The 122,779-nt window shown below is 51.2% G+C and overlaps 7 protein-coding genes across 7 annotated transcripts; 3 read left to right on the top strand and 4 right to left on the bottom strand.

The window, feature by feature from the left end:
- Positions 1-1,422: 1,422 nt before the first annotated feature.
- On the top strand, positions 1,423-2,382 carry LOC309890567 (olfactory receptor 14A16-like; the record flags this gene model as incomplete). The annotated part of the gene is made up of 1 exon (XM_082784990.1): positions 1,423-2,382. One exon carries the CDS (start codon positions 1,423-1,425, stop codon positions 2,380-2,382), a length of 960 nt encoding a protein of 319 aa, XP_082641116.1.
- Positions 2,383-9,509: 7,127 nt separating this feature from the next.
- LOC309890568 (olfactory receptor 14C36-like) lies at positions 9,510-10,424 on the bottom strand (the record flags this gene model as incomplete). Its single annotated transcript, XM_082784991.1, has 1 exon — positions 9,510-10,424. One exon carries the CDS (start codon positions 10,422-10,424, stop codon positions 9,510-9,512), a length of 915 nt encoding a protein of 304 aa, XP_082641117.1.
- A 9,321-nt stretch (positions 10,425-19,745) lies between these two features.
- On the bottom strand, positions 19,746-38,854 carry LOC309890569 (olfactory receptor 14A16-like; the record flags this gene model as incomplete). Its single annotated transcript, XM_082784992.1, has 2 exons — positions 19,746-20,281; positions 38,413-38,854. 2 exons carry the CDS (start codon positions 38,852-38,854, stop codon positions 19,746-19,748), a joined length of 978 nt encoding a protein of 325 aa, XP_082641118.1.
- Positions 38,855-48,800: 9,946 nt separating this feature from the next.
- Positions 48,801-87,866, top strand: LOC309890570 (scavenger receptor cysteine-rich type 1 protein M130-like; the record flags this gene model as incomplete). The annotated part of the gene is made up of 11 exons (XM_082784993.1): positions 48,801-48,861; positions 75,825-75,959; positions 76,369-76,674; positions 76,783-77,100; positions 77,181-77,495; positions 77,620-77,934; positions 78,546-78,854; positions 79,522-79,662; positions 80,328-80,423; positions 81,089-81,282; positions 87,678-87,866. The coding sequence occupies 11 exons, from the start codon at positions 48,801-48,803 to the stop codon at positions 87,864-87,866; spliced, it is 2,379 nt and encodes a 792-aa protein (XP_082641119.1).
- A 5,253-nt stretch (positions 87,867-93,119) lies between these two features.
- Positions 93,120-94,067, bottom strand: LOC309890571 (olfactory receptor 14A16-like; the record flags this gene model as incomplete). Its single annotated transcript, XM_082784994.1, has 1 exon — positions 93,120-94,067. The coding sequence occupies one exon, from the start codon at positions 94,065-94,067 to the stop codon at positions 93,120-93,122; it is 948 nt and encodes a 315-aa protein (XP_082641120.1).
- Positions 94,068-105,102: 11,035 nt separating this feature from the next.
- LOC309890573 (olfactory receptor 14A16-like) lies at positions 105,103-106,292 on the top strand. The gene has a single exon (XM_082784996.1). It carries the CDS (start codon positions 105,289-105,291, stop codon positions 106,222-106,224), a length of 936 nt encoding a protein of 311 aa, XP_082641122.1. The 5' UTR covers positions 105,103-105,288; the 3' UTR covers positions 106,225-106,292.
- A 6,220-nt stretch (positions 106,293-112,512) lies between these two features.
- On the bottom strand, positions 112,513-117,213 carry LOC309890572 (uncharacterized protein; the record flags this gene model as incomplete). Its single annotated transcript, XM_082784995.1, has 2 exons — positions 117,076-117,213; positions 112,513-115,438 (listed from the first exon to the last, which is right to left on the bottom strand). The coding sequence occupies exons 1-2, from the start codon at positions 117,102-117,104 to the stop codon at positions 112,513-112,515; spliced, it is 2,955 nt and encodes a 984-aa protein (XP_082641121.1). The 5' UTR covers positions 117,105-117,213.
- Positions 117,214-122,779: the final 5,566 nt, after the last annotated feature.

The following is a 122,779-nucleotide window of genomic DNA, read 5'->3' on the forward strand; positions in this document are numbered from 1 at the left end:
TGAAATGAAGAAGGACACTGCTCCCTCTCCACTGGAGGGAAGCAACATAAATGTTTACTTCAGTGTGTTTCAAAGTTGACTTCCCTGGAGGCCCAGGGACTTGTCAAGAGCTCCCTGTGCTGATGAGCTGGGCTGGGCTCATGGACCCAAGGGGATCTCCTGTCAAGCAGTCAGCACTGCAGAGAGACAGCTCTGCCCAGGAGCAGCTCCTCTGCACAGTGCAGCAGGGCTGGGGGCACTGCCTGCAAGGGACAAGGGCTCCTGAGAGAAGGGAGGGAGATGTTAAAGGCAGTGTGGAGGGGGGATGCTGAGAGCTGACTGTGAGAGAAATCTTCACAGCCCTGAACAGGGTAAGTCTCTGGCTGCAGGGCAATGCAGCTCTTCTTCCTGGTGCCATCTCCAGATTTGCTGGCAAATCCCACAGCCTATGGGATCTTTAAGAAGGACTCTCAGAGTTGCTTTGTGTAAGAGGGGAGTGAAAACTTTCAGAGCAGGGATTACATCCCTAAACTGTCAGAGGGACAGGGCATGAGGCTTCCTTCTCACAGGGCCAGCTGCAGGCTGTGCAGCCAGGGTGCAGGCAGGGGTGGCCAGGGCTGTGGTGCAGAGCAGGGTCCCTGCTTTGCCCCAGGGACTGTGTGGCAGGTCAGGGTGTCTGCCACCTGCCAGCCTCAGCACTCCGCCTGCCCGAAGAACTGCCCAGGGTGCTGCGGGGAGAAGCTGTGGGTGGAAGGAACCCCCAAGGCAGGGCAGAACAGGTCAGGGTCCTGCTGATGCCCAGAGGCTGCTGTCTGGAGCAGGCTGCTCAGAGATCCACAGAACCCACAGGAAATCTTCAGGGGAGATTCTTGAAAGGGAAGAACAACACCTCCTGTACCTGAAGGAAAGGCACTATCTGACGTCTCTGCTTTACTCTTCCTGCATTTGGAGGGAAGTCGGGATGATAATGGTGTTGTCAGGTTTGTAGAAAGGACTGAAACTCATAGAGCATTACAATGAAAGGAACCTCTAGGTCTTTGAGGAACCTCACAATTTCACTCCACACTCTTTAGCCTACAGACAGCACCAACGCAACCTTCATTGTTTCTTGCGGGATTGTTGGATGTCCTTCTCAGCACCTGTAAATAGGGAGATGCCTCTGGGTAGTGGACACCTGAGATCCATCCCTGGTACTCTTTACCATGTACTGTATGGCACTACTGACTCCTGCTGAGTCTACAGAGGATCTGCATGGTCACCCTTAGTCAGAGAAACCTAGGGCTCAAGACAGGAGCAAGTCTTCTTCAGATGAAGATATGTTGAGGATGCAGTTTTGGTGAGGAGGGTTCTGTGAAATATGGATTAGGTTTTGCTCAGAAAACTCTCTCTAACTTGTCACTGCCTATTCCTCCATGGGCAGGCAACCATGCCCAGATGCAACAAATGTCCAACAGCAGCTTCCCCACTGAGTTCCTCCTCCTGCCATTTGCAGACACACGCGAGCTGCAGCTCCTGCACTTCACGCTCTTCCTGGGCATCTACCTGGCTGCCCTCCTGGGCAACGGCCTCATCCTCACAGCCGTAGCCTGCTACCACCACCTCCACACCCCCATGTACTTCTTCCTCCTCAACCTTGCCCTCATTGACATGGGATCCATCTCCATTACTGTTCCCAAATCCATGGCCAACTCCCTCTGGGACACCAATACCATCTCCTTACTGGGATGTGCTGCACAGGTCTTTATGTTTGTTGCATTTGTTCCAGCAGAGTTCTATCTTCTCATAATCATGGCTTATGACCGCTACATTGCCATCTGCAAACCCCTGCACTATGGGACAATAATGGACAGCAGAACTTGTGTCAGCATGGCAGCAGCTGCCTGGGGTTGTGGTTTTGTCAATGCTGTGCTGCACACTGCCAATACCTTTTCCCTTCCCCTCTGCCAAGGCAATGCCCTGGACCAGTTTTTCTGTGAAGTTCCTCAGATCCTCAAACTCTCCTGCTCAGATGCCTACCTCCAGGAAACTGGACTTGTTGTCATTACTACGTGTTCACTTTTAGGGTGTTTTGTTTTCCTTGTGGTGTCCTATGTGCAGATCTTCATGTCAGTGCTGAGGATCCCCTCTCAGCAGGGCAGGCACAAAGCCTTTTCCACATGCCTCCCTCACCTGGTCATGGTCTTCCTGTACATGAGCACTGGCATGTTTTCCTACCTGAAGCCCCCCTCCATGTCCTCCTCATTCCTGAATCTTTTGTTGGCAGTTCTGTACTCAGTGGTGCCTCCAGCAGTGAACCCCCTCATCTACAGCATGAGGAACCAAGAGCTCAAGGATGCAGTGTGGAAAGTTATTTCTGGGTGTTTTTCAGAAGCAATAAAATGTCTGTTTTCTGCATATCTCTGATAATGCAACTTACTACGGACCAATATATTTTTGTTTTGTTCATTTTCCTTTTCTTTTTACATTGCTTTACTGATGATAAAGTAATCCAGAACGAAATATGATTGTGTTCCACAGACAATGCAGAGCTCTGCAACACGAGGCAATGGGAAGGGCGTCATCAAGATTATTAGTTATTCAACCAGTGAAATTTCGTAGACTAGATTGAGTCTGGGCTGGGCTGGCTTCCTGGGAGAGAATGGGACGACCAGCACAGAAGGGGCTGGTCTGTGTCCTTTGTGTCTGGACACCCAGTCAGATGCTTTCCCAGGGTATTCGTCCCAGAGCCACCCCTTGCAATGACCATTCCCAGCACTGGGCTCTCACCCCCGATCACACAGGTGGTTTGTTTCTTCAGGAATGGACACCAAAGGATGACATCAGAAGGCCATGATTCTCTTGTCCATATGAGATTCCCCATAGTATTGCTGTGGTAAATGATCCTGAGAAAGCATGTGCTATAAACTGTGGGAAAACACCTGAATAAAGGAAGGATAGATGTCAGGACTATCACACAAACTATACCAATCTTCTCTTCATTTTTCTCAACATTTTCCTAAAATATACAATATACTTGATTCACTTGTCCACATAGAGGTGGACATTTCCTTCAGGATGCCCTGAGGTTTCTGAAGAATTGTCAGGAAAAATGTGAGCCTAGATGTCTGGGAGGCCTTCTGAAGCAGGAAATGGTTGGCAGGCAGAGTACCTGAAGGATTGTGCAGGGCATCCCCTGCACCCAGTGCTCCTGGGTGGGCTGGGAAGAGGTCTCCTGAGCACAACAGCTCCTTGTAGCCCTGTGGATGCTGGCTGTGAGGTCACTTGTGTCCCAGCCCCTCACTGGCCAACAGCAGGGAGGCAGAGCCTCTGAGGTCATAAAGGCCATCAGAAAGCTGCCCCCAACAGGGTGACACATTTGGGGAGGCCAGGGGAAGGTTGGGAGAATAAAGGTTGGGAGATTTGGGGGAGAGAAGAGGGTCTTGATGACAGAAAGGAAAGGTTCAGAAGAGGTGAGAGATTCTGAGGTATGGCTGCTGCTGCTGCAACACTCACTGGGAAATCATTCATGTTAGACCACTGGTAATTTTCCTAACCAGGAACCTTAGATTCTAGTGCTATCCTAAATGGCTCCTCTCACCCAGAAAGGAACCCACTGCTCTAATCCCCAACCTCCAAACCTACCTTGAAGTCAAACCCCAGACACATTACCTGTTACTATTAGTCTTAACCTATTCCTTTTGCTAATCCCTAGTCCTTAATCCCTGACCATAATTTGTCAGCTCAAAGCAGAACACGAAAGCCTCTTTCTAAGACCCTGCTCAATCTCTAACCCTGGAGGCCAGATCTAATCCCTAAACCCTAACCTGAACACCTGATCCTCAAATCACTTCTTCCTGGTTACTAATGCCAACTGCCCTGCTGTAAGGATCATTGAGTCCAACTCCTGGCACAACACAGGTCTACCCAAAAGTTTAGACCATGTGACCAAATGTACAGTCCAAACACTTCTTAAATTCAGACAGGCTTGGTGCAGTGACTACTTCACTGTGGAGCCTGTTCCAGTGTGCAACCACCCTCTCGGTGAAGAACCTCTTCCTGATGTCTAGCTTAAACCTCCCCTGCCTCAGCTTAACACCATTCCCGTGGGTCCTATCACTGGTGATTAAGGAGAATAGGTCAGCACCTGCCCCTCCACTCCCCCTTGTGAAGAAGTTGTTGACAGTGATGAGGTCCCCCCTCAGACTCCTCTTCTCCAGGCTGAACAGGCCAAATGACCTCAGCCGCTCCTCATATGTCTTCCCCTCTAGGACCTTCACCATCTTCATTGCCCTCCTCCGGACACTCTCCAATAGTTTTACATCCTTTAAGGATGTAAACGCTGCCCAGGGGTGGAGGTTGGCGGGGGGGAAAGCAGCGGCAGCGGTGGGTGAGCAGAGGCCCGCGGGACAGCGGGCCCGGGCGCAGCAGCAGGCAGAACATGGCAGCACCCAATGCGTAACCGCTTGATCAAGTAAAGTAAGAAGGAGAAGTTTAAGTGACTCTGAGTGTTAATGGGCCCCACTGAGGGCCGTTACCAAGAGATTCTCCTCAGGGACTTGTTAGGGCAGACAATTGGAGGCCATGATTGCAGACAGGCAAAGCAATGTGCTGAGAAAAGTCTTGGGTGGTTTTGGTGAAGCAGAAGAGCCAAGGCCTGACCCCAGCCACTGGAGGGGAGATCCTGCACCCCCACATCCAGTTCAAGGCTCTTCCTGGGGTCTGGGGGATGTGGTGGGCAGTGTGATGCCACAAGAACAGTGGTATGACAGCTCTGAGGTGCTGCACGGGGTTGAAAGGAATCAATGAAGCCTCATCACAGTGAATATAAAATATCTCCTCATAAGTTCTAGCAAAGGGGACCCTTGTTGGGGTCTTTCATTTTTAAAAGCACCCTCTGCAGGCTTTCCCATTCTGTCCAACACTTTGTCTTATTTTCTTGAAGTCTTCAGACACCTATCTCTGTTCACCACCCTGCTCTCCTCCCAGCATTTCCATCATTTCACCGATGTCTCATCAACCCTCACCACTTGGTCCTTGAAACACAAAGCTAGGGTCTGATTAAACACACTCTTTGGGTGACCTCTAGCACCACAGCACAACTCTTTGAGGGACATTTCTTCCTCCTCATGGCCAGAGCCAACCTTCCAAGGTGCACTCTGTGGAAGTTTTTTCTCCTGCTCTTTCCTACCACCAAAGAAAGCTCCATCTCGGCGGAAACCACTCCTAAAGTAGGCATCCCAACTCATCAGGCTCCTTGCAGCCTGTCAGCCAACCAGACAGCAGTCACCTCACCAGCATCTTCCAAGCCATGGGCCTGCTGCTGGCCTTGCAGCTTCTTGGCTAGACACAGCCAAGCCTTGTGCCTCCTGCTGTCCAGTCATGGACTCAAGTAGACAGGACAGGACAACCCATCTTGGGGCCTTCTTTCTGTCTGGGTCCTCCTGGGTATGTAGGCAGAGGGTATCCCACAGTAAGCATGCCAAGCAGGTGCCTTCTGCTGGCCTACCAGTACCACTGGCAGATGTCAGCCAAAACGTACCAATCCCAGGGAGAAGTCAAGGGTGACCTGCCACCTACAGACAGAAGTGACCTCACAGTCCCTTCCACAGTCACATTCCTCCTGCTGGGGCAGGATATCCTGAGGCAGAGCTGACTTCTCTCTAGTCTCCTAGGGACTAGATTTTACCTTTCTGGGTTAGAGATTAAACAAAGATTTAGATGGAGTGTTTGGTGTTCTGCTTGTGGTGTCAGGTCTCTGGTTAGGGTATGGGCATTCATTATGGTTAAGGGTTTTGTTTAGGTCTGTCAAGAAGTCTAGGGTTAAACAGAACATTTTAATGTTAGTGTTAAGGGCAGTGACACTGCAAGAGAGTAAAGGTAAGGGAAAGGGACTATGGGCTGAGTTTTGCTTCAAGTGATACTTTGAGGTCTGCCTTATAGTAGTGGATTCCTGTCAGGGTGTTGGGCTAATGTATAGGTTGAGGGATTATTGTTACTGTTGAAAATAGTGTAAGTGCCATATGTGACAAGTTTTAAGTCAGTGTTACAGCAGCATCAACATTACATGAACTGTCTTACCTCTACAAAGGTAAGCTTCCAAGCTCCTTTTCCTTTCCTCTTCCCTCCCCCAAATTTGTCCTGGTCAGGCTACTTCTGACCTTCCCATATCAGTCATCTAACTGTGATCAGCCTTCTGATGGCTTTCATAACATCAGAGCACCTGTCTCACCTCTGTTGACTACTCTATTCCGTAGTATTAGAGTACTCCATACTCTATACTCTGTTGGCTATTCAAGTCTGTTACTATGAAAGACTCCCATGGGAACTGTTAAGGCAGATAATTGGAAGCCATGATTACAGATAGCCAAAGGCACTCTGCTGAGAAAAGTCTTGGTTTGTTTTGGTGAAGCAGAAGGCCAAAGCCTGACCCCAGCCACTGGGAGGGGAGATCCTGTACCCCCAGCACCTGCATGTCTCACTCAGGGCTCTTCCTGGAGTCTGTGGGGTAGGGTTTAATGCCCATAATATCATGTGAAGGAAAATGTTATGATACCTTCTAGCGTTTTCACATGGCTGAAAGGAGAATACATGGTCCCAATGCCATAACACGTCTCCACATAAGCCATGGCCAAAGGAACAAAGATGTTAGTGCTGCTGAAGCCTTCTGTTCTTGTCAGAGCCCTCTGTCTTCTCCTCCACAGGCTTTCCTATGCTGTCCCACTTCTCTCTGAAGGCTGCAGACAGCCACTTCTCTTCCCCACCTGGCTGTCACTCTGCTATTCCCATGATTTCACTGATGCCTCTCCATTCTTGCCAGCTATTCCTTCAAACACAAGACCATGACCTGATCTAAACTCTCTCTGGGTGACCTCTGGACCCACAGCACCAGTGCCAGAGCCTCACCTTCAAGTCAAGAATTTCATCTGAGTATCTACTCTAAATCTACCCTCTTTCAGTTTAAAACCATTCCCCTTGTCCTTTCACTGAACACCCTGAAAGAAAGTCTCTCCCCAGCTTTTCTGTAGCCCCATTTAAGTATTGGATGGACGCAATAAGGCCTCCTCAGAGCTTTTTCTTCTCCAGGCTGAACAACCTCAGCTCCCTCAGCAAGTTTTAATAGGAATCATAGAATCATAGAATATCTCAAGTTGGAAGGGACACATAAGGATCATCGAGTCCAACTCCTGGCACCACACACATTTACCCAAAATTTTAGACCATGTGACTAAGTGCACAGTCCAAACACTTCTTAAACTCCACCAGGCTTGGTGCAGTGACTATTTCCCTTGGGAGCCTGTTCCAGTGTGCGACCACCCTCTCAGAGAAGAACCTCTTCCTGATGTCTAGCCTAAACCCCCTCTTCTCAGCTTGACACCGTTCCCTCAGGTCCTATTACTGGTGATTAAGGAGAATAGATCGGTGCTTGCCCCTCCACTCCCCCTTGCAAGGAATCTGTAGAATCTGTGATGAGGTCTCCTCTCAGCCTCCTATTTTGCAGGCTTAACAGGCTCAGTGCCTTCTGCCATTCCTCATACGTCTTCCCCTCTAGACCCTTCACCATTTTTGTAACCCTCCTCTGGACACCCTCCAACAGTTTTACATCCTTTTTGTACTGTGGTGCCCAGAACTGCACACAGTACTCAGGGTGAGGCTGCACCAGCGCATAGTAGAGCAGGACAATCACTCCCTTCAACTGACTAGCGATGCCATGCATGAGAGGTGTTACAACCTCTTGATCTTGCATCCTTGTCTGGACTCACTCTAATAGCTTTATATCCTTCTCATACTGAGAACCCCAGAACTTAACACACTACTCTAGGTAGGGTCTCATGAGAGCAGAATAAAGGGGGAGAATCACCTCATCCATTCTCCACCCAGACTGTATTTGTGCTTGGAGTGCCCTGACCAGGTGCAGGACCTTCTACTTGGCCTTGTTGAGCTTTATGAGTTTGCCACAGTCGTGGTTTTACTCCAGTGGGCAGCCAAATTCCACCACGACCGCTCTCTTACTCCCCCTCCTCGAAGGGAAAGGAGGAGAAAATATGACACAAAAGGCTCAAGGGTTTAGATGAGGATGGGTGATGACTCATCAATTATCATGACGGGCAAAATAGATTCAGAGTAGGAAGACAGTAAAATTTATTGCCTATTACTAACAAGCTAGAGAAGTGAGAAACAAAGGAAAGAAACCAAAAACGCCTTACCCCCATCCACCCTCGTCCACCTCGTCCCCCCAAGCGGTGCAGGGGAATGGGGGAATGGGGGCTGTGGTCAGTCTATAGCACTTTGTCTTCACCACTCCTTCTCGGTTGCTCTCTTCCCCTGTGCTGTGAGGTCCCTCCCATGGGATACTGTCCTTCCCAAACTGATCCTGCATGGGCTTCCCACAGGCAGCAGCTCTTCAAGAACTGCTCCAGACATGGGTCCATACCACAGGGTCCATCAGTCAGGAGCAAACTGCTCCAACCTGGGGCCCCCATGGGCAGCAGCTCCTGCCAGGTCAGCTTCTCCTGCGTGGGCTCCTCTCCATGGGCTACAGGTGGATTTCTTTTTATTTTTTATTATTTTATTATTCTTTTTATTTATTTATTTATTTATATTTTTATGTTTTATTTTTTATTCTTTTGTTGTTGTTATTTGTTTTCTTATTAGATTGACTTTACCTCAAGTGAAGAGTTCTTGCACTTTTTCTGTTTTCGATTCATATGGTGGCAGTGAGCTAATGGCTCTATGGTTTTTCCCTGCCTGCCAGGTGCAACCAACAGCAAATGAGTCCTTGCTGAGCCCTCAGTCCCTACACGACCATGCTGTGATCCTGACTTCAACACACTGAGCTAATGGAGAAACACGAAAGGCAATGATCTTTGCTGTCTATTCCTTGAAAATGTTCTTGACCACAGTTTTTTAAGAAGATGTCAGCCTTCAAGCAGTGCCCTGAGAAGATCTTTTCTGAGTACTGAAACACTTCTCTGGAGACCAGCTGTGCCACTGCCATGCACACTTCCTGTCCCTACCTGCAGTCCCAGCACAGCCCCACAGCAGCACTGGCACCAAGCTACAGGAGCAGCCGGGCCTGCCTCCACCAGGAGGGCTCAGTAGGAGAGAGTGGCAGTGGCAAGAGAGCAACTCTGCATGCACCAAGTGCTGGTGCTCCCTGGCCGTGCTGATGGGATGGGACTCTTTTCCTCTGCACAAGGGCACTGTCCCTGCAGATCCAGACCAGGTCTCAGAGGAAGGATGTCAGACAGAGAAGGCACTGCAGGATCCTTCCTTTTGTTTAAGTTCACAGGGAGATAGGCTCCTCATGTATAGAGTTTCAGTATATACATTCAACACACACATACTGAAATGGAAGTGGGACAAATAATGACAGTTTATTGGAAATCCATAGATGAATTGAAACTAAAAAATACCAATACTAAAAACACATGCTCGTATACACACAGACACACACAAAGAAAAAAGAAAGAGAATATAGTCTGTTCTTTTAATAAGTGACATTTTAAATCATTTGCAGAAGTAGATTGAAAATTAATTTCTTCTGAAACACATCAAGTCATCAGTTTCCATAGAGCTTGCTTGAGTTCCTTGTTCCGCATGCTGTAGATGAAAGGGTTCCCTACTGGAGGCAGCACCGAGTAGAGAACTGCCACCATCAGGTCCAGGGATGGGGAAGAGATGGAGAGGGGCTTCAGGTAGGCAAACATGATGGTGCTGACAAACAGGGAGACCACGGCCAGGTGAGGGATGCACGTGGAAAAGACTTTGTGCTGACCCTGCTCAGAGGGAATCCTCAGCACAGCCTTGAAGATCTGCACATAGGACAACACAAGGAAGAAAAAACAGCCAAATGCTAAAGAAAAACTAAATACAAGTGCCCCAACTTCTGTGAGGTAGGCATGAGAGCAGGAGAGCTTGAGGATCTGGGAAATTTCACAGAAGAACTGGTCCACAGCATTGCCTTGGCAGAGGGGCAGTAAAAATGTAATGGCCGTGTGCAGGACAGCATTGAGAAAGCCACTGCCCCAGGCAGCTGCTGCCATCTGGACACAAACTCTGCTGCCCAGAAGGCTCCCGTAGTGCAGGGGTTTGCAGATGGCAATGTAGCGGTCGTAGGCCATGATGGTGAGAAAACAATATTCTGCTCCAACCAAGAAGACAAAAAAGAAGACCTGTGCAGCACACGCTTGATAGGAGATGGCCCTGGTGTCCCAGAGGGAATTAGCCATGGCTTTGGGAACAGTGGTGGAGATGGATCCAAGGTCAAGGAGGGCAAGGTTGAGGAGGAAGAAGTACATGGGGGTGTGGAGGCAGTGGTCACAGGCTACAGCTGTGAGGATGAGGCCGTTGCCCAGGAGGGCAGCCAGGTAGATGCCCAGGAAGATCCCGAAATACAGGAGCTGCAGCTCACGTGTGTCTGCGAAAGGCAGCAGGAGAAACTCAGTTATGGAGCTTCTATTGGACATCTGCTTTTCTGGGGATGTGGTCCTGCACAAAGAAGAGAAAGAACAGTAATAACGTACAACTGACTTATCAGAAGAAAACTCATCCCATCTCTTATTTAAAATTGCCAAAAACATTATCCACTTCCAGGAAGTCATTTGGCAGGTCCTTTTCATAAGTTCTTCCTGATGCTGCCTGAGGGTATCCCTGTGAGCAGGGGACTCCTCTGTGGGAAATGGAAGAGTCAGTTATGCCCTGGCAGAAGTAAAGAGGAACACAGAGTAATCTCAGACTCACTTCACCCCCGATATCAAAGAACTTTGCCCCAGTGTTGCTCCCAGGTCACCTAACTTCAGATCAGATATATATATATATGGATTTTTTGTTTTAATTTTCCTTTTATGGGGTCAGATTGTTTGTTGTTGCTACCCCACCACACCTGATGAGTTTTTCTAAAACAGAAGTCCTGGGCATCTGAGTCTCCTGCAAAATACTGAGAGTCCATTACCATGAAACCTGCCTCCCCTCCACTGCAGGAATCTGAAAGCACAGACTGCAGAAAAAGACTTACCCTTCAGATAAATCAAGCCTCAATCTTCCTCTTGAAATGCCCTCTCATAAATGCCATTCTCTAAAGCACTTCAGAAACAGAGAGAACAGTCTGGACAGATGCTGTATCAGGCATCGGATGTGCCAGCTGTAGAAGACCCCTCTGGCAACCCCACCTGCTTTGCCCTGCTGCCAGAGCCTCATGGTGTCAAGAGGCTGCAAATCTGTCCTGCCACACGCTGCCCACTGTTGCTGCACTCCTCACTGCCTCCAAGCCCTCTCTCCTTCTCTCCTCTCCCTGTGCCACCTGTGGTGAGAGCCCCCAGCCCTGCTGCGCTGTGCAGAGGAGCTGCTTCTGGGCAGAGCTGTATCTCTGCAGCGCTGCCCTCTTGCCAGGAGCTCCCCTTGTGCCCAGGAGCCCAGCCCAGCTCAGCAGCACAGAACCCGACCATGGCATCGCTTGCTCTGTGCCATTGGGCTCCCTTGAAGTGTCCCCAAGGCCTCAGGGCTGACAGCTCCTGGAGGCAGCAGGGTCTCTGCTGGGGTGTGGTGCTTGAAGCGGACTGATGTCATCACCAACTGCTCCTCTCTGAACAAAGGGTAGATGGATTTTGAAAGTATGCTTTCTGCTATTAGGGTGAGGGTTTCTACCATGACGTTGTGGTTTAACCCAACCAGCAGCTAAGCACCACACAGCCATTTGTTCATGCTCCCCACTCCCTCTCTGGGATGGAGGAGAGAATGCAGAAAAAATTAAAGCCTTTGAGTTGAGATAAGGACAGTTTATTAGCACAGAAAGCAAAGGAAAATAATAATAATGCTAATAGTACTACTCATAATCATGTGTACAAAACAAGTGATGCACAACGCAATTGCTCACCACCCACTGACCGATGCCCAACCTATCCCCAAGCAGCTGGTCTTCCCACCCCAGCCAGCCTCCCCATATTAATTGTTCAGCATATCATTCCTCTGCCTGTGGCAGGAATAGCCCAGACTGTCTTCCCCAGGACGTTTTTTATGTGTACTACAGGGACTTTATCTCCTTCTGCAGAACATAACATGTTTGATTGGGCATGTCCAGCTTTTTTACAGATCACCTAGTGTTGACTAACCAGGTGGCTTTTGGTAAATATATTTCCCAATGTTTGAATGTCCCAGCACCCATTGCCTTCAGTGTTGTCCTTAACACTCCATTGTATAGCTCCATTTTCCCGGAGGCTGGTACATGATAAGGGATGTGTTACACCCACTCGATACCATGTTCTTTGGCCCAAGTGTCTATAAGGTTGTTTCGGAAATGTGTCTCATTGTCTGACTCAATTCTTTCTGAGGTGCCATGTTGCCATAGGACTTGCTTCTCAAGGCCTAGGATAGTGTTCTGGGTGGTGGCATGGGGCACAGGACATGTTTCCAGCCATCTGGTGGTTGCTTCCACCATTGTAGGTGCATGGTGCTTGCCCTTGTGTGTTTGAGGGAGTGTGATGTAATCAATCTGCCAGGCCTCTCCATATTTGTATTTCAGCCATTGTCCTCCATACCAAAGAGGCTTTGACCATTTGGCTTGCTTGATTGAAGCGCATGTTTCAAAGTCCTAAATAACCTGTGCTATATTGTCCGTATAGCTATACGGTCAGGTCCACCCCTCGATCACAAGCCCACATGTATGTTGCATCTCTACCCTGATGGCCTGACGTGTCATGGGCCCATCGGGCTATAAATAATTCACCTTTATGTTGCCAGTCCAGGTCCACCTGAACCACTTCAATCTTAGCAGCCTGATCCACCTGCTGGTTGTTTTGATGTTCTTCAGTAGCCTGATTCTTGGGCACACGAGCATCTACGTGGCGTACCTTTACAACCTGATTCTCTACACAGGCCGCAATATCTTGCTGCAGTGCAGCAGCCCAGATGGGTTTGCCCCTGTGCTGCCAGTTGTTTTGCTTCCATTGCTGTAACCACCCTCACAGGGCATTTGCTATAATCCATGAATCAGTGTAGAGATAGAGAACTGGCCACTTTTCTCATTCAGCAATATCTAAAGCCAGCTGAATGGCCTTCACTTCTGCAAACTGACTCGATTCACCTTCTCCCTCAGCAGCTTCTGCAACTCGTCGTGAAGGACTCCATACAGCAGCCTTCCATCTCCGATGCTTCTCCACAATACGACAGGACCTATCAGCGAACAGGGCATATTTCTTCTCATTCTCTGGTAACTGTTTGTACAGTGGGGCTTCTTCAGCACGACCCACCTCCTCCTCTGATGATATCCCAAAGTATTTGCCTTCTGGCCAGTCCATAATCATTTCCAAGATTCCTGGGTGACTGGGGTTTCCTATTAGAGCCCGCTGAGTAATCAGTGCAACCCACTTGCTCCATGTAGCATCAGTTGCATGATGTGTAGAGGAGACCCTTCCCTTGAACATCCAGCCTAGTACCAGCAGTCGGGATGCCAGAAGGAGCTGTGCTTCAGTACCGACCACCTCCAAAGCAGATCGAACTCCTTCATATGCTGCCAACATCTCCTTTTTTATTGGAGTGTAGCGGGCCTCACATCTTCTGTATCCCCGACTCCAAAACCCTAGGGGTCGACATCGAGTTTCCCCAGGTTCTTTCTGCCAGAGGCTCCAGGTGGGGCCGTTCTCCCCGGCTGCAGTGTAGAGCACATTCTTTACATCTGGTCCTGTTCGAACTGGTCCAAGGGCTACTGCATGGACTATTTCCTGCTTGATTTGTTCAAACGCTTGTCGTTGTTCAGGGCCCCATTCAAACTCATTCTTCTTACGGGTTACTTGGTAGAGCGGGTTTACAATCAGACTGTAATTTGGGATGTGCATTCTCCAAAACCCCACAACACCTAGGAAAGTCTGTGTTTCTTTTTTGTTAGTTGGTGGAGACATAGCTGTTATTTTGTTGATCACATCCATTGGGATTTGACGACGTCCATCTTGCCATTTTATTCCTAAAACCTGGATCTCTCGTGCAGGTCCTTTGACTTTATTTTGTTTTATGGCAAAACCAGCCTTCAGAAGGATTTGGACTATTTTCTTCCTTTTCTCGAAAACTTCCTCTGCTGTTCCACCCCACACAATGATGTCACTGATGTACTGCGGATGTTTAGGAGCTTCCCCCCGTTACAGCGCAGACTGGATCAGCCCATGGCAAATGGTAGGGCTGTGTTTTCACCCCTGGGGTAGCCAACTCCAGGTGTATTGGACACCCCTCCAAGTGAAAGGAAACTGGCCTGCACACTGCTGCTAAAGGGATGGAATAAAATGCATTAGCGATATCAATTGTGGCATACCCCTTGGCTGCTTTTGATTCTAGTTTGTACTGGAGTTCCAGCATGTCTGGCACTGCAGCACTCAGTGGTGGCGTGAGTTTGTTCAGGCCATGATAGTCCACTGTTAGTCTCCACTCACCATTAGACTTTCACACTGGCTATATGGGACTATTGAAAGGTGAATGAGTCTTGCTGATCACTCCTTGGCTCTCCAATTGATGAATTAGCTTATGGATGGGAATCAGGGAGTCTTGGTTGGTGCGATATTGCTGCCAGTGAACAGTTGTGGTAGCAATTAGCACTTGCTGTTCTTCGACCCTCAGCAACCCCACAACAGAGGGGTCCTCTGAGAGACCAGGCAAGGTAGACAACTGTTTAATGTCCTCTGTCTCTAAGACAGCTATGCCAAAAGCCCTTTTGGGTCCTTGAAATATCCTTTCCTGAGATAGTCTATGCCAAGGATGCACGGAGCATCTGAGCCAGTCACAATATGATGTTTTTGCCACTCATTCCCAGTCAGACTCACTTCAGCCTCCAATATAGTTAACTGCTGGGATCCCCCCATCACCCCATAAATGCAGATGGGTTCTGGCCCTTTATAGCTTGATGGTATTATAATACACTGTGCACTGTTATCTACTAAAGCCTTCTACTTCTGTGCATCTGACATGCCAGGCCACCAAATCCACACAGTCCAATAAACTCAGTTGTCCCTCTTCTCCCCCTGGCTGGAGGCAGTGCCCCTCTAATCCTAGTCAGAATCTCTGTTTCTGTGTCTAAAGGACTGCCTGCTGGAAATTGGAGCAGCAAATTTTTCAGAGAACCTCTTTTTCCCAATTGTTTTCTTTTGCAACTCCCATACCCGTGCCTCCAGGGTCAAGGAAGATTTTCCATCCCATTTTCTCATGTCCTCTCCATGGTCATGTAGGTAAAACCACAGTGTGTCACAGGGTGTGTACCCACCATATTGTCTTCCTTGTGTGGATGAATGCTTACTCCTGATAGCTGAGACACTGCTTTGTACAGGTGGGGAAGAAAATAAACTCTCTTCAAGTTGGTGGACCTTTTCAGAAAGTTTCTCCAACGTATTCTCTTTTAGTTGGTGGACACTGGTTCGTTGAGGCGGGGAGAAAGATAAATTCTCTTTAAGTTGGTGGAATTCTTCTGAAAGTTTCTCCACAGCTGAGACACAGGCCTGTAAGGAAGAGGAGAGACTTTCTTCGTACTGCCAGAATTGTTTAGCCACTTTATCCACTGTAGGTTCCTCATCGTCTTTCCAGGCCATTATTGCCAATTGTAGTGGGTTTACGTGGCAAGGTTTTGGTAGCAGGGGACGATAGGGGTGGTTTCTGTGAGGAAGATCTAGAAGCTGCCCCATGTTTGGGAAGGGCCCCATTGTTTTCCAGATCTGAGCCAATAAGCGATGTTGTTTTGTGCCTCTGTGAGAGCATATTTAAGACAGGGAAAAAAATGCTGCGCCACACAGCAGCCAGGAGAGTGAAGGGATTGAGGAACAGCCTTACAGGTGACAAGGTCAGTGAAGAAGGAGGGAGAGAGGTGCTCCAGGCACCGGAGCAGAAGTCCCCTGTGGCCTGTGGTGAGGACCATGGTGAAGCAGGCTGTCCCCCTGCAGCCCATGGAGTACCACGGTGAAGCAGGATTCCACGCTGCAGCCCGTGGAGGAGACCACGGTGGAGCAGGTGGCCCTGCACCGACGGAGGCTGCTGCCTGTGGAAGACCCCTGCCGGAGCAGATTCCGGGCCGGACCTGTAGCCCGTGGAGAGGAGACCACGCAGGAGCAGGTGACCTGGCAGGAGCTGCTGCCCGTAGGGGAGCCAGGTTGGAGCAGTTTTCTCCTGAGGGATGGACCCCATGGTACGGACCCATATCTGGAGCAGTTCTGGAAGAGCTGCTGCCTATGGGAAGCCCACGCTGGATCAGTTCATCAAGGACTGCATCCCGTGGGTGGGACCCCACAGCACAAGGGACGAGAGTGACCGAGAAGGAGCGGCAGAGAAGAAGTGCTGTAGACTGACCATAACCCCCATTTGCCTGTTCCCCTGCGCCGCTCGGGGGGAGGAGGTGGAAGAGGGTGGATGGGGGGGGAAGGTGCTTTTGGTTTCTTTCCTTTGTTTCTCACTTCTCTAGCTCGTTCGTAATGAGCAATAAATCTTACTATCTTCTTATGCTGAGTCTGTTTTGCCCATTACAATAATTATTGTGTGATTTTCTCGTCCTAATCTCAACCCTTGAGCCCTTTTCACATATTTTCTCCCAATTCCTCTTTGAGGAGGGGGAGTGAGAGAGCGGCTGTGGTGGAGCTCAGCTGCCCACTCGAGTGGAACCACGACACCAATGATCTGGCATATGATGATGGTGCACTCCATACAAACTTCCGCCATATGGGTTGTGTACACCTGACTTCATCTGGATCTGTGGATGTTTTTCTGAGGTCTGGGTCCTCATAAATCACCTCCCGTACGGCTCATTCCCTCAGGTACTGGATTCCCTTCTCCATAGTGGTCCACTTGCCTGGTAAACGTACAGGTTCTTCTTGGAAGGGATACCTTTCCCTCACAGCTGAGAGGAGATGCCTCCAGAGGTTGTGAGATTGTGCTCCATCTGCAATTGCTTTGTCAATGCCTGCATCTCTAGCAAGGGATCCCAGCCGCCTGGCTTCCCTGCCTTCTGATTCCACAAAACTGGCTCCAGTGTCCCAGCACCGGAGCAGCCAGGTGACAAGATGCTCACCTATGCAACAACCAAAATCTTTTCGTACATCTCATAGCTCACGCTGGTGTAGCTTTTGGGTAGTTACTGTTGATTTTTCGTCATCCTCATCTTCCTCCTCCTGAATCCCTGATGGCCCAGAATCGTCGTCTCTATACCTAGATTTGGCAGAAGACTCTCTGCGTTCTAAACGACCTGAATTCCTATACCATTTTTTCACCTCCTCTACAGGGGCAACTTGCACTGCTACAGCTCGTTTCTCTGACCCAGCCACAGGAGCTGGAGCAGCTGCAGGAACTGGAACTGGAGTAGCTGCAGGAACTGGAGCGGCTGCAGGAACTGGAGCTGGAGTGGCTGCAGAGTCCACCGTAGGGGTCGCAGTGGCCATTGGATCTTTCACAGGACTTGGAGTGGCCATAGGGTCTGTCACTGAGTTGATAGTAATATCATTTGCAGCTCAATAGGCATGAGTCAGGCCCCAGCACTTTACAATGATTTATGTCACTTTGGAACTGCCATAGTCATGACACCTTTTTTTCAAGCATTCTACCAGTTTTTTAGGATTTTGCAGTTGTTCAGGGGTGAATTTCCAAAACACTGGAGGTGCCCACTGCTCTAAATGCCTGCCCATATCCTCCCATACTCCCTGCCACCCACAACTATACTGCCTCCGGGCAGATCTCTGGATGAGATTCCTAAGTAGTTGTTTAAATTTAAGCAAAACCTGAAGCACATTCAGGAGGCAGAACAACAAGACCATGCTGGTCTAAGTATCCCAAGGATATTCAATATCTTGGAGAGCTACTGTAACAAGCTCGGAGGATAAGAGGGTGGTGAAGGAGAAAGGGAGAGTGAACGAGTGAAAAAAAATATCTTCCCCTTTCCCCTCCACAGATTGACTCCCTGCTGAAAAAAGGCAATAGGTATGATTGCTAATAGTTTCTGAGATATGATTTCCAAAGTATAGAGTCGACGACTTTGCTGAGTACAAATACCAAGTTAGAGTCATGACCAGATATTTCATCGTCTCATAAGCCACTGTTACAACACACAGTACCATAATGATCTTAAACCAGGGCCCGGAGAGGATAAACAACATGACAGAGAGCACATACGGAAAATAATGTGCTATAATACTCAATTTGGAAAGCAAGTGCAGCAGAGTTGAGATTAAAGCAATCAGCATTATGACAAGTGACTATTAAACAGGTCTAATACTTATACCAATTTTAGTTTAACACACTCTGGTCAGATCTGTCGTTACCTCAACCCTTCGTGCCCCACGTTGGGTGCCAAAAGGACTGTTGTGGTTTAACCCGGCCAGCAGCTAAACACCACACAGCTGTTTGCTCACCCTCCCCCTCCCTCTCTGGGATGGGTGAGAGACACAGGAAAGTGAAGCCCATGAGTTGAGATAAAGACAGTTTATTAAGACAGGAAAATAATAATAACAATAATAATAATAACTATAATAACAATAATAAAGCAATAATGATGATAATAGTACTACTAATAATAATGTGTACAAACAAGTGATGCACAATGCAAGTGCTCACCACCCGCTGACCGATGCCCAGCCTAACCCCAAGCAGTCTGGCCACCCTCTCCCGGCTAGCCACCCCTATATATTGTTTAGCATGATGTCAGATGGTACGGAATACCCCTTTGGCTAGTTTGGGTCACCTGTCCTGGGTCTGTCCCCTCCCAGCTCTTGCTGCACCCCCAGCTTGCCCGATGGCAGGACAAAGCAAGAAGCTGAGATGTCCTTGGCTTGGTGTAAGCACTGCTCTGCAACAATTAAAACATTGGGGTGTTATCAGCACTCTTCTCATCCTAAGCCAAAACATAGCATTCTACCAGCTACTAGGAAGAAAATTGACTCTGTCCTAACTGAAACCAGGACAAGGTCCCCAGGTTCTTCTTCCTCCCCCCCCCCCCCCCTTCTTTTTCCTCACTCTTACTCCTTTTTTTCCCTATCTCTAAATTATGCTCCTATCACCAACACTCTTTCATACCCTACTGTTATCTGTTACCATCACCCCCCCACCCTGCCATCCCCTCACCACCTGAGAAGTGACATTTAGCATGATTTGGGTGCAGAGTTGACTACTATAGTCACATATGTTTATCATGTACTTCATTGAGCTCATTATCATATTCAGAGATCTTAACATCAATATTCATTTTACAAATAATCATGCAAAAGCTTTCACTCTAGACATTATAGCTGCCAATATTTTGTTCTGTCACCAAACAGGGTTGTCCTGCCACTAGAACACTCCCTCCTTCAGCTGTCTCTCACACCAAGATTGTGGATCACCATCTTTAAGTTTATACAAGAGAAAGCAGGAACAAGCTGTTCAACTCCCCTTTTGTCCTGTGTTGGTGCCTATCAGTGACACAAACAAGTCTAACTACTCTCCACATGTGGAATATCCTGAGTTGGAAGGGATTCACAAGAATCACAGAATCCACGGATCACATGGATCATAGAGTTCACACCATTTCCAGAGTCTTTTGGGGTGATTCACTAGATCCACTGATTTCAATAGAGGAATGGCAAATAATTCACCAGGCTCCTTTCTCTATGGCTGCTGTGTTACCTAGTGTAGCAGAGCTCTTCTTTGCCTGTAGAAGGGAATGAATAATGTCATATCTTTGTGGAAAACACTATGACAACTGAAGCAAAGAAATAACAAATAAAAACAAAATAAAAATAATAAAAACAAAATAAATAAAAATAAAATTAAAAGTAGAAAATCAGGGCTTGTAACAAGTTATGTTATGAGTGATATGTAGACGAAAACAGGAAGATTAATGCCTCTGAGAAACATTCTGTCATCATTTTCCTAACTGCATCCTTGAGTTCCTGGTTTCTCATGCTGTAGATGAGGGGGTTCACTGCTGGAGGCCCCACTGCATACAGAACTGCCAGCATCAGATTCAAGGAGGAGGAGGACATGGAGGAGGGCTTCAGGTAGGCAAATGTGCCAGTGCTGATGAAGAGGGAGACCACGGCCAGGTGAGGGAGGCATGTGGAAAAGGCTTTGTGCCGTCCCTGCTGTGAGGGGATCCTCAGCACAGTCTTGAAGATCTGCACATACGACAGCACAATGAAAACAAAACACAAAAAGAGTAAACATAAAGTAACCACAACAAGACCAAGTTCTCTGAGGTAGGCATGTGAGCAGGAGAGCTTGAGGATCTGGGGGATTTCACAGAAGAACTGGTCCAGGGCATTGCCTTGGCAGAGGGGAAGGGAAAAGGTATTGGCAGTGTGAAGCACAGCATAGAGAAAAGTACTTCCCCAGGCAGCTTCTGCCATGTTGGCACAAGTTCTACTGTCCATTATTGTCTCATAGTGCAGAGGTTTGCAGATGGCAACATAGCGGTCATAGGACATGATGGTGAGGAAAGAAAACTCTGCTGCGACGAAGAGAGCAAACATAAAAATCTGGGTAGCACAACCCAAGTACGAAATGGCCCTGGTGTCCCACAGGGAATTAGCCATGGCTTTGGGGACAGTGGTGGTAATAGTGCCCAGGTCAAGGAGGGCAAGGTTGAAGAGGAAGAAGTACATGGGGGTGTGGAGGCGGTGGTTGCAGGCTACAGCAGTGAGGATGAGGCCATTGCCCAGGAGGGCAGCCAGGTAGATGCCCAGGAAGAGCCCGAAGTGCAGGAGCTGCAGCTCACGTGTGTCTGCAAATGGCAGGAGGAGAAACTCATTGGGGAAGCTCCTGTTGGACATTTGCAGTCTCAGGGCATGGCTGGCTGTCCATGGTGGAAAAGACAGACACAAGTTAGGTAGACTTCTGTGACCAAAACCTCTAACATATTTCACAGAACCCTCCACAGCAAGACACACTGCTTCTTCCCTGTGAGCCATGTTTTTTTCTGTCTAAGGGTGTCAGGGATCAGGCAGATCCTCTGTGAGATCAGAAGTCAGTACTACTTTACAGCATCTGGTAAAGAGCACCAGGTATGGATCTCAGGTGCACACTGGCCTGAGGTATTTCCCTATTTGCAGATCCTGAGCAGGATATCCAACAATCTTTCAAGAAACAGTGACAGTGGTTTTGGTGCTCTCTAGGTGAAAGGGTGTGGAACAAAATTGTGAATTTCCTCAAAGACCGACAGACCTTTCAGTGTAATGTTCTCTTATCTTCAGTCATTCATTCAAACCTGACAACTCTATTACCATCCCCCTAGCTGCCCTTCAAAACAGAAAAGTGAAAGCAGAAACTTCACAGAGTGCCTTCCCTTCAGATACAGCAGACATTGGTCTTCCCTGTGAAGAATCTCCCCCAGACATGCAGTGGGGGTGCTGTGGAAATGTGAGCAGCCTGATCTAGGGAGCAGCCTCTGGGCAGCAGCAGGACCCTGCCCTGCCCTGTCACAGCTCCTTCCTTCCCTTCTACCCTCAGCTTCTCCCCACAGCACCCTGGGCAGCTCCCCAGGCAGGCTGAGTGCTGAGCCTGGCAGGCAGCAGAGGCCCTGCCCCAGCACACAGCCCCTGGGGCACAGCAGGGATCCTGCTCTGCACCACAGCCCTGGCCACCCCTGCCTGCACAACGGCTGCACAGCCGACAGCCAGCCCTTCTAGAAGGAACCCTCATGTCCTGTCCCTCTGTTATTTATGGCAGAGAATCCCTGCTCTGGACCTTGCCATTCTTCTCTACCATAGAGAAAGCAGAGTGCTCCTGAAAGCTCCCGTAGACTGTGGGATTTGCCAGCAAATCTGGAGATGGCATCAGGAACAACAGCTGTGCTGCCCTGCAGCCACAGACTTACCCAGTTCAGTGCTCTGAAGATTTCTCCCGCAGTGAGCTCTCAGCATCCCCCCTCCACACTGCCTTTAACATCTCCCTCCCTTCTCTCAGCCGCCCTTGTCCCCTGCAGGCAGTGCCCCCAGCCCTGCTGCGCTGTGCAGAGGAGCTGCTCCTGGGCAGAGCTGTCTCTCTGCAGTGCTGCCCGCTTGCCAGGAGCTCCCCTTGTGCCCAAGAGCCCAACCCAGCTCAGCAGCACAGCTCCAGCCCAGGGCCTCACTGTCTCTGCCCTGTCTTGTGTCCCTTGAGATATCCCTGGGTCTCTAGGGTTATCAACATTGAAACAGGCTGAAGCAATCCCTGATGTTCCCTCCCACAGCTGAGGAGAGATACTTACTTCCAGCAGTGTCATTTCTTGTAGCAGGAGAAGTTTCATCAAAGAATTCCCTTGTCATCTTCCACTTTTAGGCAGGACACCCAGCATGTGACTGGCAGGGATCACATTTTCCCAAGCTGAGGGAAGTGATCACAGGGAGTCAACTGATGCATCTCATTCTGAGTTTGATGTCCTAGGCCTGTAATGGGGCCAAGAACCTTCCATATCAGCCACAAACCCACATGATTTGGGATTTCTCTCACCTCTGTTCAGGCAGCATAGAAGGGGTGGTGGTGTGGCTCTCTATATTAGAGAGTCTTTCGAGGTTGTAGAACTCGAGGTTGGGAATGACAAGGTCGAGTCCCTTTGGGTTAGGATCGGCAGGGACAACAAGGCTAGTGTCCTGGTCGGGGTCTGCTATAGACCGCCGAACCAGGCTGAGGTGACGGATGAGGAATTCTACAGGCAGCTGACAGAAGTTGCAAAATCATCAGCTCTTGTACTCGTGGGGGACTTCAACTTCCCTGACATATCCTGGAAGCACAACACAGCCCTGAGAAAGCAGTCTAGGAGGTTTCTGGAGAGCGTGGAAGATAGCTTCCTGACGCAGCTGGTTAGTGAACCTACCAGGGGTGGTGCCCCGCTAGACCTTCTCTTCACAAACAGAGAAGGACTGGTGGAGGACGTGATCGTCGGGAGCTGTCTTGGGCAGAGTGACCACGCAATGGTGGAGTTCACTATTCTTGGCGAGGCCAGGAAGGGGACCAGTAAAACCGCTGTATTGGACTTTCGGAGGGCTGACTTTGAGCTGCTCAGGACACTAGTTGGTGGAGGCCCTTGGGAGGTGGTTCTGAAGGGCAGAGGGGTCAAGGAAGGCTGGGCGCTCTTCAAGAGGGAAGTCTTAATGGCGCAGGAACGGTCTGTCCCCACGTGCCCAAAGATGAGCTGGCGGGGAAGAAGACCCGCCTGGCTCAACAGAGAATTGTGGCTTGATCTTAGGAGGAAAAAGAGGGTTTATAAGCTTTGGAAAAGTGGGCAGGCCACTAAGGAGGACTTTAAAGAAGTAGCGAGGCTGTGCAGGGACAAAATTAGGAAAGCCAAAGCTCATCTGGAGCTCAATCTGGCTACTGTCGTTAAAGATAACAAAAAACGTTTCTATAAATACATCAACACAAAAAGGAGGACTAAGGAGAATCTCCATCCTTTACTGGATGCAGGGGGAAACTTAGTTACAAGAGATGAGGAAAAGGAGGAGGTGCTCAATGCCTTCTTTGCTTCAGTCTTTAGCGGCAATACCAGATGTTCTCTGGATACTCAGTACCCTGAGCTGCTGGAAGGGGATGGGGAGCAGGATGTGGCCCTCACTATCCATGAAGAACTGGTTGGTGACCTGCTACGGCACTTAGATGTGCACAAGTCGATGGGGCCGGATGGGATCCACCCAAGGGTACTGAGAGAACTGGCAGAGGAGCTGGCCAAGCCACTGTCCATCATTTATCAACAGTCCTGGCTATCAGGGGAGGTCCCAATCGACTGGCGGCTAGCAAACGTGACGCCCATCTACAAGAAGGGCCGGAGGGCAGACCCAGGAAACTACAGGGCTGTCAGTTTGACCTCAGTGCCAGGAAAGCTCATGGAGCAGATCCTCCTGAGAGTCATCACGCAGCACTTGCAGGGGAAGCAGGCGATCAGGCCCAGTCAGCATGGCTTTATGAAAGGCAGGTCCTGCTTGACGAACCTGATCTCCTTCTATGACAAAGTGACGCGCTGGGTGGACGAGGGAAAGGCTGTGGATGTGGTCTACCTTGACTTCAGCAAGGCTTTTGACACCGTCTCCCACAGCATTCTCCTCAAGAAACTGGCTGCTCTTGGCTTGGACTGGCGCACGCTTCGTTGGGTTAGAAACTGGCTGGATAGCCGGGCCCAAAGAGTCGTGGTTAATGGAGCCAAGTCCAGTTGGAGGCCAGTCACTAGTGGCATCCCCCAGGGCTCGGTGCTGGGGCCGGTCCTCTTTAATATCTTCATCGATAATCTGGACGAGGGCATCGAGTGCACCCTCAGTAAGTTCGCAGATGACACCAAGTTAGGTGCGTGTGTTGATCTGCTTGAGGGTAGGAAAGCTCTGCAGGAGGATCTGGATAGGCTGCACCGATGGGCTGAGGTCAACTGCATGAAGTTTAACAAGGCCAAGTGCCGGGTCCTGCACCTGGGGCGCAATAACCCCAAGCAGAGCTACAGGCTGGGAGAGGAATGGTTGGAAAGCTGCCAGGCGGAGAAGGACCTGGGAGTGATGGTGGATAGTCGGCTGAATATGAGCCAGCAGTGTGCTCAGGTGGCCAAGAAGGCCAACGGCATCCTGGCTTGTATTAGGAACAGCGTGACCAGCAGGGCTAGGGAGGTGATCGTCCCCCTGTACTCAGCTCTGGTGAGGCCGCACCTCGAGTACTGTGTTCAGTTTTGGGCCCCTCGCTACAAGAAGGACATTGAGGTGCTTGAGCGGGTGCAGAGAAGGGCGACGAAGCTGGTGAGGGGCCTGGAGAACAAGTCCTGTGAGGAGCGGCTGAGGGAGCTGGGCTTGTTCAGCCTGGAGAAGAGGAGGCTCAGGGGTGACCTTATCGCTCTCCATAGGTACCTCAAGGGAGGCTGTAGCGAGGTGGGGGTTGGCCTGTTCTCCCACGTGCCTGGTGACAGGACGAGGGGGAATGGGCTTAAGTTGCGCCAGGGGAGTTTTAGGTTAGATGTTAGGAAGAACTTCTTCACTGAAAGGGTTGTGAGGCACTGGAACAGGCTGCCCAGGGAAGTGGTGGAGTCACCATCCCTGGGGGTCTTTAAAAGACGTTTAGATGTAGAGCTTAGGGATATGGTTTAGTGGGGACTGTTAGCGTTAGGTTGGAGGTTGGACTCGATGACCTTGAGGTCTCTTCCAACCTAGAAAATTCTGTGATTCTGTGATTCTGTGATATGTACAAAATACTCTAGGCTAAGCTCCCACGGTAATTAAAGGAGATAGAGAAGAACAGTGAGTTGTTCAAATGCAAACGCCATTTGACATTTGAGGTGCCCGAGGATGTCTGACTTAGCAGTAATCCTTTAAGTTAGGACTTCAGAGACTGGGATTGTAGGTATTAGAGTTTTTTTCAGTGTAGACTGCCTAAAAATGTGGCCTCCCTTTGTGCCTTGTCACTAACCTGGAAGCTGTCCCTTGTCATTTAGCTAAATAATATAAACCTCCCCTTTAACATATCTCTCTCATCCCCAAAAGTGGGAGTAGATTAATGGAGAAGCGGTAATTTAGAGACAGTACTTTCTAAAAGGTGTTTGAAAGCTTAGGCACATGAGTGGACTGCCCTACATTTACTATATGAGTAGGCTTAGTCAATTGAGTTGAGTGTAGAGGGGCCTTACAGAGACATCTTGATAGATTGGAACATTGGTCAGTCACCTACAATATAAAATTCAACAAGAACTAGTGCCAGATTCTGTACATCAGGCCGTGTATTCCTGAATATATATATAGACTGAGGGACAAGTGGATGGAGCATAACTCTGCAGAAAGGGATCTCGGGGCTGATGTTCCACAATGTTCCCTGCATGGACCATGGTGGAGTTGATCCTGCAGGAGGGCAGCACAGCTGGCAAATAGCAAGCTCACAACTCTGGTCTTCAGGAGAGCAGTCTTTGGCCTCTTGGAAGGTGAGAAGCTGAAACGTCCTTGGCTTGGTGTAAGCACTGCTCTGCAACAATTATAACATCAACATGTTATCAGCACTCCTTTCATCCCAAGCCAAAAGACAGCATTCCACCAGCTACTAGGAAGAAAACCAACTCTGTCCTAACTGAAAGCAGGACAACACCCTTTAGGTATTGGAAGGCTGCTAGAAGGTCTCCTCAGGGCCTTCTCTTCTGCAAGCTGAAAAAACACAACTCTCAGCCTGCCTTCATAGGAGAGGACCTTGAGCCCTGTGATCATCTTTGTGGCCCTCCTCTGGACTTGTTCTAATATTCCCACTTCCTTCTTGTCCTGGGAGCCCCAGAGCTAACAAAGTATTCTGTGTGGGGTCTCGTGAGAGCAGAGTAGAGGGGGAGAATCCCCTCCCCTGCCCTGCTGGCTATGCTTCTGTTGATGTAGCCCAGGATACGGTTGGCTTTCTGGGCTGCAAGCACACACTGCCGGCTCATGGTGAGCTCCACCAACACCCCCACATTCTTCTCCTCAGGGCTGCTTTCAATCTATTCTCTGCCCAGCCTGTATTTGTCCTTGGGATTACCCCAAGGACATGTGGGACCTTGAACTTTGCCTTGTTGAACTTCATGAGTTTTGCACAGGCCGACCTCTCAAGCTTGCCTATGCCTCGTCAGCCTCCCTGGAGTGCTGCTAAGAATGGTCATAAGTTCTTCAGAAGGGACAGGCAATGAAGGAGGCTCAGTGGTGTAGTGCCTGATATTAGAGAGTGTTTCAATATGGATACTCAGTACCCTGAGCTGCTGGAAGGGGATGGGGAGCAGGATGTGGCCCTCACTATCCACGAAGAACTGGTTGGTGACCTGCTACGGCACTTGGATGTGCACAAGTCGATGGGGCCGGATGGGATCCACCCAAGGGTACTGAGTGAACTGGCAGAGGAGCTGGCCAAGCCACTGTCCATCATTTATCAGCAGTCCTGGCGATCGGGGGAGGTCCCAGTTGACTGGAGGCTAGCAAACGTGATGCCCATCTACAAGAAGGGCCGGAGGGCAGACCCGGGAAACTACAGGCCTGTCAGTTTGACCTCAGTAACAGGGAAGCTCATGGAGCAGATCTTCCTGAGAGTCATCACGCAGCACTTGCAGGGCAAGCAGGCGATCAGGCCCAGTCAGCATGGCTTTATGAAAGGCAGGTCCTGCTTGACGAACCTGATCTCCTTCTATGACAAAGTGACGCGCTGGGTGGACGAGGGAAAGGCTGTGGATGTGGTCTACCTTGACTTCAGCAAGGCTTTTGACACCGTCTCCCACAGCATTCTCCTCAAGAAACTGGCTGCTCTTGGCTTGGACTGGCACACGCTTCATTGGGTTAGAAACTAGCTGGATAGCTGGGCCCAAAGAGTCATGGTGAATGGAGTCAAGTCCAGTTGGAGGCCAGTCACTAGTGGCATCCCCCAGGGCTCGGTGCTGGGGCCGGTCCTCTTTAATATCTTCATCGATGATCTGGACGAGGGCATCGAGTGCACCCTCAGTAAGTTTGCAGATGACACCAAGTTAGGTGCGTGTGTCGATCTGCTTGAGGGTAGGAAAGCGCTGCAGGAGGATCTGGATAGGCTGCACCGATGGGCTGAGGTCAACTGCATGAAGTTTAACAAGGCCAAGTGCCGGGTCCTGCACCTGGGGCGCAATAACCCCAAGCAGAGCTACAGGCTGGGAGAGGAATGGTTGGAAAGCTGCCAGGCGGAGAAGGACCTGGGAGTGATGGTGGATAGTCGGCTGAATATGAGCCAGCAGTGTGCTCAGGTGGCCAAGAAGGCCAACGGCATCCTGGCTTGTATCAGAAGCAGTGTGGCCAGCAGGGCTAGGGAGGTGATCGTCCCCCTGTACTCAGCTCTGGTGAGGCCGCACCTCGAGTACTGTGTTCAGTTTTGGGCCCCTCACTACAAGAAGGACATTGAGGTGCTCGAGCGGGTGCAGAGAAGGGCGACAAAGCTGGTGAGGGGCCTGGAGAACAAGTCCTGTGAGGAGCGGCTGAGGGAGCTGGGCTTGTTCAGCCTGGAGGAAAGGAGGCTCAGGGGCGACCTTATCGCTCTCCATAGGTACCTCAAGTGAGGCTGTAGCGAGGTGGGGGTTGGTCTGTTCTCCCACGTGCCTGGTGACAGGATGAGGGGGAATGGGCTAAAGTTGCGCCAGGGGAGTTTTAGGTTAGATGTTAGGAAGAACTTCTTCACTGAAAGGGTTGTTAGACACTGGAACAGGCTGCCCAGGGAAGTGGTGGAGTCACCATCCCTGGAAGTCTTTAAAAGACGTTTAAGTGTAGAGCTTAGGGATATGGTTTAGTGGGGACTGTTAGTGTTAGGTCAGAGGTTGGACTCGATGATCTTGAGGTCTCTTCCAACCTAGAAATTCTGTGATTCTGTGATTCTGTGATTCTCTGCTGGGCCCCATCTCCTGCACCGAATTGGGCACCATCTCCTGCATCCCTTGGCTGTCAGCTCCCTCTCCCCTGCCCTGTAGTATGACAGTGCCATGGTGGGACGTGTTTCTGGTGGGCCGTGTACCAGACACAGTAATGAATACTATGAGCAGGACTAGAGGGGTCCTGCTTCCAGCCAGGGGAAGGCGGGGAGGAAAGGGACAATCAGGTTTACTGGACTGTGTATATTTAATGGCCTGGCACATCAGACCCACAAATATATCAGGCTCTACTGGACACCGGTGCACAGTGTACCTTAATGCCATCAAGCTATAAAGAGGTAGAACCCACCTGTATTTCTGAAGTGACAGGTGGGTCCCAAGAGTTAACTGTCTTGGAGGCTGAAGTGAGTCGAACTGGGAAGGAATGGCAAAAGCTCCCCATTGGGACTGGCCCGGAGGCTATGTGCATCCAAGACATAGTCTTCTTCAGGAATGGGTACTTCAAAGTTCCAAAAGAGCACAGGTGGGGCTTTGGCATAGCAGCCTTGGAGACGGAGGACATTAAAGAGTTGTCTACCTTGCTTGACCTTCCACAGAATCCTTCTGTTGTGGGTTTGCTGAGGGTTGAAGAACAGCAGGTGCCAATGGCTACCATGGTGGTGCACCTGAGGCAGCGTCACGCTAACTGAGACTCCCTGATTGCCATCCATGAGCTGGTTCATCGGCTGGAGAGCCAATGTGTAGATGTAGAACTTAGTAGCATGGTTTAGGGATGGACTTGTCAGTACTAAGGTAAAGTTGCATGACCTGGGTTACACGTCCATTGAGGCACAATGCAGTTCTTTTGCCTTCTGCATCTATAGCACAGGAAGCATGACTTTGCTCTACTCTATTGACTGGGCAGGTCTTTCCACATTACTCAATTTAGTTTTCTGTGGCTGGAAGGGGACAATTTCCCAAAAGCAGCCAAACTCATGGGTACAGCTACAGCCACTTGAAGATATATTTTCTTTAGTTTTCATCCTGAGTTTTCCACAGAAGACTCAAGAGAGACCATGGATGTCCAGGTATCTACAAAGATTCAGGCTGAATTTCTCAGATTCCAATGGTCATTTCAATTTTATTTATTTTATTTTATTTTATTTTATTTTATTTTATTTTATTTTATTTTATTTATTTATTTATTTATTTATTTATTTTCATTTCATTTCATTTCATTTATTTATTTATTTTCCCAAGGAATCCCTGACTTGTCTTAGAAAAGGTTTCATGTGTTGGGCTGGGCTGCAGCTACAGGGACAAAGACCACTGCTGGCAGTGGAGGTATCGGACCTTCAGACTCTGCTTTTCCTCCCAATGCAGGTCTCTAAAGAAATCACCCTGGATGAATACCAATAGGAGAATGATGCTCAAAACTGAAATGCAGCAAAATTCAGCCTTTAAAGCAATAAAAGATTTGTATTAGGTGCTTTTTGGAATCTTCTTCCTTAATTACATCATGCAAGCTCTGCAATTAGCTGCACAAGGTGTGAAGGCTTGAAGCAAATTATGGAAGAAATGTTAGAAGTTTCTTCATTTTAATGAGTTCCATGGTGTATTATGGTGCTGAGTCTATGAAGCTCAGGTACTGAGAGAAGAGTGATGTAACCGCTTGAGCAAGTAAAGTCAGAAGGAAAAGTTGAAGTGTCTTGGAGTATTAATGGGCCCCACTGAGGGCTGTTACCAAGAGATTCTCCTCAGGGACTTGTTAGGGCAGATAATTGGAGACCTTGATTGCAGACAGGCAAAGCACTGTGCTGAGAAAAGTCTTGGTTGGTTTTGGTGAAGCAGAAGAGCCAAGGCCTGACTCCAGCCACTGGGAGGGGAGATCCTGCACCCCCATATCCATCTCAAGGCTCTTCCTGGGGTCTGTGGGATGTTCTAAACAGTGTGATGCCATGAGAAGAACAGTGGTATGACACCTCCCTCCCTCTGCAAGGGTTGCAAAGAAGCAAGGAGGCCTCACTGCAATGACTACATCTCATCACCTCATAAGCTCTAGATAAGGGACAAAAACGTCAGGGCTTTTGGGGCCTTCCATTCTTGCCAGCAACCTCCACCTTCTCCTCTGCAAGCTTTCCTATGCTGTCCCACACTTTGTCCTATTTCCTGGAAGCCTACAGACACACATCTCTGTTCTTCACCTTGCTCTCACCCTGGCATTTCCATCATTTCACCAATGTCTCATCAACCTTCACCAGCTGTTCCTTGAAAAACCAAGCCAGGGTTTGATTACGGACACTCTTTGGGTGACCTCTGGCACCACAGCAGTATACTTTGAGAGACATTTTTTCCTCTTTGTGGCAAGTGCCAACCTTCCAAGGTGCAATTTCTGGCAGTTTTCCTCTCCTGCTCTTTCCTACCACCAAAGAAAGTTCCACCTGGGTGGAAACCTGTCCTAAAGTAGGCATCCCAACCCATCGGCCTTCTTGTGGCCTGTCAGCCAACCAGATAGAAGTCACCTCACCAGCATCTTCCAAACCACGGTCCTTCTGCTGGCCCTGCAGCTTCTTGTTTAGACACACCCAAGCCTTGTGCCTCCTGCTGTCCATTCGTGGACTCAAACAGAAGGGACAGGACAACCCATATCTGCGCCTTCTTTCTGTCTGGGTCCTCCTGCGTATGTAGGCAGAGGGGATCCCACAGTCAGCATGCCAACCAGGTGCCTTCTGCTGGCCTACCAGGACCACTGGCAGATATCAGCTGAAAAGTACAGAACCTAGGTAGAAGTGTGGCCTGTCAACTACTTCAGACAGAAGTGACCTCACAGTCCATTTCTGTGACACGTTGCTGCTGCTGCCCTATCAACTGCAGAGACAGAAGTGACCTCACAGTCACTGCCACAGTCACATTCCTCCTGCTGGGGCAGGAGATCCTGAGGCAGAGCTGAGCTCATCAGAGCATTCCCACCCATCTCCTCCTTGTGGCCCACAAGCTGATAAAGTCCATGGTCCCTTGCATTCATCTTTGAATGCCATGTGACTGCATGTGGTGGATTTATGTGGCAAGGTTTTGGTAGTGGGGGGCCATTGGGGTGGCTTCTGTGAGAAGAATCCAGAAGCTGTCCCATGTTAGATAAGGGCCTTGCTGCTGGCCAGGTCTGGGCCAATAAGTGACATTGTTTGTGCCTCTGTGAGAGCATATTTAAGACAGGGAAAAAAAAAAATACAGAACAGCAGCTGGGAGAGAGAGAGGAGTGCAAAACTGCCTTACAGGCACCAAGATCAGTGAAGAAGGAGGGGGAGAGGTGCTCCATGTCCTGGAGCAAAAGTCCCCTGTGACCTGTGGTGAGGACCATGGTGAAGCAGGCTGTCCCCCTGCAGCCCATGGAGTACCACGGTGGAGCAGGTGGACCTGCAGTGATGGAGGCTGTGGCCTGTGGAGGACCCTCTCCAGAGCAGATTCCGGGCCAGACCTGTAGGCCTTGGAGAGGAGCCCACGCAGGAGCAGGTGACCTGGCAGGAGCTGCTCCCCATGGGGGACCCAAGCAGCCCCTGCACAGCCCCTGAGAGGCCCAGCCCCAGTTCCTGCCCCCCAGTTTTTGCTCCAGAAGGACTCCCCTAGGTCCTGTGTCACTTGTCCCATCTGGGTGCCTTGGCTACCCCAGGACATCCTGGAGGTAGTGACCACCTCTGACTGGAAAACTGAAACCAGCCATGAAAGTAGATTGAGGAAACAGTTGAAACCTGTACAGAAAAGGACTCGATGTAACAGCTGAAAGAGCTTGCCAGCACCACCAGCTTTTTTTCTATGAATGTTCATTATTTATTTTCCCAGTTTTCTATTGACAGCACCATGGACAAATGCAATAAAAAAATCGTGCTTTTTTGATGAATAGTTTTATGCACACACTTACCAAAATACATTTCCCAACATTGCTAATGCTTCTTTTTCTTTTTTTTTTTTTTTTTTCCCTCCCCTTATTCTGTCTTTGAAGAGCACTCCAAGGGAAAGAGTCACTGAATTAAAGAATTTAATTCAATTAAATTGAATTCATTTTCAAGTCCCCAGAAATCTTGCTGATCCAAATGTTTGACAGCCCAGTCCAGAAAGGCAGGGTAGTGTGACATAGCAGAGAGTGGCATCTGCAATGAACCTGTAAAGGGGTGAGAAAAAAAACTCACAGGGACACTGGGGGTTGTTTCTGGAGGCACAAAGAGCAATGCCAGGGCTGTGTGAGGTGCTTATGTCTGAACCGGTTCCTCATACACATGGGGCTGTTGAGAGACATGAGTCACAGAATCACAGAATCATCTAGGTTGGGAGAGACCTCCAAGACCACCTAGTCCAACCTCTGACCTAGCACTGACAAGTCCTGCACTAAACCATATCACTAAGCTCTACATATAACCATCTTTCAAAGACCTCACGGGATAGTGACTCAACCACTTCCTTGGCAGCCCATTCCAATGCCTAACAAACCTTTCAGTAAAGTCGTTCTTCCTAATAGCCAAACTAAACCTCCCCTGGCACAACTTTAGCCCATTCCACCTCGTCCTGTCACCAGGCACATGGGAGAATACACTAACCCCCACCTCACTACAGTCTCCTTTAAGGTATCTGTAGAGAGTGAAAAGGTCACCCCTGAGCCTCCTTTTCTCCAGGCTAAACAACCCAAGCTCCCTCAGCCGCTCCTCATAAGACTTGTTCTCCAGACCCCTCACCAGCTTCATCGCCCTTCTCTAGACTCACTTGAGCACATCAATGTCCTTCTTGTCGTGAGGGACCCAAAACTGAACACAATACTCGAGGTGCGGCCTCACCAGAGCCGAATACAGGGGGACAATCACTCCCCTAGCCCTGCTGGCCACGCTGCTTCTGATACAAGCCAGGATGCTGTTGGCCTTCTTGGCCACCTGAGCACACTGCTGGCTCATATTCAGCCGACTATCCTCCAATACTCCCAGGTCCTTCTCTGCCAGGCAGCTCTCCAACCACTCATCTCCCAGCCTGTAGTGCTGCTTGGGGTTGCTGTGCCCCAGGTGCAGGACCCGGCACTTGGCCTTGTTGAACTTCATCCAGGTGGCCTCAGCCCATCGGTCCATTCTATCCAGATCCTCCTGCAGAGCCTTCCCACCCTCGAACAGATAAACACATGCATCTAACCTGGTGTCATCTGCAAACTTACTGAGGGTACACTCGATCCCCTCATCCAGATCATTGATAAAAATAGACCTAATACTGGGCCCTGGGAGCGCCATTAGAGACCAGCCTCCGACTGGATTTAACTCCATTTACCATGACTCTTTGGGCCTGGCTACCCAGAAAACTTTTAACCCAATGAAGCATATGACAGCCAACGCCTGGCTCTTCAGGTTCCACTTCAGGCTCTTCCTGGGCATCTACCTGGCTGCCCTCCTGGGCAGCGGCCTCATCCTCACAGCTGCCTCCACACCCCCATGTACTTCTTCCTCCTCAACCTCTCTCTCATCAGTATGGGCACTATTACCACCACTGTTCCCAAAGCCATGGCCAACTCCCTCTGGGACACCAGGACCATTTCCTATACAGGTTGTGCCACCCAGGTCTTTATATTTACTGTCTTTATCACAACGGAATTTTAACTACTCACTATCATCGCCTATGACCGCTCCGTTGCTGTCTGCAAACCCCTGCACTACGGGACAATAATGACCAGCAGAACTTGTGTCAACATGGCAGCAGCTGCCTGGGGCAGTACTTTTCTCTATGCTGTGCCGCGCATGGCCAATACCTTTTCCCTTCCCCTCTGCCAAGGTAATACCCTGGACCAGTTCTTCTGTGAGATTCCCCAGATCCTCAAGCTCTCCTGCTCAGATGCCTACCTCAGAGAAGCTGGGCTTCTTATGCTGAGTGTATTAATAGCATTTGGGTGTTTTGTTTTCCTTGTGTTGTCCTATGCGCAGATTTCAGGGCTGTGCTGAGGATTGCCTCAGAGCAGGGCTGTCACAAAACATTTTCCACATGCCTCCCTCACCTGGCCATGGTCTCCCTATTCATCAGCACTGCATTTTTTGCCTACCTGAAGCCCCCTTTCACGTCCTCCTCCTCTCTTAATCTTCTGCTGGCAGTTTTGTACTCAGTGGTGCCTCCAGCAGTGAACCCCTTCATCTACAGCATGAGGAACAAGGAGCTGAAGGAAGCCGGGAGGAAAGTGAAAACTGGATGCTTTTCAGAAACAATATACTACCTGTCTTCTGCAGATCACTCATAACATAACACATTACTGACCCAGATGTTATTTTTTCTCTGTTTATTGATTTATTTATATATTATTTTTTTCTTTTCCTTGCATTCCTTGTGATAAAGTAATAACAAGGAAATATGATTGTTCTTCACCTTCCATTTCAGTGTCTATCTGTTTCATGTGACTCAGAGACTTGGTGTAAAGAAGGATCCAGACTTTCTGAACCTTTTAATAAAAGGAAGGTCCTTACAGTGACTTGTTCTCCTGAGATCCTTCTTTTGAGACCATTGTGGAGCTGCAGGGGCACTTGGCTGTGTGCAGAGGTGGAGGGAAAAAGAGTCCTGGCAGAGCAGCAATGCCTGGAACCCAAACAGCTTGGTCTTTCCCGAGCTGTTCTCCTTCACTTCCTTTCTAAACCCTTGTGTTGCTGTGAGGACTGATTGCTCTCACCGTGCTGCTGTGGGGCAGTCCAGTGTCTACAGGCAGGGACAGGCCAGGGGCACTTCTCTAGCACAGCTGGCTCTGCACCAGCATCTCCAGCATAAAAGGGGATCTGCTGAGGGCAGTGCCTTAAGGCTCAGCTCTTCTCCCAAAGGTGCAGTCATGGATATTACTAAGGAATAGACTTGAGCGATTCTCCTTACTTTGTTTCTCTGTGGGCACATGAGGGTGAAATCAGAGTCCCAGGATGAGCATTAAGGTAGTGATGGATGATTCTGCTCTTGCTTGTTGGTTTCCAGCACCCATAGAGATTGCTGGGCTGGGAAGAGGACAGCGAGATTTTGAGAGCTGGGGAGGGGATAGCTGGGCTGGCCTCTGGGCAGAGACAGAGAGGACCAACAGAACAGGGGACAGCCTGGCAGATGCTGCCCCAGGGCACTGGTCCCAGAGCAGTTCCTCGCAACCACCTTTCCCAGCTCTAGGCTCTAGCCACAGAGTAGAGCGAGACAACCACTTCCCTTGACCATCTGGCAATGCTGTTCTTAATGCACCCAAGGATGCAGTTGGCCCTCCTGGCAGCCAAAGGACATTGCTGGCTCTTGGTCAGATTGCTGTTGATCAAAATCCCCAGATCCCTTTCTGTGGAGCTGCTTTCCAGCATCTTTTCCCCAAGTTGGTACATATAACCAGAGTTGCCCCTTACCAGCTGCAGAATCCGACACTTGCTTTTGTTAAACTTCATGCGGTTTGTGATTGTCCAGCTCTCTAAATTGTCCAGATCTCTCTGCAAGGCCTCACCACCCTCAATAGAGTCAACAGCTCCACCCAATTTGGTGTCATCCCTGAACATGCTAAAAACCTTCAAGTCCTTCATCCAAATCGTTTATTAAAAAAATGAAGAGGACTGGTCCTAAAAGACTCAGTTGTTGACTGATGAATAGTGGAAAAGTACTGCTGTAGAGCAAATGGTATAAGAAGGGAGTCTGTCCTCAATAAGAGAGTTGAAGTCATGTTATCAATAGGAGAGCTGAAGTTATGTCATCAATAAAGGAGTAACAGTTACTGGTCCTTAAAGAACCCTGGTGTCCGTGTGGTCATTATGCCAAAGTCCCCGTGCTCCCCATAAGTACATACCCAAGCTGACGGTGCTGCTGTGCAGGGCAAATGGACTGTGGTGCTGTGGGGTGAATCTGCATGGCTGTCCTTGTCAGGGTGGGAAGCAGACTCAGCCAGGATCACTGCGCTGGACCAGGCAGAGGTACTTCACAAAGGGGGAAATGAATCAGTCCCCAGCTCCCCTTCCCTCTGCCTGCTGGGTGCCACTCTTTTCTCTGAGACTGCAGTCACAGAATTCCTGTGAATACCTGGCTTTAGTTCTTTCCCTGTGGCTGAGCACACAGTGGGAAATCTCTCACATTCATGGGGGCTGCAGTCACTGCCCACGCCATGCTCTGCTGTCCCTGGAGGGAACCTGGTCTCTTAAGGCAGCTCCAGATTCCCCTCCTGAAGGACATCATCTACAGGTCAGATGTGGGAACAACCCTGGCTACATAATGCAGTGACCATTTGCTGTCTCTGCTGTGAGCAGACACCCATGGGTGAGTTTTAAATCTAGCCCTTCGTCTCTGACAGGTCTCAATGTGACAATGATAATTCCCTCCTGAACAGAAGCAGGAACAGACCCTTCTGGGGAGCAATGCTTTGGGCCTTTTCTTGGCACTTGTTTGGGAAGGAAAGCCCAGCCTTCAGAATGTGAACTCGGGTAATTCCGTTTTCTTAGAGATGCTATAAGAGAGTCTTCACTGACTCACTCACAGTGTTAAATGCACTTTTATGCAGCCTCCATATGGGACAGAACTGGTTCATTCATTTATAGAAGTGGGGGGAATAAAAACATTTATGTAGGAATGCAAAGGGCAAAAACAGTTGAGCTCCACCACAACTGTTCCCTCACTCCCCCTCCTCAAAGAGGAATGTGGAGAAAATACAACGAAAAGGGTTCAAGGTTGAGATAAGGACAAGGAGATCATGCACTAATGATTGTGATGGGCAAAACAGACTTGACATAGGGAGACAGTAAGATTTATTGTTTATTACTAACAAGCTAGAGAAGTGAGAAACAAAGGAAAGAAACCAAAAGCACCTTCCCCTCCCTCATCCACCCTCTTCCACCTCCTCCCGCCAAGTGGGGCAGGGGAAGGGGAATGGGGGTTATGGTCAGTCTACAGCGCTTCTTCTCTGCTGCTCCTTCTCGGTCACTCTCGTCCCCTGTGCTGTGGGGTCTCTCCCATGGGATGCAGGCCTTGGTGAACTAACCTGGCGTGGGCTTCCCACAGGCAGCAGCTCTTTCAGAACTGCTCCAGATATGGGTCCGTACCACGGGGTCCATCCCTCGGGAGAAAAATTCTCCAACCTGGGTCCCCCACCGGCAGCAGCTCCTGCCAGATGACCTGCTCCTGCATGGACTTCTCTCCATGGGCTACAGGTCTGGCCTGGAATGTGCTCCAGCAGGGGTCTTCTACAGGCCACAGCCTCCATTGGTGCAGGTCCACCTGCTCCACCGTGGTCTCCTCCATGGGCTGCAGCGTGGAACCCTGCTCCACCGTGGTACTCCATGGGCTGCAGGGGGATAGCCTGCTTCACCATGGGTCTCACCACAGGCCGCAGGGGACTTCTGCTCCATGACTGGAGCACCTCTTCCCCTCCTTCTTCACTGACCTTGGTTCCTGCAAGGCTGTTCCTAACTCCTCTCACTCTCCCAGCTGCTGTGTATTGCAGTGTTTTTTTTCCCTGTCTTAAATCTGCTCTAACAGAGATGCAAAGCAACATCACTTATTGGCTCAGCTCTGGTCAGCAGTGGGGCCCATACCAAACATTGGGCAACTTGTAGATCCTTCTCACAGAAGCTACCCCTGTGGCTTACTGCTACCAAAACCTTGCCACATAAACCCATTACACAGACATAATGAGAAAAAGAAAAAAAGTATATAATAATAAGAAGAATGACCAAAACACAAGCCTGGAAGGGGATGTACTGAGATTCATCACTGAAGAGTGAAGGGATCTTTATGAGTACTGTACAACCTCCCCAAAATCAGTTTGCTAACTGCATCCTTGAGCTCCTTGTTCCTCATGCTGTAGATGAGGGGGTTCACTGCTGGAGGCACCACCGAGTACAGAACTGCCAGCAAAAGATCAAGGAAAGGGGAAGAGATAGAGGAAGGCTTCAGGTAGGCAAATGTGGCAGTGCTTATGAACAGTGAGACCACGGCCAGGTGAGGGAGGCATGTGGAAAAGGCTTTGTGCTGGCAATGCTCTGAGGGCATCCTCAGCACTGCCCTGAAGATCTGCACATAGGACAGCACAATGAAAACAAAACAACCAAATAAAATACAGGCACTAACCACAAGAAGCCCAGTTTCCTGGAGGTAGGCATCAGTGCAGGAGAGCTTGAGGATCTTGGGAATTTCACAGAAGAACTGGTCCAGGACATTGCCTTGGCAGAGGGGTAGGGAAAATGTATTGGCAGTGTGCAGTACAGCATAGACAAAAGTAATACCCCAGGCAGCTGCTGCAATGATGACACAAGTTCTGCTGTCCATTATTGTCCCATAGTGCAGGGGTTTGCAGATGGCAACATAGCGGTCATAAGCCATGATGGTGAGGAGAGAAAACTCTGCTGTGAGAAAGAGAGCAAACATAAAAACCTGGGTAGCACAGCCTGCATAGGAAATGCCCCTTTTGTCCCAGAGGGAATTGGCCATGGCTTTGGGAACAGTGGTGGAGATGGAGCCCAGGTCAAGGAGGGCGAGGTTGAAGAGGAAGAAGTACATGGGGGTGTGGAGGTGGTGGTCACAGGCTATGGCAGTGAGGATGAGGCCGTTACCCAGGAGGGCAGCCAGGTAGATGCCCAGGAAGAGTGCGAAGTGCAGGAGCTGCAGCTCGCGTGTATCTGCAAATGGCAGGAGGAGGAATTCTGTGGGGAAGCTGCTGTTGGACATTTTCTGCCTCTGGGCATTGTTGCCTGTCCATGGAGGAAAAAACAGAAAAGTTAGGCTAACTTCCCTGAGCAACCCACCTGCTTCTCTAAAAGAAATCACTGTCCCCAGCGCTGAATGAGGAATATGTGAGCTCATTCTCCTACCTTTCCAACTCAATGACACCATGCCTATCATTTTAAAATGAAGCTTGGGCAGCTTGTTCCCAAGAAGACACCCTCAGGGCAAGGCCTTGCCAGTCCATGTCAGAACAGAAGCTTACACCCACCTGCACCCCAGACAAAGAGAGTGGGAGAACCACACACAGATTTAGAAATAAGAAAGAACGTGGCAGTGGTCCAACCTGCTGACAGACAGGCAGATGTGCATGCAGGGAAGCCTTTAGCTTACCAAGCTTGCATGCCACCTAGAGAAGTGACACTGCAGGGCAAGTACTCATATAATTCTGATAACTGCGTATCACCTTGCAGGAAACAAGTTCCTCTCCTCTTCTGGAGGTCCAGCTGAGGAGGAGGTGGCTCATGCTCTAAAGCCCCTGAGGGCAGAGGCTGTGCTGGGTGGCAGAGGAGAGCAGGGGGTTGCTGCAGAGAAAGTGCCCGCACTGCAGGCCTGACAGGGAGTGCCTGAATCCCCTCTCCCTTGGAGTTTCAGGCAGTTCCCTCTCTCCTCCCTGCCCCTGCCTCAATCTGTCCCTGCTGGGAACTTCTTCCCTGTCCCCACATCTCCTCTGTGCTATTGCTTAGAGACCCATCCCATTCGCAGTGTACTCACATCTGCCTTGTAGATACCTCCTGTCCCAGGGTAATTTTCAGGGATAACTCCATGTTTTCAAAGGCTATGGAGCAGCTCAGACCTAAAAGACCTTATAATAACTGGGGTCTCAGTGTCTTCATCAAAATGGAGAAATAAATTCCATCTCTAACCGCCACCCACAAAGCAAGAGGAGAAATCTCAAAGCACAGAATACATGTCTTCAGGAAACTCTTCTTCTGAACTTTCCCTTGAGGAGTCCACTCTGAGGTGTTCTGGGGGTTTTGTGTATCTGTGAGAAGCCTTCCCCAGGCAGCAGCCTCTGGGAAACAGTAGCCTCAGTGCACCAGCAGGACCCTGCCCTTTTCTGCCCTGCCGGGGGGGCTCCTTCCACCCACAGCTTCTCCCCGCAGTGTCCTGGGCAGCTCCCCAGGCAGGCTGAGTGCTGAGCCTGGCAGGCAGCAGAGACCCTGTCCCAGCACACAGCCCCTGGGGCACAGCAGGGACCCTGCTCTGCACCACAGCCCTGGCCACCCCTGCCTGCACCCTGCCTGCACAGCCTGCAGCTGGCCCTTCAAGAAGGAACCCTTGAGTCCTGTCCCTCTTCTGTTTATGGCAGAGAATCCATGCTCTGGAGCTTGTCATTCTCCTCTTATCCAAAGAAACATTGAGTGTTCTCCTGAAAGCCCTTGTCGACTGTGGGATATTCCATCAAATCTGGAGATGGCACCAGGAACAACAGCTGCATTGCCCTGCAGCCACAGACTTACCCTGTTCAGGACTGTGAAGATTTCCCCTGCAGTGAGCTCTCAGCATCCCCCCACCACACTGCCTTTGACATCTCCCTCCCTTCTCTCAGCTGCCCTTGTCCCCTGCAGGCAGTGCCCCAGCCCTGCTGCACTGTTTAGAGGAGCTGCTCCTGGGCAGAGCTGTCTCTCTGCAGTGCTACCCTCTTGCCAGGAGCTACCCTTGTGCCCAGAAGCCCAACCCAGCTCAGCAGCACAGGGAGCTCTTGCCATGTCACTGGGCCTCCAGGGGAATCAACTTTGAAAATGACTGAAGCAATTACTGGTGTCTCTTCTTGCAGCTGGGGATAGACACTTATTTCCAGTGCTCTCTTTTTCTGTAATTCAAAAGAAGAGTTTGTCTTGAGAATTATCTTTTCTTGTTCCATTATGAGACTGCATACCCACAAGGTGACACTTGTAATACATGGGAAGGAAACGTTTTCACAGGAATTGAAATCCATCTGTCTACACAAGCTACACAACCAATTTGGGGCCTGCAGTATCATAGAACTATAGAATGGCATGAGTTGGAGGGGATCTTAAAGACCATCTTGTTCCAGCCACACTGCCATGGTCAGAGGCACCTTCCACAAGACCTGGTTGCTAAAGGTCCCATTCACCCTGGCCTTGAAAACTACTAGGGAGTGGGGTACTACTTCTCCGAATAACCTTTTCCCGTTCCTCACTACTTCATAGGAAAGGTTTCCTTGTTTAGATTTCATGTAAATTTTCTCTATCTTATTATAAAGAGCTTGCACTTTGGAAGGGTAAGGGATCTCCTGCAGATGGCTGCAGCAGAACCACAGCCACTGCCCTCCACTCTGCATTTGCTGCCTTGGAGCCAGCCTAGACTTGTCTCCTCTGCTGGCTGGTTTGAGTTAGACTGGAGAGAGGATAGGGAGCTGTGGATCGCTAGGGAGGGTCTGGGCTGGGCTGGGCTGGTCTCCTGGCAGAGACAGGGAGGAGCAGCAGAGCAGGAGCTGGGCCCTTGTTCTCTAAAGGCTGCATGAGGAAATGTGAGTCTAGATGTGTGGCAGGCCTTCTGAAGCATGAGCTGGTTGGCAGGCAGAGTACCTGAGGGATTATGCAGGGCATCCCCTGCACCCACTGCTCTTGAGGGGGTGGGCTGGGAAGAGGCCTCCTGAGCACAACAGCTCCTTGTAGCACTGTGGATGCTGGTTGTGAGGTCAATTCTGTCCCAAACCTGGCTGGCCAACAGCAGGGAGGCAGAGCCTCTGAGTTCATAAAGGCCTTCAGAAAGCTGCCCCCAACAGGGTGACATATTTGGGGAGGTCAGGGGAAAGCTGGAAGAATAAGGCTGGTAGATCTGGGGCAGAGAAGAGGGTCTTGGCTAAGAGAAAGGAAAGGTTTTGAAGAGGTGAGAAGGATTCAGGTAAGGCTGCTGCTGCTGCAACACTCACTGGGAAAGCATTCATGTTAGGCACTGTCAGTATTTCTCTTAGTTCTTGCTAATCCCTAGTCCTTAATCCCTAGCATTAAACTGTCAGCCTTAACACCAATCTTCATTCTTTAAGAAAGTAGATTATAAAACCCTAACCAAAAATATAGCCTGTACCCTAAACAATGGATGGGTGCTCAAAACAGAGCACTGGAGCCTCTCTGTAAGACTGCCCAATCCCTAAAAATGGAAGGTAAAATCTAATCCCTAAACCCTAACCACTTAATCCTCAAATCCCTCATTCCTGCACTCTTATCATGCAACTGAAGTGTTTTGCCCGATGAGGCTGGGAAGGGCCTGAGAGTAGCTGGAGGAGTCACTAGGTCTTGGAGGAGGCAGGGGAGGTGACATGGATGTGGTCAGGTCATAAAACTCAAGGAGGAGACTGGTGGGGATGCTCCGTTGAGGTCAGCTGTGCCTCAGGATCTCAAGAGGCAGCAGGATGCCTATGGCTGTGCAGGTGGGTGTCAGGACACTTCTGCCTGACAAGCTGATAGGCCCCCTTCAGGCACATGGCTGGTGTAAACATGTGCGATTTTAGCTGTCATAAGGAACTGAAGAGCCACTGATATGAAGCTAGTGTAAATATTTATTTCAAAGTCAGTCCTGCTCTAGTACCTAACAGAGCTTGCACATAGTTGTCTGCTGTCCATCAGAGAAGATGAAAGTCCATCAGGAGGTGCACAGACTTGGAAGATGACAACAACCTTGCTTTCATTTGTTAGGTGCTGGGCCTCAGGGAGGGTGCCACATTTGGATGTTCTTAGACAGTGTTGATTGTGCTTTAGAAACTCTGAATGCAACAGGAAGCAATTGGCTTTGGTGGGTACTGTGAGGCCACTTCTGCCTCTGGAGCTGAGAGGCCAGCAGCAGGAGCATAGCTAGGCAAGGGACTGGGAGGTCCCATCTTTCTGAAGTAGCTGCCAGGTCAACCCTTGCCTCCTGGCTGGCAGACGGGCTTTTAGGCTCAGATCTCCCAGTATCTCTCACAGGCCAGCAGAAGGCACCTGTCTGGCAAGGTGCTTGTGTGATGCCCTCTGCCCAAGTACCTGAAAAGCCCATTCAGAAGCAGCCTTGGCTGTGAGTTGTCAAGTTTCTTGTGTTTCAGTATGAGAGAGAGCAGCAGGCGTGTGGCTTAGTTGTGTCTATCTGAAGAGCTGAAAGGCCAGCAGGAAGCCATGAGAAGCCAGTTTCTTTTGGAGAATGTTGTGGGGAATGATGTTAAAAGCCTTACTGAAGTCAAGGTAGACCACATCCACAGCCTTTCCCTCATCCACCAAGCATGTCACTTTGTCATAGAAGGAGATCAGGTTCGTCAAGCAGGACCTGCCTTTCTTAAAGCCATGCTGACTGGGCCTGATCACCTGGTTGCCCTGTAAGTGCTGGGTGATGACTCTCAAGATAATCTGCAACATGAGCTTCCCTGGCACTGAGGTCAAACTGACAGGCCTATAGTTCCTCGGGTCTACCCTCTTTCCCTTCTTGTAGATGGGTGTCATGTTTGTTAGCTGCCAGTCGATGGGGACCTCCCCTGATAGCCAGGACTGTTGATAAATGATGGAAAGCGGCTTGGTCAGCTCCTCCGCCAGTTCTCTCAGTATCCTCAGGTGGATCTCATCTGGCCCCATCAACTTGCGTACATCCAAGTGCTGTAGCAAGTTGCCAACCATTTCCTTGTGGATTATGAGGGCCACATTCTGCTCCCCTTCCCCTTCCAGCAGCTCAGGGTACTGGGTATCCAGAGAACAGAGAACAGCTGGAGAAGGGTACTGACAAACCTAGATTTAGCCAAGAAAGCTAAGGCCTTGTCCTCTTGGCTATGGCAGGTCTCTCTGCCACCAAGGCCTAGGAGGAGACACTTTCTCTTAGCAATGGGGCCTTAACTCCTCTTTGCACCTCCTGATGGAGGCCAGGAGGTGTCATTCCATTGTCTTTCACTTGGCACTGCATACCCCACATCCCGCTGATAGAGGATGAGCCCCACGTGAGGGACAGGAGGTCTCTGCCCAGGGCTAGCAGCAGGCCTTGGCCTTTCTGCTTGATGAAACAAACCCAGCATTTTATCAGCTTCAGAGACACCTGCACAGGGCCTTGGCTTACCTGTAATCATGGCCTCCAATTACCTGCTCTAAGGTGTCCATGGGTCTTTGTTGGAAATGGCCTTTTGCAGGACCAATCAGTGCTTTGAAGGACTTTGGGGTTTGACTTCTGACTTTGGCTTTCTGAGAGATTTCATCAGTCTCCTCTCAGGAGCTGGAGTTCATGGACCTGGCACAACTACCCCTCAGGACTTGTAAGAACACAGAAAGCTCTGAGTGTTTCTTAAGGAAGTCTGGACAGGTCGGAGAAGTTTGATAGTGTACAGACAACCTTGATCATCAACTCCCAACCTCACACCATTTCTCTCACTGATCCCCTAGGACTTGTATGACTTCTCCCGACATCAGGCTTCTCCAGTCAAGTCTGCAGTTGCACCTTGTAGCTTCTTTGTCCCAGCTCCCTCCTGCTTACCTTAGAGAATAGGCTGCACACAGGTAGAGAAGGATGATTTTTAATTGCAAGTGAACTAAAATGAAGTCTGAGAAAGTGTAATAATCAATGAAACACACTGCTCAATTGTATGCTACCTCTAGGTTGTATCTAATGAGGTTCACCTCCCGCAAAGGATGGTCTGATCAACATATTTTCAGTCAGTAGACATGAAAGATTTTGTAAAAACATAGCTCACGAGTTGCCTAAAGACAGCATTAGAATAAATAAAGGAGGTAAAAGCTATGAACATACTGAAGCTTAAAGCAGCAATTAGATCACAGCATGATAGAGTCATAGAATCTTAGAATCAAAGAATGATACAGTCTGGGAACAGTTTAGGCTGGAACAGAACTCTAGGATCATGTAGTCCAATGCCCCTGCTGTGGCCAGGGACATCTCTCACTACATCAGGTTGCTGAAAGACCTATACATCCCAAATTTCAACACGTGCAGTGATGGGGCATCCACAACTTCTCTGGGAAATCTGTTCCAGTGCCTCAATACTCTCATCCTAAGATCTTTCTTCCCTGTATCAAATATAAACCTACACACCTTCAGTTCAAAATCATGACCACTTGTCTTGTCCCTACTTTCCCTGTTAAAAAAAAAAAAAAAAAAAAAAAAAAGAGCAGAATAGAGGGGGAATCACCTGCCTCAGCCTGCTGGACTTCTTTTCATGCGGCCGAGGATATGACAAGTTTTCTGGGCTGCTAACACACCCTGACAGATCATATTCAAGTCTTCTAACAAAAAAAAAAAAACCTGCTCTACAGGAATCCATTCATCCACTCATCCTCCAATCTCTATTGATAATTGGAATTTCCCTGACCCACATGCAGCGCCTTGCACTTCTCCCTGTTGAACTTCAGGAGACTGACAAGGGCCTACCTCTCCAGTCTCTCCTCGTTCTTTTGAATGACATCCCCTCCACTGGCATACCAACTGCACCACTCAGCTTTGTGTCATCAGCCAACTAGCTTAGGGTGTATTTACAATTACTTTTCACTTTGTTAATGAAGATATTAATAGTATACGTCCCAGCCCAGACCCCTGAAGGATCTCACTGCTTACTGATTTCCACTTGGACCATAAGCCATTGACTACAACTCTTTGGATGTTTCCATCTTTTGTCCAACTAACAGTCAATACATCAAACACATACTCCTCCAGTGTAGCAGTAGGAATGTTTCAGGAGACCATGTCAAAGGCTTTATAGAAGTCCAGGTAGATGACATTAGTAGCTCTTCCCTTGTGTGATGAGGAATATCAAAGAATAGAACATATCAGTGGAATTCCTTTACGTGTATAAAAACATATAAGTTTGTAGTTATATATATATTTTGTGCTATCATGTCAAGGCCTCCAAAGAATATAACATATTTCTATATATTTCTGAAGACTATCATATACCCTTGGTGTAACATATCAAACAACATTCTCACATTCAAGGAATAAGCTGGCATCATGAATGAGTACCTTAATTAAAGAAAATAGTTGAAATGAAAATTTCAAGGATGATTAAATAAAACTTTTTAAATAACACCCCCCACAACTCCCAGCCTAATTGCTGACAGGGCAGCAGGAGAAGCTAAAATGTCCTTAACTTAATATAAGCACAGCTCATTAGAAGCCAAAAGACTCGTGTTATTTTCATCAAAAATCCAAAATAAAGAATCAGATGAGTCTCTACAAATAAAATTAACTCTATGCCACTCCAAACCAGCTGAAACCCTTCCCTCAGCTTTGTTAGGGAGATCCCTCCCTGTCCTTGTGTGAGTGTTCTGCCTTAAACCAGGACATTGGAAGGTGATTCCCGGACCTCATATTTTTTCTGATGTGTGGAAAATACCATCCTGGAAATGAGTTTCTTTCCACTGCCATGGGAGGGAACATCAGTGATTGCTTTAGTTTGTTTCAAAGCTGGTTCCCCTGGAGACCCAGGGACATTTCAAGGGACACAAGAGAGGGCAGAAACTGTGAGGCCTTGGGCTGGAGCTGTGCTGCTGAGCTGGGCCGGGCTCCTGGGCACAAGGGGAGCTCCTGGCAAGCGGGCAGCACTGCAGAGAGACAGCTCTGCCCAGGAGCTGCTCCTCTGCACAGCGCAGCAGGGCTGGGGGCACTGCCTGCAGGGGACAAGGGACAAGGGCAGCTGAGAGAAGGGAGGGAGATGTCAAAGGCAGTGTGGTGGGGGGATGCTGAGAGCTCAGTGCGGGAGAAATCTTCACAGCCCTGAACAGGGTAAGTCTGTGGCTGCAGGGCAATGCAGCTGTTGTTCCTGGTGCCATCTCCAGATTTGCTGGCAAATCCCACAGTTTATGGGATCTCTCAGGAGGACTATCAGAGTTTTTCTGGTAAGAGGAGAATGACAGGGTTCAGAACAGGGATTACTTGCCAAAGCTGTCAGAAGTACAGGAAATGAGGATTCCTTCTCACGGGACTGCCTGAAGGCTGTGCAGGCAGGATGCAGGTAGGGGGTGGCCAGGACTGTGGTGTAGAGCAAGCCTCTGCTGCCTGCCAGACTCAGCACTCAGCCACCCCTATCCCCACTCCCTTCCCTCCCTTCCCCCTCCCCCCCCGCCTTACTTCCCCCACACACACACCTTTCCACCTCCCAGGGCAGGGCAGGGCAGGGTCCTGCTGGTGCCCAGAGGCTGCTGCCTGGGGTAAGCTGCTCACAGCTCTGCAGCACAGCTTAGACATCTCTAGAGAGGACTCTTCATGTGTGTGATCAAAGAAGATGATTCTACCAGGGCAATACAGGCACCTCCTGTCATGTCGTGCAGCGCAGATCCCTTTCCTTGAGAAACCTACCTCAACTCTCCTCCCCAGTCCAGCTAGGCAAGGGGAAGCCTTGACTGAGTACCTAGCTTTCCCTCTCCGTGCCTCTCTCCCTACATCATATTTCTTCTCGTTTCTCCACCTGTCTGTGCTGCTCTGTGTTGCTCTATTGTTGTCTGACCCTCTGGGGTTGGCAGTTTCAGCTTCAGAGTCAGGCACTAACCTTGTGGCTCCCATCCCATGGATGTGTCCAAGGGGCTGTGGTGTCCCACCATTCCTCTAACCTAAGGGACTTTGGCACTGCAGGTAGTGAGGGTGGGAAAAGATCTGACTCTCCCTTCACCGGATATAGCCTCAATAAAGCACTTGGCTGAGTCCTTGAGATGTTCTTACAAGCTGTGAGCTCCTTCCAGTCTTCAATCCCTCCCATTGCAGCTCTGCTTTACCTGATGGAGAAGTGCTGAAATGCTATGGGCAGGAAAAGTCTGTTGGGGTGGTGAAAGGAACTCCTTGGCTAGCAGTGGGGTGCTGAGACCTTGCTCAGGTACCTGGAGGCAGGGTGAGGCACTCAGTCATCTGCAGTGGATGCCTGTGCTCTCAGAGGTCTTCGGTTTCTTTTCAGGTAGATGCAGGACTGTAATGCCCCTCCATATCAAGAAGGAGCAAGCACTGGGCAGCTGGGAACAACACCAATGGACACACCAACTTGCCTCACTCTGCACTGAGCCACTGCAAATCCTTTGCATCTCAGGACTCACAGGTATTGAGCATGAGTGCTCCAGAGATGATCAGGCTTTCTGCCTTCAAAGCAAACTCCCTAGGGAAGATGATGATGGGGGGGGGGGGGGGAGGGGGAAGGGGGGGAGGCTGCGAAGGTCTGTTCAAAAGACAAACACAGGTCTAAAACTCCTTTCTGCAGCCAACTGTCTTAGAATCGGGGTGCAGATGATGACAAGCCCCTCTATATTAAGAGGGATGTCACCTGGGAGATTCTGAATATGAAGTCTGGCCCCTGCAACCCTCTTGTTCCTAAACAGAAGAATACAGCAGAATTAGAGCTCAACCAACACTTTGAAAGTCTATGGACAGAGGCCCTGCTTCTCTTGGCATACTCAGGCAGCAGAAAGCATAACTCCAGGCAGGGAACTGCAGCAAGGTCTTAAAAAGAAGTACAAAGGATGGGTATGCCGTTGGGGAGCATCTATGAGAAATGGCTTTGGTTTTGTGCAGAGAAGTCTGTCCTAACTCTTCCTTGTCTTTTCCTCTTGGGACAGTCATCAGGGCCCACAGGAAGAAAATGTCCAACAGCAGCTTCCCCAATGAGTTCCTCCTCCTGGCATTTGCAGACACGCGCGAGCTGCAGCTCCTGCACTTTGGGCTCTTCCTGGGCATCTACTTGGCTGCGCTCCTGGGCAATGTCTTCATCATCACGACCATAGCCTGTGACCACCGCCTCCACACCCCCATGTACTTCTTCCTCCTCAACCTCTCCCTCTTTGACTTGGGTTCCATTTCCACCACTCTCCCCAAAGCTATTGCCAACTCCTTGTGGGAAACCAGGACCATCTCCTATTTGGGATGTGCTGCCCAGGTCTTCCTGCTTGTTCTTTTGATTTCAGGAGAGTATTTTCTTCTCACCGTCATGGCCTACGACCGCTATGTTGCCATTCACAAACCACTGCACTACAAGACACTCATAGGTGGTAGAACTTGTGTCAAAATGGCAGCAGCTGCCTGGGGCAGTGGCTTTCTCAATGCCATGGTGCACACTGCCAATATATTTTCACTCGCACTCTGTCATGGCAATGCTGTGGACCAGTTCTTCTGTGAAATTCCCCAGATCCTCAAGCTTTTCTGCACAGATGCCTACCTCAGAGAGGCTGGGCTTATTGTGGTTACAGCATGTTTACTCTTTGTGTGCTTTGTTTTCCTTGTGCTGTCCTATGTGCAGATCTTCAGGGCTGTGCTAAGGATGCCCTCAGAGCACGGACGGCACAAAGCCTTTTCCACTTGCCTCCCTCACCTGGCCGTTGTCTCCCTGTTTCTCAGCACTGTCATGTTTGCCTACCTGAAGCCCCCTTCCATCTCCTTCCCATCCTTGGATCTGGTGATGACAATTTTGTACTCAGTGGTGTCTCCAGCAGTGAACCCCATCATCTATAGCATGAGGAACCAGGAGCTCAAGGATGCACTGAAGAAGCTGATCTTGCTGGTAGTAGTTAAGAAGAAATAAAGTGCCTGTCTCTCTCCACAAATGATCTTTGATTGATCTCAGACAAATGTTGTGCTTTGGGGCATTCTGTCATTGGTAACCATGGATGTACACAAGTGCTTGAATTCACTTCATTTCTGCAGGGACAGGAATCCAGTCAGACTGACTCAGAGGCCTTCTGTAAATGTGCCTATTGTCGCATGGCAGGTGGCCTTCTGTGTTTCTTCTCTTCGTTATAAAAGGATGTGTTCAGTGCAGAGGCCTGGGGTCAACACCAAGCTTTTTCTCTATGTCTCCTGTACATGTCCATAGATTTCCTGTTTGTCAGTAGCTCATTCTTTTCTTCCTGGAAAGGTACCCTCCAGCTGCTTCTCATCATCAGGTCGGGTGCTGGCAGTTCTGTACTTGATGATGTCTTTGACATTGAATTCCCACGTCTAATGTCTGAGGAACCATGAGTTGCAGGAGAGGAGTGAGCACTGAGAAATTTACCACAGCGTATCATCTGCAAGAACCTGTTTCCCCTTCTCTGCACAGTTCCCAGAGTGTGTCTTTTCCTGTAGATATTTGTACCAATTGGTTATTCCTTCCTTTAAAAGATCTGGCCTCCCTACTAACATCTCTGGAACAAAAGAGGTATCCTCGCCCATGTATCCTGTGGCAGTGAACAAATCAGGCAAGGGAGGCAGGAGACCAGCATGGCTGAGTCAGGACCGCTTAATAAAACTAAAGCACAGAAAGGAAAAGCAAAGGCAGTGGAGGCAGGGACGTGCATGCTTAAGATTATAGGGGTACAGCCCATGGGTGTATTGATCAGGAAAGCCAAGACACATATAGAAAGAAACTTGGATAGGCATGCAAAGAATAACAAAGAGTTTCTGCAGATATATATGGCAGCAAAGAAATTGTACCCTCCATAAAAAGTGGCATATGGGACCTGACTACTACTGACATGGAGAAGGCTGAGGTACTCAACAACTTGTTGGACTCAGTCTCACCATCTCATTCCAGTCACAGAATGTCAAGATAGGGACTGGGGGAATTAAGTCCACTCATGGTAGGCAGAGAACAGGTTTGAAACTACTTGAGGAACCTGAAGGTGCACAACTCCATAGGACCCAATCAGGTGCATTCCAGAGTCCTGAGGGAACTGGCAGATAAAGTTCCTAAACCACTGTCCATCATATTTGAAAAGTTGTGGTGCTCAGCTGAAGTCCTAAAGGTCTGAAAAAGGAGAAATATAACACCCATTTTTTAAATGGCTAAAAGGACAACCCCTGGGAACTACAAACTGTAGTTCAACAAGTCCAAGTGCAAGGTCCTGCTCCTTGGTCAGGTCATTCCCCAATGTCAACAGACCAGGTGATGACTGGATTGAGAGCAGACCTGTGGAGGACTTGGGGATATTGGTAGATGAAAAGTTGGATGTAAGCTGGCAATGTGCATTTCCATCCCAGAAAGACAATCATATCCTGGGCTGCATCATAGTAGCGTAGCTAGCATGTCCAGAAAGGTGATTCTTCTCCTCTGCTCCACCTGTGTGAGAGCCCAACAGGAGTACTGCACCCAGGCCTAGGGACCCAGTGTAAGAAAGAAGTAGACCTATGATAAAAGGTCATAAAAATCATCACAGGACTGGAAAGACTATCCTGTCAAAAAAGCCTGGAAGAGCTGGGGTTCTCCAGCCTAGAGAAGAGAGGTCTCTGAGGAGACCTTAGTGTGGCCTTCCGATATATAAAGGGGGCCTTCCAGAAAGCTATGGAGAGATGCTTTACTTGGGTGTATAGTGACAGGACAAGGTGTGGCATTTTTAAATTACAAGAGGGCCTTGATAGTAAGGCCTCCTGTAGCGAGGGGCCCAAAACTGAACACAGTACTCAAGGTGCAGCCTCACCAGAGCTGAGTACAGAGAGACAACCACTTCCCTAGCCCTGCTGGACACCCTGTTTCTGATACAAGCCAGGATGCTGTTGGTCTTCTTGGCCATCTGAGCACACTGCTGGCTCATATTCATCTGGCTATTGACCAATACCCCCAGCTCCTTTCCTCCAGGCAGCTTTCCAGCCACTCTTCCCCCAGCCTGTAGCACTGCATAGGGTTGTTATGCCCTGAGTGCAGGGCCCAGCACTTAGCCTTGATGAACCTCATACAGTTGGCTTCAGACCATTGGTCCAGATTCCCCTACCCCTACTCTCAAGCAGATCAACACTCACACCTAACTTGGGGTCATCTGCAAACTTACTGAGGGTGTACTCAATCTCTTTGTCCAGATCATTGAGAAAGATTTTGAAGAGAAGTTGCCTCAGTACTTAGCCCTGGGAGACACCACTAGTGACTGGCCTCCAACCGAATTTAATTCCATTTGCCTTAACTCTTTGGGCCTGGCCACCCAGGGAACTTTTAACCCAAAGAATCATACACCCACCCACGCCATGAGTAGTCAGTTTCTCCAGGTTAATGTTGTAGAAAACGGTGCCAAAAGCCTTACTGCAGTCTAGGTAGATCACATCCACAGTCTTTCCCTCATCCACGGAACATGTCACCTTGCTGTAGAAGGAGATCATCTTTGTCAAGCAAGACCTGCCTTTCATAAACCCATACTGACTGGGTCTGATCACTTGGTTACCCTGTAGGTGCCACATGGCACTCAGGATCATCTGCTTGATGAGCTTTCCTGACTCCAAGGTTAGACTGACAGGCCTGTAGTTTCTCTGACTCTCCTTCTGACCCTTGTTGTATATGGGCATCACATTTGCTAGCCACCAGTCAACTGGGACTTCCCCAAATAGACAGGACTGCTGATAAATGTTCGCAAGTGGCTTGGTGAACATTTTGGCCAGCTCCCTCTGTACCCTCAGGTGGATCCCATCCAGCCCTGTAGACTTGCATAATTCTAACTGTTTTAGCAGGAATTAATCATTTCCTCATAGATTAGGAGGCCTTCATTCTGCTCCCCATCCCTATCTACCTGCTCAGGTGTCTGAATCCCCGGAGAACAAGTGGTATTGCTGTTAAAGACTGAGGCAAAAAAAAAAAAAAAAAAAAAAAAAAAGACATTATGTATCTCAGCCTTTTCATCATCTCATGTCACTATGGTTCCTTCTACATCAAATCAAGAGTGGATATTCTCCTTAGTCCTCCTGGTCTAGTTTATGTCTTTATATGTGTAAATATATATATTGTCTTTAACAGCTGCAATCTGGTTGTGCTCCAGTTGGGATTTGGCCATTCCAATTTTCTCCCTGCACTGCCCCCGACATCTTTAAAGTCCTCCTGAGATCTTTACTAGAGATCAGCACTTAGGAAGGGGTGTTTCAAACTCAAGGAGCAGTCGAGACATGTCCCAACGCAAGGGGAGATCACTGCTGTGTGGACAGCTGCTTAGCAGGAAGGGTTCAAGAAATTTAAATGGTTGTCTTGTGATCAGGTTATGAAAAATGAGAAAAATAAGCATCAGACTCCTTGTACCTACAAATTCTGTTGTCCCCTGAGAAACTAGTCTTGGAAGAACCTGCTGCTATTCATAGGGTAATTGCATGATTGATGGTATGGTTTCCAAGCTCGTGAATATCAAAGTACATGGTGCAACCTGTTCCTGCTGGGGTAGTCAAAGTACAGGCTAGAATTCAGGAAGTTCCTGGCCCAGTCAGGATTAAGGCCTTTACTTCCTTTGGAGTCTGGATGAAAGTACCACCAGTTTGGTCAAGGACTTGAGTGTATCCATCACAGTAGCCAGCCCTGTGTGACCTCTCCCAGCCCATGGGCTTCCATAGGGACTGTGTTGGGGGAGGACATTTCTCTACCCCTGAATGCATCCTTGTTCATGCAGTATCTGCCCCATGGGTCTGTGGGGCAATGGGATTTGGTCAGTCTATCTGCGGAGATCTTCTCAACCCTATGGATCCCAGCTCTGCCCAGTGGCAGCCCAGGAGCACTGCCACCATCTCTCTCTCCTGGGTGAAGAGGTATCTCTGTGTGCCCTTCTCTGAGCCCATGCAGCGATTCACAAGGCATGTCTCTGCTTGGAGCTAATCACTGCATCGTGCCTGCACAGACCCAGGAGACCCTGGCCAGGCTGTCCTTGGAGATGAGCTCTGATGGTCCTCAGCCCATAGCTAGACCTGAGCACTGGCCTGGAGCACTGGCCTGGGAATGCACCCCACAGAAGAGCTCACACTGTGCTGGGGCCCTGTAGCATGTCCTCACCACATGCATCTTCCTGGTAGAAAGAAGATTGGATTCCAAAGTAATTTCAGCTGGGTGCTAACTGTGAGTGTTTCCCAAATCCCCTAAGATTGAAAAAATATTTTCACAGAATCACAGAATCATCTATGTTGGAAGGGACCTCCAAGATCACCTAGTCCAACCTATGATGTAAGACTAACAAGTCCTCCACTAAACCATATCACTAAGCTCTACATCTAAACATCTTTTAAAGACCTCCAGGGATGGTGACTCCACCACTTCCCTGGGAAACCCATTCCAATGCCTAACAACCCTTTCGGTAAAGATATTTTTTTCTAATATCCAACCTAAACTTTCCCTGGTGCAACTTCAGCCCATTCCCCCTTGTCTTGTCACTAGGCACGTGGGAGAATAGTCCAACCCCCACCTCAATACAGCCTCCTTTAAGGTATCTATAGAGTGCAATAAGGTCTCCCCTGAGCTTCCTCTTCTTCAGGCTAAACAACCCCAGTTCCCTCAGCTGCTCCTCATAAGACTTGTTCTCCAGACCCCTCACCAGCTTTGTTGCCCTTCTCTGGATTCGCTCGATCACCTTGATGTCCTTCTTGTAGTGAGGAGCCCGAAACTGAACACAGTACTCGAGGCACGGCCTCACCAGAGCAAAGTACAGTTGTTTGGTTCTTTTTCCAAAACAAACAAACAAAAAAAGTTATGAATTCCATTCAATGGGTGCATGTGCAGGAACAACTTTATTACCTAGCTCCACTACCATTATGACTGAAGAACATACCAGTTTCGTATTGACACTCACTTATACTGCATGGGCCATAGCTCTTGCCAAAGGTCGTCTCTAATTGAAGCACCTTCTCAGACAGTTCATGTTACATCAGGTACTTAGGGCCATATCTCAAGAAGTTTGGAATCCATCAGTCTCTATCAACAGAGATCCCACTATCCTTGTGGGACTTTCCCCTGGCATTTGGCTATGAACAAATTATCAAAACAAACAAACAAACAAAAAAAATAAAATTTCAAAGAAACAATCAGAAAAACCATGAACTTTCTCAGTCTTTGCTGGCACGTTATGTGCTCCAGGCCCCAGACATCTTTCTAGCCTCAGCTGGTCTATCTGAAACCTGTCAGGGTCTTTCTCATGCAGGGGAGCCCCACACTGGACATAGCAGTCCTGATGTGTCACCATATAGGGAGGAAGACTGATTTCCCTTCCCCTGATTTTGCTAATTGTCCTGGTTTCAGTTAGCACAGAATTAATTTTCTTCCTAGTAGCTGGTGGAATGCTGTGTTTTGGCTTAGAATGAGAAGAGTGCTGATAACACCCCGATGCTTTAATTGTTGCAGAGCAGTGCTTATACTAAGCCAAGGACATCTCAGCCTTTGCTCTGTCCTGCCAACGGGCAGGCTGGGGGGTGCAGTAAGAGCTGGGAGGGGACAGACCCAGGACAGGTGACCCAAACTAGCCAAAGGGGTATTCCATACCATCTGACGTCATGCTAAACAATATATAGGGGTGGCTAGCCGGGGGGAGGGGGCCGGACTGCTCGGGGTTAGGCTGGGCATCGGTCAGCGGGTGGTGAGCAATTGCATTGTGCATCACTTGTTTGTACATACTATTATTACTTTCGTATTATCACCATTGTATCATCATTATTATTATTATTATTATTATTTTCCTGTCTTATTAAACTGTCTTTATCTCAACTCACGGGCTTCACTTTCCATTTCTCTCCCCCGTCCCAGAGAGGGAGGGGGGAGGGTGAGCGAACGGCTGCGTGGTGTTTAGCTGCCAGCCGGGTTAAACCACAACAGTCTTTTTGGCGCCCAACGTGGGGCACGAAAGGTTGAGATAACGGCAGATCTGACCAGAGTGTGTTAAACTAAAATTGGTATAAGTATTAGACCTGCTTAATAGTCACTTGTCATAATGCTGATTGCTTTAATCTCAACTGTGCTGCGCCTGTTTTCCAAATTGAGTATTATAGCACGTTATTTTCCGTATGTGCTCTCTGTCATGTTGTTTCTCCTCTCCGGGCCCTGGTTTCAGACCATTATGGTACTGTGTGTTGTATCAGTGGCTTATGAGATGATGAAATATCTGGCCATGACTCTAACCTGGTATTTGTACTCAGTAACATCTTCGATTCTATACTTTGGAAACTGTATTTTGGAAACTATTAGCAATTGTATCTGTTGCCTTTTTTCATTAGGGAGTCAATCTGTGGAGGGGAAAGGGGAAGATAATTTTTCTTACTTGATCACTCTCCCTTTCTCCTTCACCACCCCTGTACCCTCCTTGATCACTCTCCCTTCCTCCTTCACCACCCTCTTATCCTCCGAGTTTATTACAATAGCTCTCCAAGATATTGAATATCCTTGGGATACTCAGACCAGCATAGTCCTGTTGTTCTGCCTCCTGAATGCACTTCAGGTTCTGCTTAAAGTTAAACAACTACTTAGGAAGCTCATCCGGAGATCTGCCCGGAGGCAGTATAGTTGTGGGTGGCAGGGAGTATGGGAGGATATGGGCAGGCATCTAGACCAGTTGGCACCCCCAGTGTTTTGGAAATTCACCCCTGAACAACTGCAAAATCCTCAAAAACTGGCAGAATGCTTGAATAAAAGGTGTCGCGATTCGGGAAGTTCCAAAGTAACACAAATCATTGTAACATGCTGGGGCCTGGCTTACGCCTATCGAGCTGCCATGGATACTGCTATCAACTTAGTGACAGACCCTGCGGCCACTCCAAGTCCCGTGACAGATCCAACGGCCACTGTGACCCCTACGGTGGACTCTGCAGCCGCTCCAGTCCCAGCTCCTGCAGCCGCTCCAGTCCCAGCTCCTGCAGCCGCTCCAGTCCCAGCTCCTGCAGCCGCTCCAGTCCCAGTTCCTGAAGCCGCCCCAGTCCCAGCTCCTGAAGCCGCCCCAGTCCCAGTTCCTGCAGTCGCTCCAGTTCCAGCTCCGGCCGCTACTCCAGTCCCAGTTCCTGCAACTGCTCCAGTCCCAGCTCCTGAAGCTGCTCCAGCTCCAGCTCCTGAAGCCGCTCCAGCTCCAGCTCCTGCAGCTGCTCCAGTCCCAGTTCCTGCAGTCGCTCCAGTTCCAGCTCCGGCCGCTACTCCAGTCCCAGTTCCTGCAACTGCTCCAGTCCCAGCTCCTGAAGTCGCTCCAGCTCCAGCTCCTGAAGCCGCTCCAGCTCCAGCTCCTACTGCTGCTCCAGTCCCAGCTCCTGCAACTGCTCCAGCTCCAACTCCAGCTCCTGTAGCCGCTACAGCTCCGGTTCCTGCAACTGCTCCAGCTCCTGTAGCCGCTCCAGCTCCTGTGGCCGTGTCAGAGAAACGAGCTGTAGCAGTGCAAGTTGACCCTGCAGAGGGCATTCCAACCCCTGTGGCAGACCCTGTAACAAAGTCAGAGAAACGAGCAGTAGCAGTGCAAGCTGCCCCTGTAGAGAAGGTGAAAATATGGTATAGAAATTCAAGTCGTTTAGAACGCAGAGAGTCTTCTGCCAATCCAGGTAAGGCTTCTGCCAAAACTAAGTATAGAGATGACGAAGATGATGACGACGCTGGGCCGTCAAGGATTCAGGAGGAGGAAGATGAGGATGCCGAAAGAGCAACAGTAACTACCCGAAGCCTAAACGAGCGCGAGCTACGAGATGTGCAAAAAGATTTTGGTCGCTGTATAGGTGAGCAGCTTGTCACCTGGCTGCTCCGGTGCTGGGACTCTGGAGCCAATTGTGTGGAATTAGACAGCAGGGAAGCCAAGCGGCTGGGATCCCTTGCTCGAGACGCCGGCATTGACAAAGCAATTGCAGATGGAGCACGACCCACCAGCCTCTGGAGGCGTCTCCTCTCAGCTGTGAGGGAAAGGTATCCCTTCAAGGAAGATATTTTATGTCTACCAGGCAAGTGGACCACTATGGAGAAGGGAATCCAGTACCTGAGGGAATTAGCCGTACGGGAAGTGATTTATGAGGATCCAGACCTCAAACAAACATCCACAGATCCAGATGAAGTCAAGTGTACACGACCCATGTGGCGGAAGTTTGTACGGAGTGCACCATCATCATATGCCAGCTCATTGGCAATAATGGCCTGGAAAGAGGATGAGGAACCCACAGTGGGTGAAGCGGCTAAACAACTCCGGCAGTACGAAGAAAGTCTCTCCTCTTCCTTACAGGCCTGCGTCTCAGCTGTGGAGAAACTTTCTGAAAAGGTTCACCAACTTGAAGAGAATCTATTGTCCTCCCCACCTGAACCAACCAGTGCCCACCGACCAAAGGAGAACACTTGGGAGAAACTTTCTGAAAAGGTTCACCAACTTGAAGAGAGATTATTCTCCTTCGCACCTGTACAAAGCAGTGTCTCAGCTGTCAGGGGTAGGCGTTCACCCACACAAGGAAGACGATATGGTGGGTACTCACCCCGTGCCACCCTGTGGTTTTACTTACGAGACCATGGAGAGGACATGAGAAAGTGGGATGGAAAATCTACCGCGACCCTAGAGGCACGGGTACGTGAGTTGCAAAAGAAAACAATCAGGAAAAAGGGATTCTCCGAAAAGTTTGCTGCTCCAACTTCCAGCAGACAGTCCTTCAAACACAGAAACGAGGAAGATTCTGACCAGGATTAGGGGGGCCCTGCCTCCAGCCAGGGGGAGGAAAGGGACAATCGAGTTTATTGGACTGTGTGGATTCGATGGCCTGGCACATCACGCGCACAGAAGTATAAGGCTTTAGTAGACACCGGTGCACAATGTACTATAATGCCATCGAGCTATAAAGGACCAGAGCCCATCTATATTTGTGGAGTGACAGGGGGATCTCAGCAGTTGACTGTATTGGAGGCTGAAGTGAGTCTGACTGGGAATGAGTGGGAAAAGCACCGCATTGTGACTGGTCCGGATGCTCCATGTATCCTTGGCATAGACTATCTTAGAAGAGGATACTGCAAGGACCCAAAAGGGTTCCGGTGGGCTTTTGGTATTGCTGCCTTAGAGACAGAGGGCATTAAACAATTATCTACCTTGCCTGGTCTCTCAGAGGACCCCTCTGTTGTGGGGTTGCTGAGGGTCGAAGAACAGCAAGTGCCAATTGCTACCACAACTGTGCACCGGCGGCAATATCGCACCAACCGAGACTCCCTGATTCCCATCCATAAGCTAATTCGTCAATTGGAGAGCCAAGGAGTGATCAGCAAGACTCATTCACCTTTCAATAGTCCCATATGGCCAGTGTGAAAGTCTAATGGCGAGTGGAGACTAACAGTGGACTATCGCGGCCTGAACGAAGTCACGCCACCACTGAGTGCTGCAGTGCCGGACATGCTGGAACTTCAGTATGAACTTGAATCGAAGGCAGCCAAGTGGTACGCCACAATTGATATCGCTAATGCATTTTTCTCCATCCCTCTAGCAGCAGAGTGCAGGCCACAATTTGCCTTCACTTGGAGGGGAGTCCAATATACCTGGAATAGGCTGCCCCAGGGGTGGAAACACAGCCCTACCATTTGCCATGGGCTGATCCAGTCTGCACTAGAGCAGGGGGAAGCTCCTGAACACCTGCAGTACATCGATGACATTATTGTGTGGGGTGACACAGCAGAGGAAGTTTTCGAGAAAGGGAAGAAAATAGTCCAAATCCTTCTGAAAGCCGGTTTTGCCATAAAACAAAATAAAGTCAAAGGACCTGCACGGGAGATCCAGTTTTTAGGAATAAAATGGCAAGATGGACGTCGTCAAATCCCAATGGATGTGATCAACAAAATAACAGCTATGTCTCCACCAACTAACAAAAAAGAAACACAGACTTTCCTAGGTGTTGTGGGGTTTTGGAGAATGCACATCCCAAATTACAGTCTGATTGTAAACCCACTCTACCAAGTAACTCGTAAGAAGAATGAGTTTGAATGGGGCCCTGAACAACGACAAGCCTTTGAACAAATCAAGCAGGAAATAGTCCATGCAGTAGCCCTTGGGCCAGTTCGAACAGGACCAGATGTAAAGAATGTGCTCTACACTGCAGCCGGGGAGAACGGCCCCACCTGGAGCCTCTGGCAGAAAGAACCTGGGGAAACTCGAGGTCGGCCTCTGGGGTTTTGGAGTCGGGGATACAGAGGATCTGAGGCCCGCTATACTCCAACTGAAAAGGAGATATTGGCAGCATATGAAGGAGTTCGATCTGCTTCGGAGGTGGTCGGTACTGAAGCGCAGCTCCTCCTAGCACCCCGATTACCGGTACTAGGCTGGATGTTCAAGGGAAGGGTCCCCTCTACGCATCATGCAACTGATGCTACATGGAGCAAGTGGGTTGCATTGATTACTCAGCGGGCTCGAATAGGAAACCCCAGTCGCCCAGGAATATTGGAAGTGATTATGGACTGGCCAGAAGGCAAATACTTTGGGATATCATCAGAGGAGGAGGTGGGTCATGCTGAAGAAGCCCCACTGTACAACCAGTTGCCAGAGAATGAAAAGAAATATGCCCTGTTCACTGATGGGTCCTGTCGTATTGTGGGGAAGCATCGGAGATGGAAGGCTGCTGTATGGAGTCCTACGCGACGAGTTGCAGAAGCTGCTGAGGGAGAAGGTGAATCGAGTCAGTTTGCAGAAGTGAAAGCCATTCAGCTGGCTTTAGACATTGCTGAACGAGAAAAATGGCCAGTTCTCTATCTCTACACCGATTCATGGATGGTAGCAAATGCCCTGTGGGGATGGTTACAGCAATGGAAGCAAAACAACTGGCAGCGTAGGGGCAAACCTATCTGGGCTGCTGCATTGTGGCAAGATATTGCTGCTCGGGTAGAGAACCTGGCTGTGAAAGTACGCCACGTAGATGCTCATGTGCCCAAGAATCGGGCTACTGAAGAACATCAAAACAACCAGCAGGTGGATCAGGCTGCTAAGATTGAAGTAGCTCAGGTGGACCTGGATTGGCAGCATAAAGGTGAATTATTTATAGCCCGATGGGCCCATGACACCTCAGGCCATCAAGGTAGAGATGCAACATACAGATGGGCTCGTGATCGAGGGGTGGACTTGACCATGGACGCTATAGCACAGGTTATTCATGACTGTGAAACATGTGCTGCAATCAAGCAAGCCAAACGGTCAAAGCCTCTTTGGTATGGAGGACGATGGCTGAAATATAAATATGGAGAGGCCTGGCAGATTGATTACATCACACTCCCTCAAACTCGCAATGGCAAGCGCCACGTACTTACAATGGTGGAAGCAACCACCGGATGGCTGGAAACATATCCTGTGCCTCATGCTACCGCCCGGAACACCATCCTGGGCCTTGAAAAGCAAGTCCTATGGCGACATGGCACCCCAGAAAGAATAGAATCAGATAATGGGACTCACTTCCGAAACAACCTTATAGACACTTGGGCCAAAGAACATGGTATTGAATGGGTGTATCACATCCCCTATCATGCACCAGCCTCCGGGAAAGTTGAACGATACAATGGCCTGTTAAAGACTACCTTGAAAGCAATGGGCGCTGGGACGTTCAAAAACTGGGATACGCATTTGGCAAAGGCCACCTGGTTAGTCAATACTAGGGGATCTACCAACCGAGCTGGACCTGCCCAATCAAACCTGTTACGTACTGTAGATGGGGATAAAGTTCCTGTAGTGCATGTAAAAAATATGCTGGGTAAAACAGTCTGGGCTACTCCTGCCTCAGGAAAAGGCAAACCTATTCGTGGAATTGTTTTCGCTCAGGGACCTGGATATACTTGGTGGGTAATGCAAAAGAACGGAGAGGTCCGGTGTGTACCTCAAGGAGATTTAATACTAGGTGAGAATAGCCCATGAACTGAATTGCACCATGTTAAATAGTATATTATACTGTATATTATCACTACCATGATTACTATAGGTGACTAATTAGAATGTATGGAAAAGAGTGTAACCTGAGCATGACATAAATGGTATGGAATAAGGGGTGGATAGATGTCCTGGTTTCAGTTAGCACAGAATTAATTTTCTTCCTAGTAGCTGGTGGAATGCTGTGTTTTGGCTTAGAATGAGAAGAGTGCTGATAACACCCCGATGCTTTAATTGTTGCAGAGCAGTGCTTATACTAAGCCAAGGACATCTCAGCCTTTGCTCTGTCCTGCCAACGGGCAGGCTGGGGGGTGCAGTAAGAGCTGGGAGGGGACAGACCCAGGACAGGTGACCCAAACTAGCCAAAGGGGTATTCCATACCATCTGACGTCATGCTAAACAATATATAGGGGTGGCTAGCCGGGGGGAGGGGGCCGGACTGCTCGGGGTTAGGCTGGGCATCGGTCAGCGGGTGGTGAGCAATTGCATTGTGCATCACTTGTTTGTACATACTATTATTACTTTCGTATTATCACCATTGTATCATCATTATTATTATTATTATTATTATTTTCCTGTCTTATTAAACTGTCTTTATCTCAACTCACGGGCTTCACTTTCCATTTCTCTCCCCCGTCCCAGAGAGGGAGGGGGGAGGGTGAGCGAACGGCTGCGTGGTGTTTAGCTGCCAGCCGGGTTAAACCACGACACTAATGCAGCCAAGGATGCACACGGACATCCTCACTCTAAAGGTACACTGTTCCCTTCTGTCCCACTTGTTGTCTGCCCAGACCCAAAGGGCCTTTTCTGCAGTATTGCTTGCCAACTGGTCATCCCAGCCTGGGCTGTTGCATGGAGTTGTTCCAGTGCAGTGGCAAAATGGCCATCACATTTGTCTTGCTTGAACTTTGTGGGGCTCTGGTTGGCCAATTCACCAAGCTGTTGAAGACTACTACAGCCTCCTGCTTCTCCTCATCAGAAGGGTCTGTCAGATCATCCTATGCATTCAAGCGGCACAATTTGCCCTTGCTGATTTCATGCCAGATATTTCCAGTCCTTTGTTCATCCTTCAGATGCTTGGAAATTGCTTCCAGGAGGATTTGCTCCATCACTTTCCCAGGGACTGAGGGGAGGCATACCTGCCTGCAGTTTCCCTGGCCTTTCTTCCTGGTCTTTCTGTAGATGGCAAGGACATCCCTTGTCCCAGGCATCAAAAACCTTCTTGACCACCACAGCCTATCCCAGTTGACAGAAACAGACACACAATGATGTTGGCCAACACCGTCAGCACCCCTGGCTGCAGCTCATCACATCCCATAGCTGCATATGTCCAATGAGCTCACTGAGAGTCTCTCCACAGGTCCTTGGCCACTACATCCTGTTCCCCCTGATCAGTTTGTCCACATTTTTCTTTGCCTTCCTCTTGCTGCTAGCACACTTACTGAAGGCCTTCTTGCTATTCTCTGCATCCCTCACTGGTTCCATTTCCAGCTGAGTTCTGGCTTTCCAAGTTGCATCCCTGCATGAACAGACAAGGTCTCTGTGCTCCCCCTGAGCAGCCTGGCCTCCTTCAGCCATCCAAGACCTTCCACCTAGGTCCACTGAACTCTGGTAGCCAGGGCAGTGATAGAGGTTCAGTGGGAGCAGCTCCTCCAGGACCTTCCTGAGAAAAGCTCTGCCCAGCCTGGGGATGCTCTCCCCTGAGCATTGGGAGATCAGAGGGACAAGGGCCAGGGAAGGTTGGAAGAAGACAGAACAGCTCTGCAAAGGGCCAAGGAGCACTCGCAGGATTAGGGGGTGAATACCTATGCCTTGGCCTTCACACTGCGTGTCTAGTGCCTCTGTGGATGGCCAGGCTACGGGATGATGGTGGGTGCCAGCCTGAGGGTAGGAGTGCTGGGATTTTGTGTGGGCTTCCATTGCAAATGGGACTGTGAGGAAGGCAAGTGGTCAGGCTCAGGCACAGGAGACTGCAGTGCCAAGGGTGGAAAAAGGGTGTGGACTGGCCTTGAGCCATGTGTGCTTGATTATATCTGTAACAGCCTGTATGGTTCTTGTGCTTGGAGGAGGTTCTCCTTGAAGATGAAGCAGCTGGCTGAGACCTCTTTGACCTTCTGGGCTACTTCCCATGAGATCCAGCCAAGGAGCTCCCAGAACAAGCTGAGATCTGCTCCTGGGAACTTAAAGGTTCTGACACTGGGATTTGTCTTGTGTACCTTCACTGGGGTTTGAATCCGCATCATCTCCTGTGCACTGACCCTCTGTGGAAGAGCTCATGTACCCGTGGCTCCGTACATGCTTGTGGCTCTGTCTCAAATATTCTCTCCAGAAGGTAACTACAAACATTGTGGCCCAGCTGTCCCTCCTCCTACATCAAGCCTCTCATTGAGCTGGGCCCATTCCCAGAGAAAATGGGAAGTGGCATCATGGGACAATCCTCTTTCCAGTGCTGAAGCAGATTTTGGGAAAGCATGGTGCTTTCCCTTGCATCAGCACCTCCATCTCATTCAGATGGGAGGAATATAACATCTGCTGGGAAGCCAGCTTGGACTCCAGATGCCACCACCATGCTCTGGGGACTTCCCTCTTTTAGCCACCAGCCACTGCTGTGTCCTGCTCCTTCTGCTGCCAATGGAAGGGCAGGTTCAGCACCCTTTGTGCCCTTGGCACCTTCTGCTCTCTGTGCCTTGCTGCCTCTCCCAGCTGCTCTTCCGAGGCCACTCACAGTTTTCCAACAGCATCTGTAGCAGTGGCTGTAAAGGAGAGGGGAGGTGCACCTGAAGAGCGGCACAAACCTCCTGCCAACAGGAATTGATTTCTTCCTCTTAGAGCACAGGAAGTCCTACCAAAGCATCTCCCAGCTTCACTGCTGGCAGGAGGATCTCCCATAAACACCTCTGCCTTGTGCCTGCTCCTGACTTCCCATACCCTTGGGCTGGACATTCTGCACGTCACAGGAGGTTCGGACCATTCTTCATGGCAAAGATCTCCACGGGACTGTCTCTACATCATGCCTTGCTTCTCTTTGAAGCTGTTTTGCTTCAAAGAAAAAATAATAAATAATAATAATAATAAAAAAATCTTTATGATACAAAGACATGCTTCAGGCCTGCCCAGTACTCCCACACTCATTCTCTGGCTATCCAGGTGGCCCTGAGGGTTGATGAGGCTCCTCTTCTGCAGAACATCATCTGAGTGCTCACATACCTCTCAGGACAGGAGGTAACACCATCGAGGTCCTGAACAAAGCTGCTGCAGGTCTACTGTACCACAGCGGTTGGTGTGAGGGCCAACCACATTCTTCTCTGGGACATAGTTTCTTTGCTGGTGAATATACCTGCAGACGCCATGTGCATCTGGTCTGGAAAAGGCACAGGCACACACCCCACCTGCAGTACCTGGCACTTGGTCCTTTCTGTTCATATACATAAACACACACATGTCCACTGTCACACCAGAGCCCTGCAGTAGCTGTTTTTTGGGACGTGACATTCTTCCTCCAAGGCATGTGGTTGAAGATCCCCGCTCCCTCTGGTAGCAGCACTGGAAACCCATTCACTTGAGTAGCTGTACTGGGACTCCACAGGCTGGAAATACTGCACTGAGCACCTTGGGGAGCTTTCCAGCCCAGAGCAAGGTTAGCACATGCCCTGAGCCAACCTGCAGTATCTCCAAAGTTTCCTCTTGGTCCTGGTATGGCCAGGGTGTGTGTCACCCAACGTGTCCAGTCAGGAAAGGCCTGGGTGTGCAGAGCTGGCCCATGGTAGCACAGTCCCTGTTCCTCTGGAGTGTGTGTGTGTGTCGGGAGAGGGGGGGGAGGTAGGGGGGAGGGAGGGGGTTTGATGCAAACTCCTAGGTAGCCCCTAGGGATGGGGTCTTTCTTATGAGGACAGACTTTAGTTTACCATTTGACAGGTTCTGCACAGGCAAGAACAGGACTCAGGATGGCATAACCCTTCAGGAACGACCTTTGGGATTCCCTCAAAAGACAGAACTCCTGGCTGTGTCATAGCTTGAGTCACTGCACTGCGTAGGCATACCAAAGTCCCACCATGACTGATGCAACCTCATACTTCCCTGCAGCCACCCCTCCAGTCTTCCTGAACTACCGTTGACACTGCAGACTCAAGCAAACAGAGACAAAAGGGAATGTAAGAATGCCAGTGCTGTACAAACTCAACAACGATACATACTAGTAAGCAATTGGAATACAAACTGAGCACCAGCTCATCACAAGCATCAAATCCATGTTTAATTGGTTTGAAAGTACTGAGCACAGGGCATTAGAAAAAGCATAATAGAAGGAGCTACATCTTCTCAGTGTGGACTCAGCAGCAGTGGCCCTGTAGAATGACAACCCATCTGACCTCTTGTCGTGGTTTAACCCGGCCAGCAGCTAAACACCACGCAGCCGTTCGCTCACCCTCCCCCCTCCCTCTCTGGGATGGGGGAGAGAAATGGAAAGTGAAGCCCGTGAGTTGAGATAAAGACAGTTTAATAAGACAGGAAAATAATAATAACAATAATAATAATGATAATAATATATAAATAATAATATAAACAATAATAATAATATAAATAATAATATAAACAATAATAATAATAATATAATATAAAGCAGTCCGGCCCCCTCCCCCTAGCTAGCCACCCCTATATATTGTTTAGCATGACGTCAGATGGTATGGAATACCCCTTTGGCTAGTTTGGGTCACCTGTCCTGGGTCTGTCCCCTCCCAGCTCTTACTGCACCCCCAGCCTGCCTGTTGGCAGGACAGAGCAAAAGGCTGAGATGTCCTTGGCTTGGTATAAGCACTGCTCTGCAACAATTAAAACATTGGGGTGTTATCAACACTCTTCTCATCCTAAGCCAAAACACAGCATTCCACCAGCTACTAGGAAGAAAATTAATTCTGTTCTAACTGAAACCAGGACACCTCTCATGACTTGGACAGGTGTACAGTTTGCTGGTTGAAGAACTGTCTGGATAGCTATGCTCAAAGAGTCTGAGTGAAGGGAGTTCAGTCCAGCTGGTGGACGGTCACCAGTGGCTTTCCCCAGGCCTCAGTACTCTGTCGACTTTTGTTTACTATTTTGATGGATGATCTGAATAAGAAGATCAAGTACACCCTCAGTACATTGTCAGGTGATGACAAGTTAGGTGGGACAGTTGATCTTCTTGAGGGTAGGAAAGCTTTGCAGAGGTATCTGGAAAGGCTAGATTGATGGACTGAGTCCAATCACATGACATCCAGGAGTCGTTAATGTTGGGTCCTGCCCTTGGGTCATAACAACCCCAAGCAGTGGTGTAGGCCTGGGGAAGAGTGTCTGGAAAGCTGCCTAGTAGAAAAGCACCTGGGGCTGCTGGTTGACAGATGGCTGAACATGAGGCAGTGGTGTACCCAGGTGGCCAAGAAGGCCAATGGCATCCTGGCCTGCATGAGAACTAGGGTGTCCAGCAGGACCAGGAAACTGACTGTTCCCTTGTATGCAGCACAGAATCATAGAATATTTTGTGTTGGAAGGAACCTTAAAGATCATGTAGTTCCAGCACAGCCCCCCACCCCATCATGGTCAGGGACCTGTTCCAATAGATCATATGTGCTTATGAGGTCACTGTCAGCTGAAGATCTGATAGGCCACAAGCAGGCCCATGGCAGCTGAACGTTCCTGTGATACCAGTGGTGCCTGAGTAGCTGACAGGCTGAGAGCAAGGATGGCCTGTGATGGGCTAGACACTGAGAGGACCCTGGTGCCTGAGAAGCCAGTAGGCCAGGAATAAGCACATGGCTTGTGAGGGTCTGTGGAGAGCTGATTAGTGACCAATTAGCTGATAGGTCAGGGCAAGGCCCATGGATTGTACAGGTACCTGTTTATATTGTATAAACTCTAGGATAGAATAAATCTTGTAGTTAAAATATAGTGAGAACAAAATATACGATATCTCGACCTTCTGTTATGCTGAAACTTGAGATAACTTGACCAAACTCGGCATTCCTGCAGCTTGGAAAACAACTGACTCAGCCAACTTGGCATTCATTAGCAAAAGGTGAAAAGTACATCATGAGGAAGACCTACAGTCTTCCTCCCAAAGGCCACTGCCCACGTCCCGAAGACCCCAGCACACAATTCTTGGGAGGCTTTGCGCAAGTGCAAGGACTGATAAGCTAATTAGCATACAAAGCAAGAGTAGGCGGGTTTAGGTAATGAATATGTATAGGCATTAATTGAATCTTCATTGTTTTGCTGTGTAAATATGAGATAGTTTGTTGCTTCGAACATGCACGTTAGGTGGAAGGATCCCCCGTGCATCCAGCGCTGACAATAAGGGATACTTCGTCACTTAGAAATTTTGGCTTTGATCTTTGAATCACTGTGAGGTCACTGGTGCCTGAGGAGCTGGCAGGCCTGGAACATGCCAAGAACTTGTGTAGGTGTTTTTGAGGTCATTGCTGTCTGAATACAGGTCAGGAGCAGGCCCATGGCAGGTGAGGATGCTATGGCATCACCAGGAGCTGGGCTGGACAGAATCATGAAATAGCCTGAGTTGGAAAAATTGAAGATTAGTGAGTCCAACTCCAGCCACCAGACAAAAATAAAATAAAAAAATATATATTTAATTAAAAAACTACAAAATCTAGAAATATGGCCGGTCCTCTTTAATATCTTCATCGATGATCTGGACGAGGGCATTCAGTGCACCCTCAGTAAGTTTGCAGATGACACCAAGTTAGGTGCGTGTGTCGATCTGCTTGAGGGTAGGAAAGCTCTGCAGGAGGATCTGGATAGGCTGCACCGATGGGCTGAGGTCAACTGCATGAAGTTCAACAAGGCCAAGTGCCGGGTCCTGCACCTGGGGCACAACAACCCCAAGCAGAGCTACAGGCTGGGAGAGGAATGGTTGGGGAGCTGCCAGGCACAGAAGGACCTGGGAGTGATGGTGGATAGTCAGCTGAATATGAGCCAGCAGTGTGCTCAGGTGGCCAAGAAGGCCAACGGCATCCTGGCTTGTATCAGGAACAGTGTGACCAGCAGGGCTAGGGAGGTGATCGTCCCCCTGTACTCGGCTCTGGTGAGGCTGCACCTCGAGTACTGTGTTCAATTTTGGGCCCCTCGCTACAAGAAGGACATGGAGGTGCTTGAGCGGGTGCAGAGAAGGGCGACAAAGCTGGTGAGGGGCCTGGAGAACAAGTCCTACGAGGAGCGGCTGAGGGAGCTGGGCTTGTTCAGCCTGGAGAAGAGGAGGCTCAGGGGCGACCTTATCACTCTCTATGGGTACCTGTCGTGGTTTAACCCGACCGGCAGCTAAACACCACGCAGCCGTTCGCTCACCCTCCCCCCTCCCTCTCTGGGACGGGGGAGAGAAATGGAAAGTGAAGCCCGTGAGTTGAGATAAAGACAGTTTAATAAGACAGGGAAAAAAAAAACAAAAATAATAATAACAATAATAATAATGATGATACAATGGTGATAATACGAAAGTAATAATAGTATGTACAAACAAGTGATGCACAATGCAATTGCTCACCACCCGCTGACCGATGCCCAGCCTAACCCCGAGCAGTCCGGCCCCCTCCCCCCGGCTAGCCACCCCTATATATTGTTTAGCATGACGTCAGATGGTATGGAATACCCCTTTGGCTAGTTTGGGTCACCTGTCCTGGGTCTGTCCCCTCCCAGCTCTTACTGCACCCCCCAGCCTGCCCGTTGGCAGGACAGAGCAAAGGCTGAGATGTCCTTGGCTTAGTATAAGCACTGCTCTGCAACAATTAAAGCATCGGGGTGTTATCAGCACTCTTCTCATTCTAAGCCAAAACACAGCATTCCACCAGCTACTAGGAAGAAAATTAATTCTGTGCTAACTGAAACCAGGACAGTACCTCAAGGGAGGCTGTAGCGAGGTGGGGGTTTGTAGTGGGTTTACGTGGCAAGGTTTTGGTAGCAGGGAGCCATAGGGGTGGTTTCTGTGAGAAAGATCTAGAAGCTGCCCCATGTTTGGGAAGGGCCCCATTGTTTTCCAGATCCGAGCCAATAAGCGATGTTGTTTTGCGCCTCTGTGAGAGCATATTTAAGACAGGGAAAAAACGCTGCGCCACACAGCAGCCGGGAGAGTCAAGGGAGTGGGAGAACAGCCTTGCACCAAGGTCAGTGTAGAAGGAGGGGGAGAGGTGCTCCAGGCGCCGGAGCAGAAGTCCCCTGCGGCCTGTGGTGAGGACCATGGTGAAGCAGGATGTCCCCCTGCAGCCCATGGAGTACCACGGTGGAGCAGGGTTCCACGCTGCAGCCCGTGGAGGAGACCACGGTGGAGCAGGTGGCCCTGCACCGACGGAGGCTGCCGCCTGTGGAAGACCCCTGCCGGAGCAGATTCCGGGCCGGACCTGTAGCCCGTGGAGAGGAGACCACGCAGGAACAGGTGACCTGGCAGGAGCTGCTGCCCGTGGGGGAGCCAGGTTGGAGCAGTTTTCTCCTGAGGGATGGACCCCGTGGTACGGACCCATATCTGGAGCAGTTCTGGAAGAGCTGCTGCCTGTGGGAAGCCCACGCCGGATCAGTTCATCAAGGACTGCATCCCGTGGGTGGGACCCCACAGCACAGGGGACGAGAGTGACCGAGAAGGAGCGGCAGAGGAGAAGTGCTGTAGACTGACCATAACCCCCATTCCCCGTTCCCCTGCGCCGCTCGGGGGGAGGAGGTGGAAAAGGGTGGATGGGGGGGGAAGGTGCTTTTGGTTTTTTTTTTCCTTTGTTTTCTCACTTCTCTCGCTTGTTAGTTGTAGGCAATAAATCTTACTATCTCCTTATGCCGAGTCTGTTTTGCCCGTTACAATAATTATTGCGTGATTTTCTCGTCCTTATCTCAATCCTTGAGCCCTTTTCACATATTTTCTCCCCATTCCTCTTTGAGGAGGGGGAGTGAGAGAGCGGCTGTGGTGGAGCTCGGCTGCCCACTCGAGCGGAACCACGACAGTCTTTTTTGGCGCCCAACGTGGGGCTCAAGGAATTTGAGATAAGATGATAGTTAGTAGAAGTAACGGGCAAAAATATGTGCAGGATGATTGTTAGGAATGTACAAGTTGTGAAGAATTAAGAAAGCAGTAACTGTGATATGTTAGTGTGGTGAAGGGACGAGGGGTGGTGTGTGTGTGTAAAATGTCCACCTTGTCGGTGCTGTGATGATGTTATGTTTACTTTGGTGTGGTGAATTCTTTTTTGTTTTGATTTAAGTGAATTTTGTGAAGGTTGTTGTGATAATTGTAAAGTAAGAGTATGTTGTGAGTAGTCTTAAATATGCTTTTAACAGAGGCGAGGGGTGGAATGTAGTGGGTTTACGTGGCAAGGTTTTGGTAGCAGGGAGCCATAGGGGTGGTTTCTGTGAGAAAGATCTAGAAGCTGCCCCATGTTTGGGAAGGGCCCCATTGTTTTCCAGATCCGAGCCAATAAGCGATGTTGTTTTGCGCCTCTGTGAGAGCATATTTAAGACAGGGAAAAAACGCTGCGCCACACAGCAGCCGGGAGAGTCAAGGGAGTGGGAGAACAGCCTTGCACCAAGGTCAGTGTAGAAGGAGGGGGAGAGGTGCTCCAGGCGCCGGAGCAGAAGTCCCCTGCGGCCTGTGGTGAGGACCATGGTGAAGCAGGATGTCCCCCTGCAGCCCATGGAGTACCACGGTGGAGCAGGGTTCCACGCTGCAGCCCGTGGAGGAGACCACGGTGGAGCAGGTGGCCCTGCACCGACGGAGGCTGCCGCCTGTGGAAGACCCCTGCCGGAGCAGATTCCGGGCCGGACCTGTAGCCCGTGGAGAGGAGACCACGCAGGAACAGGTGACCTGGCAGGAGCTGCTGCCCGTGGGGGAGCCAGGTTGGAGCAGTTTTCTCCTGAGGGATGGACCCCGTGGTACGGACCCATATCTGGAGCAGTTCTGGAAGAGCTGCTGCCTGTGGGAAGCCCACGCCGGATCAGTTCATCAAGGACTGCATCCCGTGGGTGGGACCCCACAGCACAGGGGACGAGAGTGACCGAGAAGGAGCGGCAGAGGAGAAGTGCTGTAGACTGACCATAACCCCCATTCCCCGTTCCCCTGCGCCGCTCGGGGGGAGGAGGTGGAAAAGGGTGGATGGGGGGGGAAGGTGCTTTTGGTTTTTTTTTTCCTTTGTTTTCTCACTTCTCTCGCTTGTTAGTTGTAGGCAATAAATCTTACTATCTCCTTATGCCGAGTCTGTTTTGCCCGTTACAATAATTATTGCGTGATTTTCTCGTCCTTATCTCAATCCTTGAGCCCTTTTCACATATTTTCTCCCCATTCCTCTTTGAGGAGGGGGAGTGAGAGAGCGGCTGTGGTGGAGCTCGGCTGCCCACTCGAGCGGAACCACGACAGGGTTGGCCTGCTCTCCCACGTGCCTGGTGACAGGACGAGGGGGAATGGGCTTAAGTTGAGCCAGGGGAGTTTTAGGTTAGATGTTAGGAAGAACTTCTTTACTGAAAGGGTTGTGAGGCACTGGAACAGGCTGCCCAGGGAAGTGGTGGAGTCACCATCCCTGGAAGTCTTCAAAAGACATGTAGAGCTTAGGGATATGGTTTAGTGGGGACTGTTAGCATTAGGTCAGAGGTTGGACTCGATGATCTTGAGGTCTCTTCCAACCTAGAAATTCTGTGATTCTGTGATTCTGTGATATATATTTATAAAATAAAAATTATCTATAATATGTATAAAAATAATATAATAAAAATAAAATAATGTGGTAATATAAAATATATAAAATATAATATAATACAATATAATTAATATAATAAAAAATACTGTATAACAGCATAATTCTGTGTAATATAACATAATACATGTATTAAATATAATATCTAATATGTAATATAAAATAATACATATAATATATAACAATATATGATCTAATATAATATATACCAATATAATATAATAATGTATATGTAAAATGTGTATTTTGTATATATTTATTAAAATATATATTTTATATAAAAATAACTAATATGTATATATATACGTATGTGTGTGTTTGTATATATATATGTAAAATAAACTATATGTCTGAGAGCATTATCCAAACACATCTTGGACTGCGCCAGGCTTGGAGCTCTGAGGAAGCTGGGAGGCACTGCAAGGCCATGCCTGGGCACGGGGCCAGGAGGAAACCACCGTCTTCCTGCCCGGGCGCCATGTCACGTGGGCTGCGGTTTGTGCACCTGCAGTGGCAGGCAGGCTCCAGCTCCCGACCCGCCGCGGGGAATAACGGCCCCTGGGTGACACGCTGAGAGCCAGGGAGACGCCTGAGGCTCTGGGCTGCAGCTCTGCTGCCAGGGCAGGCCCTGGACCAGCTCTGGCTGCTGCCGGGACCCCACAGGAGGCTCCCTGGGGAGGGACGGGACAGCCAGCGCTCCCGGCATGGGGCTCTGGCCCTGCCCAAGGGCCTTTCCCAGCTGCTGCTGCCAGCACAGCAGGGGCTGTAGCAGGGGCAGGGGCTGGTCTCTTCCCAGCCTGACACAGCCCTGCTGCAGGACCAGTCCCCTGGATCCCATGGCGCAAGGACAGCCGGACAATCGCACCTTGGGCTCTTGGATGCTACAGCTTAGGAGATGCTCTGTGCTCCCACAGCAGGCTGCAAGGGGTGTCAGAGCCAGCTGCCCCCACACCCAGCCTTACCCCACGATGATCTCCCACCGCAGTGACGTGAGAGCCGCAGCGGAGCCGTCCCTCATATATGGTCATGAAGAGCGCTGGAGAAGTTCATTGGAGAGCTGGGCTGCGTCGGAGGGGAGATAAGTGCCGATAACGTCTAAAAAGGTGCCTGCTGCTTCGATTGGCTCCTCCTGCAGCTGGGACAGCATCTGCACAGATATATTGCCTTCCCATCATCTCCATTGCCTCGTGGGTCCCCAGTAACTCCAGCAGCAGGGCTGTGCTGTCAGGACAGGAGCCTCAGGATGGGGACAGAGGGACTCCTGCCCCCTTGGGTGCTGTGTCTGCTCCTCTGGGTGAAGCCTTGCAGAGGTAAGTGCCAGCTTCTCTGTTCCACAGCCTTGGGACAGTGGGCAGCAGTGGGGCCATTGGGATCTCTCTGGGAGTGGGGTTGTTTTCAGGCACCACTGATATGAGAGGCAGAAGGTTCTCAGTCTCTCAGCTCTGTTCTTTAATCTGTGCCTGTCTGGGTGGGAGGTGGTAATCCATTTTCATATCTCCCATGTTTTTGGCAGCCCAAGCCTGACTTCATTTCTAGACACCTTGTCCTTGGGTAACCTTTTGCGACCCCTTGTTCCCCAGCACTGTGCCTCTGGATCTGGAGGAGTCCCAGACAATGAGGGTGGCTCTCAGTGATCTCCAGGGCACAGCCAATGTCTGGGATGCCCCAGGGGGGTTGTGTGCTGTTCCCTGCCCCTGGGATCTGGAGAAACACTGACTCCAGGAGGGCAGGTTGTGTCCCATTAACAGAAGGGGACTGGGGCATCTGCACCGAGAGGTGTTCTTCTTGGGGGTCCTGGTCAAGCACAGGGGCCAGTCTGACAGCAGGGATGGGGAAGAGATGTGGACTGTTGGTATCCTTGTGATCAACTCTGTGCTCTGTAGGGACACAGGAGGTCCTGAGTTTGATGGTGGGTTTGGGAGGTGCCTGTGGCAGACAATGGGTAATGGAAGCTGCTCAAGGGGCATGGGTCTGTTTGGGGGAAACTGGGATGGGGAGGAGTGGGAGCCCTGTGCAGGGCTGGGGGTTGTGTGTGGGTGGGCATGGGCAGGACAGCGGGCCACTTGGGTGGGAGGAGGTGGTGAGGGCTGTGGGGCAGCAAATGGCCCAAGAGGGCTAGAGCTGGGTATCCCCATCCCAGCATAGCCCATGGGGAGAGGAGGAGCCCCCCACTGCCCCTGAGATAGCCTATGGGGACAGGGATCCCACCCTGGGAACTGGGAGTCTGCCTGGGGAGGGGGTCCTCACAGACCTGTAATGTGGGGCTCAAAACTCTCCTGACCCTTCCTGTGTTGGTGTTTGAAGGGGCTGCGGAGGTGAGGCTGGCGGATGGCGGCAGTCGCTGTGCTGGGAGAGTGGAGGTGAAACATCAGGGCCAGTGGGGGACCGTGTGCCATTACGACTGGGACATGACCGATGCTGCAGTGGTTTGTAGGCAGCTGGGCTGTGGGGTTGCTCTCAAAGCTCATCGGAATGCACACTTTGGGCCGGGATCTGGACGCATTTGGATGGATGATGTTGGCTGTCGTGGCACCGAGTCTGCCCTGTCTGACTGCACACACACAGAATGGGCTGAAAGATACTGTGATCACAGCTTTGATGCTGGAGTGACATGCTCAGGTAAGGACTGAACTTCTTCCCTACTTCTGGGATGGGGACACTTCTAAGGGACCCGGCTGTGACCTCAGGAAGCAACAAGTGGACACCAGAACATGGCTCCACCCTTCCCCACTGTGCTGGCTGGATCCCATCTTTCTCTTCCATTCACCCAGGCCCTGTCTGGCAGGCTGGTCCCTATGCCAGAGGAATCTAGAGCAGCTCCCCCAGCCACCAGCAGCCTCAGGGAAGGGCGTGCAATGGCCCAGGACTTTTGGGGTTGTACCCCCAGCAGACACGAGAACCTCAGCCAAAGCAGAGAGGCTGCTCAGAGGGCAGGAGCACTGGGCTTGCACAGAGGAGCAGGGAGGCAAGTGGCACCTTGTTCCTGTCCTGGAGTCACCCCATGAGAGCCAAGCCCCGCAGACACGGCCCCTCCAGGCAGTGCTGACCTGAAGCCCAGCCTCTCCTGCCTTCCCTGTGCCCCAGGGGCTGTGCCACCACCTCCTGGCTCTCCTCTCTGCCTGCCCTCACACTGGGAGCTCGTGTCAGCCCAGGGCTGCTCTCTGCCTGCTTTGCTGATCCATGCATGGTAGGTGGCTGGGGACGTGCATGCCCAGCACCACACTGTCCCTCCCTGAGGACACCCCTTTGCGGAGGATCCCCTGAAGTGCCCCATCTAACAAGAGCTCCCCAAGAGCCCCACCATTCCCTGGGAACAGCGGGGCTTTTTGGCAGATCCAAGAATTTCTTGTAACTGGTTTGAGCCTTGTGGGGAACAGCAGGCTGAAGTAGCCCTGAGTTCCTGAGCCTGTTTCCGTGGGCCCATGTGCTGTGGGTGTTGCTGTGCTGGGTCTGGGGCTGGGCAGCCCAGGGACTCCGGGCAGCAGCAGTTTGTCTGAGCGGTGCCTGTGGCTGGGGGCTGGGAGAGAGGGCAGCTCATGGGTGCTGGGCTGGATTCTGAGGATCAGAAGGGTAGTCCTGACCTGCTTGTGCCATCAGCACCCACGGAGAACTGCTGGGCTGGCCGTGGGGCTCTGCATGTGGCCACCTCAGGGATGAGGTGGGAGGTGGGCACGGAAGTGCCAGAGGGCTCTGGGAACTCACAGGTCTCCTTGGTTGCCCCAGGATTTGTCCGGCTGGTCGGAGGGGACAGCCCCTGCTCAGGAAGTGTGGAGGTCTACGACAGGGACCAGTGGAAAGCTGTCTGTCACTCCCACTTTGGTGCCAAAGCTGCCGAGGTGGTGTGCAGGGAGCTGCAGTGTGGCACAGCCCTGTCTGTCCATGGGGCAGCTCAGCTGGGAGAAGGGGCCGGTCCTGTCTGGGACAGAGAGCTGCAGTGTGTGGGGAATGAATCCGTCCTCTCCTTCTGTCCCATGGAGACTCCCAAGGACAAGGCCTGCACCCACAGCAATGGCACTCATGTCACCTGCACACGTAAGGACTTGGGGTATGATGGTGCCCATGGGGGCTGTGGTGGGGGAAGGAGAGAAGGGTGGGCACTGGGTTGTGCTGGGTGGGGGACAGGTGGGGTGAGGGGGTGGTCTGCGGCCCTAAAATTAGAGTGCTGCAGGAGACAGGCACGCTGTCCCTTTGGCCTCTCCTGCAGCTCCTGTGGGAGCAAGAGCACAAATGTGGCCTCTCTCACCCTCCTTTGTCCTTGTGTACACAGGGTTCAGGCTGGTGAACGGCAGCACAGCGTGTGAGGGCAGGGTGGAGGTGGAGGTGCTGGGGACGTGGGGGACCCTCTGTGCCTCCCGCTGGGACCTCTCGGACGCCCACGTTCTCTGTCGGCACCTCGGCTGTGGCTTTGCTGAGTCCATTCCTGGAGGAGGGCATTTTGGGAGAGGAACCGGCCCCGTCTGGAGAGACTCGTTCCACTGTGACGGGACTGAAGCCCACCTGGGGCAGTGCGCGGTGACTGCCCTGGGGGCCTCGCCGTGCTCTCAGGAGAACGCTGCTGCTGTCATTTGCTCAGGTGAGTGCTGGGCAGTGCTGCAAAGTCCATTTGCCCCTGGTGTGTGACACGGCCACCCACAGCTGGGGACCCCACGGCAGTGCCAGGCTGAATTTCTCCTCTCGCCAGGCCCCAAGTCCCTGCGGCTGGTGGGCGGAGGGAGCCGGTGCGATGGGCGCGTGGAGGTCTTCCAGCACGGGACGTGGGGCAGAGTCCTGGATGAGCAGTGGGACATGCAGGAGGCCAGCGTGGTGTGCCGGCAGCTGCAGTGCGGAGAGGCAGAGGCAGCCTACACCCCCGTGAGGGCCGAGCGAGGACCAGGACCTGTGGGGCTGCGTGGGGTGCGGTGTGCAGGGCACGAGGCTAACCTGAGCCTCTGCAACACCTCCCTGCCTGAGAGCACACCGGCAGAAGGGATCATGGAGGACGTGGGGGTCGTGTGCCGGGGTGAGTGGTGCTGCACGTCCCCCAGGTGTGGGGCTGGGAGGGCAGCCAGCCCCTGACAGCCGGGGTTCTCCCTGCTGCAGGGAGCCAGCGGGTGCGGCTGGTGGACGGGGCCGGGCGCTGTGCCGGGAGAGTGGAGATCTACTACCAGGGGCACTGGGGCACCGTCTGCGACGACGCCTGGGACCTGGCCGACGCCGCCGTCGTTTGCCGCCAGCTGGGCTGCGGAGGGGCCCTGGAGGCAGCCGGCTCTGCTCGGTTTGGGGAGGGCTCCGGGCAGATCTGGCTGGATGGCGTCAACTGCTCCGGGGCCGAAGCTGCTCTCTGGGACTGCCCTGCTGAGGCCTGGGGGCAGCACGACTGCAGGCACAAGGAGGACGCGGGAGTCATCTGTTCAGGTCTGTGCTGGGAGTGGGGCTTTGAGCTGGGGCCAGTTAGGCTGGGTGAGGGCAGAACCAGGTAGGGCCAAGGCCATCAGTGGCTGACATCCAAGGATGTCCCTGGGGCCTCTCCTCCTTCCAGAGTTCATGGCCCTGAGGCTGGAGAACAGCGACGGCTGCTCTGGGCGCCTGCAAGTTTTCTACAACGGGACGTGGGGCAGCGTTTGCTTCAATTCGATGACCACCAAGACGGTGTCACTGGTGTGCAAGGAGCTGGGCTGTGGGAATGAAGGGGAACTGGAAACAGATTCTAGCTCTGCTGAGCTGTCTGGCACCGCGTGGCTGGATCGCGTGGAGTGTGGGAAGAGCAACAGCTCCTTCTGGCAGTGTCCATCTGCTTCTTGGCATCCGCAGTCGTGTACTAACCGCCGAGAAGAGGCCAACATCACCTGCAATGGTAAATCTGAGCCATCAAGGCACCAGGTCCTGTTGCCCACTGGGCATGGTGAAATGCAGAGAAGGAACCCAGAGAGGCTTTGACTTCCTGCTTTAGACCCTGTTGCTGCTGGTGGCACAAAGGTGACTTCAGCTCTCAGAGCCACCCATGTCCACCAGCAGCAAACAGCCGGGCTGCCAGCAGCTGCCTGGGGGATGCAGAGGCAACTGCAGGCAAGGTCTGAGAGGAGACCATGCAGGGCTTTCAGGAGTCCCCCCTCCTGGGACAGCCTCCTGCTGCTCTGTGAACCAGGGACCCTGTGGGGCCGAGCACTTGGTTCCCCCCTGCAGTGCCATGTGTGTCCCCTGAGTGAACAGGGTTCTGCTGCTGCCCTGACCCAGCATGGGGATGTGCAAGCAGAGGTCAGCTCTGCTTTCTTCTGCATGACCCCCAGAGCAGCCCTTTTCAGCCCAACTTCTCTTTCCTTTGGGACATGGACAGAAAGGTCGCAGGTGGCTGCATGCCCCAACTCCACCAGCTGCACAGATAGGGAGCTGCCCCTGCACGTGCCCCCTTACCTGGCAGGGCTCCCCCAGTTGTCCTGGTGCCATGGGACATCGCTGCCTCCCCAGACAGGGAGAAGATCCGTACCGTGGGAGGCAAGGACGGCTGCTCGGGCAGAGTGGAGATCTGGCACCGCGGCACCTGGGGGACGCTGTGTGACAATGCCTGGGACATGCGGGATGCCGAGGTGGCGTGCAGGCAGCTGGGCTGTGGCCCCGCGGTCTATGCCCTGGGCCAGGCTGCTGCTGGAGAGGGGACGGGCCCCATGTGGCTGATGGAGTGCAGGGGGACGGAGCTGTCTCTGCAGGACTGCTGGGCCCAGCCAGGGAACAGCAGTGCCTGCCAGCATAAGGCAAATGCGGCTGTGCATTGCTCAGGTGAGCAGTGGGGCTGGGAGACATGGCTGGGGGATTGGCAAGGAGCTGGCTTGGGCATCTGCTCTTCTGGATCTTGGCATGGCCCCGGTGCTGGCCTGAGCAAGGGTGTTTCTGCAGAGTGGGGGGCTGGTGTTGGGTGGGGAGCAGCCTCTGTGGGGCTGGATGTGCCAGCACATCCCCTGGGCTGCCTGCACTGTCCTGTGAGCAGCCCAGAGCAGTGGTGCTGGGCCCTGTCCTTGCCACCCTGCCCAGCCCCACAGGAGGGACAATTCAGGGGGCACATGCTGGGGTCATTTGCCAGGGAGGCTGCCTGGTGCCACAGCCCCAGCCTCTCAGCCCAGCTCCTCTGCTCCCCTGCAGCTGCACCCAGGACAGCAACACCCCCCTTGCAAGCAGGTAAGCTGTCCTTCCCCAGGGCTGGGGCTGTCCATGTCCACGCTGTGACCCACAGCCAGGGGAAGGGGCTCCTTGCTGGGCTGTGAGACTCCCAGAAAGCCGAAGGAGCTGGGAGAAGTCTGTGATGGACCCAGCAGGGTGGGAGCTGCCCCATCACCCAGCCCTATCCGCCCCCCCAACCCCTGCTGCCTTGTGTGGTCAGGAGTGGCATGTCCTGCCCCCAACCTCTCCCATGCCTGATGCTGCCCCTGCCATGTGCCTGCCCATGCAGATCCCCCACGGGGCCGTCCAACCACCAGCAGCGATAGAATCTCGGTGCCTGTCGTCATCTGCATCATCCTGGGGGCCCTCCTCTGCCTGCTCCTGGCCCTCCTGGCTGGGCAGGTGCGAAGCGCCAGGGCTCAACGCAGAGGTGGGTCCTTCCCCAGTGGTCCTGGGGGTAGATGCCTCCTGGCAGGGCTGGGGGTGCTGGGGGTGTTGGTGTTCTGGGGCACAGAAACAGAGCCGTGTGCTGCCTCCTGCCCCATGTGCTGCCCCACTGACTGACAGACCATGGGGCACCAACATCAAGGGGTGGAGAGAGTCCAGAGCCTGAGGCATCAGTTCTGGGGTGAGAAGAGAAATGTGAGAGCTGGGCTGGGTGAGAAGGGGAGGATGCACTGCTGGCAGTGCTCTGGGCAGCACTGGCAGGAGGAGCATGGGGCAGTGGAGTCCATCACCGTGGTGTCAGCCACCTCCCAACAGGGCACGGGCTGTGCTATTGATGTGTGGGGCAGAGATGGAGCAGCTCCATGAGAAGGGGAAATGAGGGAACTGGTGTAGGGTCTGCAGTGGGATGTGACCCAGGGACCAAAGGGGCACAAGGGCTGTCTCCAAAGGGATGGTGTGAGGCTGCCCCAGACCATCTCCATTTGGGATGCTGCCCTCCCTGGGGATGTGGTTGCAGTGCCAACACAACACAGTGGGGCTGTGCTGTGGGGACAGCCCTGTGCTGGCCTAGGGAATGGGGCTGAGGGAACCCAGTGGGGTCCTGTCCCTCTCTGCCCATTCCCAGACCAGCCCTGCCTCTGTCCCCAGGCTCCGGGAGAGCTGGGGAGCCCTTCCCTGAGGCCGTGTATGAGGAGATCGCTTACAGCCTGGCGTGGGAGAAGCAGGCGAGGTTCAGTCTCTCAGGTGGGTGCAGGTCCCTGTGGAGGCACATCTGCGGGGACCTTTCTCCCTGCCCCAGACCAGGGCTGTGTCCTGCAGCTCCTGCCCATGGTCCCCAAAATCGCTGGGCTGTGGGGATTTTGGGAGAGCATCCAGGTGCTGAGCCCCAAAGAGGAGCTTCCTCCACACCGGCTCTGCCCATCCCAGAGGGGATAGCTCCTCTGTGCCTGGCCCTGAACCAAGGACTAAGTGAAGGGCTTTCCCAGGGCAGCTGTTGGAGTTCCTCTGAGAATTGTCTCTTTCCAAGGAACTGGTCTCCTCCCCATGCACCCCCAGCTCTGTGGGTGCCCATCCCCAGCAGTGCTGACCACCAGTCAGGGCAGCAGGGCTCATCCCACAGCACCCACTGCAGCTCTCTGCAGCCTCCTTTTCAGAGGGGTCCCTGACCCAGATGCAGCCCTACCCCAGGCACATGAGGAGGAGGATGGTCTGGGGCCACACCCAGGGATAAGAGGTGGGCGGGGGGGAGGAAGGGCTCCATTTCTCCTCCCTGCAGACAGACCAGACGGGCAGCAGTGACACCAAGTGTTATCATCAGAGCTGGAAGCATGAAGGCTCTGCTGTGACCCTGACACCAGCAGCATGTCAGCCCTGTGTCCCCACACACCCTCCCATCCTCTGCTCTGCAGGACATCTCTTCTCATTGCCACCACCTTCCCTCTCCTTTCAGATGTCCCTGTCCTGCCCGGAGGTTCCCCAGCAGATGGCTATGATGATGCTGGGGAGGTTTCTGACCCTGGGGAGGATCCTGTCCCTGGGCAGGGGGACTGGGAAGTGCCCAGGACACCAGAGGAAGGAGATGGGCGCAGGGATGCAGTCACAGGTGAGAGGGCAATGCAGCACTGCCACTTCCTAGGTGCCAACCCCAGGCCTAGGAGAATCCATGGCATATTGAAAGCCTGACCATCCATGGAGAACCTGTCCTGGGACATTTTGTGGGGGCTGGAGAACGGGCTGAATGTCTCAGTCTGGTAAAGACGAGGAAGCTGATAAACAACTCTGAGGGGCACCCCACAGGCCCAACCACAACAGCCTGCCTTGATGCTTACAGGGGGAAGCCTGCACTCCCGGAGAAGTGCTGGGGTCCCTGGAGCTGAGGGAGACACCTCGTCACCTTTCCTGGGGAGCACGGGCTATGACGATGTTGAAGAGGTGTCTCTGGCATGTCCCCATGAGGACACCCAGGATGTGACACCAGAGCCCCGTGCGCAAGAGTTCCAGAGCCCCAGGCCAGCAGAGCCCAGCCCTGCTGAGCAGCTGGGTGCAGCCGGGAGGGAGGAGAGCTCAGTGCCACTGGGAGAGCCGTGAGTGCCAGGGAATTGTCTGGTCTCCCTTTTCCAGCAGTCAGCAGATGCACATGGGTATTTGCCTTCTTGGTATTCCCCTGTTTTTATGCTGTGTGTTGGTATTTGTTCATATTAAAACCCTCTGGGGGCTTTGCCCCAGGCCCAGTGCTTCCCTGCCCAGGTGTCAGGGTGTCTCCCTGAGGCTGATGGAGTGGAGAAGAGCTCAAAGATGCAGCGGTTGGGAAGGGACACATCTTAGAGCCAGCAGGATCAGGGTCTGGCTTTGGGTCTGACAGAGCCCCTGGTCCCTGGACACTATTCCTGACAGAGACATTTCCGTCCTGACAGCCACAGGCAGTTTCCATGCAAAGTGGATCTCTGGGAAGCCCCATGAGACACTCCCTTGCAGTGCCCACCTTCTGCTGCCTTGGGCCCCCATGAAGCCCAAGGATGTCTTCCCAGCACCCACAGGCAGGGAAAGATCAGGTAAAAGAGCTGAACGGGGAGATGTCTTGGACCCTTGGGCAGGACTTGGCACCAGCTCCTGCTAGTGGGTCCCCACAGCCTTCCAGCTCTTCCCCAGCAGGCTCCTCTGCTGCAGGCTGGGAGGTGCTTTTGGTAGTGGGATGGTGGGCTGGAACACCTACTGGAGCATCTATTTAATCCCTTTGGGTCATCTCTCATGGCTGTGTATAGTCTTCTCTGGGTGAAGAACTGGCTGGAGGGCCATGCCCAGCGGGTTGTGGTTAATGGAGTTAAGTCCAGTTGGTGTCCCTTTACAAGTGGCATCTCCCAGAGGTTGGTACTGGGGCCTATCTTGTTTAATACCTTTATTAATGACCTAGATGAGGGGATTGAGTGTACCCTCAGTTAGTTTGCAGACGATGGCCTGAGCAGCCATTCCTGCAGCCCCTGCCCGTGCTGCCCACAGCCCCCCATCTTGTGGTGCTGCTCTGCAGAGCAAGGGGGCTGTGGTGCACAGGGCCGTGGGGGCACTCTGCAGGGCCGTGCTGGTCAGGCTGGGAAGGCAGAGCCAGCTGGTGGGGGGCGCTGCCACTGACTGCCTCCCACACAAGTGGTTCCTTGGCCATGGATAGCCGGCACAGATAGCCGGCCTTCTGCAGAGTCAGAGACTCATGGAATATTCTGAGCTGGAAGGGACCCACAAGGATCATCGAGTCCAACTCACTTCCAATGTCAGGATATGTTTTGGGGTGATTCACTGTATTCAATCTATGAAATTTCACCAGAGGTATAACAACCAATTCAACAGAGAGCTTTCCCTATGCCTGCTGTGTTCCCTGGAGTTGCAGAGCTCTGCTTTTCCTGCTCCCACCCAGATTTAGCACCTCAGGGTGGCTCCACCTGGGACGTGCCCGTGCTCTATGGGCTCCACGTGCTACTGACTCCCTGGCACACACTGTCCCTGCCGAGCGCTTGGGCTCTCCTGACAGCTCCCGCTTTCCTCCAGAAAGATGCCTGCCATTATCCCTCTCACCTACTGTGTACAGAGGCAGGTGAATTCACTGTCTCTGTGGGTGCTGTCCAAGAACAGGGAACAATCACAGGTGCAGCCTGGCAGTGCTGCTGTGGCAGGACCCTTCTCCCCTCCACCTCTGCCATGTGCCCCTGAAGCTCCACCACAGGTCTACAAGGAAGGGTATCAGGCAAGTAAGTCAATGCATGATCCTTTCTTTTACTGAAGTACAAAGAAAGCCTGACCCACAATTTATACAAAGACTTGGAGTCATGTGAGACAGGTACATACAGTGTAGGAAGGTATGAACAATGATATTTCTTTGTGGGAAACACTATGAGGAGTAAAGCAAAGTAAAAAAGAAAAAAAAAAAAAAAAAAGATTTCTGGGTCTGTATACAGTTAACATTAAGACCATATGCAATTTATTCCTTCTGAAAAACATCCAGTCATCACTTTCCATACTACATCCTTGAGCTCCTGATTCCTCATGCTGTAGATGAGGGGGTTCACTGCTGGAGGCACCACTGAGTACAGAGCTGCCAGCAAAAGATTCAGGGAGGAGGAGGACATAGAGGGGGGTTTCAGGTAGGCAAAAAAGGCAGTGCTGAGAAACAGGGAGGCAACAGCCAGGTGAGGGAGGCATGTGGAAAAGGCTCTGTTTCATCTCTGCTGTGAGGGGATCCTCAGCATGGCCCTGAAGATCTGCACGTAAGAAAGCACAAGGAAAACAAAACACCCAAAGGCTAAACACACACTAGGCACAAGAAGCCCAGCTTCTCTGAGGTAGGCATTTGAGCAGGAGAGCTTGAGGATCTGGGTAATTTCACAGAAGAAGTGATCCAAGGCATTGCCTTGGCAGAGGGGGAAGGAAAAGCTATTGGCAGTGTGCAACACAGCATAGAGAAAGCCACTGCCCCAGGCAGCTGCAGCCATGTACACACGATTTCTGCTGTCCATTATTGTCCCGTAGTTTCAGCTGAGTCAAACCAGGCATCTCATATTTTGTTTGCAGTTCAGAGGCTAGAAGGGGGCTTAGCTGCCTCCCCGTGCTTCACAGAATCCCACTGGAGTTGAGATTCCTCTTGCCTTGGTTCTGGTGGGTACAGGCAGCATGTAAGCGGCTTGTCTCAGCTCTCAGCACTTTGAATGGAGAAAGAGACCAAGAGGGAGCTGTTCAGAGGCAGACACCAGGTGATATTGGAGATGGCAGAGTGACATCTGAGTGATATTTGAAGTGCCTAATTCTTCTGGGCCATAAACAGAGATTTTATTATTGCATGTACAATATAATATAAATGTAGCCATTGCTCAATAGCAATGAATAAATAAAATAAAAATAAAATAATAAATAAATAAATAAAATAAATAAAAAAGAAATAAAAGAAATAAAAGGCATGCTGTGACCTGGTTGCCATCACTGGAACGTGGTGGGACCACTCTCATGACCGGAGTGCTGCAATGAATGGTTATGGGCTCTTCAGAAGAGACAGACAGGACAGAAGGGGTGGTGGTGTGGCTCTCTATATTAGGGAGTGTTTTGATGTTGCAGAACTTCAATCTTGGAATGATATTGTTGAGTCCCTGTGGGTCAGGGACAGAGGGAAGGCCAACAAGGCAGGCATCCTGGTGGGGATATCTTATTGACCGCCAAACCAGGATGAGGAGACAGATGAGGCGTTCTACAAGCAGACTTTGAGCTGGTCAGGACACTGGTTGGCAGAGTGCCTTGGGAGGCAGTTCTGAAAGGCAGAGGGGTCCAGAAAGGTTGAGCACTCTTCAAGAAGGAAATCTTCAAGGCTCAGGAGCAGACTTTCCATCCCCACGTGCCCAAAGATGAGCCAGCAGGTCAAGGGAGGTGATTGTCCCGCTCTACTCTGCGCTGGTGCGGCCTCACCTCGAGTACTGTGTGCAGTTCTGGGCACCACAGTACAAAAAGGACATGAAACTGTTGGAAAGTGTCCAGAGGAGGGCTACGAAGATGGTGAAAGGCCTTGAGGGGAAGACGTACGAGGAACGGCTGAGGTCACTGGGCCTGTTCAGCCTGGAGAAGAGGAGGCTGAGGGGGGACCTCATCACAGTCTACAACTTCCTCGCAAGGGGTTGTCAAGAGGCAGGAGACCTTTTCTCCATTAACACTAGTGACAGGACCCGCGGGAACGGGGTTAAGCTGAGGCAGGGGAAATTTAGGCTGGACGTCAGGAGGGGGTTCTTCACAGAGAGGGTGGTTGCACACTGGAACAGGCTCCCCAGGGAAGTGGTCACTGCACCGAGCCTGTCTGAATTTAAGAAGAGATTGGACTGTGAACTTAGGCACATGGTCTGAACTTTTGGGTAGACCTGTGCGGTGTCAAGAGTTGGACTTGATGATCCTTAAGGGTCCCTTCCAACTCAGGATATTCTATGATTCTAAGACTGGCCTGGCTGAACAGAGAGTTGTGGCTAGAGCTTAGGAAGAAAAAGAGGGTTTAGGACCTTTGGAAAAGAGGGTAGGCCACTCAGGAAGACTATAAGGATGTCATGAGGCTGTGCAGGGACAAAATTAGAAAGGCCAAAGCTCATCTGGCACTCACTCTCGCTACTGCTGTTAAAGATAACAAAATGTTTTTATACATACAGAAACACAAAAAGGAGGACTAAAGAGAATCTTCATCCTTTACTGGATACAGGAGGAAACTTAGTGACAAGAGATGAAGAAAAGGCTGAGGTGCTTAATACCATCTTTGCCTCAGTCTTTAGCGGCAAGACCAGTTGTTCTCTGGGTACCCATCCCCCTGATTGGTGGAAGGGATGGGGAGCAGAATGTGGCCCTCATATTCCATGAGGACATGGTTGGAGACCTGCTACAGCACTTAGATGTACACAAGTCAGTAGGGCTGGATGGGATCCACCTGAGGGATCCCAACCCTCATCCTCCAGTAGAGAGGTGGGCAGTAGTCTATTCTCCCATGTGCCCTTTTATAGGACAAGGGGGAATAGGCTAAACTTGTTCCAGAGGAGGTTTAGGTTGGATTTTGGTAAACACTTCTTTACGACGAAGGCAGGAGGAGCCTGGCCAGGAGAGATGTAAGATTTGGGGGAGGAAAGAGGAGCTTGGACAGCAGAAGCTAGCTATTTTGAAGAGGTAAGAATATTCAGGAAATGTTGATCCCACCATAAAGCTGACTTGAAGCAGCCATGTGAGGCCCTTACCCTATTTTAACCTCTTACATTAATACCTAAATCTAAATGCCACTCCACACCCTGGCAGGAATCCACCACTCTAATTTTTGACCACAATATCCCCTGAAGCCAAAATTAGTCCATAACCCCTTTCCATTACCTTTCCTCTCTTGCTCACCCTCATCCCTGCCCTTAACAATACCACTAAAATGCTCTATTTAACCCTAGTCTTCTTGCAGACCTAAACAAAACCTTCAATCAAACAACTTGCCCATACCCTAACCACAGACCTGACACCACAAGCAGAACAACAAACCGTCCCACTAAACATCTGCTTAATCTCTCACCCAGAAAGGTTTGCCATAGTCCCTAATGCCATAACATGAACAACTAACTTCCAAAGCCTGTCTTCCTGTGCATTAACCTGCTCACCTTTAACCCTTTTCCTAACCCTTAACATAGGTTCTTGTTCTCTTGGGGCAGGTCAGGAACCATGAGATTCCTGTGCAGTCACATTGCATTCAAAGATGAACGTGAGGGGCCATGGATTTGATCAGCTTGTAGGCCACAAGGAGGAGATGGGTGGGAATGCTCTGATGAGCTCAGCTCTACCTCAGGATCTCCCAAACCAGCAGGAGGAACTGGCCTGTGAAAGGGACTGTGAGGTCACTTCTGTCTCTGCAGTTGATAGGGCAGCAGCAGGAACGTGTCACAGAAAGGGACTGTGAGGTCACTTCTGTCTGAAGTAGCTGACAGGTCACACTTATACCCTGGATCTGTACTTTTCATCTGATAACTGCCAGTGGTCCTGGTAGACCAGCAGAAGGCACCTGGTTGGCATGCTGACTGTGGGATCCCCTCTACCTACATACTCAGGAGGACCCAGACAGAAAGAAGGCCCTCATATGGGTTGTCCTGTCCCTTCTGTTTGAGTACACAACTGGACAGCAGGAGGCACAAGGCTTGGGTATGTCTAAACAAGAAGCTGCAAGGCCAGCAGCAGGACCATGGCTTGGAAGATGCTGGTGAGGTAGCTTCTGTCTGCTTGGCTGACAGGCCACAAGAAGGCCAATGGGTTGGGATGCCTACTTTAGGACTGGTTTCCACCCTGATGGAATTTTCTTTATTAGTAGGAAAGAGCAGGAGAGAAAAACCTGCCAGAAAATGCACCTTGGAAGGTTGGCATTGGCCATGAAGAAGACAAAATGTCCCAAAAAAAGAGTTGTACTGTGGTGCTAGAGGTCACCCAAAGAGTGTCTTTGATCAGACACTTTGATCAGTTTTGTGTTTCAAGGAACAGCTGGAGAGGGTTGACAAGACATTGGTGAAACCAGAGAAATGCCAGGATGAAAGCAAGGTGGTGAACAGAGATGGGTGTCTGCAGCCATCAGGGAAACTGGACAAGGTGTGGGGCAGCACAGGGAAGTCTGGAGGTGACAATGAGATGGGTGCTGTCAAGAAGAGAAGGCCCCAGCAGCCCTGACATTTTTGTCCCCTTGGATAGGGCTTCTGAGGAGATGAGATACAGTCATTGCAAGGGGGCTTATTGCTTTCTTGAGACCCTGTGCAGAGGCAGGGAGGTGTCACACCACTGTTCTTCTTGGGGCATCACACTGCCCACCATATCCCACAGACCCCAAGCAAGAGCCCAGAGCCAGACATGGGAATGCAGGACATTCCCTTCCAGTGGCTTGAGTCAGGGCCTGGACCTTTTACTTCAACACAATAAACCCTAACTTTTCTCAGCACAGTGCTTTGCCTATCTGTAATCATGGCCTCCAATTATCTGCCCTAACAAGTCCCTGAGGAGAATCTCTTGGTAACAGCCCTCAGTGGGGCCCATTAATACACCAAGTCACTTCAACTTTTCCTTCTGACTTTATGTTCTCAAGTAGTTGCATCATTCTCCTCTCAGTACTTGAGTTTCACAGACTGAGCACCAAAATCCACCATGGAACTCATTAAAATGCAGAAACACCTAAGAAACCATATGTCTTCCCTAGTTTTATTCAAGTCTTCAAGACTTGGACAACTAATTGGGGAGCTTTCATAGTGTAGTTGAGGAGGAAGATTTCAAAAAGCACCTAATAAAAGTCTCTTCTCATTTTAAAGGATGAATTTTGTTGCATTTCAGTTTTGAGCATCTTTCTTCAATTGATATTAACCCAGGGCTTCCCCTATGGAGACGTCCATAGGGAGGAAAAGCAGAGTCTTGAGGCCTGACAGTGCATGGGCAACCTTGCTCCTCACCACCCCAACCCTGACATTTCTCTCATTGGCCACCTGGTGCTTGTATCACTTTCCCTTACACCACACTTCTGCACTGAAGTCTGCAGCTGGATGTTACAGCCCCTTTGCACCAGCTCCCACCTGCTTTCCTTAGAGACCTGTCTACACACAGAAGGGTTTTTCCTTATTTTAAAACAAACAACAAGAAAACATGCAGCAATTTTCCAAACAGCAAAGCAAGCACCTCATCTTATATGTCTCCAGTCAGATTTATAGGTATTCAGATTAGTATGATTCCATATGATCTTAATTCCATGATAAATGATGAGGAGCTTGCTACAGAAACCATTAGGCAGACTGCTAATCGATGGGCAACCTTGAACTCAGTGAAGCTCAAAGCAGTAACTGGGTCAGTGAGAGCGGTCTGAATGATCAAAGAGTAAGGGGAGGACAAAGCAGGAGAACCATGGGAAGTGCATAGGTCCAGACAGGCATCTCGAAAGGGGACATTCAACAGGGATTGTTTATTCGAGATGGGTGGAAGTACCTGGAAGATGAGGGTGTACACCATGATGGAGAAAGCAATGAAATGCAAGTACAGGTGACCATCAGTATTTCTTCTCCTGTGATGAATATAGATCCTGAAAATTCACCTGAAGGATGTAGATCCTTTGGGGCCAGCCATGGCTCTGGAAATGGAGGTCCATGAAGCTGTAGGACTCCTGGTCCCTTGCCTGGGAGATCCCCAGCACAGAGTGCCTGTGTCCCACAGGTCCAGCCCCAGTCCCCAGGCCAGCACAAGAGACCTGGCCCAGGCACAGGGCAGCTCCAGATTCCCCTCCAGGATACCATTTGCCATCAGTCCCAGCACATCTGGGACACTCCCAGGCCAGTGAAAGGCCAGCTACTATTTGCTAGGCTATGTGCAACCAAGAAGACATCTCACAGTCTTTCAGTGATCTCTAGGGGACTCTGATCCATGGTGAAGCCCAGAAAAGTAACAGGCCTGTCCAGGGAAGGTGTCCTGGGTTGTATTTCTGACACTATCTTTGGAAGATGAGTGCAAAGATATGGCAGAGATGCCACTGTGGAGACATCAGGACTGTCACCTAGATACTCGTGATCTGAGGGCTAAGAGAAATGCAAAGGAACAAGAGAACAAAGTGGAAGCCAAAAGAGAGCAGCAGGGAAACAGCCATTTCCTGCTGCTGGCCATGGCCATGGCTCCAGGGAAGCAGCAGCCCCGACCTGCAGGCAGCAGAGAGGCAGAGCCCAGTGGGCAGTGAGGGACAGCCCCAAAGGCCACTGGGGCTGCTCCTCCATGTGGCAGCTGGGCTCTCGGTCTGAGCTCTTCGTGCATGCTGGGGCTGCTCCCCCAGGTGCAGAAGAGATGGGAGGAGATGGGACATGAGACCAGTAAAATTCTGCTCTCTTCTTTATTGTCATTATCTGCACAAGAAGCCCACTTATATAAGTACATTAGAGCATTGGGTCAAAACTTAAAAACAAACAAACAAACAAAAAAACACATAGCAGACACTAAGAATAAAAGTAAGACAAATTCACCAGCTTTAGACGGTATTAATAAATAAATAAAATTAAAGACAATTGTCGTAACAGTTTATTTCAGAAAACGTCAGTGTCCTGAAACGATTGTAGGCACATGATTAATGTAGAAGAAGAATGTCTGCAAAGACTTGCTTGAAGCATGTATTCAAAGAGTTTCCTCACTGCATCCCTGAGCTCCTGGTTCCTTATGAAGTAGATGAGGGAAGTCACTGCTGGAGGCACCACTGAGTACTGAACCGCCAGCAAAAGATTCAGGGATGAGTACAGAACTGCCACCAGCAGGTCCGTGGATGGGGTGGAGAAAGAAGGGAACTTCAGGTAGGCAAACGAGCCAGTGCTCACAAACAGGGGGACCAGAGCCAGGTGAGGGAGGCACGTGGAAATGGACAGTGGCAGTGTCCACCCTGTTGGTCCTCCCAGTGTCTCCTAGGAGGCCAGCACATCCCAGACCCTCCCCAGCTCTCCACACCTGCCTCTAGTCTCCCCAGCTAAGCCCAGCCCAGCCCAGCCTGGCCCAGCAGAGCAGCCTAGGCTGGGATGGCAACAAAGCAGCAAATGGAGAAGTGGGGGGTCAGTGCAGTGTCCCTGCTGCTGCCATCTGCAGGAGATACCCCAGGACACTACTCACCAGGGAAGCCTGCAACCACCCAGGCCAGCCTTATTCCCCAGAACAGCACCACACTGCTGGCCCTGGGGCTCCTCAGGCACCACCACTGCACACACACAGAGCCCTGCTCTGCTCCCAGGACACCCCATGACCCACACAGTCTTGTCCCAGGCCAGCACGTCTGGGCTGGCCTGAGCAGCCATTCCTGCATCCCCTGCCCATGCTGCCCACAGCCCCCCAGCTGGCAGTGCTGCTCTGTAGAGCGAGGGGACTGTGGTGCATGGGGCTGTGAGGCACTCTGCAGGGCCGTGCTGGTCAGGCTGTGAAGGCAGAGCCAGCTGGTTGGGGGCACTGCCACTGAGTGCCTCCCACACAAGTGGTTCTTTGGCCATGGAGGGTGCACACAGATAGCTGGCCTCCTTCAGAGTCAGAGACTCATGGAATAGCCTGAGCTGGAAGAGACCCACAAGGATCATTGCATCCAACTTATTTCCAATGTCATTAGATGTTTTGGGGTGATTCACTGTATTCAGTCTACAAAATGTCAACTGAGGTATGACAATGCAGCAGACTGCTTTCCCTGTACCTGCTGTGTTCCCTGCAGTTGCAGAGCTCTCCTTTGCCTGTTCCCACCCAGATTTAGCACTATATCTATACTTCAAAAAGTTACCTTTACTTTGCAATATCCATGGGAGTAGCTTTGGGAGAAGAGCTGAGCCTTCAGGCACTGCCCTCAGCAGATCCTTCTATGCTGCAGATGCTGGTACGGAGCCAGCTGTATTAGAGAAGTGCCCCTGGCCTGTCCCTGCCTGTGCACACAGAACTGCCCCGGAGCAGCACGGTGAGCAAGAGACAAGAGCAATGAGTCCTCGCAGCAACACAAGGGCTCTGTAGGAGAGTACGAGGTGAAAGGGAGAGCAGCTTGGGAAAGAAGAAGCTCTGGGGCTCCTTGGCAGTGCTGCTGTACCAGGACACTTCTTCCCTCCACCCCTGCACACAGCCAAGTGCCCCTGCAGCTTCACTGCAGGTCTCTGAGGGAGGATCGTGGGCAAGCATATCACTGCAGGGTTGGTTTTTTTTTTTTATTTAAATACACAGAGAGCCTGCCTCCTTGTTTACACCAAGTCCAGGAGTCACATGGGACATGTAGATACTTAAATGAAAGAATATGAACAAAGACATTTCTTTGTGGACAATAATTTCACAAGCAATATAAAGAAAAATATATACTCAAACAAAATAAAAAACTAACAAACAAACAAACAAAAAAACTAACCTGCATCTGGGCCTTTAATGAGTTACATTATGAATGATATGCAGAAAAAGAACTAGACAGTGGGTTCGAGAGCATCCTCTGCAAGTTTGCAGGTGACACTAAACTCAGTGGTGCAGTTGATGCAATAGAAGGGAGGGATGCCATCCAAAGGGATCTGAACTAGCTTTTGAAGTGGGTCCATGAGAAACTGAAGATGTTCAGCAAGTCCAAGTGCAAGGCGTTACACCTGTCTCAGGGCAATCGCAGACATGAGGACAGACTGGAAGAAGAACGCATTGAGAGCAGCCCTGCAGAGAAGATTCTTGTTGTCGTGGACATGAACTGTTCAACATGAGCCATCAGTGCGAGCTTGCATCCCAGAAGGCCAACTGCATCCCGGGATTCATCAAAGGATGAGTGGCTAGAAGGTCGAGGGAGGTGATTGTTCCCCTCTACTCTGCTATTGTGAGGCCCCACTTGGAGTACTGAATCCAGGTTTGGCGCCCCAGCACAAGAAGGATGTTGATCTGTTAAAACAGGTCCAGAGGAGGGCCACAAAGATAATCAAGGAGCTGGAGCACCCCTCCTATGAAGGAAGGCTGAGAGAGTTGGGTTGGTTTAGCCTGCAGAAGAAAAGGCTTTAGGGTGAATTCATTGCCTACAAACCACCTGTCTGAGCTGGAGCAAAAGCCCAGTGCAGGGAACGGTGGTTACGAGGGGCTGTCTGTGATGATTGCGTCTTCTCAGTAATTAAAGGGGGCATAATAAAAGATGGAGAACAACTCTTTGCTCAATCAAATAATGACAGGACAAGGGGGAATGGTTTTAAACTAAAAGAGCAGAGATTTTGATTAGAAGTTAGAAGGAAATTCTTCACTCAGAGGGCGGTGAGGCACTGTAAGAGGTTGCCCACAGAACTTCTGGATGCCCCATCCTTGGAGGTCTACAAAGCCTGGGTGGATGGGGCCCTGGCAAACTTGATCTAGTGGGTGGCATACTTGCCCATGGCGGGGGGGTTGCAACTAGATGATCTTTGAGGTCTCTTCTGAACCAGGCAGTTCTATGTTTCTATGATTCTAAGACAGGCAGTTTATTCCTTCTGAAAAACACTCATTCATCACTTTCCACACCGCATCTTTCAGCTCCTGGTTCCTCATGCTGTAGATGAGGGGGTTCACTGTTGGACTCACCACCGAATACAGAACTGCCAGCAAAAGATTCAGGGAGGAGGAGGACATGGAGGGGGGCTTCAGGTAGGCAAATATGGCAGTGCTGGTGAAAAGGGAGACTACGGCCAGGTGAGGGAGGCACGTGGAAAAAGCTTTATGTCGGCCCTGCTGTGAGGGGATCCTCAGCACAACCCTGAAGATCTGCATATAGGACAGCACAAGGAAAACAAAACACACAAATAATAAAGAGGCACTAACCACAATAAGCCTAGCCTCTTTGATATAGGCATCAGTGCAGGAGAGCTTGAGGATCTGGGGAATTTCACAGAAGAACTGGTCCAGGGCATTGCCTTGGCAGAGGGGAAGGGAAAAGGTATTGGCAGTGTGCAGCACAGCATAGAGAAAAGTACTGCCATAGGCAGCTGCTGCCATGTTGACACAAGCTCTGCTGTCCATTATTGTCCTGTAGTGCAGGGGTTTGCAGATGGCAATGTAGCGATCATAAGCCATGATGGTGAGAAGATAAAACTCTGCTGTGACAAATGTGACAAACATAAAGACCTGGGTAGCACAACCGAAGAAGGAAATGGCCCTGGTGTCCCACAGGGAATTGGCCATAGCTTTGGGAACAGTGGTGGAGATGGAGCCCAGGTCGATGAGGGCGAGGTTGAGGAGGAAGAAGTACATGGGGGTGTGGAGGTGGTGGTCGCAGGCTATGGCTGTGAGGATGAGGCCGTTGCCCAGGAGGGCAGCCAGGTAGATGCCCAGGAAGAGCGCGAAGTGCAGGAGCTGCAGCTCACGTGTGTCTGCAAGTGGCAGGAGGAGGAACTCTGTGGGGAAGCTGCTGTTGGACATTTGCTGCTTCTGGGCATAGCAGCCTATTTATGGAGGAATTTAAAGAGGCAAGTTAGAGAGAGTTTTCTGAGCAAAACCTAAAGCATATCTCATTGAAACATCCTCAACAAGACACACTGCCTTTTCCAGGGAAGAATACATGCTTCTGCCTGGAGCTTTTGATTTGGTTGCCTAAGAATGCCTGAGAGATCAGGTTAGTCAACTTTGCTCTCTGGAAGGGCCAGTACTGCCCTGTAGGTACATGATAAAGACCACCAGGGACTGGTGGTAGTCTCTGAGACAGGTACCTGCCCCAGGTAGCAGGCTCTGGGAAGCAGACAGACTCCCCCCTACTCTTCTGGGTGGCCTCCTTCCTCCCACAGCTTCTCCCCGCAGTGTCCTGGGCAGCTCCCCAGGCAGGCTGAGTGCTGAGCCTGGCAGGCAGCAGAGGCCCTGCCCCAGCACACAGCCCCTGGGGCACAGCAGGGACCCTGCTCTGCACCACAGCCCTGGCCAGTCCTGCCTGCACAGCCCGCAGCCAGCCCCTCTAGAAGGAGCCGTCACGTCCTGTCCCTCTGACAGCTTTGTAAGGTAATCCCTGCTCTGGAATTTGTCATTTTCCTCTTATTCAAAAAAAACTCCTCCTGAGTCCTGAGTCCTCCTGAAAGCTCCCATAGGCTGTGGGTTTTTCCAGCAAATCTGCAGATGGCACCAGGAACAACAGCTGCATTGCCCTGTAGCCAGAGACTTACCCTGTTCAGGGTTGTGAAGATTTCTCCCGCAGTGAGCTCTCAGCATCCCCCCTCCACACTGCCTTTAACATCTCCCTCCCTTCTCTCACTGCCCTTGTCCCCTGCAGGCAGTACCCCCAGCCCTGCTGCTGTGCTGTGCAGAGGAGCTGCTCCTGGGCAGAGCTGTCTCTCTGCAGTGCTGCCCGCTTGCCAGGAGCTCCCTTTCGGTCCAGGAGCCCAGCCCAGCTCATCAGCACAGGGAGCTCTTGACAAGTCCCTGGGCCTCCAGGGAAATCAACTTTGAATCACACTCAAGCAGTCTTTTGGGATACAACCACTGCTCTAAAGTTTTGATCGGGACTTATTTCCAGTGCTGTCTTTGCTCCTAATTCCATAGAAGATGTTGGCAGGAGAATCATCTATTCTTGTCCCATTATGTGACCAGACACCCTCAACGTGAAAGGCAGGGTGAATACCACCTCTTCCAAGCACTTGGAGATATTGGTGGGATGCTGTGGAGTGTGTGTGGGGGAAGAGATGACACAACTTTTCCACAGAAACTCAAATCTCTCTGTCTACATATGCTACAAAACCACTTGTCAGCCCACAGAGTCAAGAAACATACAATGCTTTGGGTTAAAGGGACCCCAAAGACCTTCAAGTTCCAGTCCCCCCTGCCATGGGCAGGAACAAATCCTACTAGTGTTGCTCAAGGTCCCATCCATCCTGGCCCTGGACACTATCAGGGAGGGGGCATCCAACACTTCTCTCAGCAACCTGTTCCAGTCCCTCACCAACGTCCCAGTGAAGATTTTCTTCTTTAGATTTAATGTAAATGTACTGTCTTGTAGTTTAAAGGGATTGCCCCTTTCCTAGAGCTACAATCCCTGATAAAGATTCTATCCCTATCTTTCTCCTATTTTTCTCCCCCGGTTCTGTTAAGGAGGGTCAGGAAGACAGTGGCTGCGTTGTGCTTCGCTAACAGCTGGGGATAAACCACAAAACATCTGAGGACACAAACCTGACTGACAATTGATAAAGGAGGCAGTGAGGGAACCAGACATGGTCAATCACACTGACTGAAGATAGCACGGGAGAGAGAGAAAATATTTATTCCAGTGAGATTATCTGATCAGGGATTTGTTGGTATGGAAACCAATAGAAAAGGGGGAATGCTGGTTAAAGGGTATGAGAAGAGGCTGAAGACACTTGGGTTGTCTAGTCTGGAGAAAAGAAGGCTGAGGGGTGACCTCATTGTCCTCAACATCTTCCTGAGTGGGGGAAGTGGTGAGGGAGGTGATGAGCTTTTCTCCTTGGTAACTGACCACAGAAGGTATGGGAATGGCACAAAGCTGCACAAGAGGACGTTCAGATGGGACATCAGGAAAAAATTTTGTACTGTGAGGGTGGTTAAATGTGGAACAGGCTCCCTAGAGACCTGGCTGATGTCCCATGCCTGTCAGTGTTCAAGAGGTGTTTGGAAATTGCCAGAAATTAATCATGGATTTTTTTTTTCCTGTATATATGCCCATAGCTATGTATATTTATATTCATAACTCTGAATATTACTATAGAATCATAGACTATCCGAAGTTAAAAGGGACACATAATGATCATTGAGTCCAACTCCTAGCTCCACATGGGTCTACCCAAATGTTTTTATAAACAATGTGGATGTAGGACTAGAAGGTGTTTTGAGCTAATTTGCTGATGATACTAAACTTGGAGGAGTTGTTGACTCCATTGAAGGTGGAAAAGCCTTGCAGAGATAGATTGGAGAGCTGGGCAATCACCAACTGCATGAAGTTTTAAAAGAGCAAGTGCTGGGTCCTTTAGCTGGGATGGGGCAACCCTGGCTATGCTTTCAGACTGGGGGACGAGACGCCGGAGATCAGCCCCACAGAGAGATATCTGGGGGTTGTGGTTGACAGCAAGCTGAATATGAGCCAGTAGTGTGCCCTGGCAGGCAGGAGAACCAACTGTATCCTGGGGTGCATCAAGCATGGCTTTGCTAGTTGGTTGAGGGAAGTGACTGTCCTGCTTTACTCTGCGCTGATGTGGCCTCTCCTTGAGTACTGTGTGTGTTCTGGGCACCACAGTACAAAAAGGACATGAAACTATAGAAGAGTGTCCAGAGGAGGGCAACGAAGATGGTGAAGGGCCTAGAGGGGAAGATGTATGAGGAGCGGAAGAGGTCACTTGGACTGTTCAGCCTGGGAAAGAAGAGGCTGACGGGAGACCCCATTGTAGTCTACAGCTTCCTCACGAGGGGGAGTGGAGGGGCAGGTGCTGATCTATTCTTTTTAGTGAGCAGCAGGACCCGGCACTTGGTCTTCTTAAACTTCATGCAGTTGGTGATCACCCATCTCCCTAATCTGTCCAGATCTCTCTGCAAGGCATTTTCACCCTCAACAGAGTCAACAACTCCTCCAAGTTTAGTATCATAATCAAATTAGCTATAAACACCTTCTAGTCCTACATCCAAGTTGTTTATACAAACATTTAATTGAACTGGCCCTAAAACGAAGCCTTGAGGGACCCCACTGGTGACTGGCTGCCAACCTGATGCGGAGCCATTTACCACAACCCTTTGAGTGCTACCCGTCAGCCAGTTATTCACCCAAGGTATGATATTTTTGTCCAGCTATATGCTGGACATTTTGTCCAGTAGGATCATATGTGAAACTGTGACAAAAGCTTTACTGAAATCCAAAAAGATCACATCAGCTGATTTCCCTTGATCAATTAGCTGGGTGATCTTATCATAAAAGGAAATCAATTTTGTCAAACAGGACCTACCTCTCATGAACCCATGTTGACTGGGACCAATGACTGCATTGTCCCCCAAGCACACTTCATTAGCTACCAGAACAATCTTCTCCATACTTTTACCAGGCACTGACATGAGACTAACAGGCCTGTAGTTACCAGGGTCTTCTTTCTTGTCCTTCTTGAAACTGGCACGACATTTGCCAACTGGGACCTCTCCACATTCCCACGACTCTTATAATAATTGAGAGAGGCCCTGTGATAATGTCAGCCAGCTCTCTGAGCACTCTGGGATGAATCCCATCCGGACCCATTGTCGTGGTTTAACCCGGCCAGCAGCTAAACACCACACAGCCATTCGCTCACCTTCCCCCTTCCCTCTCTGGGATGGGGGAGAGAAACGGAAAGTGAAGCCCATAAGTTGAGATAAAGACAGTTTAATAAGACAATAATAATAATAATAATAATAATAATAATAATAATAATAATAATAATAACAATGATGATAATAGTACTACTACTAATAATGTGTACAAACAAGTGATGCACAATGCACCTGCTCACCACCTGCTGACCAATGCCCAGCCTAACCCCGAGCAGTCCGGCCCCCTCCCCCGGCTAGCCACCCCTATATATTGTTTAGCATGACGTCAGATGGTATGGCATACCCCTTTGGCTAGTTTGGGTCACCTGTCCTGGATCTGTCCCCTCCCAGCTCTTGCTGCACCCCCAGCCTGCCCATTGGCAGGACAGAGCAAGAAGCTGAGACGTCCTTGGCTTAGTATAAGCACTGCTCTGCAACAATTAAAACATCGGGGTGTTATCAGCACTCTTCTCATCCTAAGCCAAAACATAGCATTCCACCAGCTACTAGGAGGAAAATTAACTCTGTCCTAACTGAAACCAGGACACCCATGGACTTGAATGGATCCAGGTGTAGCAGCAAATCACACACACTTTGAGGGTCACTTGGGCATTTATCATTCCCACTGTCACGGTTCTCCAGCTCAGGGCACCCAGGGTCCTGAAGCCCATCCTCGGCATTGAAGACGGAGGCAAAGAAGGCATTAAACATCTTTGCTTTTCCTATGTCCTTGTCTGTGAGGTGACCTTCCCCATCAAGTAGAGGATCTATATTTTCTCTGGTCCTCCTTTTTCTATTCATATATTTAAAAGAAAACTTTTTATTGTCACCCACAGATGTGGCCAGCTTCAACTCTAATTGGGCTTTGGCCACAGGAATCTTCTCCCTACAAACGCAAACAGCATCCCTGTAGTCCTTCCACTTTGCCTGACCTTGCTTCCAACAGCCATACACTTTCTTTTCATCCCTCTGCTCCAGAATAAGATCCCTGGTCAGCCAAGCTGGCCTGCTTCCCCACCTTCTTGACTACCTATGTTTTTAGGATGCAGTGTTTAAAGACTGACCAGCACTGATGGATGCCGACACCTTCAAAAGCAGTTTCCCAGGGGACCTTGCTAACTAGTCCTCTGAGCAGCCTGAAGTCTGCTCTCCCCATATCCAGGGCTGAAGTTTTGGTAGCAGTTTTCCTCCTGTCACAAAAATTTTATGCTCAACCACTTCATGGTCACTATGACCAAGACAGCCACCAATTTCCACAGCCCCCACAAAACTCTCTGTATACTCCAGCAACAGATCTAGGAGGGCACCTTTCCTAGTTGTCTCCCTTAACACTTGCACCAAGAAGTTATCATCGCGGTGCTTTAGGAACCTCCTGGACCTGCTTGTGTCAGCCTTGTGATATTCCCACTTGACATCTGACAAGGTTTTGCACTCCATCACTTAGCTTATCACCGGCGGGCCTTATTTTATCCCTTTCCCCCTTCAACTCTAGTTTAAAGTCCTGTCTATCAGCTCCACTAACTCCTGGGCAAAAATCCTTCTCCCCCTCTGAGAGGGGCGCATCCCATCTGGTGCCAGTAGGCCCAGTGTCGCATAGACCTTCCCATGATAGAATCATAGAATCATAGAATCATAGAATATCCTGAGTTGGAAGGGACCCTTAAGGATCATCAAGTCCAACTCTTGACACCGCACATGTCTACCCAAAAGTTCAGACCATGTGACTAAGTGCACAGTCCAATCTCTTCTTAAATTCAGACAGGCTCGGTGCAGTGACCACTTCCCTGGGGAGCCTGTTCCAGTGTGCAACCACCCTCTTGGTGAAGAACCTCTTCCTGCTGTCCTTTCTGGCTCCTGGTGGCTCCCGAGTGGCCTCAGTGCAGGAAAAAGCCTTGCCTGCCTCAATGCCCTCTCTGCTACAGAACACATCTGCCCTGGAACCAATCTCCTTATTTGTGATCACAAGTTTGTGATTTCTTTATTCTGGAATGCCTGGTAGAGTTTCTGGGAAGTTTTCAGTAGTATTCTTGTACCAGCTGTACTCCAGGTTCCCTTGGGGAAGAACATGGTTTTGAGAATTACCCCACTCACTGGGTAACCTTGAGAAGCAGGGATTACAAACACCATAAAGGCCTCAAAACACAGGATTGTCATACACTCTGACTGCACAGTCCAGCCCCTTCTCCCCTGAGTCAGAAGGGACCTCTAGAGGTGTCCACTACCATCATCTTCTCTGAGCAGTGATAGCTTTACAGGTAGACGACATTAGCTCTCAGCATCCCCCCCTCCACTCTGCCTTTAACATCTCCCTTCCTTCTCTCAGCCACCCTTGTCCCTTGTCCCCTGCAGGCAGTGCCCCCAACCCTGCTGCGCTGTGCAGAGGAGCTGCTCCTGGGCAGAGCTGTCTCTCTGCAGTGCTGCCCGCTTGCCAGGAGCTCCCCTTGGTCCCAGGAGCCCGGCCCAGCTTAGCAGCATAGGGAGCTCTTGACACGAGGGAACTCCAGGGAAATGATTTTGAATCAGGCTGAAGCAATCCCTGATGTTCCCTCTCTGAGCTGGGGAGAGACACTTACTTCCAGTAGTGTCATTTCTCCTACTGGAAGAAGATTCATCAAAGAATCACCTTGTCTTCTTCCACTTTTAGGCAGGACACCCAGAATGTGATTGGCAGGGATCACATTTTCCCATGCTGAGGGAAGTGATCACAGGGAGTCAATTGATGCATCTCATTCTGAGTTTGATGTCCTAGGCCTGTAATGGGGCCCAGAACCTTCCTTATCAGCCACAAACCCACACAATTTGGGATTTCTTTCACCTCTGCTCAGATATGTAAAAAATAATATAGGCTAAATTCCCACAGTAATTACAGGAGATAGAGAAGAGCAGTGAGTTGTTCAAATGTAAACACCATTTGACATTTGAGGTGCACAAAGATGTCTGTCTTAGCGGTAATCCTTTAAGTTAGGACTTCAGAGACTGGGAATGTAGGTATTAGAGTTTTGTCAGTGCAGACTGCCTAAAAATGTGGCCTCCCTTTGTGCCTTGTCACTCACCTGGGAGCTGTCCCTTGTCATTTAGCTAAATAATATAAACCTCCCCTTTAACATCTCTCTCTCCTCCCCAAAATTGGGAGTAGATTAATGGAGAAGTGGCAATTTAGAGACAGTACTTTCTAAAAGGTGTTTGAGAGCTTAGGCACATGAGTGGACTGCCCTACATCTAGTAAATTAGGAAGCTCTATCAATTGCCTTGAGGGTAGAGGGGCCTTACAGAGACATCTTGATAGATTAGAACATTGGTCAGTCGCCTACAATATACAATTCAATAAGAACTAATGACAGATTCTGTACATCAGACCATGTATTCCTGAATGTACATATAGACTGAGGGACAAGTGGATGGAGCATAACTCTGAAAAAAAGGGATCTGGGGGCTGTGGTTCATGGTAAGCTCAGGATAAGTTAACAATGTTCCCTGCATGGACCATGGTGGAGTTGATCCTGCGGGAGGGCAGCATAGCTCTTCAGGAGAGCCATCTTTGGCCCCTTCAATATCTGCTTGGAAGAGTCCTTTGGAGTAAGGCCCTGTATTGAAGAGCAGTCCAAGAAAGGTGGTTAATATTCCAGGACCACCCCCTCCAACATCAAGGGCAGTCCAACCCAAGAAAAACAAACTCAGGTAAAAACAGCAAGAGGCCTGCATGGATGAACCAGAAGCTTCTCACCAAACTCCAGCGCAGAAAAGAAGCATAGACAAGGTGGAAACAAGAACAGATACCCTGAGAGGAATACAGAGGCCTTGTGGGAGCATGTAAGGAAGCATGTAAGCATATCGGAAAACTAAAGCACAACTCCAGTGGAATTAGGACAAGGATGTCTAAGGCAGTAAAGAGAGCTTCTAGAAGTACACAGGTGACAAAAGAAAGGTCCTAGAATATGTGGACCCACTGCTGAATGAGGCCCAGGATCTGTTGATACAGGACAGGGAAAAGACAAGAGGTGTTGAATTCCTTTTTCACGTCAGTCAGTACTGGCAAGACTGCCCTTCAGGAATCCCTAGTCACGAAGAATGGGGAGAGTCTGGAAGGAAGATGTACACTTGGTGGGAGTGGATCAGGTCAGGGCATACTTGACCAAATGGGATACACATATCTATGGGACCTGACGGGATTCACCCATGACAGCAGAGAGAGCTCCCTGATGTCCTTGCGAGGCCACTCTTGGTCATCTTGGATCATTCCTGGTGAGTAGCAGAATGTCCATCCTAGCTCCAAGAAGTATTACTTGCAAAGGCAAATGCCATGTTTCCTAACATTCTCCACACCATCAGTAAAACAAACAAAAAAAAAATTAGTGTTGTTTAAATAGCTCAATAAATGCATATCTTTTTATTTATGTCTCAGACTTTTTTTTTTTTTTTTCCAGACTCATTTAGCCTCAACTTTGCCTTCCAAACAAAGACTTTTGTAGCCTCTTCCGTCTTCTAAGACTCGGTCACATGTTAAAGGAAAGATGAAAACAAAACACTCTTCCAGACAGCTGTTGCACTGGGGTTCTCCACGGATAAGGTGTGTTAGTGCAGAGGGTAAATGTTTATGAGAGTGTTTAGAAACAGTCATGGAGAGTGTCTACAAAGCATCAAGGGTTTCTGTTTCTCATACTGTACCCCATGCCATGTAGGTTGGAATTGTGCAGGACATTGTGATGGGACACAGCCAGGAGAGCTAACCCAAAGTGTTCAAACTGATGTTCTTCACCATCCAGCAACCCCCTGCAGCCTACCACCTGACTACCAAAAGCATGCCGTGCACACCAAATACACCTGTGAAGAGCAGCTGAGAGAGATGGGATTACCTTGAAGAAAAGAAGACTCCAGGAGATATTATTGTGGTCTTCCAATACATAAATGGGGCCTACCCACATGTGTAGTGACTAGACTAGACTAGACTAGACTAGAACAGAGTAGTTTAGTTGGAAGAGACCTTCAAAGATCATCTAGTCCAACTACCTGACCTCTTCAGAGCTAAACAAAAGTTACAGCATGTCAATGAGGGCAATGTCCAAATGCTTCTTGAACATTGACAGGCCTAGAACTGCAAGCAGGTCTCAAGGAATCCTATTCCAGTGTTTGACCACCCTCACAGTACAGAAATTTTTCCTACTCTCCAGTCTGGACCTCCCCTGGTGCATCTATGTGCCATTCCCACACTTTCTCTGATCAGTTCCCAGTGAGAAGAGGTCATCAGCTCCCTCTCCACTTGCCCTCCTAAGACAGTGGCTGAAAGCAATGAGGTCGCTCCTCAGCCTTCTTTTCTCCAGACTAGACAAGCCAAGTTTCTTCAGCCTCTCGTCATTGGACATTCCCTTTTACTAGTATTCCCTGTTTTCCCTTGGTTTCCCAACTGACAAGATTCCTGGTCAGATAACCTCGCTGGAAGAAGCGTTTTCTCTCTCTCCCATGCTCTCACCAGTCAGTGTGACTGACCAGGTCTGGCTGCCTTCACTGCCTCCTTTATCACTTGTTGGTTAGGTTTGTGCCCCAGATGTGTTGTGCTTTATCCCCAGGAGGTAGCCAAGCACCACACAGCCACTCTCTCCCTCCTCTCTCTTAACAGAACAGGGAGAGAAAGATTGGAGAAATATCTGGAGAAACTCTATCAGGGAGTGTAATGATAGGACAAGGGGCAGTGCTTTTAAGCTAGAAAAGAGTAGATTTAGATCAGATATAAAGAAGAAACTCTTCACGCAGTGGGTGGTGAGACACTGGAAGAGGTTGCCCAGAGAAGTGGTGGATGCCTCTCTCCTGGTAGAGTCCAATGTCAGGTTGGATGAAACCTGGAGCAAACTGGTCTAGAGGGAAGTGACTCTGCCCATTTAAGAGTGACTGGAACTAGACCTTAAGGTCCCTTCCAACCCCAAACATTCTATGATTCCGTGAGCTTGCTGGCCAACAATTGGTTGTGTAGTCTGTGTAGACAGAGGGATTTCATTTGCTGTGAAAAAGATTCCTTCTCCTCAATGTTAACAAGTGCTTGGAAGAAACAGAATACAGCTCTCAGTCAATTTGTGGGTGTCCTAACTAATAAAAGGTCAGGAAAAATGATTCCCATAATGAACTCTTATTTTGATTTAGGAGAAAAAATATAACTGGAAGTAGGTGTCTCTCTCTAGCTGACAGAAGGAAGAGCAGTGATTACATCAGTTTGATTCAAAGTTTTTTTCCCCTGGAGGCCCAGGGACTTGTCAAGAGCTCCCTGTGCTGCTGAGCTGGGACAGGCTCCTGGGCCCAAGGGGAGCTCCTGGCAAGCGGGCAGTGCTGCAGAGAGACAGCTCTGCCCAGGAGCAGCTCCTCTGCACAGCACAGCAGGGCTGGGGGCACTGCCTGCAGGGGACAAGGGCAGTGAGAGAAGGGAGGGAGATGTTAAAGGCAGTGTGAAGGGGGGAAGCTGAGAGCTCACTGCAGGAGAAATCTTCACAGCCCTGAACAGGGTAAGTCTCTGGCTGCAGGGCAATGCAGCTGTTGTTCCTGGTGCCATCTGCAGATTTGCTGGCAAATCCCACAGTTTATGGGATCTTTCTGGAGGACACTTAAGAGTTCCTAAGATAGGAGAAGAACAAGGTCCAGAGCAGGGACTACCTGCCAAAGCTGTCAGAGGGACAGGACATGAGGGTTCCTTCTTTAAGGGCCAGCTGCAGGCTGTGCAGCCAGAGTACAGGCAGGGGTGGCCAGGGCTGTGGTGCAGAGCAGGGTCCCTGCTGTGCCCCAGGGGCTGTGTGCCAGGGCAGGGTCTCTGCCGCCTGCTAGGCTCAGCACTCAGCCTGCCCAGGGAACTGCCCAGGGCACTGCTGGGAGAAGCTGTGGGTGGACGGAGCCCCCTGAAACAGGCAGGACAGGCAGGGTCCTGCTGGTGCCCAGAGGCTGCTGCCTGGGGCAGGCTGCTAAGAGGTCCACAGCACCCCCAGGCCATCTTTGGGGGAGATTCTTGATGGGGAGCACCAGCGCCTGCACTATCTAAACGAAAGGCACTCTCAGGAGTCTATGCTTCTGTTTTGCTGCCATGAAGGACAGTAAGGAGAATTGTAATGGATCAGTCCCTGATATTCTTTACTATATACAGCAGGGTAGTACTGACACTTCCGAAGCCCACAGAGGACACAGAGGATTAACCTGATAATTATTGTATCCCTATGGAAAAATAAAATAAAAATAAAAACTAAATATTTTACAAGACATAGCATGTATTCTTCACAGGGAAAAGACTGTGATTCTTGCTGAGAAGGTTTCAGGGAAATTTGGTTTAGGTTTTGCTCGGAAAACACTATCTAAAATTCCTCTTTAAATTTCTCAATGGACAGACTAATACACCCAAAGCCAGCAAATGTCCAACAGGAGCTTCCCCACAGAGTTCCTCCTCCTGCCATTCGCAGACACACGCAAGCTGCAGCTCCTGCACTTCGCGCTCTTCCTGGGCATCTACCTGGCTGCCCTCCTGGGCAACGGCCTCATCCTCACCGCTGTAGCCTGCGACCACCGCCTCCACACCCCCATGTACTTCTTCCTCCTCAACCTCGCCCTCCTCGACCTGGGGTCCATCTCCACCACTGTTCCCAAAGCCGTGGCCAATTCCCTGTGGGACACCAGGACCATCTCCTATTCAGGATGCGTTGCCCAAGTCTTTTTTCTCTTCTTCTTGCTTGGAGCAGAATATTCCCTTCTCACCGTCATGGCCTATGACCGCTACGTTGCCATCTGCAAACCCCTGCACTATGGGACCTTTATGAGCAGTAGAGCTTGTATGAAAACAGCAGCAGCTGCCTGGGGTGGAAGTTTTTTCTATTCCCTGCTGCACACGGCCAATACATTTTCCATACCACTCTGCCAAGGCAATGCCCTGGACCAGTTCGTCTGTGAAGTCCCCCAGATCCTCAGGCTCTCTTGCTCGGATGCCTACCTCAGGGAACTTTGGGTCATTGCAGTTAGTCTTTGTTTAGCTTTGGGGTGTTTTGTTCTCATTGTGCTGTCCTATGTGCAAATCTTCAGGGCTGTGCTGAGGATGCCCTCTGAGCAGGGCCAGCACAAAGCCTTTTCCACGTGCCTCCCTCACCTGGCTGTGGTCTCCCTGTTCATCAGCACTGGCACAGTTGCCTACCTGAGACCCCACTCCATCTCCTCCTCATCCCTGGATCAGGTGGTGGCAGTCCTGTACTCGGTGGTGCCTCCAACGCTGAATCCCTTCATCTACAGCATGAGGAACCAGGAGCTGAAGGATTCCCTGAAAAAACTGATTCTGTTGGCGGTACTTCAGCAGGACTAAGCCACCCATATTTATGCACATTTTTTGTTGTTGTTGCAGTTTGTTTGTTTGTTTTCTTGTGCTTTGGACATTTTTCTCTGACTACCCTGTTTGGGCATGAATGTCTGGATTTGTCTCACTCCTCCAGAGGCACAAGCCCAGTCCCTCTGTCCCAGAAGCCATCTTTAAATGTATTTATGTCAGAGCTGTACTCCTTTTCCACCTCTCTGTAATAAAAGGGGATGTCTTCAGTGCTGTGTCTGAAGTTCGAGACTTTTTTCCATTTGATGGAGTCAAGAATACGCTCAAGAAATTGCACCCTAACAGGGCCTGCTGTTAACCTTGTGTTCTCCATGTGCGGCTGAGATCATCGGGTGATTTTATAGGGAATTTTGGGATGGATTCAGCTCTCACCTGTGGGTGCCCAGAGCCACTGGAGATGGGACTGGTCAGGACATATCTGCTCAGGGGTGTCCAGCATGTGACAGGACTCGTGTCAGATGCTGATGTCTGAACCCAGGAGAGCACAGGGATTATTCACAGACAGCCCGTTTCTAGGGGTGGGCAGCAAATGCAGCTTCAGATCGTCACCCAAAGGGCTAAGTGGAAAACTACCTGGGCTAATTAGGGCTCTGTAGTCCAATGAGAGGCAGCAGAGACACAGAGGTTGCAGGGAAGGGAGCCTGAGGAATGACTCACGTCCCCTTCAATGAAGAACCATACCTGGGATCTAAGGACATGGTCTGAGCCACTTGAAAGTCCCTGTGGTTGCCCTGAACTCCTACAACAGCCACAGATCGCACGGATGTCCCTGGAGAAGGGGCTGCAGGTGGTCAGGTTGTGTTGCTTCCCACAACCGTGCTGTTCCTCTGGGTGGTGGCAAGTTTTCCAACGGGATCAAAGAAGGTAAAGCAAAGTGACAGCAAGCAGGCTCAGCAGGTCCTCGGCACCCCAGCACAGAGCCACAGTCCCATAACCTCCGGCAGGAAAAAAATTTGTTCCCCTCCTCCAGAGGGAAACAAAACCCGTCTGGGCTTTCCTTGCTTCTTAGACAATTTCCAGCAGCTCGCGCAAGAAGTCAGTGCTGATGAGAGGTCTGCGACTCAAAGGTGCTTTAGCCTGACCCAGGAAAGAAGCTCCTGTGAGGAGGTGACATGCTTTGACCCGCTGAAAATGCCTTCATGAGCTGGTACCCAGGAGGAAATGGGCCAGGAAGGGCAGGAGCGGGAGGGAATGGGATCACACAGGCACAACCCCATCCTGCTGGCTGCAGTGCTGGGCGTAGACTCAGCAAGAGAGGCAGGCTACTTGGCTCTTCCCCCTAAAATCCCTAAAGCCCTAACCCTAAAATCCCTTCCAACCCTAACCCTAAAAACCCTAAAGCCCTAACCCTAAAAACCCTTCCAACCCTAACCCTAAAATCCCTTACAACCCTAACCCTAAAAACCCTAAAGCCCTAACCCTAAAAACCCTTCCAACCCTAACCCTAAAATCCCTTACAATCCTAACCCTAAAAATCCTAAAGCCCTAACCCTAAAAGCCCTTACAACCCTTACAACAAGAGGCTCTGCTCCGTGGGCTCCAGGAACCAAACTAGCATGGTGTCCCACAGAAAAATTCTCAGTAAAGCTGTTTGTCATTACAGAATCACCCAATAATTAGGACTGGAAGAGTCCAGTCCAAGCCCTTCAAGCATCATTAGCAGGAGCAGGATTTCCAGGACTGCATCTATACATGCTTTGAGTATCTCCAAGGAAAGAGACTCCGAAACCTCTGTGGGTGGCCAGTTTCAGTGGTCTGTACTGGTGCTTGGGGTTATTCCTCTGCAGGGCAGGACCCTGCACGTCCCCTTGTTGACCTTCATGAGGTTCCCCTTCACCCAACCCTCCAGCCTGTTGAGGTTCCTCTGAATGGCAGCACGGACCTCTGGGGTATCGGCCACTCCTCCCAGCTTGATGTCATCCAAAAACTTGCTGAGGGTGCCCCCCGTTCCATCACCCAGGTCTCTGATGAATAAATTAACACTGGACCCAGTACTGGCCCCTGGGGAACACCAAGGTGCCACCCAAGAATTTGAACGGAAAAATCACGGAGAAAGACTCTGGACTCCGAAAACTAGATTGGTTAAAAGGGCCAGTATGGATTGGAACTATGTCAGGGTGGAGTTATCATACAAATGATAAAATATACTGAATAAAAATAAAAATAAATCATAAAAAGAAGGAACCAAATGTAACAGCGGTCCCTCCCAGGAGGCACGCAGCTCGAGCTGTCCATCGTATGAATTGCTAATAAATAAAGACGAAGGAGAGTCAATCCGATCTACTGAAAAGGCAATTCCCAAAAAAAAATACTGGAGGGGGCAGAAGCGTAAGTCCTTCAACACAAGGTGGCAGCAGCGTAATTCCTTCAACTCGAGGTGGCAGCAATGTGGTTCCTTCAACACGAGGTGGCAGCAGCACAACTCCTTCAATACAAGCGGCCGCAGAAAGATTCCTTCAACCGCTGCCCTTGTCTCACTCCAAGAAGGACATGGAGGGGCTGGAGCCCGTCCAAAGAAAGGCAACAAAGTTGGTGAAGGGTCTGGGGAACAGGGCTGCTGAGAGAGCTGGGGTTGTCTAGCTTGGGGAAGAGAAGGCTCAAGACCTTCTTGTACTTTACAACTACCTTAAAGGTTTCCGTGGGGTGAGGATTGGGTTCTTCTCCCAAGCACCAAGTGATAAGACAAGAGGAAATGGCCTCAAGTCGCACCGGGGGAGGTTTAGATTGGTTATTAGGGGAAATTTCGTCACCGAAAGGGTGGTGCAGCATTGGAATGGGCTGCCCAGGGAATCAGTTGAGTCGCCATCCCTGGGGGTCTTCAAGAAACACATAGATGTAGAGTTTAGTGGTAGGTTAAGGGTTGGACCAGGAGATCTTAGAGGTCTTTTCCAACCTCAGTGATTGTATGATTCGGTGCTTCAGCTGCACAGAGCTGTGCTGGGGAGCTGATCGTGATGCGATATGGTATGGAACATCCCTTTGGACACCTGGGGTCAGCTGTCCTGGCTCTGTCCCCAGATCCAGAGCACAGCACCACACCAGCTACTAGGAAGGAAAATAACTCTAACCCAGCCAAAAGCAGGAAATTATCCACCCCTTCTTCCATAACATCTATGTCATGCTCAGGTCTTACTCTTCCCAATACAGTTACTCATCCTCTTCCTCATAAGTTACTCATCCTTTGATATACACACATATCATTCTCTTAATCTATGAGTTGTCCCATGGATTATTCTTGACAGTAGATATCCCATAGATGATTCTGGATCATTTCATGCTGAAACCAGCCCTGGTTCCATCACCGCTGAACGTGTCCAGTTCTGGTCAGCATCACTTTTTAATTAACCCGGGTTATTCTTACCGTCATGCCACTGATGTGACGTAGAGCAATCATAGTGGTGATGACATTCGGTATTATACAGTAATTAACATCAGCTCATTAACTCATGGGCTGTCCCCACCCAACATTAAATCCCTTTGAGGTACACATCGGACCACCCCATTCCTCTGCATCACCCACCAAGGAAAACCATGTTCTTGAGCAAAACCTATCCCAAAAATGGGTTTTCGTTTGCCTGAGGCAGGCACATCCCAGACTCCCTTCCCCAGCATGTTTTTTTACGTGCACTACAAGAACTTTATCCCCTTCTACAGTATGTAACGGGTTTGATTGGGCAGGTCCAGCTCAGTTGGATGATCCCCTCGTGTTGATAAACCAGGTGACCTTTGCCAGCTGTATATCCCAATTTTTGCATGTCCCAGCACCTTCAGTGTAGTCTTTTACAACCCATTGTATCCCTCGATTTTCCCTGGCGATATCAACTCAATACCATGCCCTTTGACCCCAGTGTCGATAAGGTTGTTTTGGAAATGAGCCCCATCATCTGACTCAATTCTTTCCGGGGTGCCTTAACACCGTAAGATCTACTTTATGAGGCCCAGAATAGAATTCCTGGTGAAATGGGGCACGGGACATGTTTCCAGGCACCCGGTGGCTGTTTCCACCACTGTAGGCACATGGTGGGTTTGTGGGAAGGGGATAAAACCAAACAATCCCTGGTTATTATTATTATATATATATAGAACTATATCTCCCTGGAGATATTAGTGGGGTCTGAGTGGGGAAATTGGGGTTCTGGGTGGGAACTGGGAGCTCTGGGGATATTTGGTGGGGAAATGGTGGTCCTAGAAAAGTAATGGGGGGCTTTGGGGTTCCCTGGGTGGGTTCTGGGGTAATTAGAGGAAAGTGAGGGCTAGATCTTGGGGTGGTCCCAGGGGGTTCTGGGGATATTTGGATGGGTCTGAGGGGGGAAATGGGCATTCTGGTGTGGAAAAGTGGGGGTTCTGGGGGAAAAAATGGGGGCCTTGGAGGATGGTGGGGGGAGATGTGGGGGGAAATGAAGGGTCCCAAGGATACTGGGGTGGGAAATGAGGCCCTGATGGGGTCCTGGGGGATGCTTGGGGTGGGGGGAGGGGTTCTGGGGATATTGCGGGAGGAGGTCTGAGGGGGGGGAAATGGGAGATTGGGGGAAATGGAGGGCTCTGGGGAGGCCCTGGGGGGCTCCTGGGGGAGCTCTGGGGTTATTGAGGGAGTCTGAGAGGAATATGGGGTTCTGGGGGGCAAATAGAGGTACTGAAGGGTATTCTGGAAGATTCTTGGGGAGGCTGAGGATAGCGAGGGGTTCCCAGAGGGAAAGTGGGTCATTCTGGGGGGCCCTGGAAATATTAGGAGGGTCTGGGAGAGCCTACGGGTTCCTGGATGCTCCCCTTTCATCCCACCCTTTGCTCAAAAACCTTGTTTTTCCCCCCATTTTGCAGCCAGGCTTTGCCACGGTGGCAAGGAGTCCTTGGGGACACTGAGGACCCCCCCACCCCCCACGTGCTTCCTGAATGTACCTTATCCCCAAAAATGTCCTCCCCAAAATTCACACACACACTCGTGGACGTAGCAAGGGACAAGCAGAACAGGGGGATCCTTGATTTATTGGGACCCCCCCCCCCTTAAAACAGAGGCTTCAATGCCCCAGGGCAGCTTGGGGGAACTGCCTCTCAAGCCCTGCTTTACGGGGGAGAAAAATAGCACTTTTGGGGTCCTTTGGGGTGAGAACAGGCTCTTTGGGGTGAGAAAAGCCATTCTGGGGTCCTTTCAGAGGGAAACCTGGTGGTTTGTGGTGAGAAAAACTGGTTTGGGGTCCTTTTGGAGGGGAAGAGTCCGTCTGGGGTGAGAAAAGCCTTTTTGGGGTCTGTTAGGTACATGAGCTGGTGGTCTGGGGTGAGAAAAGCCCCTTTCAGAACGTTTTAGAGGGGCACGTGGCATTTTGGGGTGAGAAAAGTTGTGTCAGAGTCCATTTGGAGAAGAACATGGCAGTTTAGGGTGAGAAGAGCAATAGTTGTGTCTTTTAAGAGGAACCTGGTGGTTTAGGATGAGGAAAGCCATTTTTAGATCCTTCAGAAGGGGAACAGGCTTTTGGGGATGAGAAAAGCCAGTTTTCAGTTCTTTTTGAGGAGAGCCTGGCCATCTGGGGTAAGAAAAGATATTTTTTTGGTCCTCTAGCACAGCAACAGGGGCTTTGGAGCGAGAAAAGGTCATTTCAGAGGTGAGTCTGGTATTTGGGGCTGAGAAAAGCCACGCGTGGGTCCTTTGGAAGAGGAGCACGGTGTTTTGGCGTGATAAAAATCTTGATGGGCCTGACGGGAGGGGAACCAGCAGGCTGGGATCAGATAAACCTTTTTGGGGTCTGTTTGGAGGGGAACAGTTGGTTTGGGGTGAGAACGGCCCTACTGTGGGCTTCCCTACAGGCAGCTGTTCTCCACCCTATAGCCAGTTCTCCTCCACCCTATGGCCAGGTTCTTCTCCACCCTATGGCTGGTTCTTCTCAACCCTATGGATGATTCTCCACTCTATGATTGGTTCTCCACCCTATGGTTGGTTCTCCACCCTATAGCCGGTTGTTGGCCTCCACCCTATGGATGGTTCTTCTAGACCCTATGGATGGTTCTTCTAGACCCTATGGATGGTTCTTCTCGACCCTATGGACGGTTCTTCTCGACCCTATGGATGGTTCTCCATGATATGGATGATTCTCCACCCTATAGATGGTTCTCCACACTATGGTTGGTTCTCCACCCTATGGTTGGTTGTTGACCTCCACCCCATGGATGGTTCTCCACCCTATGACCAACTCTTGACCCCCCCCCCACCACCAATTGGCGTCCTCCACCCTCCACCTGGTTCTCCCCCACCCTATATCCAGTTGTCCCCCCCACCTACGCCTGCTCCTCTTTCTCCCCGCGCCTCCCCGCCCCCAAGCCTTCCTCCTCCTCCCCCTCGCCCCCTTCTCCCCACCTCAACGCCTTCTTCAGCCGCGCCCAGAAGAGGGGCTGGGCGGGGGGCTCGGGGGGCCAGCGCAGGTAGGTGCGGCGCAGCAGCACCCGCCGCATGCGGTGGTAGGCGGACAGCTCGGCGTCACCCACGTCCTCCAGCAGCACCAGCACCAGGACGTCGCGGCGCTCGTCCAGCAGCCGGTAGCTGGCCAGCTGCACCTCCATGGAGCACCACTCGCTGCGCAGGTAGCTGCGGCTCACCACGCACACCGTCTTCCGGCTGTTGTAGACGGCGTCCACGATGTTGTCGATGATGCTGCGGCCCGGCTGGAAGTCGCGGTGGTGGAGGCAGAGCCGGAAGGAGTCGCGTTCCAGCTCGGGCACCAGCTCCTGGAGCACCCAGCTTTCGTCGGCCGAGTTGTAGGACACGAAGCTGTCGTAGACGTAGCGCTCCTCCTCCCGCCGCCACTGCTGGTTGACCCAGCAGCGCAGCAGGTACCAGTGGTACTTCAGCCGCCAGTAGGCGCGGTGGTAGACCACGGGCACCACCAGCAGAAGCAGCACCACCGGCACCGTCCCGGTGAAGAGGTAGAAGCCCAGGTCCAGGAAGCAGACGCGGGTGTCGAAGCTGTGGACGTAGGCGTGGTGGCGCAAGCCACAGGTGTAGTTGTAGGGGTAGACCACCTGCACGCGGCTGTTGTTCAGCCAGCTCTGCAGCCACGTGTTGTCACATGTGCAGCTCAGCGGGCACTTGCGCAGGTCCAGGTAGCGCAGGGAGGGCAGCCGGCTGGCCACGCTGTAGTTGAAGGTCTTCAGCTCGTTCTTGGCCAGCTTGAGCACCCGCAGCCGGCTGAGGTTGCCGAAGACCTCCAGGGTGAGCGAGTGCAGCCCCACGTTCTCCAGGTCCAGGGTGAGCAGGTTGCCCAGGTTCCTGAAGACGCCGTCGGGCAGATCCTGCATCCCGTTGCTGCTGTCGGCCAGCGTCAGGAACGTCAGCTGGCCCAAATCCTGGAAGACGTCGGCGGGGATGGCCAACAGCTTGTTCTGCGACAGCGAGAGCGACCGCAGCCCCACCAGCCCCTGGAAGAAGCGGTGGGGCAGCACCTTCAGCCCGTAGGGCTGCTGCGCCTGCATCTTCAGGTCGTAGAGGCGGCTGAGGTTGCAGAAGGGGGGCTGCTGCCGCTGCCGCTGCGTGATGTACTGCAGGTTGTTGGCCTGCAGGTCCAGCACGCCCAAGGTGGCCTGCACCGGGGCGAAGACCTCGCTGCGCACCTCCAGCAGCCGGTTGCGGTCCAGGTACAGCTTGCTCAGGACGGGCACCCCCAGCAGCGAGCGGGAGGCCAAGTGGCGCAGGTTGTTGCCCCCCAGGTCCAAGGTCTGGAGGCTGGCCAAGCCCCTGAAGACGCCGGGGAAGAGGACAGAGACGCGGTTGTTGCGCAGGTTGAGGGTGCGCAGGCTGCCGAGGTCGACGAAGGAGCCCTGGTAGAGGTCGGTCAGGAGGTTGTTGTCCAGCCGCAGCTCCGTCAGGTTGCCAAGCCCCCTCAGAGCCTCCCGGTCCAGCCGGGCCAAGCTGTTGATGTTGAGCTTCAAGACCCGCAGGGCCGGGGCGTAGGCGAAGGCCCCGGGCCCGATGGTCAGGATGCGGTTGTAGCGGAAGGAGATGTTGGCCAAGCGCGGCAGCTCCGCCATCCCCCCGCAGGAAGGCAGCCGCTGCAGGAGGTTGTGCTCCACCGTCAAGGCCTCCAGCTCCCTCCGCTGCTCCCCCCGCAGCAAAGGGCCCACGCAGCCCACCCACCGCAGCCGGTTGTAGGACAGGTCCAGCTCCTTCAGCAAGGGGCAGGAGGCCAGCGTGCCGTTCGGCAGCTTCTGCAAGCCGTTGTGCTGCAGCTTCAGCCTCCGCAAGGCCCGGGGGCCCTTCAGCTTCTGGCACACCTTCTCCACCCCGCCTTTCCCCAGCGTCAACCCGGAGAAATCCAGGCTGTGGGGGCGGACGTCGGAGACCTCCAGCAGGCGGAAGACGTCCAAGGGGTTGCCGGAGAGGTGGAGGAGGCTGAGGTTGCGCAGGCGGAGCGGGGCGAAGGCCTCGGCCCGCGCGATGCCGTTGTAGGAGAGGTCGAGGGTCCGCACGTGCCGCAGGGTGGCCGGGCTGGCCCCCAGCAGCCCCCCCAGCGAATTGTTGCACAGATGGAGGTTGACCAACGAGGCCGGCAGCGGCGGGCCCGGCCCCAGCGCCGTCAAGTTGTTGCAGCACAGGTCCAAGGTCCGCAGCCTCCCCAGCCCCTTCACCGCCTCCGCCACCGCCCCCAGCCCCTCCAGCCGCCCTCCCCGCAGCGACAAGCAGCGGAGGTTGACCAAGGGCGCCAAGGCCCCCGGGGACACCGAGCCCAGCGGGTTCCTCCGCAGCCACAGCGACGACAGGTTGCCCAAGCCGGCGAAGACGCCGTCGTCCAAGGCGGCCAAGCGGTTGTAGGACAGGTCGAGGGCCGAGAGCTCCCCGAGGCCGTCGAAGGCGCCGGGGGCGAGGGTCTGCAGGCGGTTGTAGGCCAGGTCGAGGGTGCGGAGGCGAGGCAGGCGGGCGAAGGAGGCCGGCGGCAGGAGGCGCAGGGCGTTGTGCGAGAGGTTGAGGGCGTAGGTGCGGGGCGGGAGGTCGGACACGGCCGGCCCCGGGGACTCCAGGTAGCGTTGGATGCAGCGGAAGAGTCCCGGGTCCCAGGCGGCCTCGATGCAGTTGCGGAAGCCGTAGGGGAGCGCGGGCGGAGGCAGCGTCGCCGTCACCGCCACCGCCACCAGCAGGGCCAGGGGGTGGCGGGCGGGGAGGAGGAGGAGGAGCGGGAGGAAGGAGGAGGAGGAGGAGCGGGAGGGGCGGGGCCTGGGGGGAGATAGGAGGGTTGGGGGCGGGGCCAGTAGGACCCGGTGATGCCCAGGATAACCCAGTGACCCCTCCCAGTAGGACCCAGTGCCACCCAGTATAAACCAGTGCTGCCCAGGATAACCCAGTGACCCCTCCCAGTAGGGCCCAGTGCCACCCAGTATAAACCAGTGCTGCCCAGGATAACCCAGTGACCCCTCCCAGTAGGACCCAGTGCCACCCATTATAATCCAGTGATCAGTTCCAGGATAACCCAGTGGCCCCTCCCATTAAGACCCAGTGCCACCCACTATAATCCAGTGACCCTTCCCAGGATGACCCAGTGATCCCTCCTGGTAGAACCCAGTGATGCCCAGTATAAACCAGTGCTGCCCAGGATAACCCAGTGACCCCTCCCAGTAGGACCCAGTGCCACCCATTATAATCCAGTGATCAGTTCCAGGATAACCCAGTGGCCCCTCCCAGTAAGACCCAGTGCCACCCACTATAATCCAGTGACCCTTCCCAGGATGACCCAGTGATCCCTCCCGGTAGAACCCAGTGATGCCCAGTATAAAACAGTGCTGCCCAGTATAACCCAGTAACCCTTCCTAGGATGACCCAATGCCATCCAGGAAAACCCAGTGATCCCTCCCAGTAGGATCCAGTGCTACCCAGTATAAAACAGTGCTGCTCAGTATAACCCAGTGACCCCTCCCAGTAGGACCCAGTGCCACACAGAAGAACCCAGTGCAACCCAGTATAAGCCAGTGACCCCTCACAGTAGAACCCGCTGCCCTCTCACTACCCTTCTCCCAGCATAACCCAGCACCCTCTCCCAGTATACCCCACTGCCCCCCCAGTATAACCCAGTGCCCCTCTCCCCAAATAACCCACTGCTGTGCAGTATAACCCAGTGCCACCCCTCTGCCCTCCTCCCAGTATAACCCAGTGCTGCTCAATATAATCCATTGCCACCCCTCCCTTTTCCCAGTATTACCCAGTTCCCCCTCCCAGTATACCGCACTGCTTCCCAGTGTATCCCAGTGCCCCACTCCCAAATAACCCAGTGCTGTGCAGTATAACCCAGTATTACCTCCCCTGCCCTCTTCCCAGTATAACCCAGTGCTGCCCAGTATAATCCAGTGCCACCCCACCCCTCTCCCACTATTACCCACTACCCCCTCCCAGTATACCCCACTGCTTCCCAGTATATCCCAGTGCCCCACTCCCAAATAACCCAGTGTTGTGCAGTATAACCCAGTATTACCTCCCCTGCCCTCTTCCCAGTATAACCCAGTGCTGCCCAGTATAATCCAGTGCCACCCCACTGCCTTCCTCCCAGTATAACCCAGTGCTGCCCAGTATAATCCAGTGCCACCCTACCCTTCTCCCACTATTACCCACTATCCCTTCCCAGTATACCCCACTGCTTCCCAGTGTATCCCAGTGCCCCACTCCCAAATAACCCAGTGCTATGCAGTATAACCCAGTGCCACCCCACTGCCCTCCTCCCAGTATAACCCAGTGCCATCCAGTATAACCCAGTGCACCCCCACCTCCCAGTATAACCCAGTGTACAACTGGAAAGGGGCAGGGAGGTGAGGATTTGGGGACAGGGACAGGACAGGACTGCGTGGGCCCCGTTACCCCCTCACCGTGCCATCCCGTCCGCTGGTTCGGTCATCCTCGGCTGCTTTCTCCTTTTTGGGGTGGAAAAAGGAAGTTTTGGTATCACTTCATGTCAACGCTGACGTGGGCGGTGGGGGGCTCCTGTCACACACCATGGGGGGGGGGGGGCGGCGGTGGCACCTGTCCCCAACATCTACGTCAACCGGGTCCCCATGCCCCCAGTGTCCCCAAGTCCCCCCCCCATGTCCCCATATCCCTATCTACCCATGTCCCCCCATGTCCCCAATGTCCCCCCCATGTCCCCAATGTCCCTATGTCCCCCCACACATCCCCCAGCTTCCCCCCCATGTCCCAAATATCCCCCCATGTTCCCATATCCCTGCCTACCCATGTCCCCCCCACGTCCCCATATCCCTATGTCCCCCCACGTCTCCCCACATCCTCCCATATCCCCATGTCCCTCCCATGTCCCCATAACCCTATGTCCCCCCACGCCCCCCCCACGTCCCCATATCCCTACATCCCCCCACGTGTCCCCCATGTCTGCCCACATCCCATCCATGTCCCCAATATCCCCCCATGTCCCCATGTTCCTACCTACCCACATCCCCCCCAACGTCCCCCATGTCCCCATATCCCCCCCCATCTCCCCCCCATGTCTCCCCACATCCCCTCCACGTCCCAAATATCCTCCCATGCCCCTCAAGTCCCCCCCTTATCCCTACCTACCCAAATCCCCCCCATGTCCCCAACGTCCCCCCACGTCCCCATATCCCTATCTACCCACATCCCCCCATATTCCCAATGCCCCCCATGTCCCCAGTGTCCCCGTGTCCCCCCACACCCACGTCCCCTCCATGTCCCCATGCCCCCCACCGCTTTCGTGCCCTCTCCCACCAGGTGCTGCTCTCACTTCCCTTTCCCCCCCGCCCTGCACCGTGCGACCCACTGGTTTTGGTTCCTCCTCGGGGGGGGAGGGCACTGGGTAGTGCAGTGCGGGACTGGGTGCAACTGGGTTGTACTGGGAGGGGGGCAGCAGCTGAGGTCGGGTGGTAGAAGGGGAGCGGTGGGCGAGGACAAAGGGAAGGGAAGGCAGAACGAGGTGGGGTGGGTCCCAGGAGGCTCTCAAGGCCTCTAATGAGTTCTGGAGGCCTCTAATGAGCACCAGAAGCCTCTAATGAGTGCTAGAGGCCACTAACGAGCACCAGGGGCCCCTAATAAGTGCTAGAGACCTCTAACAAGCAACGGAGGCCTCTAATGAGTGCTAGAGGGCTCTAACAAGAACTAGAGACCTCTAACGAACTCCAGAGGCCTCTAACGAGCACCAGAGGCCTCTAACCAACTCTAGATGACTCTAACGAGCACTGGAGGCCTCTAATGAACTCCAGAGGCCTCTAATGAGCTCTTGAGGCCTTTGACAAGCACTAGATGTCTCTAACGAGCATCAGAGGCCTCTAATAAGTGCTAGAGGCCTCTAACAAACTCTAGAGGCCTCTAAGGAGCACCAGGGGCCTCTAACGAGTGCTAGACACCTCTAATGAATTCTAGGGGATTCTAATGAGCACAGTTGACTGACCGGGGCCCACAGAACAGTTTGGGTTGGAAGGGACCTCAAAGCCTACCCCGTTCTAAGCCCCCCCACCATGGACAAGGACGTCTCCCATCAAACTAGGTTGCCCAGGGCCCGACCAACCTGGCCTTGAATACACCCAGGGATGGGGCACCCACCACCCCTCTGGGCAACCTGTTCCAGTGCCTCACCACCCTCAGAGTGAAGAATTTTTTTCTGAATATCAAATCTAAATCTCCCTTCTTTTAGTTTAAAACCCCTTTTCCTGTTGCCCTCTTCAGATACTGGAAGGTCTCTACAAGGTCTCACTGGAACCTTCTCTTCTCCAGGCTGAACAACCCCAAATTTCTCAGCTTTTCTTCGCAGAAAAAAAGATTTTTTGAGATGTCCTACCTCCCTCTGATATCGGGGAAGGCCAAGCTCCCCTTTAAGTGGAGAGGCCAGGTCTGGAGCAGCTCGTGCAGAAGATGTGTTGTGGATTTCAAAGAAAATGGTTGATCTTCTGTCCTCGGCATGTTCCTTGTTATGACCAACACCGTAGACCAGTGGATTTTGGAGAAAATTCCTGAGAGAGTGGAGGCCACGATGCAGATGGAGGCTCGGATAGCAGAGGCTGTGGAGATGTGGTGGTTTCACCCTGGTGGGCAGCTGAGGTCCGCCACGCCGCTCGCTCAAAGGAAATGGGGGAGAAAATGTGATGGGGAAAAAAAGACTCACACATTGAGATAAGGACAATATAATTAAAGGGGAAAAATTAAAAAATAATAATAATAAGTAAATAAATAAGAGGTTAGGCCCATTACGCTGCTTGCTCAAAGGAGGAAGGGGTGGGGGGGGAGAAAATATGATAGGGGAAATATGGCTCATGCATTGAGATAAGGATAATTTAAATAAAATGAATAATAATTTAAAAAAAAAAAAAAGGTTAAAAATAAATAAAAGGTTAAAATAAAAGCAAAGGCCACGCAGAAGCAATGAGAGAGCAAACAGTCTTTCTCTACTTCCCATCAGCAAGTGCTCTTTGGCCGCATTTTGGGAAGCAGGGCCTCTGCGCATCGCGGGTGGTTGGGACGCTTTCATAACAAGCCCCCATCCTCCTCCTTCCCCTTTCATGATTTTTTTTGTTGTTTTTGGTTTTTTGTTTGTTTTTTTTTTTTGCCGTGTGACATCTCAAGAGCTGCGCAGGAGGTGGCCATCTTAGAAGAGCCCTGCCACCAAGGGGAGGAGGATTTACGAGAGCATTTCAGGATGTGGCGCGGTGTCAAACGTAGAGCCCCCGACCGCTGTGAGAAGATGGCAGCCTCCGTCCCCACCACTGAGGTCAGCACGGCCGCTGGAGAAGGGGAAGGGGGAAAGTGGAGGGAGGAAGGCTCCTGCCCCAACCCCGACGTGGTGGCCTCTGTGTGAACGAGCGGCTGGAGAGCACATAGCTCTGCCTGGGGGTGGATGGAGAAGAACTTTGAGAAGAAACCCAAGAAGGACCTCATGAAGAACCTTCAGAACGTCAATAAGAATGTCATGAAAACCCCAAGAAGGACCCCAAGAAGGACCTCATGAAGAACCTCCAGAAGAAAGTCAAGAAGAATGTCATGAAAAACCCAAGAAGGACCTCAAGAAGAACCCCAAGAAGAATCTCAAGAAGAACCCTGTTAAGAGCCCCAAGAAGAATCTCAATAAGAACCCCAGAAAGATCCTTGATAAGAACCCCAAGAAGAACCCCAAAAAGGTCCTCATGAAGAACCTCAAGAAGAATCTCGATAAGATCCCCAAGAAGAACCTCATGAAGGACCCCAAGAAGAACCCCAAGAAAGACCCCAAGAAGAACCCCAAGAAAGACCCCAAGAACCTCGATCAGAACCTCAAAAAGAACCCCAAGAACAATCTTAAGAGGAACCCCCCCCACCTGGAGTACTGGGCCCAGTTCTGGGCCCCCCAGTCCAAGAGAGACCCGGACATACTGGAAAGAGACCAACAGAGGCCCATCAAGACCAGATGGCCTCCAACCTCAACCATGCCGAGGTTATAACTGGGTTATACTGGGAGGAGGGCAGTGGGTTGCACTGGTTGGCACTGGGTTAGACGAGGAGGAGGGCTCTTGGTTTCACTGGGTTATACTGGGAGGACGCACTGAGTTCCCCAGTGCTATACTGGGAGAGCTTTGTGGAACTGGTGCTGGGAGCGGGGCCTAAACTGGGAGGGGGGTGGAGATGGGGTGTGGACCCCAAATTAATTACCCAAATTGGCCCAGGGATCACTAATGATGGCCCAGGGGGTGTTGCAGGCACAGGGTGGGGGCGGAGCCTGGGAGAAGGGGGCGGAGCCATGTGCACCAGGGGGCGGGACCAAGCACAGTTCCTTGGGGGATTGAAAGAGACCCCAAATTGGCCGAAATTGCCCCAGAAACCCCAAATATATGCCCTAGGGGCCCCAAATAATCCCAGGGACCCCTAAAATCCATCCAAATACCCCCAGCGACCCCCCAGCTTCCCTCAGGGACCCCAAATGCCCCCAAGACCCCCCCGAAAAAAATGCCCCAGGTACCCCAAATACTCCAGGGACCCCAATTACCCTCAGGGATCTTCCAACATCCCCTAAGTGCCGCCACGGACCCCCCCAAATAAATACCTCAAGAGCCCCCCAGATACCCCCAGGGACCCCAAATAAATGCCCCAGGGAGCCCCAATGCCCCCAGAGATCTCAAAAACCCTCCAAATACCACCAGGGACCCCACAAAAAACCTTTCGGGGACCCCAGCACATTTCACCCTGACTCCCCCGTTCCCCCCTAAATACCTCCAGAGACCCCCAAAATACCTAAATAATGCCTTTAACCCCCAAAAGAGCCCAGCTTCCCCCCAGATATCCCCCAAGGACTCCGTAATACCCCCAGAGACCCCAAAGTACCCCTAGGGATGCCCCAAATCCCTCCAGAGACCCCCAAATGCACCCAGAGACCCCCCAACTGCCCCTAGGGACCCCCAAAATACCCACAGAAACCCCCTAAATCCCACAAGGGACCCCCAATGACCCTCAGGGACCCCCCCCCAACCCCTCCCCAGTGACCCCCAAATCCTTCTGAGACCCACAATGACCCCCAGGGACCCCTAATTGCCCCCAGGGACCCCCAAATCCCACCAGAGACCCTCAATGACCCCCCAGGTACTCCCCCAAATCCCTTCAGGGACCCCCTAATGATCCCCATGGCCCCCCCCAAAATTTCACTAGGGATCCCCGATGACGCCTAGGACCTCCAATTACCACCAGGGACCCCCCCAAATACCCCCAGGAACCCCCCCAAATCCCACCAGAGACCCCAAAAGACCCCCCAGGAACCCCCCAAATCCCATCAGGGACACCCAAATCCCCACAGGGACCCCCAATTACCCCCAGGGACCCCCCCCCAACCCATCCCAGTGACCCCCTAATCCTTCCTGAGTCCCTCAGTTACCCCCAGGGACCCCCAAATTCCACCAGGGACCCCCCAGGAATCCCCCAAATCCCATCAGGGACCCCCAATGACCCCAGGGACCCCCAATGACCCCCAGAGACCCCCAATGACCCCCCAGGAACCCCCCAAATCCCACCAGGAACCCCCCAAATAACCCCAGGAAACCCCCCAATTACCCCCAGGGACCCCCTAAATCCCACCAGGGACCCCCAGGGACCCCCAGAGACCCCCAATGACCCCCCAGATACCCAAAGACCCCCCAGAAACCTCCCAAATCACATCAGGGACCCCCAGGGACCCCTAAAAACCCCCAGGAACCCCCCCAAATGCCATCAGGGACCCCCAATGACCCCAGCGACCCCCAATGACCCCCAGGGACCCCCCAAACACCCCCAGGAACCCCCCAAATCCCACCAGAAACCCCCCAATTACCCCCAGGAAACCCCCCAATTACCCCCAGGGACCCCCTAAATCCCACCAGGGACCCCCAGGGACCCCCAGAGACCCCCAATGACCCCCCAGAAACCCCCCAAATCCCATCAGGGACCCCCAATGACCCCAGCGACCCCCAATGACCCCCAGGGACCCCCCAAACACCCCCAGGGACCCCCCCAGATCCCCCCAGGGACCCCCCCCCCAGAGAGTTCGTGGGCGGGGGGGTCCCCGAGATCGTTTTGGGGGGGGGGGGAAGAGGGGGGGGAAGCCCTTAAAGG

Source organism: Aythya marila, assembly GCF_965140915.1.
Source record: "Aythya marila genome assembly, contig: HAP1_HAP1_SCAFFOLD_169, whole genome shotgun sequence".
NCBI lineage: Eukaryota > Metazoa > Chordata > Aves > Anseriformes > Anatidae > Aythya > Aythya marila.

What these genes read in the sequence shown, in the direction of transcription:
- LOC309890573 (XM_082784996.1), top strand. Translation starts at nt 105,289, where the DNA reads ATGTCCAACAGGAGCTTCCCCACAGAGTTCCTCCTCCTGCCATTCGCA.